This window comes from Ostrinia furnacalis, unplaced genomic scaffold (assembly GCF_004193835.3).
Source record: "Ostrinia furnacalis isolate ACB-3 unplaced genomic scaffold, ASM419383v2 OfSCF2415, whole genome shotgun sequence".
Classification (NCBI taxonomy): domain Eukaryota; kingdom Metazoa; phylum Arthropoda; class Insecta; order Lepidoptera; family Crambidae; genus Ostrinia; species Ostrinia furnacalis.
In genome coordinates, this window is record NW_021132654.1 from 102,050 (window position 1) to 246,228 (window position 144,179).

General features: G+C 37.4%; 6 protein-coding genes and 1 long non-coding RNA gene across 12 annotated transcripts; 3 read left to right on the forward strand and 4 right to left on the reverse strand.

Annotated features, from left to right (window-relative positions):
• Positions 1-1,400: 1,400 nt before the first annotated feature.
• Positions 1,401-13,133, reverse strand: LOC114355506 (GRIP and coiled-coil domain-containing protein 2). Of its 2 annotated transcripts, none has more exons than XM_028308375.1 (15): positions 12,939-13,133; positions 12,533-12,650; positions 11,808-12,251; positions 8,448-10,244; positions 8,231-8,321; positions 7,878-8,140; positions 7,613-7,803; positions 7,111-7,527; positions 6,905-7,032; positions 6,314-6,479; positions 5,661-5,906; positions 5,376-5,572; positions 4,699-4,852; positions 2,766-2,874; positions 1,401-2,577 (listed from the first exon to the last, which is right to left on the reverse strand). In XM_028308375.1, the coding sequence occupies exons 1-15, from the start codon at positions 12,960-12,962 to the stop codon at positions 2,516-2,518; spliced, it is 4,407 nt and encodes a 1,468-aa protein (XP_028164176.1). In that variant the 5' UTR covers positions 12,963-13,133; the 3' UTR covers positions 1,401-2,515. The 2 variants fall into 2 exon arrangements, with proteins under 2 accessions (XP_028164176.1, XP_028164175.1); XM_028308374.1 differs by having other exon boundaries at positions 8,448-10,247.
• Positions 13,134-13,877: 744 nt separating this feature from the next.
• Positions 13,878-27,670, forward strand: Pak (serine/threonine-protein kinase PAK 3-like protein). 4 transcript variants are annotated; one of them, XM_028308378.1, is made up of 14 exons: positions 13,878-14,033; positions 14,423-14,554; positions 14,775-14,935; positions 17,143-17,314; positions 17,847-17,962; positions 18,686-18,787; positions 19,759-19,919; positions 20,788-20,916; positions 21,272-21,449; positions 21,890-22,047; positions 23,402-23,445; positions 23,793-23,908; positions 24,597-24,815; positions 25,132-27,670. In XM_028308378.1, the coding sequence occupies exons 2-14, from the start codon at positions 14,443-14,445 to the stop codon at positions 25,213-25,215; spliced, it is 1,752 nt and encodes a 583-aa protein (XP_028164179.1). In that variant the 5' UTR covers positions 13,878-14,033; positions 14,423-14,442; the 3' UTR covers positions 25,216-27,670. The 4 variants fall into 4 exon arrangements, with proteins under 4 accessions (XP_028164179.1, XP_028164178.1, XP_028164177.1 ...); XM_028308377.1 differs by having other exon boundaries at positions 21,890-22,042; positions 23,397-23,445; XM_028308376.1 differs by lacking the exon at positions 23,402-23,445 and having other exon boundaries at positions 21,890-22,091.
• Positions 27,671-29,001: 1,331 nt separating this feature from the next.
• On the reverse strand, positions 29,002-33,172 carry SelR (methionine sulfoxide reductase SelR). Of its 2 annotated transcripts, none has more exons than XM_028308397.1 (4): positions 32,951-33,172; positions 32,691-32,795; positions 32,113-32,274; positions 29,002-29,789 (listed from the first exon to the last, which is right to left on the reverse strand). In XM_028308397.1, exons 1-4 carry the CDS (start codon positions 33,036-33,038, stop codon positions 29,608-29,610), a joined length of 537 nt encoding a protein of 178 aa, XP_028164198.1. In that variant the 5' UTR covers positions 33,039-33,172; the 3' UTR covers positions 29,002-29,607. The 2 variants fall into 2 exon arrangements, with proteins under 2 accessions (XP_028164198.1, XP_028164199.1); XM_028308398.1 differs by having other exon boundaries at positions 29,040-29,753.
• Positions 33,173-36,756: 3,584 nt separating this feature from the next.
• LOC114355504 (uncharacterized) lies at positions 36,757-88,564 on the reverse strand. Its single transcript, XM_028308372.1, has 14 exons — positions 88,545-88,564; positions 40,098-40,276; positions 39,829-39,965; positions 39,565-39,740; positions 39,378-39,482; positions 39,054-39,211; positions 38,867-38,971; positions 38,621-38,791; positions 38,344-38,536; positions 38,072-38,234; positions 37,803-37,931; positions 37,547-37,672; positions 37,019-37,135; positions 36,757-36,785 (listed from the first exon to the last, which is right to left on the reverse strand). Exons 1-13 carry the CDS (start codon positions 88,562-88,564, stop codon positions 37,037-37,039), a joined length of 1,761 nt encoding a protein of 586 aa, XP_028164173.1. The 3' UTR covers positions 36,757-36,785; positions 37,019-37,036.
• A 2,718-nt stretch (positions 88,565-91,282) lies between these two features.
• Positions 91,283-95,572, forward strand: LOC114355511 (uncharacterized). The gene is made up of 4 exons (XM_028308394.1): positions 91,283-91,372; positions 92,373-92,447; positions 93,420-93,544; positions 95,434-95,572. The coding sequence occupies exons 1-4, from the start codon at positions 91,283-91,285 to the stop codon at positions 95,570-95,572; spliced, it is 429 nt and encodes a 142-aa protein (XP_028164195.1).
• Positions 95,573-96,444: 872 nt separating this feature from the next.
• Positions 96,445-97,893, forward strand: LOC114355513 (uncharacterized). The gene is made up of 2 exons (XR_003656113.1): positions 96,445-96,813; positions 97,756-97,893. It is a non-coding gene; the product is annotated as an uncharacterized LOC114355513 (long non-coding RNA).
• Positions 97,894-99,069: 1,176 nt separating this feature from the next.
• Positions 99,070-100,543, reverse strand: LOC114355512 (uncharacterized). Its single transcript, XM_028308396.1, has 2 exons — positions 99,837-100,543; positions 99,070-99,073 (listed from the first exon to the last, which is right to left on the reverse strand). The coding sequence occupies exons 1-2, from the start codon at positions 100,541-100,543 to the stop codon at positions 99,070-99,072; spliced, it is 711 nt and encodes a 236-aa protein (XP_028164197.1).
• Positions 100,544-144,179: the final 43,636 nt, after the last annotated feature.

The window sequence follows — 144,179 nt, forward strand, 5'->3', positions numbered from 1 at the left end:
GGAACAATGTCATTTAATATAAGTTGACATCGACCTTTGCTTTTGGTAGATAAGTTAAAAAAAATAAAGGCGTCAAGCACAAAAAAATCTTTTGGCGGGAAAGACTTGGGATGTACCATGTCAATGATCGCATTTTAAAACGAAAACAAAATAAATTTTATATGTAAGTAAACTTATCCATTTGAAATGCTGTAACTGAGGTCTGTGAGGTTCTTTTTAACTTAGTTATGCCAGAGTTCAATCTACAGTTTGCGTCATTGCAGACTTGATAATACCCCAATCTTGGACCCCAATGTTAAGGTAATGCTAGCCTAACGGTAAATATTCTACAAACAGTATAGGTCACAGGACTTACAGATGGATACAACAAGGTAAGTATGTATTTAATATAGTAATTCTTGTACTAATATTTTGGCTTGACATTGGGGTCATTTGGGTAGGTTACCTACCCAAAAATGATCTACCTACCGTAGGTAGACATTAAAGTGTACATACCTACTTAGGTAGGTACTAGTGCCCGTTTTCACCATCAATCCCTAATTTTTAAGTGACCTCTATGGTAACAAATAACAGGAATTTTGCTGTCAAAGGGGTCACTTAAAAATTAGGAATTGATGGTGAAAACGGGCATAGGCCTTCTTTTGCGTAGGCAAATGCTTTGCGCATACCCACTACTAGGCCTAACTTGTAAAAAACTCTAAAACTCCATACAAATCACCGGTTATTGTTTTAGTTACGATTAAAGTTTAGTGGTGCAGCTCAGTTCGTCCGTTTCAGCCAAAAGATGTCCACCGCTGGACAAAGGCCTCCCCTAAGGAATTCCACAAAGACCGGTCCTGCGTCGCTCGCATCCAGGCACCTCCCGCTACCTTCACCAGATCGTCAGTCCACCTAGTGGGAGGCCTGCCAACGCTACGTCGCGGTCGCCACTCAAGAAATTTCCTGCCCCACCGGCCATCAGCACTACGAGCTATGTGCCCCGCCCACACTGCCATTTGATTTTAGCGATTCTGCGGGCTATATCAGTCACTTTGGTACTCCTACGGAATAATCACCTCATTTCTTATTCGATCGCGCGGACCTTGAGGCTTGCAGCTCAGTATTAAAATTAAATAAATAACGGACTAATTCTATTGGGAAAGGGTTTTTACCTGAAGCCTTTTGGGTGCGTGGGTGTAATAAAAATCCTTATTAACAATTTTAAAGAAAATTTATTTAATTCATATATTTATACATATCACCGTGTTTGTTATAATTATCTCTTAAATATTTAAATTTATTTATTTACTACATTCATCAAAATATTAGTACAAATAAATATAAGCATGTAATAATAATAATTTATGACAAGTATGCAAAGGCAATGCATTCGAAAACATTTTGTAATTTATTAAGTAAGGTAAAAATGAATGGCTCATTATAAATGTTTGTATAGAATTAAACAATTGATTCGCAAGCACTGCAGAGTGGTATTGCTTGTTCACAGTATACAAACCGCGAGGGGTTTAGATGTTTTCAGAGAACCGCTTTATATGGTTGAAGTGAAGTAAAGATCGTAGGGGAATCTATAGTAAGTTTTAATCCTCCTACATGTCGATCTTGCTTTGGGTAATATGCATATTATAAAGTGGAATGTGAACAAAATGTAGCGACGTATTTCGTAAACAAGAACAACGAATGCTATTTTAAAAATAAATTGCTTAATAAGCTCAATGCAACTCTAAAGTAAAAAACACTGCGTCAAGTGTTTGAGCATCTTAAATAATAAAAATAGATAGTTATCAAAGACTCGAAAATATTAGGTAGGTACCTGTAGTTAAGTAAAACTTAATTAGCGTTCGCGAGCGGGTGTTGCAGTAAGATTTTGGAATGTTGTTTATAATTATATTTAGTAGCAATATTTGCAAACAAGTTTATAATGAACATAATAGAAAAGAAAATATGTTTTCAATTAACTTTTATGTGACAACAATACAAGTAATTGCTTAAACCGCAGACACATTTAATATGTATAAATGTATTTTTCCAAAAACATTATGTCAAATGTACCTAACTTTTATAAAATTAACTTGATAGACGCAATTAAATCTACATAATTAAAGTGAAACTATTATTAGAATTATTAGATTGAGGTTGTTTGATTGGAAACTTTGATGTTATTAATACTTTTACGACTTTTGACAGATTCACGTAAGAACACTGATTTTTATAAAATGCACCATTATGCATGACCAAAATGTAATTTAATAAAATATTGTACAGGCTGGTTTTGAGATGATGAAAACCCTTAATCACTCGATGGGAGGGTCATTGAAACAATACAAATAGGTTTGACAATGTGAAAATACCATTACGCAGGTATTCTATTAGGGCATTATTTCTTAACGTATGGTCCGCAGCCTTATTATCAACTAGCGGCCGCCCGCGACTTCGTACGTGGGGATCCCGTTGTTCCATCTCAAAAACACGCTGTATAATTTAATCACAGTCTATCTTAAACATGTTATATCACGAATCATTTTCCACCGGGCCACGGCAGATAGCTTCCCCAGCCTTTACTTGGATTCGGATCCAATCCTGGAAACAAAGAAAAATAATACGTATGAGATTATTATTAAGGTTAGATTTTACGTACCCGATTCCGATTCATCTTTTTCATGCCGCATATTATTATATTTAAGAGGGATTTGCGAAAACGCAAATGCGTTTTTCATTTGTCGAGCATGCAATCTCAGGTAAATGTCGATGCAAAATAACAAACTTACCCTTAGCTACAGCGTGGACCTTGTTGGTCTCATCAGGCGTGAGGGTCAGGATCTTCTGCAGCACGGGAACGAGGCGGCTGCGCTCGTCTCCAGGCGGGAGCGTCAGGAACTGTCATCAGTCAATAACATTTGGCAAAATCATCGGAAAAGCAGCTGGATATTATTATTTTTAAATTACCACACCTGACTATACAGGGTGTTAGGTAAATGGGTATATGAGCCGACACTAGCCCATGTTAACATGGTCATATAAATGGTATGGTGAAGTCAGAAAATTGATATCTTCATTTTAATTATTTTATTTTTCATACAAATCAGATTTTATCAAATTAATTTTGTATGAAAATTGAAAAAAAATAAAAATGATATCAAATTTCTGACTTCACCATACCATTTATATGACCATGTTAACATGGGATAGTGTCGGCTCATATACCCATTTACCTAACACCCTGTATAAAAAAAATGGAAGTCTGTCAATCATTTTTTCTAAGAAATATGGTGTATTTAATTTATTGATTTTTCTTATCAAATGCAGTCGACAGCTCATCTGACTATATGCATAATTTTTTGCAAAATACTACTTTAAATACACTTATTACCACTACTTTTGAAGCATAGCAAGCATGCCTAAGTTTAGCTAGCCGCGATATCTGTACATATTAAAGTTTGTTATCAAGATGTTTCACTTACCTTAAATTTAAGTGAGATTTTAATGTAAAAAATGTTTGCAAATACATAAATTTTTACCAGTAATTGCATTTTACCAGTATTTTATCACTCACCAGGTTTTCGTTACCCGAATGTGTGTATTAAATGCAATAAAAATAAAATTGTTTTCAGACTGAAGCCACGTATCTCAGTTACTTCATGCAGCTCTTAGAGTCTGCAGCGCCAGGTTAAAAAATATACATATTGCTTTGTATCTTTGCAGTTTCCGTTGGCGTTACCTATCATATTAGCGGCTTAGTTCCAAGTAGATTAGAACCTAGTCTAAAAATAGACTTATTTACAGTGCAATTAGTAGATTAGTGTATCTTTATAAGTAGAATGTTTAAGTATTTTATCTTGAAAATTTTCCCAAATTCCGAATATATTACTTTCTCGTTTCATCTATTTTCACTTGAACCTGGCAAGAAGCATAGCAAAGCCACAAGAAAAAAAAATGTCGTGACATTGTGACTGTGTGATGGAGTAGATATAGGTAAGTAATGTGCCAGAAAACAAGAACAATTTTAACTCGACACTGGCAAGAGGCATAAGCGTAGCCATAAAAAAACCAGAACCATGAAGAAAAGTCAGAAATAAAAAACAGTCTTTCTCAGATCGAAATTTCCGCATATAACTCCCAAGAACATTGAAAATACGTGACTCATTCTCTATAGCTTTGCTTTTAGACTAAAAGTAAACCTAACTAAAAGTTTTAGTTCAGGTAATGTTAGTTAAAAATAAGAAAATGAAAATTACAAAAGATTTTGAAGAAGAGTTCTGTACAACCCGATCGAGTTAACTGCGCACCTGGCAGCCGTGACGTCACATCGACGCTTTGGTACGGACGGGGCGAACGCGGGGAGGGGTGCGGGTGAATGCGAGGGAGAGTCGCAATAGACAGTTTGACACCATACCCAATAATTCGAAACCACAAAACTGTTTTAAAAAGACTCTTCATTCTGGTCTTAAAAACCTAATTTATTTTAAATTACCTGTTTTCGATTGTTGTTCGAATTGTAATTGAAAAAAGTAGTTTAATTGGGTTGACAAAATAGTGACGTCACTTGCTTGTAGTGCCATACAAAATCTATGGGAGAGTTTCGTTTTGACAGTTTTAAAAAGTATGTCAGTTGACTGTGGTGTCTACATGTCTATTCGCAATCAATCGGGTTGTATGAAGAAAATCTCCAAAGTCGTAAAAGTTGTATCTAAAAAGAAGAACCTTGAGCGTGACGTTCTTCATGTACTCAGCGTTGTGCGCGCCGTGCGTGGAGCCGTGCGCGCGCCGCAGCTCGGCCTTGAGCAGCTCGCTCAGCTGCGCCATGCGCGCGCACTCGCGCTCAGACTCCGCCAGGAGGACTGTCACGTGCTTCACTCTGCACAAGACATTAATAAGTTAAAGTAAAACTCAAAAAATCCACAGTAGTCATTATAGATGACCCACGCTGAACTGTCCCACCAAACTCAATGACAGGGGGGCGCTACCATCGTTCAACTATATGGTTTCCAACATGGCAAAAATCGGAACTAGCGATCCGGTATTGACGGTGGCGCCCCACTGTCAATGTCATGCATAGGACAGTTCAGTATTTTGGAACTATATCAAATAGTGACACCCAAAATGGCCAAAAAGATGACAGCACTTAATTCTAATTGTAACAAAGACGTGTTGCGAACTTATTGGCTTTTTGGCTAGACGCTGACTGTACAATTTATCAATATCAGACAGTCATAGGCAACAGCAGGTCATAGGTCCACCGTATGGGAATCCTGCATACATTACATACCTACATGGCCCGCAAGATGCTGATATTCTTCAACGCCTCATTATCCGGAACTCTTTCTTCGAGCAACCGTTCCCGAGACATACATAACCTATTTCTGTATCACGCTACCTACCTCTGCTGTTGTGTACCCAGTCGTCTTCTCAGATCGGAGATCTCCTGCTCCGGCGTGAGAGCTAGGCTTGTAGCATCCAGCGCCTCATCATCCGGGACTCCCTCTTCAAGCAAGCGTTCCAGGGACACGGGCGATCGCCCGCTAGCTCCCGTTAAGTACGGCTTAGATGGAGGTGGCGAGGGGGCTGACTCTGAACCCTGGAAAATAAAGTCAGATGTTTAATGGTACACCTTAAATTCGAGGTCCTTAATAATGCCATTGAAACTAATGGTACAGTATCTTTACCTCTCCCTCTTCTCTAGGTATCATAGAAACATTGATGTCCATTTCACCATCGCTGCCTTCTTCTTTCGGTATAACCGGCAACATGTACTGGTTGTGGTTCGCTTCGTCCAGCCTCAGGTTGCCAGGAACCGTTTTGGCAGCCTCTTGAGCTGCCACTAGCTGCTTTTTGAGAAGCTCAGTTTCCTTCTGCAGTTTTGATTCCAAATCGCTGATTTGAGTTTTGTAACATTGTGTTAATGTTGAGACCTGAAAGTAACATTTTAAAATATAATTAGACGCATTGCTTGTTACCCAGGATCAGGTATTAATCTACAGGAGGCACTCAATGCATTGATGCTCGCGCCACGCTTCACCCGTTGTCTCCTCCGTACTGCCTTTACTCCCTTCCATTTTTTCTGTGTTGCGCGCCCTCGAAATCAAGCTGGAGCGAGAAGTGTGTGTGAGGTCAGTATGCAGGAATGCGGTGCATTGAATCTCGCACAACTGCTTTATTATTCAATCTCCGCATCATTAGCCATCTGTATCCCTGAAGATAGCACATATTTACCTGTACATTCGTGCCGGTGCAAGAGTCGTGTGCACTTTATCTGCTTCTTTCTCGCCCTTATTCCACCTCCACATTACTGGTCATGTACCTTGGAGACTCAATTTACCTGTAGATTATGCTGTGCGCGCTCTGAGTCTAGCTGATGTGACAAGCGCGTAAGGTCGGCCTGCAGACGTGCGGTGCGCTGGTGCGCGCGCGCCGCTTCGCCAGACGCCTCTGCTGCGCGTCGCCGTGCCGCCTCTACTTCGCTGGTCAATTCAGAGCACTGCTCCCTAGCAACGCGATGAGGATTGAGTATGCGAATGATAATGAGAATGCGTATTGTTATAGATCGTTTCATCTACGAAGACGCGCCCCACCATTCTTCCGCTATTGTTTGAGTGTTATCGGTACACACTAAATTATCCATGAGTTCACACGCACACTACAATAATGACGCTCGGATTGCTTGGATCAAACTTCCCACACCCCGCGCTTTCCTCGACCTAAATTGGTGGGGCGCGTCTTCGTTGATGAACCGATCTATAGAAATGCAAGCATTTATCTTTTTCTCTTTAGTAGATAAAAAAGGGTTTGGTGAAAGACCCAAACCAGCAATGGTTTTATAAAAGATTAAAAAAATAGAACAATAACGACAAATAAATGATAAATACTCTGATAAACAAGTAAGCAGAATATTCTATTGAATAAATCTTACTGTGCAGTGGTAAGTTTGGCTGTTATCGCCTCAATTTGAGCCCTAAGAGCAGCAGTTTCTTCTTTCAGTTGTTCTTCCTGACTATGGTCCACAGTTTGGTTCTGGCGAAGCACAGCTTGAGCTCTTACCTGATCACAAAATATTTAAATGGAATCAAATTGTACTATAATTTAAAATCAGAGTCTTTTAAAATAAAACAAACTCACCTTGTAACTTGTATATTCCGTCTTCAAATCTGCCAGTTCAATATTCGTAATCCTCAATGTTTCATTGAGTTCTGCACATTTGAACTCTAATCTCTTAACTTTGTTGTTCAACTCTATTTTTTCATCACCCAAGCTCATTATTACTTTTTCTTTTTCGCTCAGAACGGCGGTCATTTCCAAATCGGCCTCTTCATTCTTTCTTTTTTCGTCTTCTAAATCTTGTTCTAATTTTGAAATAACAGAATTTTTATTTTGAATCACATCGTCCTTCTCTTTCCCCTCCTCTATAGCACGTTGCAGCTCTTCTTTAGTCAGTCTTATCTGAGTTTCTTCTGCCTTGATTTGATCTTCCAGTAATTTTATTTGAGTTTTCATTGCAGTTATTGTGCCTTCTTGGGTATCAATTGTGGACTCCATCTGCAAAACATAAGAAAAACCATTCTCAAGATCAACTAAAAAGAAAATATATTTACATCCTCACTGAAAATAGCTTGTTAATTACCTGCACCATCTTCTTTTTCTTTTCTTCCATTTTTGATGTGAGTTCTTTCATAGACCTCTCATAGTCTTCCATCTCTAAACTTAAAACATTTTTCTTTTTAGCATCACGACGAGCTTTCTCTAAATTATCTTTTGTTATCTTATGAGCTTCAACTTCGGCGGTTAATTGTTGAGTCTTAGTCTCCAATTCCGCTAAAATTACAGAAAAGAAAAGTTAAATAAAATTAAAAATACATATAATAAAAAAAATACTGATAATAATTTACTTTTCAACTTCTCCAACTCAGCTGTAACGTTTTCTGAAGCCTCAACGGCTGCAGTTAAAGACACAATTTTTGCTTGAAGATCGGAAATTTCGGATCCCTTACATCCATCTACTTCATCACTACTACTTGGCAGTGATACTTTTTCGTTATCATTTAGAAGCTTTTCAAGTTTTGCTTTATCTTGTTCTGCATTTTGTAACTGGTTAACAGTTTCGTTTAGTTTCTTTTTGAGTTTTAATGCAAATAGTCTGAGTTTCGTGTATCTGGAATAAATAGTAAAATACGGAATATCTGTAACTGTGAAAACTTAATATATAATACATTTGTGTACTTAGCTTTCGGTTATAACTTACTTTTCCTCAAATGTTTCATCTAAATCTTTCATTCTAGAGTGTTCTTCTGCTTTTGAGATTGTAGACGTAGACATATCTTCGTTTGGAAGTTCTGCAACAAAATATTTATATCGCGTTTTATTTTTAAACCCTATTTCTTCTATTGAGTGGAACTATGAGTGTTTTATTTACTTGAATTTGTTTATCACAAAGTTCAAATACAGCTTCAAAAACATACCTGAAGTTGTAGACTGTTGCTGCTTCAGTCTATCTATTTCTTCTCTTAATGAAGCAATTACCGCTTCTTTCTCTTCTAGGGATTTCATTGCGTTTGCCTTTTCAATAAGATGGTTTGCAGCTTCTGACTGTGTCTTGTTTGTATTTTGTTCGGCGTTCTGTAGATCACTTTCTAAAACGGAAACTTTTTTCTGCAGGTCTTCTTTTTCTTGATTTATTATAACTCTGTCTTTTTCTAAGGTTTCAACTAGTCTCTCCATTTCTGCTATTGCTTTTTGTAATTTTGAAATGGACTCGCCTCGTTCTTTCAGCACTTGATTTATTTCTTTCATTTCATTTAATAATTCTGTATTTTCAGTTTTGTAACCTGAGAGTTTGGATTTTGCATCGTCATATTCTGCAGCGAGATTATCGAATTCTTTTACTTTGGCGCGAGATTCTTTGACTTCTGCAAGGAGAGATGCATTCTCTTGCTTGTAAGCTGACAGTTTTGTTTCCAGTTTTACTATGTCAGCTTGCAGAGAAACATTAAGGTCTGACAAATTTTCATTATCATCAGGTCTAGGTTGTTCTAATGAGAGTTTAAGTGTATCCACTTCCTCTTTTAGTAACCCATTCAAATCTTGCAAGTTATCATGTTCTTTTTTTAATAAGTCATATTGTTCTTGAAGGACCATCATGTTACACTTGAAGTTAGTAGTTTCACTCTCTTTTTCAGATTTATATTTTTTTTCTAAGACAGTTTTTTCTTGCTGTAATCTGTCATATTGTGCTTTAGTTTCTTGCAAATCTGATTTCAACTTCTCCAGTTGATCGGATAATATTTTATTACGATTTTCAAGTTCAATAACATTGTCCCTTGCATTAAGTTTTTCTTTGACCAACATTGACTTTTCACTTTCCAAAGCCTTCATTTGCAATTGCAAATTTTCCACAAATTCTGTGTTTACTGCTGTATTCATTGATTTTTTAATGTCTTGATTTTCATTTTCCAGTTTATCCACTAAACTGGATAGTTCACTGACTTTTTGGACTGATGATTCATATTTGTTTTGCATTTCATTTATCTGCGCTGTTAGTAAAATAATTTTATTTTCATCAATCTGCCTCTGTGATTCGACTTGATTTAAATCTTGATACATTGCTTTCAATTTATCAAGCTCATCACTAAGTAAAGATTTGCCCTTCAGAGTGTTATTCATTTGAGCTTGTAAATCAGATAACTCTGATTGCAATATTGAATGACTGTCCTTTAATTCTGATACCTGAGATATTTGCTTTTCTAACATTTCATCTGATAATGCTTTTGATTGTTCCATATCATTGAGCTTCTCTTTAAGAGCAGTATTTTCAGTCTGCAGTTCTGCAAACTGGGTGTCATTTTGTTCAGATTTTAATCTGTTTTCTAATTCCAGTACTTTTCTTTTTAATGCTGAGTTCTCATTATTTAATTCATTTAATTGGTCATCTAAAACCTTAGAAGCCTTAATGATATCATTTTGCCATTTTGGGATGTTTTCAGAATATTCTTTTATAGTTTTAGTAAGAATAAATCTGGAATTTTTAAGTTGATTAATACATGTAGCACATTTAAGTATTCTATCTTTATAACTGCGCAATTTGATATTAGCTCTTTCTTTCTTATTTTTTTCAGACTCATACAACTGTGTTATTTCTTTAATCTTATTTTCATAATCAGAATTAGTATTATTTTCCTTAGTATCCAAAGCAGCTTTCAAATCATCCTCCAACTCTTTGATTCGTTTGTTTAGATTTTCTATAACATTTTTAGATTCTTCTTCTGAAACATAGAATAACTTGAGTTAACTTGTTTCCTTAAAACAAGTTCAGGGTCATTCCATCGTTTCGGGTGTTACGTTCGTACACATATATTCAACAATTTCTTGTATTTTGAAATAGTATTTTAATAATGTTAGTGCCTTAATCTGTCCGTTTTTAGTTGTTTTATCTAAATAATAAAGTTTGTACAGCTTAGAATGTAGGATAACGAAAATATGAGTCGAAAAGTGTGCGTTTCGGGCGTTACGAGATTTTGCCTCTATGTTCTGACTGTTGCTGCATTTACTCGAAATTTAGCGAATTTTCTTAAGGAATCATACCTAAAACTTACAGGACTTCTAAAGTATGAAATTTACAAACCATGTAACATACAATCACTGTTACATATAACGTTTTACTATTTTTTTATAAATTTTTTCTTTGTTTCGGGTGTTACAGTGGTTCTGTTTCGGGTGTTACGAGTACGAAAATTCAACGTGCTTTATCGATAAAATCGGTGTTTTATTAGTCTCTAGGTACTACGAAATAAGGAGTACAACAAATAAACACAAATAGAGCGAATTCTGGTTTGAAATTATGTAGCAGCTTTTTTTAAAAAATATACAAAGTTCAAGTTTATTTTTTCCTCAGAATACAGCTTTTTCTATTGTTTTTGGCTTGAAATAGCATTACTTTAATTTCTAATTACGATATTTATTGGAAATGTCGAACATGGAAGCTTTTATACAATACTTTAATTTTAGTGTTAAGTCGACATTTCAAAAAAGTCATAAATAGAGAAATATGACTCCTTTTCCGATGCCAGCGCTAGTGGGAGGTCGAAGGAGCCTCACAGTAATACTTTTTGACTTCTCCAAGCAATATATACGCGTTATCGACAATAAATAAAAATGTGATACCCAAAACGTTTCGGGTGTTACAGTTTTTAATCAAGAAAAAAACATACTAAATTAGTATCAAGCTCAAATATTAGTTAGTATTTGAAATCATTACTACCATGACCTTACTTTTACCAAATATTGTTATCCTAATCCATGTGTAAGGTACAATAATAAAACAAATACCTGTTTTTTTTGTTTCGGGTGTTACATCGCCGAAGTAACAAGAAAACACACTTAAAACTTGATGATTATCAATTTTTTTGGGACTATGACGCTATCTACCAATACTATGATAAATACCCTCAAATCATATAGTGGCAAAACGGTTCACAGATTGATAGTTTTTTTTAAATCGTATTACCAATAATAAGAGAGAAAATGATCATTCAAACAGTTGACTTAAGTATAGACTTTGAAGACTAATAACTTAAAAATTACTTGTTTCTTCCAGATTTTTTTTGTTGCACATTATAATTTGGAATGTTTACTTTCAAAAATCATCAGATTTAATGCGAAAAGAACATATTTTGTTTTTCACCCTCGGTAACATTTGTCATGGAATGACCCTTCAATAAAAATAAACATTTACACTTTTCACTCCAGAATTCTTATTATGTTATCTTTAGCGGAGATATGCAAGATACAAACCAAATAAACAAGCAGAATAACTATCTTCTTACCTGAATAAACCTTATCCTCAAGCATTTGTAGTTGCTTTCTTTGCTCCAAACCAATATTGTTGAACTCAACTGTTTGAGCTTCCAGTTCAGAAAGTTGATTGATAAGTTGTTCATTTTCCTCTAAGAGCCTGTTGTTTTGTCTCTTCAAAGATATAATTTCACTGTCAAGATCGGACAACTTTTGTGCTGTATCTGCAAGATTTTTATCTCTAACAATAACATCTGTTTTGTATTTATTTATTTCCTCCTCATAGTCTTTGCATTTGATAGTTAATGTTTTAATTTTTCCCTTAGCTGAATCAACTTCTGTTATATAATTTAGTTTTTGTTCAGTCAAAGAATCAACAAGTTCCTGGAGAGTATGAAGGCTGTCCAAGTTAACTTTTTTTTCTGTTTCACACTTATCCAGTTGTAATTTGTAACTCTCAACTTCATTTTGCATTTCTGTAAAATAAAAAAGTTAACTTATGCAGTTTGATCCACTTAGTAGCTGTTGTTGTTATCTATAAATGAATTGATGTTCGTTAGCCTGATTAAAACTCAAGAACGGCTGGGCCGATTGAGCTGATTTTGGTTTTAAAATGTGTCGTAGTCCAGGGTAGGTTTAAACGGTGAGTAAATAGGCGCGCGATATTGTTTTTCTGTGACACACAAAATTCCACGCGGGCGAAGTCCGATTTATTTTTAACAGAAAGCTAGTTAAACATAAATCAGTATTAGTTTACCTGTTTTGGCTTGCTTAGCCTTTTGGGCTATAGCAAGTAAAGCCTTGCATTTCAATACCAGTTCATCCTTGCTCAGCTCTTCAAAAGGATTCCTTTTCCCTGATACATCAGCTGGGTTCTAAGAGAAGAGAATTTAGAATTAAAGTAACAATAGGATTAAAAATGTAATTATAGTAGTTATAGAAAATGACATTTTGTATTACACATAAATCATTTTAGATAAGTACATTTATTATCATTCCAAAGCTTTGAATGTGTGTTGAAATTTAGTGCCTAGCATATCAATGCAACTATTTGTCAATATCCAAAATGATGCTAAAAAGTTGTCGTACACTGATAGTAGAATGAAGAATGTAAGTATGTAATAATTAAGTAAATTAATAAGTTTGTTTATAACTATTATTACCATAGCTTCTGAATGACTTTCCATTTTGGTGATTATATTATTTCCACAATTGTACGAAGGCTTAAGCACAAAGAGCAACGTAGTATTTTGACACAGTTCTCATGGTAAATCTTATTTTCTCTAGGAAAATAGAATATATCCTGTGATCTAAAAAAATCACATCACAAGTAATTCCACAAGTACAGTCTCCCAAATTTTGACATTGACATAAATGTGACAGTAAACGTCACTGTCACATCCGAAAGGCTGATCCAATTCAATAAACATTCAATTGAATATCATATAGGTATTTCAATTAAATAAAAAATATCGATATATAGAAAAATAGCGATCCGGCCCGGGTGCCAAGCATCAGAGCCCCGATTTTACCCTAATTTTTCAATACAGCGCTTCTTCGATTTCTTCAAATCTGCGATACGGATTTGTCAAAACAGCTGATGTTCGTTCGTCGTCAACAAAATGACAACGTATCTATGTCACGATACGGGTTACGATTACGGTACGATTGCGATTAGTATTTTGGTATCATAGCCCATGACTTAGTACTAATAACATCTGACGACGTCTTCGAAAACCTTCAAAAATCATGGGGGGCACCAGACCATTCTGAGTAGCTATATGTATTAAAAATAAAAATATTTTCTTGCTACAAATAATACGTCGCGTAACATTTCCAGCAACTACTATTTTAAGTGTTTTATTGTTATAATTTTTTTTAGCTTAATTTGTAGCACCTGCACAAGGTCAGCTGGGAGAGAATGCCATATGGCATTAAGCTCGCCTTTTTGTACAAATCATTCTTATGCGTATGAACTAAGCCGGAAATATTAATATCACACTCATGATACTATTATGACCAATTGAACTATTAATATTATTCAATTGTTTTTGTTTATAGTCATGATTCTTGGAAACACTAGACCATAGTGTAATGGCGGCTCTAGTCATCGCTGCTATTCTTTCATGTGTGTGAATGATAAAATAATTTAGTTTTTGTAAAATTTGTGTATTTATCCGTGACATATTTATTGAAATGTAACAAAAATATAAACGTGCTTGTTCATTTATTATTTTGAAGACCTTATTTTCCCTTAGGTAAGTAAAATCTAGTGTTTAGTCCACAAATTTTGTCGCATTCGCAAACCTTTGCGGGGCGCGTCCATGAGTAATATTGTGGTTTACTTTTTATTCTTGTGAATGGATAGACAAGCTACACTGTGATTTGTGCCCCCTTGACCCTTTTACATGATTTTGAATAGGAGATGTATTGATAGAATGTAGTCCTTACATTGAGGACAGGTTTGAAACATTCTGGTTATATCCTAAGAATTTCTTTACTACTCAAACTGAAAGTGTTATAAATAAACAGTTAAAATTGGTATACAAGTTCAGTCTCAGTGTATCCAGAATAATATGTATCCAGATAATAACAATGAATGTCAATCATACAATCATAATTTCTAAATATGTGTTTCTATTTGCAGAAGGGCAATAAATAAGCAGGATGTCGAGTGATGAGGACAAACCTCCTGCGCCTCCTGTGCGCCTCACTAGTAATAGAGCCACTGACCGAGGGGACTCTGTGGCATCAGTGGACATGAGGCCACTGCCAAAAGGTATTGAGCATCTCAATAGTGTCTTATTCAATCATATAGCAGCACAACACTTACATACCATAAGATTTTAACAATAACTTGTTGTATATTCATATGGCACTACCAAAACTTTTGGTTTGTACCTTATTAGTATGCTACCAGTAACTCATTGTGCTCCAACTTTATTAGTGTCAACATATATTTTATCCAATTGTTAATTGAATCATAATTTCTCTTTCAGAACCTGATGATAGTGGTGATAGAAAAAAGAAAACACTAAAAGCAAAAATTAAAGGCTCTAAAAGTACCGCCCATAATGATAATAAACCCAATATTAGCTATCCAACAAATTTTGAGCATACTGTGCATGTGGGATTTGACGCAGTGACTGGAGAATTCACAGTGAGTATCTATAATTATGTTAGTTATACAACATTGATTAGAGATTAACACAGTGTCTGCATAAACCAAATGTTTACTTTGCACTTTTGGAAAAACCCATGACACATCACACTGCCTTGATGCAATCTCAAGCCACCCCTCTGAATTTTCAAATACCTATTACTAAATCAATATAGACACATGTTCCTGTAGGGCATGATGAATACTCATTCATTTATGTCATTATTATTCAATACAAATATTACAATAGTGACCAGTAAAGGAACAAATTATTCATTACTTAATCTAGACATCATTAGGTTGATATTCATTTAAATATCTATAGAAAATTAATTTTCATATTAGATGATTCATGTGCACACCCACTTTGATATTACCAAAATATCTTGATACCTGTATTGTTCCCGTGGATGTTGTCACAATTATCAAGATTTATTATTGATACTAATCTTCAAAAAGATTTCGTTAAAAAATCTCAGCTATCAAATGTGCAAAATTTGGTTATGCCTTTACACAGTGCCTTATAGCTGCTTTGCTTTCTTTTGCAAGCTACATATTGATATACCCATATTTTATTTCGTTTCTTTTTAGTATTAGGTAGGATTATAATAATATGGCAATGAAACCAAAATAGTTATTTGAAAAGAAAACATTCAATGTTTTTCTTGGATTTATGATATAGACTGCAGCTGTAACTTTATATTTAGATGACTAATGAAAGCAAGGGAAGCATGTTTATTAATAGATTGTGATAATCTAGTATAAATATTTCTATTTGAAATTGTAATATCTCATGGAATGTTTTATAAAATAGAAGCCACATCTTATATAACCCAACTTGTAAATTATGATGATGGCGTGTATCTAATTTAGTTGTATTTTAGGAATCTCTTATTTTAAATATGGCCAAGACTGAATATATTTTGATGTCACATAATTGAGTTCCATGTATTACCGCTTTTGTTTCAAGCTGCCTATGACAGTAAGTAATAGCTTGTATTACTGAATGCCTTTGTGTTTTCTGCAAATATGAAGGCATTTCTTCATAATTTTGTATATTTATTGTTTTATAAATACTTATTTTTGTACTTAACTCCTATAGATCTCTAATGCTGTATGCTTGTATGTTGTTTTGAATACTTGGAGGGTTCTTTATAATAGCATGAAAGTTTTTTTTTTGGTAAATGGAAGTGCATTCAGATAATTTAAATTCAATGATAACTCAAGGTTAATGCTGTATTCTTCAATGAAGAATCTATAGAAGTTTACCTTTATGGGATGGTCTCAACTCAAACATTGCATTTTATTGATGTTTTACTTGTATGGCCTGGGTTTATGCTTTATTAAGGTTACACTTTTTAACAATAAAAAAATGTATACACATTAGTATTTTCAAATGCTATTATTGACTTTGCACAACCATAATTTTGGGATGATTGTTTATGTTAGTATAGACTCCTGTTTTGCATCATTGCATGCTCTGATAAAGTATTTTATATCTTATTTATCTATTTTGCTCAAGTACTTTATTATTTATATTCTGTTTGATAAATGTATCAGCTCTTAAATTATTTTATGCTTATATGCTCCTTCAAATGTGATACCTATTCTTCATAGTGTGTTAGACATCTAGCTAGTTATCTTTAATGGAAATCTGTCACCTGTTTTAAACTAATCCTTATTTTATTTTAGATTTTTAAATAATGTAATTAGTTCTATCCATGTATAATATCATGTATATGAGTATATGTTAGTCAAGCATGTTCTTAAACAATATTCATATTATCCCTAACAACTTGCGACCGTAAAATCTGTATTTGTTCAGATAAAAAATCATACAAAAGTCGGCCTTTCTGCAGTTGTTTTGTAAATATACAACTTTGACAAGCACTGACTGCGTGCGTGAGCGTATTAAACTACAAATGACTATTGAGATTGTGTTAAAACAATGTTTAAATTAACACTAGATCTATCCCAGCTGGCAATGCTGCTATTATTTATTTAATAACCTGGTTGTCTTATTTTTTAGCCATAACCGGTGGCCATAGTTGAATGTTAGTGATCCCTAGATGTAAATTGGTGGTTGTCCATGGGTTATGTGTCACTGGCTCCAAAACTGATATTTTTTGTAATCTTTAATATTGATGTTTTATGTTTTTTATTAAAAAAAAAGGAATATTTTTAATTTTATGTTCGTTTTCGTAAAGGGAATGCCGGAAGCATGGGCGCGGTTACTGATGGCTTCGAACATCAGCAAGCAAGAGCAGAAGAGCAATCCGCAAGCCGTGCTAGACGTCCTCAAGTGGTACGACGCCTCTGCGACGCAGCCGCCCCCATCCAAATACATGACCTCAGCTCAGATGCACACCACTCATTCCGGTAAACACTATTAACAATAACCAGTAATTCAATATCATTCAATATACACACCATTTCTATAATGTGATGACTAAACGCCTAAGCTACGCGGCTTCTATTGAAAAATTCCTTATTGTCGTGTAACAACTGCCCCAAACTAACAGCTAGGAAGAGGGACAGATGGTGTTATCTATACCAATCTCATGTCAATGACGATATTGTATTGCAGTTGCCAAACTTATAATATGAATGCTAAAAAAGGAACCATGTAGGCAACGTAAGCAATCCCCCATTAGCGTTGCCGTTCCTGTAGTGAAAAATACTCATAAACTGAACTCGGACAAACGTTACTTCGACATTACGTTACTCCGACACTATTGGATATCGACATAACTTTATTCTAACAAAAGTAAAACGCCTTATGTTTTTTAACGTTTGTCGGAGTTCAGTTGTTAGCCAGAAAAAGTTCTGGGTGGCCTCCACAAAAAAGAATGTCATTTTTTATTACGCATTAAATAACATGACCAAAACTAATGGTTCCCAACTCCATCAGGCTCGTCCGTATCGAGGGTGTCTTCTAGCAGCCCGTCGTCGTCCACGCCCACCGACACGGAGCACCCCGAGCCGCCGCCTCCGCCGCCGTCCCGGCCCGACCGCACCAAGAGTATTGTGAGTCTAGTTGATATTCCTAGTGAACATAAAGCTTCAACCACACCAACGCGTGCTGATCGCCATCGCCGGCGTGATCACGGCGCAATCATAGGGAAATAACAGGTCGCGTTAACTGTCATGGGTCGCGCAACCTGTCGTTGGCCTTTGATCGCGCTTGCCATGGCGATCTGCTCGCGTTGGTGTGGTTGAAGCTTTAATGCTGTGTAACCAAAGTATAATAAACTGAATTACAACTTTGATATCTGGCGAGCCTACTGAGACGAGGTTATTTCGAAAAAGATTATCCGAAGTTTCGAATGTTGCCATCTCTCTCATGTAAAACGAGATGCCAATATGAGCAACCTGGCAGATAAATTAGAAAGTACGTAAACATGGTTTACGACTTTAGGAGTAGCCCTGATGTACCGCAGAATATTCATGGGTAAACATGCGGAAGATATACTAGTACTTATGAGGATTCTCCATAAATAGAGAAATCAAATAATAATCTCTGTAAATGATAATAGCGAAGACCGCTTTCATCTGTACGTACTTGGTGTGGTCCATTTATCCAAGGAATGACCGAAGCGGCGAAGACTAGTTTCTAAAACATATTTTTATTCGCCGCTGAAGTAGCTCAAGTATAAAACATACTTAAATTGTAATGCCAATGTCATCTTAATGTTATGTGGTTGATATTAACGCTTATACCCTGTTCTGAGAGTCGTAAATCGCTTGCAGTATACAAAACCAATAGAGGAGGAAGAGGCGCCGCCGCCGCGACCGGCGCCCGCGCCCGCGTCCCCGCCGCACGTGCCACACCCCGCTCTCACCACTCATTCGGTCAGTATACAACTGTTTTTTAATTTAGTTACTTAATTATGTTGTTCACTTTAATAGGTATTGAAACAAAATGAGTCACGAGATTTTTCTTTTTCATTTTGTACATTAATGAGATTAAATCTGCGACTAATCTGTAGGATTAACTAAGGTATGCAGAAAAAATAATTAAAACGAGAGGTAGGGGTTAATCCTATCGAATTGGCGAATAGATTTGAATATCTCAATTGTGTCTCCACAACCTGTCTGGCCAGCATGGAGGCTATAGAGAGTGTAGACCAAATACTTCATTTGCTTCTGGTTAATTCTGGTCGTACAATACCAAGGCTAAATAACCGGAGTCTGTGTAAAGCATTCTCGAACGATCGTCAATCTAACCGTCGATTATACTGAAATAATTATGCCCCTTGTAAACAAATAAAAAATTTACCTCGATCTTTTCGTCAATTAAGTTCTAAAATAAGTAATGTGTGCGCCAATCGTAAAACTAAGCTCTTGAACGTATATGAAAATTATCTCCAGATTTAACGTCCATTGTTAAGTTCAACATCAGAGGGCTAAGTGTGAGTTTACATCAAACGTCGTCACTAGCGAGCGCATCAAAAAAATATATGAAGATTTTAGTTCTGCTCGCTGTACAATCCGTCATACTTTTAGGCCCAGAACACACAGTGAAACGCAATTGCAACGAAACTGCAACTTCTAGTTACTTTTGAGTTGCATCTAAGTTTCTGCCATAGATTCCGTTGAGAGACCACACATGACGCGACCATTTCAAACCGGTTTCAAACTGGTCGCGTCATGTGTGGTCTCTCAACGGAATCTATTATAATATATTCTGGGCCTTAATGTCACTTTTTACACAGTCGACATCGAATGCGTTTGACGTAAACTCACACTACGCCCCCAGCTCTATCTTTTCAAACCTAATTCCCCGTATTTTAATTCATTTGTAATTCATTCCCCGTATACAGATATGCAGCAGAGCGGAGGTGGGCAGCGGGCCGGTGCCGCTGGACCGCAACAAGAACCCGGCGGGCGCCGCGCCGCACACGCCGCCGCCGCACGCGCCGCACCCCCCGCACCCCGTCCACCCGCCGCCGCCCAACGGCGCGCCTGTTACTACCGAGACTGGGTAAGAACTAAACCCTCCTTGGGTTTTGTTAAGGCGGGTTTTAGAATCGCGCTGATCGCCGGCGCTGACAGATCAATATGTATGTAATGAGGGCTATCGTTTTAGCGCTCACCAGTTGGCGCCACTGTAGAGTGAGGTCCTGTCACTTGCTAGTAGCTGGCGCTGGCTGGTGAGCGCTAAAGTGGTAGGAGGACTATCGCATTTGCACTCATCAAGATGGCGCCACTGTAGAGTAAGGTCCTGTCAATCGCCAGGGGTGCCATCTGTTAAGTATAAAAACGATAGCCCTCATTGAAGGGAACGTTCCTGAGTGACGCTGATCGCTCGGCGCAGACGTTTCATACATTTCGGCTGTCAGCGCTGACGGTCAGCGTGCGTCAGCGTGACTCTAAAACCAGCCTATGTGCCAGTGAGTCAATGAAGTTGAGCTTTTTTTAACCACAATGAGGAAGCTCTAAGCCTGCATCTCACCTGATGAATAGTCATGATCAGGCCGAAGGTGGAAGCGAGCTTCATCTGGTATCCTCAACCAGAGAAACTGTCAACTGCCGGAACACAACAATGCTGTTAACATTTTTTTTTTTTACTATTTCTTACCACAATGGTAAAGTTCTTGGCCTGCATCTCACCATCCAGCCAGATAGTCTTAACACTTGACCAGACAAGCCCGCAATCTCGTCCGTTTCGTTTACTATCCTATCCTAAATAAATACATATATTGGTCGAGTCGGTCACAATGGCTATAAACATAATAAAAGATCGTGAAATGAGCTTGTCTCAAAATCATCTTTACCCATTTATTTCAGCTCCGCCTTTAAAATATTTTCATTTTATTTTCTCGTACTTATACACTTCTTTTATTTTGCAGAAGAGCAACCGGTCAGCAGCAAAGGAAAAAGAAAATGACAGACGAAGAGATATTAGAAAAATTACGAACAATAGTCAGTGTGGGTGATCCAAATAGAAAATATACGAAAATGGAAAAGATTGGTCAAGGGTTTGTATTTGAATTCATAATAAATATCCTCTTGTAAAGATTTGGTTCTGCTGTCAACTTAGGAATATTTTGAGCGTTCTCCCTGCAAATATATTTTTGACTAGCTTTCCGCCCGCGGCTTCGCCCGCGTGGAACTTTGTCTGTCACAGAAAAACAATATCGCGCGCGTATTTGCTCACCGTTTAGACCTACCCTGGACTACGACAAACATTTTAAAACCAAAATCAACTCAATCGGCCCAGCCGTCCTCGAGTTTTAATCGGATAACAGCTGTACATAAAAGTGACGTCATAAAAAGTTACGAAGACATAAAAAAATGTAGCCTTATTTCTCAACAAGCTATATTTGTATACAGAGCGTCGGGAACGGTGTACACGGCGATCGAAACGTCAACGGGGATGGAGGTGGCCATCAAGCAGATGAACCTGAGCCAGCAGCCGAAGAAGGAGCTCATCATCAACGAGATCCTCGTCATGCGGGAGAACAAGCACAACAACGTCGTCAACTACCTCGACAGCTATCTTGTTAATGAGGTATGATGCTCTAATAAACTGGTGTACTTTTTTATGATTAGAGACGTCGCACTATGTTAGATCTGAAATCCGTCATAAGGCCCTGTTTCCGTCAAAGCTCAGAGGAGAGGCGAGGTGTATGAATAACCAGATGAGCGCTACGTGTTGTGGAAATGACGAAATCTGACTACAACCCTATCGAGTTAAGGCACTTCGCTGAAATGCGACTCTCCCCCACTTACCTGTCGATGTGACGTCACAACCGCCAGGTACGCAGTCAACTCGACCGGGTTGTAACTAAAGATCTAGTGCGTGAACTACGATACAAATTGCAAGCAGGGCTAGCAATTTTTTATAGAAGTTGTCTTGAAATTATTGACTACAATTGGTATCATTAACCATCCAACGTGGCGATGTGTATTCTCCAAATTTATATTCATTTACTTAATTCTGTCCTACAGGAGCTATGGGTAGTAATGGAGTACCTAGCGGGCGGTTCTCTAACGGACGTGGTGACGGAGACGTGCATGGACGAGGGGCAGATCGCCGCCGTGTGCCGCGAGGTGCTGCAAGCGCTGCACTTCCTGCACACCAACCACGTCATCCACCGCGACATCAAATCTGATAATATCCTGCTGGGGCTCGACGGGCAGGTCAAGCTGAGTGAGTCGCCAGTTGTAACTAGCAGGTGGTTCACTAACGGACGTGCATGGACGAGGGCAGGTCGCCGCCGTGTGCCGCGAGGTGCTGCAAGCGCTGCACTTCCTGCACACCAACCACGTCATCCACCGCGACATCAAGTCCGACAACATATTGCTGGGGCTCGACGGGCAGGTCAAGCTGAGTGAGTCGCCAGTTGTAACTAGCAGGTGGTTCACTAACGGACGTGCATGGACGAGGGCAGGTCGCCGCCGTGTGCCGCGAGGTGCTGCAAGCGCTGCACTTCCTGCACACCAACCACGTCATCCACCGCGACATCAAGTCCGACAACATATTGCTGGGGCTCGACGGGCAGGTCAAGCTGAGTGAGTCGCCAGTTGTAACTAGCAGGTGGTTCACTAACGGACGTGCATGGACGAGGGCAGGTCGCCGCCGTGTGCCGCGAGGTGCTGCAAGCGCTGCACTTCCTGCACACCAACCACGTCATCCACCGCGACATCAAGTCCGACAACATATTGCTGGGGCTCGACGGGCAGGTCAAGCTGAGTGAGTCGCCAGTTGTAACTAGCAGGTGGTTCACTAACGGACGTGCATGGACGAGGGCAGGTCGCCGCCGTGTGCCGCGAGGTGCTGCAAGCGCTGCACTTCCTGCACACCAACCACGTCATCCACCGCGACATCAAGTCCGACAACATATTGCTGGGGCTCGACGGGCAGGTCAAGCTGAGTGAGTCGCCAGTTGTAACTAGCAGGTGGTTCACTAACGGACGTGCATGGACGAGGGCAGGTCGCCGCCGTGTGCCGCGAGGTGCTGCAAGCGCTGCACTTCCTGCACACCAACCACGTCATCCACCGCGACATCAAGTCCGACAACATATTGCTGGGGCTCGACGGGCAGGTCAAGCTGAGTGAGTCAACAGTTTGATAATTTTAATTATAGCGATGAGGCAGCAAGGTACCGCCATGCGAAGCGTGGACTAATGACCTTTTGAAGGTTGTCAGAACTTACTTTATAGTTCCAAAATACTGGACTGTCCTGTCGATGACATTGACAGTGGGGCGCCACCGTCAATACCGGATCGCTGGTTCAGATTTTTGCCATGTTGGAAACCATATAGTTGAACGATGGTAGCGCCCCCCTGTCATTGAGTTTGGTGGGACAGTTCAGCGTGGGTCAACTATAGTAACATATTGCTGGAACTCGACGGACAAGTACAACGTGAGATCACCTAGCAAGGGTAGATGGCGATTGCATGATAAGGGGCATTTTTGCACTTCCTGCACACTAACCACGTCATACACCGCGACATCAAATCTGATAATATCCTGCTGGGGCTCGACGGGCAGGTCAAGCTGAGTGAGTCGCCAGTTGGATAATTATAGCGAGGGTAGATGGCGATTGCATGATTAGGAGCGGAGCTAAACCTTGTTGTGCTTTTATTTGGAAATTAAAGTACTGAGCACGAGTTTATTTCTCTTGAGGATCTTCGTTGATTGAGTCTGGATTCTCCCCACTCTGTGTTGATTAGGGTAGCTTAGCAGAATTTTTCCCTAAACAATACGTAATAATAAGCCGTTTTAAATAACTTAAATATTATTTATTATCTATTTGAAACCTATGATATTATTATTTACCTAAAGAAACCTTAAAGTTTCTAAAATGGATAGTGTTTCAAATTCCTAAAATATTCATGTTGTTTCCAGCTGACTTCGGGTTCTGTGCACAAATATCACCCGAGCAAAATAAGCGAACTACAATGGTCGGCACGCCTTACTGGATGGCGCCTGAGGTTGTTACGAGAAAGCAATATGGACCAAAGGTATGCATTTATTGACTGCCATAGCTTTATTTCGAACTTGTCTGGAATGAACTGTACTTACAAAAGCGAGTACCTGCGGGGCTTTTTCATTTATTGGAACTCTTACTTGTAATAACTTTTAACATCTTGTGTCCCTTTTATTTATTTGATACTTTATCGTTTTTGTGTACAAGAGCCTATCAAATTATTGTTGTAAAAACACTAACCCAATGAGGGTTTTCGCGATTGAAAAATCCGCCAGATGGCAATACGTAGACGCGAGGTCCAAATTGTGCGTGATTGGTGGATTTTGACATATCTGTCAATGTCATGTCAAAAATAACCAATCATGCAGCATTTGGACCTCGCGTCTACGTATTGCCATCTGGCGGATTTTTCAATCGCGAAAACCCTCATTGAGAACCTCCTCCTTTTGTAGACTTTGTAGTCGGTTAATAATAGCTCCTACTCGTTCGTAGTAACCTACTCGTAGTAAATAGTTTCTAAGATGTCATAGTATTAATTTCTGCCGTATCGTCATCAGTACAGTCAGCGTCAAATAGTTCGTGAAACCCAAAGCGCCAAAAAGTTGTCAACACAACCTTATTCCAATTGTAACAAAGACGTGTTGCGAACTTATTGGCTACTTTGGATGTCACGAATTATTTGACGCTGACTTTACTTCTACTAAATAAACATTATTTTGCAGGTGGACGTGTGGTCGCTGGGCATAATGGCGATAGAGATGATCGAGGGCGAGCCGCCGTACCTCAACGAGAACCCGCTGCGCGCGCTCTACCTCATCGCCACCAACGGCAAGCCCGACATCAAGGACAAGGACAAGCTCAGCGCCGTGTTCCAGGACTTCCTGGACCAGTGCCTCGAGGTCGACGTCGACTGCCGCGCCACCGCGCTCGACCTACTCAAGGTAAGCCCTTAGGTTTTTCTTGGGCGGCAATTTGTGTTTGGGAACATTTTTTTTTTTTTTTCTTTTTTAAAGATTATTAGTAATTTGTTATTTCACAAATTACTAATACTCCCGCTAGCCCCTCGTTATTAATACTCCCATTTGCTTCATAAATAAATTTCTTATTCATCATGATGAATTTAGTCTAACTTCAATCCCTAGATTGTAAATGAATAGTAGATGTTTAGATAACTTTTAGGACTTCAAACAACTTACGGAAACTATGTCCTGAACCTGAAAGCAACCAACCAAAATACTTACGATTATCGTCTTTCAGCACCCGTTCCTAAAGATGGCGCGGCCGCTCGCGTCGCTGACGCCGCTGATCATGGCGGCCAAGGAGGCGGCGAAGGGCCATTAGCGCCGGCTGCCGGCGCCGCGCGCGCCCCCCACGAACGATACTGACCCATTGTGATAATACCCGTGAAGTATCCCTAGCGAGACGCCTCGAGCGCGTCCCGACGCCGCGAGTGTCGGTCAGTCCCTCCCCCGAGCTATTCTAGGAAGAAAATTAGAGCATTTTTTGTGCGGGTGCCGGCCGCCTAATAGTGACCATATTTTTACAAGGGAAGCGCGGCTCGGCGCCCGAAGCGTAGTGACGCTCGGTAGCATTATTTATTCCGTATCTCTTATTGACGTGTTTCGTTCGACTGTTATTCCGTGGGATCGATTAGGATGTAGATACTAGATAGACATTAGTTACTTAGATACGAATTGAGAAACTACGAAATAATCTAGCTGCGACCGAAGACTGGCAGTTACGTTTAGGTGATCTTGTAAAGTATAAATAGTAGAATACGGTAGGTCCGTTACGTTTAGTACTGTTTCAGCTTTCACTGTGATGGTAGCTGATAAGGAAGCGGTAGGCGGAAACACTTCAATACAGAGGCGAGGGGCGGCGCCCGTTGAGCGATGGTGACCGAATGATGTTTGAGTGAATGAATGGGTTACGCATTTTCATTAGATACTTGTGTATTTTCGTAACAGAAAATTAAGTAAGATGTGAAAGTAATATTTTAACACATAAATTTTATTATGGAGTGACGAAATTACGTAATATTTATATATTAATTTTTAACGTATTAATTATATTAATGATTTGTTGGCTTCTATTTGCTTACTTGCTTATGGTAGTTAAAGATATTAAGATAGTTTAACCGGTGTATACAAATTATTTATTAAATCGTCGGATATGACTTCTTATTGAGATTATAATTGAGTCGACTTTTATTATTTTAGTCACGCATTATTTCTATGGTTGATAGGTATTTTTTAGATCAACAGGCAATTATTATTACTTTGAATTTGTTTGTTTGTAATGTTTTGCGACTGATGTTTGTTAGCCTGCCATTGCATTGTGAATGTATGCATTGTCTTAAGCCTACAGCAAATATATGATCCTATGTGTCATTTACGACGCAGATAACTGCGATATAATGTAATTTCGCTTTGTCATTTCCTAAGTATTGTCTTGAGTGTCGGAATTTGTATCCTGTTTTACCTCAACTCTAGTTTCATTCTGCTTCTAGTTAAACGATATTATGCAAATGATTCCTAGTTCTTTTCTCATATTTCTATTTTAAAAGCCAATTTAACTTCCACATGACAGGTTTGTATATTTGTTGAAGGCGGCCTATAAAATATTTTAATTGTATCATGTATTGTTAGTCATGAAGGTAAAGCATTTACGTAGTATTAAGTTTATAAAGTTTATAACATACATTGATTATGAATAGCAAATTCACCATAATGGCACAAAACTGTATTTCTAAGGTTTCATTGACGAATCCATTCAGTCATCAGAAAAACGACATTTAGATAGATCATGATAGTTGTTTTATCATCTAATTACACTTTATATTACGACAATAGTAACCTAGTTAGTACCTATTTAATAAATATTTCTAAATACAGCTACATGAAGTATTTTTGCTTTTATATTAAGACTTGCGGTCTCTCTGCTTTATTGTTTAGGTTGTGCCGACAGACGCTGTTAAATTTTATTTTGTCGTGTATTTACAGTTTTATTGGTTATAAGGTATGAGTGTTGAGCGATGTGCGTTTGATGAAGACTTGTTTTGGGTAGGATGCGCGGGACATTATCTCGTCTGCTGTAAATAGTACAGACACAGGTTAGAAACGAGTAGTTCACTCATTGACAATATAAAGTGACCAATTAACGCTATTTAGTCTGTGCAGTCGTTCTAGGTTGGTGCAGTTATTCACATCCTTTTTTATTAAGTTTTGGCACTGCATATGCTACGATTAACATTTAAACGTAATTATTTTTATTGTAATGTTATAATAAATATAATTTCAACGGAGTGACGTACCAGTTTACGCTAATTTTATTGATTTACGGCCTAAAATATTTTTAATAATTAATCATTGATCGTTTTGGCCTATCGCTAATACAATTATTGAAGAATATTAATTAAATGCACCAACCAAAACAACATAAAATACTTGTGCAATAATGTAGAAATGTAAAAAATATAGCCAAATCTTCAAGAGAGCTTGAACAAAGTTATTCAGTATCTATAACTAAAATATAAATAAGAAGTGTATTAACTATGTGATCATGAAAATGAATTTGAGTATGGATTAGAGTATGATAAGTTGAGAAAGTAACTGTAATTATGAATATAGTTTAAGTTGAAATGTATTAATACATGTAATAGGATTATTGTACAAGACATTTAATGTGATTAGAACATTTTTCATGATTTTGTCAGTTGTAAAACACCAGTGCCATGTATGAGCAACTTGTGCATATTAATTACAACCATACTATAATAAAAGACTCACCATGATCATACTTTTGTTTTATTTTTATAAATACAAAAAATATTTACTGTTTTAATTTTAAATAATGTATGCATGTCCATGAAGTCGTTTTTTATATGAAGGGTTGCATTAATGTACTTATACTAGCCAAGTATAACATTAGTTAAAAGGCGACGTTTTAGGGGTTCGGTTCACCTAGCATAGGAATAGTCTTCTTCGCTGGTGTTTAGTGAAGTCGGCCAACCGTGCAATATTTTTATGTCATTCGCTTCATCGACTCTGGATAGCTCGATTGAGGAAAACAATATTGTAGGTATACTGTAAATGTAGGTAGTATATTGGCTGGAATCCTAGTTATGAGTGATAGGAATGTTTGTCGAAGCCACTATGATGGCAAGAATTTGAATTATGAATACGAAAATGCGTATCTACTACAGACATATACAGGGTGGAAACGATAAGTGATCTCACTCGATTATTTCTAAACTATACAAGATATCGAAAAACTGATTATTGATCCTTGAAAGTGCTTCACGAGCTTTTTCAAACGGTATCAGTAAATTCAGTAATAGGTTACAGAATTAACTGGATCTATCCGAAAATTCAATGTTTTCAGGCTTCATACTAAATGTATGCAAGCCACACAATATAAGAAGTGTTAATTTTTTTTTATTCAATAATAAACACTTAAATTGAACTCCAAATTGCATTCTTATTTAAAAAACATTGGTTTTAGGCTTTACTTGCTATAATATTATCGAGACATGAGTGCCATGACTGTGGCAGTACTAAATGTATGGAAGCTGGTAACATTGAATTTTTATTTTGTATAGTAACTATAGATCAAGTTTATTTTGTAACCTATTATTATTGGTACCGTTGGATAGAGCTCGTGAAGTACTTTCAGGATCAGTAACCAGTTTTTGGATATCTTGTATAGTTTTTAATATTATATTGTGGTTTTACTAAATGTATGGAAGCCGGAAACACTGAATTTTCGAATAGATCCAGTTTATTTGGTAACCTTTTATTGGTACCGTTGGATAGAGCTCGTAAAGCATTTTCAGGATCAGTAATCAGTTTTTGGATATCTTGTATAGTTAAGAAATAATGGAGCGAGATCACTTATCGTTTCCACCCTGTATAGCGCATAACTGAGCAAGTTCCTGCGATAGTGAAATGGCGTGGGAGGTTTGACGACTGACAAGACGTAACAGAGTAGTCTAAGCATTTTTTTTAAATTTCGCTGATGTTTCATGTAACAAAAAAAAACTCCTGCACCGCTCCACTACCGCAGAAACCTACGCAGACCTGCAAATATTTGAAATATAGAGTAAACATGCCAAATAAAAACAAGAAGTGCAATCATTACAAAAATATTTATTAAAACCTTCTTCAGTTTACACTTACATTACGTAACAAAAACAACGCTGAAAATCGATTTGTACTGATGCAAGCATAAATTTTATCAAAACAAAAAACGAAACAGATTGTAAACTATGACTCGTTATGGTAACAAAGCAATTTAATAAATTATTTACTTATAATGAATATTATTCATTTATCTTCTATCTACTAATTATATTATTCACATGTATTACAAACTGAATATTAAATGCTGACACGGGTACCTACTGATAGTTACAGTTGTTAATATCATTTTAATTAATCACAAACGTAGGGTAACAGGTAGGTATCATCATTGTAATCATAATATAGATCGCCAGGTAGATTAACGGTAAATGACTATTAAAATTCAATCGGCTTACAAAAAACAAGTGATTGTTAATTAAGCTGCACATAAAGACGGAATTTCACAAAAGAATATTACATTCAAAGAAACTTTATTCTAGGCGGTACGTGTACAGGGTACGCGTCCGTGATAGTACATTTTTATAAAAGCACAAAATGTAGTAATAATGAAATTTTGTTATATTTGTAATTTCATCGTTTAATCACAATTATTTTAGTCTTTACGTTGTTCAGCCGGTATGAAGTCCAACGACGCGGAATTAATGCAAAAACGTTTCTTGGTGGGCGCCGGCCCGTCATCGAACACGTGTCCCAGGTGAGCGGAGCACTTGGAGCATCGCACCTCAGTTCGCACCAAACCTGGCCGTGTTAAAACCAGTAATATATTTGCTCCAACTTTTATTTAGGAGTGTCCATTCACCAACAAAACCAGTTATTTACACAAGTTTTATATTTATAAAAATGAATGATATGGGCGCATCCAATATGATGTTCTTAGAGTTGATGTGGTGAGGTATTGTAGTCGCCGTTGCAGAGTCCGCGCGGAGACGTCCGTGGCAGCATCCGAGGTCGGGAGGGGACAGGGCGGGTGGTTCAGGGAGAGGTGAATGCATATTAATGTCATGCACATTCCACAACAGTTAGATGATAATAGATGACATTGAATTCCATTAGCAAATGAAGACGAAACATTGTTACAAATAAAATATAATAGATAGAGTTATTATGTGTGCACATGTATTGTTTGTGACCACCCAACCAGAATAGTGAACATGATAAAATATTTCACAATGGCATGTGAATAAAAAGAGCGGTGCGTATTGTGTTGTGAACAGCGCTTAGCACAATTTTTTAAGATTTTTTGATAGTATTAATGAAGCATAAATAAAACCATACAGATACAGAATTACCAGTCGAGGCCGACTTACGTTTGTTGTGGAGAGACAGGATTGTATCGGATTGTGGTCAAAGGTTCAGGGAGAAAGACAGAAAACAGATAAAAAAACGCATTAGCACCAATATCCATTTCCCAACACCAAAAATAAATTAAGTTGGTAATTATATTGCTTTTGTTTACTAAATCTTTAAATATTGTTTTGAGCATATCTTAAAATTGTATGTTTCATATACCTACCTAATAATGTAATAAATTAAAGTGTAATTGTATATTATATTACATAAATTACATAATATCCGTATTATAATAATATAATTATGTACACAAAATAAATAAGAGTAATTAGAAATTAAGTTTAAAAATTTAATCAATCAATCATCATCACATGGATTTCTACAAAAACTAAAAAAAGGATAAATTATGTATTTCATTCTATGTGTGAATTAATTTTGAATAAACTTACCTCATATTATAGTATACAAATAATCAAGCAAAGCAAAAGCAGTATGATTTATTGATAAGTGTCAATGGATTAATGGTGGACTTGCTCCTTGTAAGGCAATGCATTTATAAAACATTACTTACATGCAAAAAAGTTTAATTAAAATAAAAATATAATGCAAAGTGAATTATGATTTTAAAAAATGTTACACTTTAGACATGACATAATATACATACATTAAATCTGTATAGTTACCTACTATTATTTTTCAAAATATCAATATTGTTTTTTTTTGGTTATGAAGAAGATATTATTATATTTATGTGTACTATAGAGTGTGTGGAAGAAAGGTTCAAAATTTAAATGGAACCACATTAACATTGTTAGCCAAAAAGATGTTCTTAGGCAGTCTTTTCTTACATCATCATATCCAATAAAATGTCTACTTTTTTATCTAATATGCATCATCATATTATAATTTTGTGAGATATCCTTAACATATTTTCCTCAAATAACAATTGACTAGTTTGTGAAACTGGTTGAACAACATCTATTTTTGGATGACATTTGATTTTGATCCTACATCTTCAGTCAGAATGTAGAATTTTATGATCAAATAATAATATTAGATTTTATACACATCATATTAGACAATGGATATAAACTGGTCTTCAGAAACTAACATATTTTTACAGCCGCACCCACTCTCATAACATTCTGTATAAAGTATTTACAGGAATTTAAAATATTATGTGCTTTTAATATTAGTTCTAGAAAAATTAAATCTTTCATATTGATAATAGTAAAATAGTGAATGCCTTGCACAGACAACATGGCATCAAACATTCCATATAAGTAGTGTGTGTGTAGTATAGTTACTTTAAATAGGTAACAGTAAGGCTATATCCTTACTTGGTAAAGGAAAAATAGTAATACATATTGTACTATCAATCAAGGTCATATAACAAGGTATTGAGAATATAAATGTCATTGGAATGATTTTTAAAATTGTGTTCTCTGTAAATATACCTACACAATGTAGAATGGTAACCACACAACTTGTTTATAAAAACCAATCAATGTCATCTATTATTCTTTGGCAATGGTATTGGCTATGCATGGTTTACTTCAGTGAAAAGGACTAAATGTAAACTGTACAGACAAGATACACAAACCTTCTGTATGATATGACTGACTTATCAACATTTATGAATAGAGGTATTAGGCAGAATTAGCTGATGAAATGATTTATTATTTTTACTGATTTCACAGTATGTACTTACATGCTTTTTAATAGAATTACACATACAGGCTATCATAACAAAATATTATTATGGATGCCATTCATAATACGCAAGATCTATTTTATAAGAACATACCTGCACTTGTGTCCTGGTGAAGAGTGACCTTCTCCTTGGCAAGCACATCATTGAAAGCCGGCCAGCCACACCCAGAGTCATATTTAGTTTTAGAAGTAAATAAATCTTGTCTGCAGACTACACACACATACATGCCATCTTCATAAAATTTGTTGTAACATCCTAAAACAAAATCAGATTATTTATCTAAAATTATGTCTGATAAAGTAATATTTATCAGATCTGAAACCTAAAAATGTTATTTATGCTCATGAATAGTTAATTATATTACTTTTAAATTTTAACATGATATTGAATTGATATTATTTTTCATTTATAATTGACTAGTATACTGTAATTATATTTTCAATTATCTCATTGTTACTAGTGCAATTATACCAAATACTAAGAGAAAGTATGTAGGTAGGTGCTAAAATAATGAAGCATCAATTAACATTTTTATTTACTAAAGGAGGTCAGCATCAATGAAATAATTAAAGCTTTCACTTCATAAAAAGCAATTAATTTGTAAAAGTAGAGTAACCTTGCACTTGATTTAAAGGAGTTAATGAATGCTAAAATGTAAAAGGCTTACAAACCTGTGTAAGGTCTTTCAGTACCCGCTTCTTGTGTGACATGATATTGTATTGGTGTCAGACGTTTCTTTAGCGACTCTTTATCTTCCATGGCTCTCCAAACAAGCGCTAAATGAACAAACCAAACGGCGTTAGACGATATGTTTGAATAAAACTCTTGGCACCGTTCCAAGATTACTACGATGGCGAGGTGTTTCCGTGTTTAAATACCGATACACACACATGCACTGCGATGCTAACAAAAATCACAAAAGCCGTCTTACCTGTTGTAAAGGGATGTCTCAACTGGATACTTCTATTTGGTTGTAGAATTTGTCTGATTACAACGATAGGTCTCAGTAATAAACGCATAACTTACATTACCTAATATGTTATCTTAAATAATTACGCAATATGAAATGTTTAACTAGAGTGATAAGATAAATAGGACAGTAAATTCCACCTTTGAAGCCCAAAAAAAGCGATTTTTTAACTGAATTTGTGTCCGATCAGTGTTGCCAGTCGGGTCTAGTCAGAAATTACCAGAAATATAAAAAAAAGTAACCTTTTTGAATAAAAAGTAACCTTCATACGGGGAGGGGGGGGGGGGTGCGGAGCGATGTTTGTGTAAGGTTGTTCATGGATGGAAAATGAATACAATTGATCATCTAAATACGAAAAGTGACCAGTCGTATAAAAACGTTTCATGGATTTGCGTTTTATTATCGAAAAACATTCGCTAAAACTCATTTTTTTCAACACATAATAAATCAAATTCAAGTTTAAATGCACTTTATGACATAATTTTTAAATTGTCACTATTAATATTTTTTATTGAATAACCTGTAAAGTTAATTCTACAATTTCTGAAAAATCACCTAAAAGTAACCTTTTCATTAGTGTAACCTAAAAGTAACCACAGCAGTTCAAAAGTAACCAAAAAGGTTACAAAAGTAACCTTCTGGCAACACTGTGTCCGATGATGACTGAATTCACAGCGACACAGATATGGATAGATGCAGCTTGTCAAAAAATTTGTATGAAGACGAGCGTGCCACTTTTTTAACGTCATTAGTGTCATTTTAGCGAATTTTAGTGATTGCCGCAACGTAAAAATAATCGTATCATCGTACTGCATTCGCAAAGTCATCGAAAGATATCGTGTAACTCGTATCGAAAAAATTAATTCCGATAAAACTGATATTTTGTTAAATTTATAGCTAGTCTGACTGTGGATTAAAATAATAAATGTAGCGTTAAACGTCATTCTATATTATTAATTTTCTTATTAATTTGCAAATAATATTTTTATTGTGCTTAATGTATATCAAAGTAATGATCGTTATTCCATTGTGTTAAATAGTACTATTAGTAATTCATACCTACCTAATTTCATACTTTTAAATATACTAGTACTTGACCTAGTTTCATAAAATAAAGACCAACTCTATGTTTTTATTTTTAATAAATGTAAAATGCGTAGTTTTGCCAATGCGTTTTGTTTCATAAAGCTAAGTCAGGTACCTAGTTTTGAAGATATTTCGATAAACGACAAAATCCAGTGCCGTTGTATACTAGACGTATACTGCGATCACTGACCTAACTTCTTGATTTGTATAATTTCGATGTTAAACAGTGCACTCTGTCATCCGCGATCACTGATCTAACTTGTTTTATAATTTTTCTACTGCTACTTTATTCTAATTAATTATTTGTTACTTGTGCTGTTATTTACAATTCTCAATCCGTAAATAATTTCTTCTTTCTACCGTGTTCGTACTACTGTCCTCGTAAAATCATCGTAACCGATTATTGCAATCGGATGACATGAACATCACTCGACCATGTATGTCCATTTGGACATATCGGAATGACACGCTTTGAGGAGCAACTTGCTGTATCTACTCTAATCCATATCTGTGCACAGCGATGATGTAATGTCACTGTCATGTTTTGACATTGACAGTTTTTTTACAATACTTTTTTCAGGCTAAGATCAAAAATCATTCTGCTATGCCAGAGTGTGCCAGAGGTCGTGGGTTTGATTCCCGCTGTTTAAACGTAATATTTTGATTGTTTGCACAAATACTTTGTTTATATTGGTCTGATGTTTTCTATCTGATACGCTGTCTAGATTAATTCCGTTGCGGGTCCAATGACGGTTTAACTTTTCCCCGGGACAAACTTGACCACAGGATATGGAACTTGACCTTCACTCGTTGGGTTTTTATTAGCGTTCAAGCTGTAGATCTTGGCAACACAGGAGTTGCAGCGGTGGGAACGAGAGGTGGGAACGAAGAGGTGGGAATAGCCCCGTGTCTGCGCTGACGACCTATGTTGCAGAACTTGCAGATTGTTGCAGATATAACAAGAGCGAGGTGCGAGGTAAGGTAACTGCCGCATTCGTTATTTTGAACTTAATGTGGTGTTGTGTTCTATTAACCCTTATTCAAATGCGAGCTGGTATGCATTTTTTTTACAAAGTTGAAGTGGATTTTGGGTAATTGTGGGTCACTTATTTCATATTTTTGATCAAAATTTATTAAAAAATAGGGGAAAGGGTAGTTTTTTGGGTGGTAAATAATTTACCATTATCCATTCATGACTACAAATTATTCAATGTTGGTGGTAAAATAGTTACCATTGTCCGTTTTGGTATATTTTTTGTTCTTGACTAGTGACTTCCTCTTGGTTCTACCTATATTTTACTAAATATTTTGGGAATGAAATAATATTGTTTTTATAAAAATAAAATTTATTAATATTGGTCAATATGCTTACAGTTATTATGCTTACCTTGAGTCTGAAACTAACAATAAATTCACTAATTACGTAATGTCAAAACGTTACGTAAACAGTTATCAAAATGACTTAAAATTTCTCCAAATATTTATTTAGTTTTATTTGTGCATACAAAAAACAACAGTTATTTTTATATAATCATCAAACTTTTGTCAAGACGGGATCGGACAGTGGTAAACTATTTACCACTTCTTTAAAATGTCTAAACCATATGAATAAATCAATTGCAGACGCTGCCTATAAGTGAGACTATACAATAAATGTTATAGTTTAGGATTTTGAATCGAAAAAACACATCAGAATTTTCGTTGAACAAAGTTTCAAAAATACCAAAAACGCGCGCTAAAAACTTGAAATTTTTCACACCAAAACCGTTTGGTTGACTTTGACATTACCTGACAGTGACAAATGACGTTGAAAAGTTGTAAAATGGCATAGATAAGTAAAAAAAATATTTAAAAATATAAATAAGTGACCACGATATCTTTAAGTATCACCATATCGAAAATTAGGATCCTTTTTTAAAAGTAAACGAAGTGGTAATATATCTACCTTTATTTGAATAAGGGTTAACAGTGGTCAGTGTAATTCCTACGTGTTCTCTCCTCAACTTTAGATGAGCGATAAGTAAATCTTTTAAACCATGGTTCAAGATATTTCAGATACCATCAACTTTCTTTCCCTGGGATTGTCTTGGAAAAACGATAGTTTCTGGCGCTACAAATAAATTCTACAGGAGTGGCTCTACGGAAACAAAACTTTAAAATTAATAAATTATGGAACTTCCCATAATCTGCTTTGTAAAAAATAATCAAAACATTATGACCTTTTCCTCATTAGGTCATCGTTCTAATCATAAAAAAATTAAATACAAAGTTTACCAAATACGTATTTAATTCAGACATTAGATTAGGTCCTACTTAAAAATAAATTAGTAGTTAAATCTTTCTGTTGTTTAAGTTTGTGTATGATGTAGTTGTTTACGCAAGCATCTCTAAAAAAATTTTGTTTCGCTAAACATCTAATAGACGGAGCTCAGAGGTCCCATCAAAGTTGAGACACCTCAACTTTCTTCTTCACCTCAGACTCCCATCACAGCGACTGCTATAAGCAAAGCCTTTATTATTAAGCCAATTCAACGTAATGAGACGAATCCTGAAGTAATGAAGTAAAAAACTCTCATAAGATAACAAATTTATTTTAAAATATTGAATACAAATAACGTAAAATCTAATAGAACATTTGTAAGTAACCACCACTAAAAATATGGGGCAACAGTTAAGCTAGCACCTAATACAAGAATGTAATGTAACCAATCCCAACTAATATTATAAATGCGAAAGTAACTCTGTCTGTCTGTCTGTCTGTTACGCTTTCCCGCTTAAACCTCGCAACCGATTTTGATGAAATTTGGCATAGAGATAGTTTGAGTCCCGGGAAAGAACATAGGATAGTTTTTATCCCGGTTTTTGAAACAGGGACGCGCGCGATAAAGTTTTTCTGTGACAGACAAAATTCCACGCGGGCGAAGCCGCGGGCGGAAAGCTAGTAGCAAATAAATATTTTATCTAATTTTGACGGATTATGGTACGCGATAACTTATTTTCAGTATTCAGCGGCTTTCGTGCGGATGACGGTCCCGATTCATTCAATTTCTTTTGGCTCCTCTGCAAATAAAATCCATTGTTGAGTCGAGCGTTAATGAAAACTTTCTTATGAGATCATAACATAGACAATATTAGGCAAGTGCCTCGAGTCCCTTCTAAGAAGTGGTAACGTTATTATTTTATTACCTACTTAAATAAGAAACAAATTTAACCAATCTGTTTCTTTTGGACCGTTAAAAAGAGAAAAAGAGAGAAATACTGACACGGTGACAAAAGTCACACGTGCGCGCGCGCCGTTACATAAAACATTGCATGATGAAAAATGACGGTACTTACTACCTTTTACCTACTACCCTGAGCCGCAACCGCGCCTGCGCGATTCCCATTCGATTGGACATTAACGTGCGCTACTCGAGTATGAATAATTCCTACCTAAGGTCCAGTATTGTATTGATAATTGACTTGACTTACTGCTAGTGACTCTTTGCTCTTCTGCATTTGCCTGAGAACGTATTCGGTGTCGTCTTGTTCCGAGTCCACGCACGAAGAGACAATTTCGCCAGTCCTATGATGTCGTTCATGTAGCAAAGGTCGCATCTGAAAATTAGTATTTTTGTAGTTTATGACCTCTCAGATTCTTCAGTTTCACATTAAATATTATTGTTTAAAATAACATTGCCTGATATTGAATTAAACGTTCAACTCTATTAGTTTATGTATTTCTTACAAATTCACATTCAACAGATTTTCGTGTAGCAAGTCCTTTGCTCCAAATGTCAGTCGAGAGGTCCTCGGCTTGCGGAGTCATCCACCGCCGCAGCCCGCCGCGCCGCCGGCGCCACCGCTGCTGCAGGCCCTACGGACAGCCAGGAATTGCACTTCCAACATGAAAGAGACAAAATACGCATCAACGAAGTCGTTAATATTCAAAATAAGTGCAATTCCTAACTGTTCGAACTATTCAAAGACCTTATGGAAGATGAATACCTAAAATACCTGCATGTCATGAGTGCTGAAGCATTTTTGGTCATCTCTCCCATCTGGAGCGGCGCCACATTGACGCGGTGAGGACCGACATAGCAACTGCGTTACGGCATCGCGCAGCATTATACACGGCACCGTGATAAAAAATATTATGTTCAATATGAACTCCACTAATCTACAAAGAAATAAGTTGGATTGGGTCTATTATACAAATGACTAAGTACGCGGTATCTACTTTTCTTCTGAATTATTTCAAATAACGGAACAAAAATAACAATAGATACTTAGGTACTAGACGAACGCTGCGTCTCTTGGTATCAGGATGTACTGGCCAACCTTCATCATCGTAGACGACGCAGCGGCCGCTCAGGCCAGGCTCATAATAATGGTCCAGTTTGCGAGGCATTTGAATTAGTTTGTCCAAGCCCCACTTAGCTACGCATCGGCAGAACAAGCCTAAACAGGCTTTTGCTAGTCCTGAAAAAAGACTATTGCATTGAAAAAGGTACATAATATTATGATTTCTGAACGTTTTCGAGATGTCCACTTTATGGCACTAACCAAGTAACAATAAGGCCATGAGCACACCCACTGCTACCACGAATAAATTCAAGGACACGACATCGGGGTAGCAGACAGACCGGGCCCGGCGGCTTCGTTCGCGGGGTGAAAGTCCAGCGGCCACTTGTCGAGCATCTGCCATTTCTCGGCATACCAACTTTGGATCTTCATCTGAGGACAGTTCGAAGGACTTACGTATACCTTCATTAAAACCGTATATCCATGAAGCAGTTTAACCATACTTACTGAGACAAACACAGTCACAATGCCAGACGCAAAAGCACCGATCCCCTTTCTTAATAGCGACATCTCTCACAGCGACTGATTCTTCATCATCATTTACTAATGCCACTGTTAAAAATATATTACGTATTTTTGCAACTGTAAAAGCTACATAAGTTAATATACTTACATAAATACTTAACTATTTTACCTGAACAATGCACTACGTCAACGGGAAGTTCTGTGGGTAATTCAAGATGAAAACGCTGCGTATGTCGAGGTGGCAACAGAGTGGGACCAGCCACAAGCTCACTCTCTTTCTGATTAAGTAAACTTGCCATTTCTGGTCCACAATCTCTAGCTTTAACCCTGAAGAATTGGTGAGAAAGTAAACAGTACAAGTGCTATAGGTACACACTTTATGGACTGGCAGACACATAACAGCTTTTCTGAAATACTTAAACCAGTGAAACTAATAGGTATAAAAATTTAAATTAAATTTTGTATACCCCATACCAAGGAGAAAGTGACTTGCCTGAATCTAGCTGCAGCTAGTCCCTTGTTAGTAGCTTGAACTGTTATCACAGAACGAGTTCGTCGCGAGTTATCAGCTACTATTGTATTGATGCTTCCAGACGATCTAAGAAAATATTCATCCAAAAGGTTACAAAGTTAACTACTAACAAATTTTCAATAATTTCCAAATCAAAATCTAAATTTACCCAACACGAATAAGTTGGTTTTCATCGGCGCGTGCTTCCAGGTCAATTTGAGCATGATGTGGATGCCGATGTGGTAACGTTAAGAAGTGCTCCGAGCCAAGAGAAGAAACTTTTAAATCTTCCTCATTCCCAGAGAGTAAGGCTCTTGAAACTCGAACTAGAACTCGACGATGACCCTTAACAAACGACAACGACGAATAATAACGACTTGCATTCCATATTTTTTTCCTAACAAAGTCTGAAAGTATTTCTCTTAACCTTTACCTGTTCATTTCGACCGTTTGATTCGGGCATACTTGTGAAATCTGAATAATTTCCATCACGTTTGCTCAACATATTTTTTTCTCCATCTACATCGATGATGTCATTCTTGTGTAGGACAATGTATTTTCCAACAGTATCTACAATGCATAGAAAATTAAGGATTTCGTTAGATAAATGGACTATTTCTTACTACCCAACTAGCCCGGGGCCCCCTATTTTTAGCCGTTATCGCGTTAGTAAATCATAAATAAATATTATTTTGTTCTTACTCAGATCAGTTATCATATTGTCATCACCAACGTCTGTAGAACCTTCATCACGCATAGGGACCAAGAGGCACAATTCAGCAGATGTTGGTAAAGTGAATTCATCCTTTGAAATCCATTCTGAGGGCTTATATTTTACATTGATATCTTGATCCATCCATTCGGGTTGTACAGAACTAACGCTGAAGTATAATGATTGTTATACACTTGAGAGCAAAAGTATGGAATCACTTACATGAAGTTGTTTCCACGCGATCTTGTGTACTAACCAATTTGTTGTTAACAAAAAAAGTAGCACCATTTTAAAAATTAAACTTCTAACTTTAAATTGATATCAAATTCATTTAAATCACACCAGTATTTAAAAAGATATCCCGGCTGATGTGAAGAAGTAAGGAAAAAGACATGTATCAACTGTTTGATACGTCGCGAGTTGCGGCCTATTTACCCCCCATAAAAGCAAGTGTTTTCGGATTTTTGCTTTCACACGTTGATCCATACACATCTCCGCTTCTTTTGACACTTTACCTGGGATTCTACACCTTCAGAAGCAGCACATATCGTTGCACTATTGCAAGAAGGGCTCAGCCAGCGGGCTGTCGCACGTCAGATCCACATAAGCCAGTCCTGGGTTTCGAAAGTTTGAAGACGCTTTCGGGATACCGGTGGCTTTATCCCGAGACCAAGTTCTGAACATTGCCGGTGCACATCGCAGAGGGAAAACCGTTTTTTCATGTCAACTTCTCTACGAAATCGTCATTTGACTGGTATCGACGTCCAGCAAGAGCTCAGAAATGTTCGTAGGATAGCTGTTAGCAAGTGGACAGTTTCGCAGTAAACTGTCTTTTTGCATAAGCCGTTTTTACATGAGCCATAGGTGCTACACTCAGGATTCTTCTTTTATTTTGAGTATTTGGGTTAAAGGGTAAGTTTCTGTGAAGTTTTAAAATAGCTTGTAAGACGTAAAGCTTTCTTACAGATAAGAGGCCGCTTTGGGAGTATAGTTCGTCTGTTGGAAACCTGTATCGTTTAAAAAAGATAACTTTTAGCAAGGATCTATGCGCCCGTTCAAGTTCTAAAAATTTGATTTTAGTGGTTCCACCCCAGACTGGAATGCAGTAGTTTAGGACCGATTGAGCCAGTGATTTATATACTTGTTTCAATAAGACTGAGTCGGCAACGTGTCTCAGAGTTTTAAACACCCATAAAAGCTTACGGGTTCTGCCTATTAATAAGTCTACATGTGCATGCCACGTAAGGCGTTGATCGACCATTACTCCAAGGTACTTAATTTTATCTACTTTATCTATGGCTTTACAAGAGCAAGTTAGGCTGGCGATGTCATTACATGAGTGAATTTTTATTTGGTACTTCAAATCAGGTTGAGTGCTATTGATCTTTGTAAAGCAGATATATTTCGTTTTAGATGCATTTAGAGTCAATAGATTATTATCCAACCAGTGAGCTACATCTGCGAGACCCTTTTTAGCAACTGTGTGTACTTCATCCCATGTTGAACCAGAGAAAACTATAGCGGTATCATCNAAAACGTTTATAGATGCAGAGTTTTTACTTCTATCTAATTTTAGAATAAAATGATCCAAACAACTTTTTACTCTAGTCGGCAACGTATGGCCAGTATATATTTGAGTTATGTATATTTAGATTTAGATAGTCACATCATTTTATTATTATTATTTTGTCTCTTCAATTGCTTCTACATCGCCGGTGCTCTCGTAGCCGATAACGACCGTCGAACTTCACCGAACAACACACAATTTGCAGCGCGACCATTTTTTAGTTTTGCTCTATTGACGTCCCTTCTAACATTCACCTCTTTGTGCCGTTTTCGTATACATTTTTAATTCCATATCGGAAATGTTTACTAAAAATGTTTTGTAACTTTTTACTAAATGGTTGTGTTGTCGGCCGTTTGGTGTTGCGTTTCATCCAAATGACGTCCACTGCTGGACAAAGGCCACCTCCAAGGTTTTCCACTATGCACGGTCCTGCGGCTGCGCTGCCCGCATCCAGGCTCTTCCCGCGACCTTTACTAGATCGTCGGTCCATCTAGTAGGAGGCCTGCCCACGCTACGTCTTCCAGCCCGTGGTCGCGTGGCTACGAGCTATGTGTCCCGCCCACTGCCACTTGATTTTCGCAATTCTGCGAGCTACTAAATGGTTATTGTGTTAAAGTATTAATACTAGCGATTGGCTTCGCATGGTATGCATAAATGAATTTAAATCTTCCTCTTGAACTGCTCTATTTGTTGATGAAAACTGTAGGTATTATAAAATCCATGACGTTAAGAAGCCATAGACAGATTAGAGAATTTATTTTAGAAATTAAGGACATCTAAAAACAAAAACCGCAGTCATGGTTTTTACTAAGGCTGAGTTGCACCACCTTATTTTGACCGTGACTGCCACCGATGTTTTTCGTACGGGGTTTGACAAACTTTTAACGTTTGTTAAAGTTAACGTAAGATGGTGCAACCCAGCCTAAGATGCGAAAAGAAAGTGCTAATAGAAATACTTTATATGTCTGCCCATAACATCTCACCCGCAAGTTTCCTCAGTTACTCCGTGACTAAGACGCTTGCAAGCAACAATGCCGAAATATCGGAAACTCAAAATTAAGGTACATGGTAGAAATCCCGTCAGTAATAATAATTATTATTATGTTAGTGATCATGAAAGTTTAAAACAATAAATATAAATCCTTTTCTAATTTAAACAGGGAATCGTATCATCGCAACACTGCGGCATGCTCCACACATTCTAATAAGCAAACGTGTGAGACTAGCGTTCTCAAACTTCAACATGGTAGCCTGAAAGTTGAAATATTGCAGTACGACGCAGTCCCGGTGGTGACCGGTTGTATTTTCTCAATTTCGCTGCAGCGTAGTTTTGAAATATAACAGAGCTCGTTTCTACTGTCGTGTTAAAGTGGGAGAGGTCGAAGTGAGTTGTGATAGAGGAGAGTTGTGAAATTGACGATTTTTGGAAACCTATCAACTATCAGCGACCTCGCAAACAGTGTGCAATTGTTAGCTCGAGATTGAAGTAAAACACGTGCATAGTTATAACTTATTAGCTTTTGCCCGCGGCTTCACCCGCGTGAAATTTAGTTTATTTTATTTTATTTATTTAATAGGACAACCAACAAGACATACACTGGAAGACAATCAATATTTACAACGTATTTAACTTAATCTAAGTGCTGCCTTAATTATAGGTTGCCACGGCATGCAATAGTGGACTTATACATAAACTGTGTCTACACTTAAAGAAAAGAGTTTCTTCAGCGAGTATTATTTAGCTGGAATAACATTTCGCCAGCGACTCGATGCGAAGCTGTTTAGGATTTTGCGCTTAAATGAAGATAGCTTGTCCCGAAAGACATCTAGATCAAGATCGAGGTTCCTTGTTAGACTGTTATACTGTCTTTGGAGTCTGTTCATGGTGGCATAGTGACCTAAATTGCTTTTGCAGCCTTTAATATAAAACGGAACATACCTAGCGCGAGGAGTTTATAGGAGTTTGTCACATATCGTCATAAGTTGTGCCTTTGTTATACTGGTTACCGGTTATAAACAATAATACTGTAAAGTTTCATCAAAATCCGTTCAGTAGTTTTTGCGTGAAAGAGTAACAAACGTCCAGACATCTAGATATTCAGACATCCAGACATCCAAACTTTCACATTTATAATATTAGTAGGATATTAGTAGGATAAGTTCCTTGGGGGAGGCCTTTGTCCAGCAGTGGACGTCTTTCGGCTGAAACGAACGAAGTCCAGAATATCGTGAATGTCACATCTCACCTTGGTTTCTCCTACAGTTGCCAGTGCATCAAAAACTACATCTATTGCAATCACATAGACGCCACAATATTGTGATATCGTGTCTGTAAGGTAAACTTCTTCATAAGGAGAGTTCGGTATATTGTACCGCCGGGTAAATTGTACCACCCTCATATTTCGTAAAGTATTTATTGAATGTCTGTAATTGCAACACTCAGCGATACACAACTAAAATAAATTAATATCGGCCATGTGGTTTTTGCTGTGACAACAAACACGTGTGTTTTATTTTGAAAAGTATTTTTTCATTGTTTTCAAGTAACTTTTGACAATACATATTTAGTTTGTAATTTTGTTAAATTTAATCACAGCGTGTTTCTTATATATTATTTAGAAGCGTAAATTAGTGTGGATTACAATTATTTGAAACATTTTTCGGTATTTATAAGCTATATTTTTTACCGATTTTTTAAAAGCACTATCACCTAGTTGGCTAAATTGTACCACATCAAGTTGTATGGAACTTTACCAAAGGATTTTGAAATTTTTTTTAGTAAATCATATTTTGAAGTTATAATAGCGTAGTTATGTTTGACTAACAATAAATGAAAGCAAAAGACTGGCAAAGTAGATTAGGTACAAGTGTGCGTTACGATAATTGGAATTACAAAACTTGTACTCAAAATCGTGATAACGTGTAAAACAATATCGATTGTCTATGTTATTAACTACTGTTCCTTTTCGTTTCCTAATTTGTTAAGAATGTATCGTATAATATTTTGCCATAGTTTTTTTATAGGCTTGAAATTTATTGAAATCCAATTTAGTAACCCTGTGGTACAAATTATCGAACCGGTTGGCTAAATTGGACCGAAGCTCTGAACTCGTACTTTGTTGATTTGTGCTAAATATACAACAATCATGTTAATTAATACTTATGAAATAGTAAGTTGAATAATGTATCTTTTATTATATACCATGGACATTAGCAAAAACAAAAGAAAACTATGTGTAAAATGGGATTACAAAAAAAATCTGGTCCAAATTAGCGGACTCTCCCTTAAATATTGACACGACGTCACACCATCGCATCTCTTACAGCTAAAATTAGTTGCCGTTTTGGGACAACAGTGTTTGTCGAATGTACTATCAACCAAGTAAAAATTGCAAAGCTGAATACTCAGTTTTGCAGCCAAAAGGTACGTTCCAGTATTTGACTTTTCACTTATTTGGAAGCGTCAGCAAATGATCACGCTCCCAAAGCGCCGTCAGTTGTAACGTCAGCGTTCGAGACACTCAGTCGGTAATGTGAAGACTAAAGACAAAGGCACAAAAACGCGTGAGTGTCGCCGGAGTCGGAATGATCTCATTTTCTATTCCATTCGGTCGCTGCGCCCGCGCGCAGGGCATAAGCGAAATGCTTTGAATTGCGTATACCTACATAATATATACAGAAACACTCAAATTTAACTTATTTTCAACCGACTTCAAAAAAAGGAGGAGGTTCTCAATTCGACCCGTATGTTTTTTTTTCTGTTTGTTACGCGATAACTCCGTCAATTATGAACCGATTTGAACAAATCTTTTTTCGGCGTATAGGTCAAGGGTGGTCCCATTTAAATATAATAATAAAAAAAACAACCCCCAAGGGTGGAAAATTGGGGATGAACTTTTTTATACGCAATATCTCCGCCGATTATAAACCAATTTGAACGATATTTTTTTTTGTTGAATAGGTATTATCAAAAGGGTGGTTTCATGCGAATTTGAAGAAAATATTTCACCCCCAAGGGTGGAAAATTGGGGATGAACTTTTTTATACGCAATATCTCGGCCGATTATAATTATGAACCAATTTGAACGATTATTTTTTTGTTGAATAGGTATTATCAATTGTTTTTAATTTTTAGTTTTTTTTGTGTTCACGCATTTGAAGTCGGTTATATTTTCTTAAAAAAGTTAATTATTATGATAAGAATTACGCTTGTGTAGGTATCGCTTTGTTATACTTTATTATTTTTCAACTAAGCAATATCTTCTTCTTAAGCTATAAGCAAGCTAAGCAATAAGTTCTTAGAAAACATGAGTCACATATATCTATTTCAATACTTTTTTCATACTTCTCTACCATCTTTATGTTTTTTTAACTGTCTTTAAGGTTCTATGTTTTTTGCAACAAAAATATAGGGTCTGATGTGCTGGTAACATAAAGTGATACCTACATAGAGAAAATGTAAATAAATAATGTTTATTTAAAGTTAAAATTCGCGACCACATAGAACATGAACCGCTAAGGCAGGCCACTGACAAATTGTTAAAAACCACTGACCGCTCATTCTGAGAGTTCGCACTTCAAACACAAATGTATATTAATCCATTCCTAAACTCAGAAAACTCAGTGATATTGAAATTGCCGGATATTTGCGTGTAGAATGTTTCACTGCTTGAAACCATTGTTTATCAATTACCGGATTCAAAAGCAATAGTTTACCTTTGTAAATAGCGGAATCTGATCAATGCAAGGATTAATTTAATTTCGAGCTCCAATTTCACCGCAGTTTCCATCACTTGTTATGGATTCAAACTGATTAAATAACTCAATCTGTTTGGTATGTTATGAATTTTAAACTAGATTTTGTCATCGATAGATAAAGAACGCAGGTAATCTACCATTTTGCAAGAAATTACAAAAGTAATGAAATGCTTCTAAAATAATTTCTCGATGAAAACATTTTTGTTTGGGTACCTAAATCAAAACAAAATTTAAACATTTAAGATTTTCGACAAAAGCTAAAGAAACTAGATGGAACGACGATATGGTGAAGGTCACGAGAAGTATCTGGATGCGGGCGGCGCAGGAACGCTCGTTCTGGAAAGCTTTGGGTGAGTCCTCTGTCCAGGTTGGACGTTATTCGGCTAAAACGAAAACCAGAGCTTGAGAAAAGTAAGGAATGTATCTGAAAAATTATACATTGGTAGCAAATGAAATGTTTATAAACACTAGAAACGCCAAAAAAACTTGGAAGGATATTAATTAATTGCGATAAAGACTGAAATAAAAAGATAATGATAGTCTAAAAATCCGCTAAAACTTGTGTCAAAGCCCAGATCCTGCCTCCATTTGCATAGCTCCCTTTACTCAATCGCGAAGGAATACAGAATCGACCTGATTTAAATAATCAGCGCCGGTAAATGTTTTACGCTGTGTGATGCCGTCTTAATTGTGAGCGTGTGGCTTTGACTTTGCTTTAGCTGGTAGGTAAATTGTATAAATTGTACTGATTACATACAAAAAAGTTATATTGATTTATTATTATGTACAGTTCGTACATACAATATCACTTATTCATAGGAAACATACTGCTGCAAATCGCTTGCAAATCTATGAACCAGTTACAATTGCACACAACTTAAATGAAGTTCGATCACGACAGTTTTAACACAGTCCTAAAAAAATAGGTTTTTTATATAATTTCTTGCGGAAAAGACACTATGACATACAGGCTACAGCCAAGCAATCATTAGTTACCGAGTCTCGCTAAGAGAACAAACTAACATGTTAATTTAAAGCAAATGTGTTACTTATTAAAATTTGATTTTTTTATATGTTTTATTAATGTATTACAAACAGCTTCAGCTTTGTACAGAGGTGTAATTTTAGAAGTTGTTTACAATTTAGCGGAGAGAGATCACAAACCGTGAAGAAATGCAAACAAACTTTTGAAGAGATGCATTTGCTTGGTTGAAAAATGAAGAAAAAGTTCTTTGTTTGGATTTATTTATAACTTGTGATATTAAAAAGTTTAAAGAAATAAATAATGTAACTAGCTGTGTGTTAAGTACCTATTGATGTAGAGAAGGTAAAAGGTTTAAGTTATTCTATTTTAGACCAATTAAAGATATTATTAACAGATCACTTACGACGTGCCGTGTTTGTAAGAGAAAGTCTCATTCACGAGAAATACCCGCCCAACTAAACTATTAAAATTACTTTAAAATCCCAAAACAGAAAATCTTTTTGATTTTTTACTGCTTGGCTTTAATGTTACAACGAAAAAAAGGTTTATTAACATAAAATAAAATAAACCAAATACAATTTAATTCACACTGTTTCCTTTTATAAAAACTCCTTTTTACTTTTACAATACTGAAGTGCTTCTGTTTCCCTGATGACTGCAATTTGAACTTTATGATCAGGATGCTAAGGACTTCGTATTCAGCACTTTTCGTTCGTTCAGCTAGGATACTGTGATGTTAGTGCATGAAAACAGTCGCTGAGCAACACTAGAGAGTTCATGGAGTAGGCTTAGGCTGAGTTGCACCACCTAACTTTGACCGTGACTATAATATAACGATAACCAGTGTTTTTTGTATGGAGTTTGACAGATTTTTGATGTTGTCAAAGCTAAATTAAGATGGTGCAACCCAGCTTTAGTACTTATGTATGATGTTGAGTGTGAAGGGAAAGGGATATCGTCGTAACTAAACATTTTTAAGAAATGAAAGACAAAAGAGAAAGATAAACATATTATTATTATCATAAGATATCTTGAGATCATAATGATTGTATAGTTAATATTAACCGTTCAACTTTTTAATAACTGTCCGTTGTTCTTCAATGTTGGCACAGAACGTATCTTGCCACGAACCTACTGCATCTACTTCGCTTGTCCAAGGGTCTGAGGCTGCACAGTTGGCAATAAAAGTGTGCTAAACACGGTATACCTTAACTTTGGTGAACAAGGTATGTTATCGTTTGAGTAAGGGCGTTTTAAGTGTTATTTGGTTAGGAAGGGCAGACTGTACTTTTCCATCATGGTTGTCTGTCACACGACCGCTAATTATACGCAGCCCTGTTTTTGAGAGTGGATACCTTGTTCAAGGTCCGGAGATTATTTTAGAGGGAAATTTATTTCCTTCATTTTAGATTACGCGTTTCCAGTAGAGCTTGTTTTTTGTGATAAGGTACTCAATTTAGTCAAAATATGTTTGGAACTTTATTAAAAATGCAGATAACGTATTGTGAGTTGTTAACTAACTTAATTTGGCCGCAGAACATTAATTTGTAGACTGTAGTCTGGTCAGTGATTAAAATAGAGTGAGTAGAGTTCGTACATACTGATAAAACTGTTAAACTATTTACAAAATGGAACGACACAAGCCAAGCGGTCTTATGGTATGACAGCGTTCTCTCCAGCCATGGAAAAGAAAAGTGAGCTAATAGTTGATTGAAAAAAAATGTAAAAACTATAAGTGTTCATTTTCAAGACAACGGAACTCTAAAAAGAGTATAAGGATAATCTGACATTAAATCCATATCAAAATATACAAACAATCCCACAACTTTATAACAATTGACATTATATTCAGGTGGTCTCTCCACCTGAATATAATACAAGGTAATAGAAATAATAGGAATGACAGTTCAAATGTCAAAACAGACCTCAAATTCAAAATTGGAAAATCGGCTTTCTGACCGCTGCGACCGCATAACATTTTTCGGCACATACGAGTAACTTCCACGACGTACCTATGGATAGGGTGGCCAATTATTTTAGCCGGACATGCCTGTCAGTATAGTCGGATAATTTGAGTTAGAACCGCGTTGGACCCATAAATAAAAATATCATTTATATAAACGGAACAATCGATTATTATAACTCGTTAGTACGACCATTTTGTAACCCAAAATTTTATTATTTTAAGCAGGTCTGTGGCTGTTTTTTGCGGTATAGTAGCAGCTAGAGGTAGCTCAGCGCTTACAAAGTAAACTAGTCAAATGAAAATAAAACCCGGACATCCAAAAATCCTTAATGTGTCAAGTTTAGCGACCATCAAGTTCAGACAGCCTGGATACCATCTACTTACGTCTAAGCATTTAAAAGACGTCATGTTTAATGTAAAATTCCTAACAATGCTGTGTGCTTTGACCGTAGACGACACGAAAATTCCTAATGGTGTCCGCCATAACCCGGACGCCTAGACACACTATTTTCGGGCAGAAAATGTTTGCTCGCTCAAAGTTGGGCGATGTTTACCGGTCCCCGGTGGTTATAATTAAAAGTTATTGAACTGTTACTGGTGTTTATTTTGACGAGCCAGAAGTTGGGTACCAGCTGTGACTAATTAATATGGGTATTGAGGGAATGTGTGTCCCGATGAATGGATAGTGGTCGAACTATTTGATAGTTAATTTGATAGATATTTGTATACCTACAGGTTAAAGATATAGATATTAAAATAATTTAATCAACATAGCTATGCGTCTCTAAGGCATTGTCTGGAGAAACAAATTAGACGTACTCGAGGCAGGACACCGACCAGATGGTCAGACGCGGTGAGGAAGACGGTGGGCGGAAGCTTGCATGGTGCGGTCCACACAGCTTATGACCGCAGTCTGTGGAAGTACACTATGTTGTCGCAATCTTCACCAGTGAGAGGCCGAGGAAGAAGAAGAATCAATATAGCTCGTAGAAACGACTGTATTCAGGTGGTGGTTGACAGAAAAGTTCTCGAATGAACGCAAGACGTAGTGTGCGCAGGTCTCCTACTATGTATACTGTCGGTCTGATGAAGGTCACAGGAAGCTTGGATGCGGGTAGCGCAGAAAAATAAACGCAGGGTCGTTATGGAAATCTTTTAGGGAGGCCAAGTTCCAGATGAAAATCATTTGGCTGAAACGAACAAACAAACGATATGATTGGATTTTTATATGAACTACAGAGAGCAACCGTAATCGCTTTTGATCAAACGTAATGCCTTGATGTTTATTCATTCTTCTCTACCTTTGATTTTATTTATGTAGAAATCAATTAAACTTTGCTCTATATTCAATAAGTAGAACCCAAAACTGAGAATCATTTCTTGAATCTTAATTATGAGTCTTAAAAGAACCTTTGCGACAACTCACTGATTAACTTTGGTTAATTATTTTCTTACAATCCAATTTCCTTTAGAATTAAATTTATTTAATTTCTGAGATTATTTTTAAATCAAAACTTTGATTTACACGGAAGAAAACTGATTGAATTGGTTTTTTTCTATAGGTACTAATATTATAAATGCGAAAGTAAGTCTGTCTGTCTGTCTCTCTTTCACGCCTAAACCACTGAACCGATTTTGATGAAATTTGGCACAGAGATAGTTTGAGTCCCGGGAAAAGACATAGAATAATTTTTATCCCGGTTTTTGAAACAGGGACGCGCGATATAAAGTTTTTCTGTGACAGATAAAATTCCACGCGGGCGAAGCCGCGGGCGGAAAGCTAGTAAATCATAAGAGAATTTATTCGTATGAACGTGGTATGTTTTGATCAACGATCCTTTTCCATTCTTATTTTGTTTCTTTGAAAAGGCTCTAACCTTAACGTTAATCTGTCCTTACAATGAAGATCAAACAAGCTCTGTCATTTTGGGTTATTGTCGACGCATCACATACTTATACAGAGTGGAATTTTGTAATGCCACCTGGAGGTAAAGTACTCTTAATACTGCAGATAGAAAATTTTACTGAAAGAAAACATTCCTTTATTTTTGAAAAGAAAGAGAACTGCATTCATAGATTTTCGAAATTTTTTCGAAAATTCACTACCATACCATACAATTTTCTGTACATAATTAAAATAATTTAAGATTTTATGGATTTCCTTTCATTTGATTTATCAAGTTTGTTAGAGAGATTTCATCCTTATACTTGACCCTAACGATCGATGCAATAAAAATACAGGGTGTAATTTTTAACATATTTTAGTTGGTTCGATTCCCGGGTGTGGCAAGCAATTTTTTGGAAATCTTTGAATGCAGTTCTATTTCTTTTCAAAAATAAAGGAAAGTTTTCTTTCAGAAAATTTTTCTATCTGCAATATTAAGAGTAGTTTCCCTTCAGGTGGCATTAGAAAATTCCACCCTGTATAGATAGATATCGTTCGTTCGTTCGTTCGTTTCAGCCAAATGACGTCCACTGCTGGACAAAGGCCTCCTCCAAGGTTTTCCACAATGCACGGTCCTGCGCTGCCCGCATCCAGGCTCTTCCCGCGACCTTTACGAGATCGTCGGTCCACCTAGTAGGAGGCCTGCCCACGCTACGTCTTCCAGCCCGTGGTCGCCACTCGAGAACTTTTCTGCCCCAACGGCCATCGTCTCTACGAGCTATGTGCCCCGCCCACTGCCACTTGGTTTTAGCAATTCTGCGAGCTATGTCGGTCACTTTGGTTCGCCTGCGGATCTCCTCATTTCTGATTCGATCACGCAGGGAAACTCCAAGCATGGCCCGCTCCATCGCCCTTTGAGTGACCTTGAGCCTTCTTATGAGGCCCATAGTAAGATAGATATAGTGATAATCAAATTCCAAAATAACTGCGTAACTTATTCATGTTTCGTTGGTTCGTTCGTTTCAGCTGAAAGACACCCACTGCTGGACAAAGTCCTCCCCCAAGGATTTCCACAAAGATCGGTCTTGCACCGCTCACATCCAGGCACTCCCGCGATCTTCACCAGATCGTCCACCTTCATGTTTATGATAAAACATTTGACTTGGTGGTAAATTGATAAATAACTCTTTCTACTCTACTATTCTCTCTATTTCATTTTACTCAAGATAAAAGTAATGAGTCACCAATTTATGTAAAAAGTGTACTTAATCTTGCTACCCCGAGTAGACATAAATCTGTCCTGCAAACTAATATAGGGGCATTTCACGCGAAGCGGACAGCGAAAATCAAGTCAGGTTTTCGACGTAATATATAATCAATGCCAACAATCATTGTCTGTTAGACGGTACAAAGTTCGCCGAGTCAAAATTATAATTGTTTAAGAGTATGCATGCAACAATATTAACGTTTCAGTTATTTTCGAACAAATATTTTTTATACAGTACCTCTAGTGCGCTCGTACTGTACAGCGTCTAAATCAAAAACCAATACAGACTCCATTCTACAACTTTACACACGTTATTAATAGACTACTAGGTATATTATAAAATAAAAATTTTAAATTTTAAAAATCCCGAAGTTTTGTAAAATTCGATTTTAAAACTTTACTTCCGGTTTTCTATGTGAACAAAAAAGAAATTTCAAATTTGTAGTAAATAGTAAGAAACACAGTTATTTATTCTCAAAAGTCCAATGGTTAGTTTATTTTTAATCAAATGTAATAATAGCAGTAATAGCTTCTGAAAAATCTGTTCCTAAAATTTTACCAATTTTTTGAACGCTCATAAAAAATAAACTAAGCTTCATAAAAAAATTATAATGATGCACATCCATTCAGGTCATATAGCAGTACATTTAATCCAAATATGAACAAAATCCAAAACCTGTCTTAATTTTCGCTGTCCGCTTCGCCTGAAATGCCCCTATATTCAATGTTTTAAGATTACCATTTTCTCGAATACGTAGATCAATCTTAATTCACAACACCGCTAAACGTCCAATTGCAACATTCCATAAAAAGCTCCAGATAAAAAGTAGGGCTTATCTTAATAACAATGTCCATCTTGGCCATAACTTTGAAATATCTCGTCTGCCAAATTAAATTCAAGTCCCATTGAAATTCGTGAAAGTCGAGCAATTACAAAAGTTTAAAGTATTTTTGTAGATAGCAGTAAACAGCCGGCCATTATTATTGTGATACAAAAGCTCGGTTTAATCTTACCCAAAATACTTTTGGGCATCGTTTTCTTAAAGGGAATATGCCTTTGGGTAAGACTTTGGTAATGATATTCAATAAAGAAGGAGAACTCAATTGTGCATAATTTTAAATGTACACACACAATCATATTTAATTTGTTCATGAAAATAACAAGCATACAATATAATGAAACACCTAATTAGAGTTCTCTAAAAATTTCGAAAACTCTTTATGAAAATGATTCTGATACGTCCGTTAATTAATTATCGTCAGGGATAGTTCAATACCGCGTGTGGTTTAAACCATTTTTGCAGGAGGGACAAAAAATGATTATTATTTCAATATTCACTGTATTAAGTTATGTTCTAACTAGCATTCTAACGTCTTTTAGATTTTCTGCTAACTATAAAGTGGTTATTTTCTTTAAAAAATAAGTTAAAAAAATTATATGAATGTGAAAAGTCCAACTGTTTTGTAAAGTAGAGTACCTCTATTACGAAAAACTTTCGAGTTCGTTTCGTTTGCGTATTCAAAGTGCCATCGAAAAAATTTGTATGAAAAATTAAACAGCGCCCCCTAGGGCGGCTATAATATAGGGGGCGCTGTTTCATACAAAATTTTTCGATGGCACTTTGAATACGCAAACGAAACGAACTCGAAAGTTTTTCGTAATAGAGGTACAGTTGACAGAACATAAAAAAATAGGTTTGTTGTAGATTCTGCAATAGATTGCATCATTTCTTAGCTTGATTACATTTCAATTCAAGTCACAAATTAAGCAAACAATTTACTAACTTTTATTGTTTTGGTTGTTGACCACGGGCTGGAAGACGTAGCGTGGGCAGGCCTCCTACTAGGTGGACCGACGATCTGGTAAAGGTTGCGGAAAGAGCCTGGATGCGGGCAGCGCAGGACCGTTCATTGTGGAAAACCTTGGTGGAGGCCTTTGCCCAGAAGTGGACGTCATTTGGCTGAAACGAACGATTGTTTTGGTAGGGAAACCTAATTGTGATTTGTGAGTGCCCAGCTCACTCTTGACACGCGTTACTTTTTTAACGTTTTAAATTTTAAAACTTTGTATTAATCTACGAAAAGGGCCACTATGTTTATACACTTACAGTCGAGTCTTGAAAAGCTGCTAAAAACGTTATTAGCGGAGTTGTAATTAATTTTGAGGAAAGTTGCAGTTTTGAGTTATGACAGTTTTTAATTTTCTCTTAAATTAATGGAAAAATAACGACAGAAATACATTGGCACTGGAGGTTTCATTAAGCAAAAAAAAATCGTACTTAATGAGAACCTACGTTCTAAAAGGAATCCCCATGCAAAATTTGAGACTCCTAGCACTTGTAGTTTCTGAGATTTCGTGGTAAGTGAGTGAGGCAGTGACCTTTCGCTTTTATATAATATAGATTTGATAAAGTTCAAGCAGTCTGTGCTTTGCAAGATAATTGAACCTATACACTCAAAGTCATGTAAATAGGACCATTATCGTCACGACATATCATCAGTGTACCTACCATGAGTTTACGTTAGGTGTGCTCGCTAGCGAGTACGTCAAAAATCTCTATGAAGATTTTGTTTCTTGAAAGTAGCCACTAGGGGCGCTGCACAATATGTCATACAATTAATGTTATTTTTTTACGCAGTCGCTAGCGAGCACACCTAACGTAAACTCATGGTAAGTGCACAGAACACAACAAAAATTAGTTCCATTCAGACAGATACAAACGAAAACATACAATATTCAAAAATAGAATAATAATCTAAACGTTTTGCTTCCAGTTCCCCCATAAAGTGAGCCCCCAATTCCCCACAATGTACGCAAACTTTGTGTTCTTCGTATTATTGCTTCACAAAGAGCGAATGGTTTTGTTTTCGGGGCTGCTCGCCGACGCGTTATGTGATCAACTTTGTAGCGAAAATAGAAACGTAAAATGCGGACGACGGCAGATTAAATATAATAAAGACCGTGTGATCTTACGTCCGTATTCACAAAAGATGCTTGCGTAAGAGAAGCAGCAAATCGAACGCACAGTGTTGAATAGAGCTCTGCGAATGGTTCCTGTGTCACTCTGTGCGTCCACGCGCACTGTGAGACCTCATAGTGATGTTTGTGAATACGGACGTTAAGATCGTATGTACGTAATCGTATGACGTGTGTGTGATGGCTACTATTTTTCAACAGAAATGTACAGTCTGATGTTTTGAATTTGTCTACGTAAATGCAGTCTGTCTGTGTTAATTTTAAATTAATTCTATCCGTCTGATATCAAGGCGTGTATTTGATGGTCCGTACTCGAATTAAATCCATCTGTTATTTAGAAATTTACTGGAAATTTTCTAGAATAACCTGATTATCAATGTTTTACAGCCTCACCCGTATTCACAAACGACGCTTGCTTAAGAGAAGCAGCAACGCTATGTGAACTCAAACGCACAGCGTTGAATAGAGCCTGTGATTGGTTCGTAGGTGTCACTCCGCCACTCATGCATTGTCTATGAATAGGTTTGTGGGAACCTGTGCGGCCTCGCGCACTGTCATAGTAATGTTTGTGAATACACACTGAAAAAAATGTTTGGTTACTGCTTACACAACAAAGTGACCACCGAACTAAGTGTTAAGTATAACCAAACTAAGTCTAGCACACTGCAGAATTATTTGTTTAATTTACACAACATTATGTTCCTCATAACCAAAGTGTTCGGTGGTCACTTTTGTTGTGTAAGCAGTACCTGTGCAACATTAGATGATGATGACAGTGATGAAAACGTGTCATTAGAAGGTTTACTCTACTGTCTTGACTATGACAGAATCTTCAACGAGTTGAGAACTTGTAATGATAGGGAATTGAGAGTTTGGAGATTGATAGCGAGTATTGAGGATTCCTTCGGTGATTTATATGTACAACAAAACGACTTCTCCTATAAACAGAAACATTAATCAAATTATTACGACACTGCTTTTGAAATCAGTTTGTTTATTAATCTTATTTATCAACAAAATCTTCTATGCAAGAACTTGACTCTCCAATATACCAGAACCAAATGGAGGTTTTAGCCTACACCAGAGTAAATACAAATTTTGTCAGTGTGTGCGTGCGCGCCGCATACGTGTTGGCGCGCTCACATACAAACCGCGCCCGTGCGTTTCTACTAGGGCACTATTTAAGTTGTGAGCCTCGACAACATAACGTGTTGTTAGACAACATCTGATACTTTTAATGAAAAGTTTGACATTTTTGACTACAACCTTATTCAAAACTTTTTATCATTTGAGCACGTTTTGTACTATTAACATTGAATTGAAAATTATCTTGACTACAAAAACATGGAATTGACTTGCGGCAATTTTCGCGCGAAGATTTATTATGACTTTCGACGTGGTTAATCAATACAAAACTGAAGCGGTCAGCTAAATTTCACTTTTGGTGATAAAGATTTGTCCGTTACCATTGTAAAACGCTAGTTAAGAGCCATTTCACAAAAATATTCCGCGCGAATTTAGGTAAAAGCTGTCAACGCAACGTCAAAAGAGTAAAAAGAACGCTGAAATGGACAAAAAAATCTTGAGCCGTGACCGTATTAAGACTTGATTTAAGTTATTAATTTTAAGGTAGAATAAGGTATTCAAAATTGATTAATTAATTTAAATTTTTAATAGAGTTTATTAAGTCTTTTATATTTCAATTCATAATGAAACACGAACAGGTATAATATGTAAAATATATATTAAGTACAAAATAAAGACAGTCACATAGTGAAAAATAAATCTGACCCCTTACAGCTCCATCATCGGACCCTGGATACGAAATATTCGTCAAGGCGAATCACACAAGCCTTAACTCCATAGGATTCTATTGTTTTGTTACGGAGGTGGCCATTGCATCTTCTCCAAATCCATTATCAGACAGAGCTAAGAAATAAATAAATAAATATTATTATAAGTAAACAAATAACTAAAATAATTCATCTTACTATCTTACTTCTTACTAGTCTTACTAATATTATAAATACGAAAGTTTGTGTGGATGTTTGTTACACTTTCACGCAAAAACTACTGAACAGATTTTGATGAAACTTTACAGTACAGTACAGCAGTACTAGGCAGTCTGTGTTCAACTATCACTCGGGTCGGACGTTCCTATCGCAAGACCTTTGGTTCACTCAGTTCCGATACGACTCTAGTGCTGTGTGTAATTATTTTCGTGAATACACTGAGTTTATTAATTTCTACGAGTGGATTTCATTTTGCCTGAGACCTACGCCATGAACCAGTAGAGAAATTTAGAATGGTTAATTCTTAATAGTAAACAGCCACTTTTTTCCAAAAGTCTTCAGTTTAATAAGGGAAACTGACCAGCATAGTCGAATCCCCATTCGTGACGAAAATGTGAGCTTTTACACGTCTCGTCAAACAACTGACTATTTAAACACTTAAAATATGAAATAAACAGGTCCAACGCTACAAATTTCTTGCTTGGAATCTAAACATTTATTTTGGTACCCATATATTAAAATTAAATGCGTGAACAGCGATTTATGTAGCCAGAAGCAACTGTCGGTGCGGTCAAAAAACATACTTTGGAGGTGCCTCAAGCTGAGTGGAAAAAATGCTATGAAAAGTGTTTCGGACACATTAAAAAGTACATAAATCATGAAAGACAATACCAATAAACGCGATCAATACCATTTTAATAATAAACTACTTTATTTTCATAGTTAGGCTCACAACTTAAATAGTGTCCCACGTATGAAGATGACCTACTCATTTGTATTTACTCTGCCTACACTCCCCACGCTGATCAGAACATTTATCAACCATCGTTTGTTCATTCGTTTTAGCTGAATGACGTCCACTGCTGGACAAAGACCTTCTCCAAGGATTTCCAACGACCGGTCCTGCGCTGCCCGCATCCAGGCACTTCCCGCGATCACCAGATCATCGGTCCACCTAGTGGGGGGCCTGCCCACACTACACTAGGAAAGAATTGTAAGTGACACCTGGTGAATATTAGAGGCAAGTTTTAAGTAAAACTAGCGGCCGCCCGCGACTTCGTACGCGAGGATCCCGTTTTACCCCCTTCATCTATTTTACGCGGTTTTGATTTTTTCATACAAATGTTTTTTCCCGCTAACTCCCGTTCCCGTGGGAATTTTGCAATATCCTGTTGTAACTAAGCTTTAAGTTAACAAAGGTACCTGCATGCCATATTTCAAGCGTCTAACTTAAGCGGTTTAGATTTTTCATACAAAAGGATTTTCCCGCTAAATCCCGTTCCCGTGGGAATTCCTAAGTATACTATAACCTGCTCAGGAGTATGAAGAATAATTGTACCAAGTTTCGTTAAAATCCGTCGAGTACTTTTTGTTTCTATAAGGAACATACAGACAGACAGACAGACAGACAGACAGACAAAAATTTTACTGATTGCATTTTTGACATCAGTATCGATCACTAATCACCCCCTGATAGTTATTTTGAAAATATATTTCATGTACAGAATTGACTTCTCTACAGATTTATTATAAGTAATAGATGGCAAGTTCTTCTGTGCGTGAGGATTCCGGGTGAAGCTCGATGCAGGCAATGCAGGCCAAGCGCTTCGTTATTGTAAATAATATTTTTTTCTTGTTTTTCAATAAATTAATTAGTAATTAATTTTATTTCGACAACAAAGTATGACTTACAGAACAATCGTATACTTGTAAAGCAAGTAGTTTTACAAAAAAAGAAACAATAAATCTAAGATGCAATTTAAGTAATCTATATAAATGTCTTTAAAAATATTACTACAGTCTTTTAAGATTGTTTTGTTTTTCAATTAAAATGTACTCACTAGTTGGCGCCACTAGCACAACCTTTGTGTCGTAGTAGATAAAAATCCACGCATGTGACATACCCAACCTTTTTTGCCCTTTTGTAGTCACGAGTTAGCGTCACTACAACAAAGCAAGCGATGACCCTTACAAGCCATGAGTGATGTCACTGTCACTTTATTGGTAAAAGCTAGGACTTATTTATTTGTGAGGAAACCTGTTCTATTAGTTGACATGTTAACATGAAACACTTCGACTCATTTGGATCGAATGAAATCGAATCTAAACGCTTAAAAAGTGTATAATTACGAGTATAATAATAACTATATGTAAGAAGAACTAAGGCACCCACTATTGTTTTAATGCCTTTACAAAGCTTTTAGTAAGAGGCTACGTGCATATCCGTTCAAGATCTTTAAATGTACCAATAAAGATATTGACTTTTAAAACACTTGATTTCATAGAAAATGACCCACAATACAATTAAACCATAAATTAAACAGTAAAACAAAAACACTAATCGTCCGTTTTTAATTTATAAAGTGTTAACATGCAATCGCAAATGAGTTTAAGTCGTGAAACGAAATTGTTTCTATTATTCTTATTCCTTTGTTCGTAGTTACGTTGTTTTGCACCGCATCAGTTTTATCGAGATTAATTCACAAAGCACGTGAAAAAGCGCTTTTTCAACCGTAAATTGTTAAACGTTTAAATGCCTTTTATAAGTTCAGTGTTCGTGCTAGGCTACTACGGTACAAAATAGTAAGTAAAAATAATGCCTGTGCCCTATTTCGTTTTGGTTGTAACGCTATGTAATTGTTGTAAATGGAGCATAGTGCATCATACTAGGTGGCTTCATCATCATCATCATCATCATCATCAAGCTATTTAGCCACTACAGGAGGACATCCCTCTCTAATTTACCAAACCAAACCCAAATTAAGGTTTTGACTTACACTCGCCAGGCTGGCCAGATGGGTTTGAGGCCTAACAACTCTATAATTTTTAAGTTAGGTTTTCCTTGAGAAAATTGGGCACATACAAAGGTGTTCCTTGTCTAAAATTTGAGTTACTAATGATTTAAGTTATGCGAAATAAAACTAGGTAGTTTAAGTCTTCCATTAAAAATGAATTCACGTATTTGATTGGTTCAACACACGCTTGAATTTAACGTTTGAATGGCATCGTTCTAGCTTAAAAACCTTTCGTTAAACAGTTTTAGCAGGAAGTAAAAACATAAAGTTACAATTTTTAGTTTTAACAGGTTTTTTTACTCGATACCCGGCCGTTTTAACTCGTTGATTGGCAGGCTTGGAGACTTCAGCTGTGAAAAATTAAAAACCTAGTTGTGGCCTTTTACAATAAAAAACAAATTGACTTCAATTATAATTTTAATATGAAAACAGCAGTGTTTAAGTAATCCCAATCCCAACTTTAATATTATAAATGCGAAAGTAACTCTGTCTGTCTGTCTGTCTGTCTGTCTGTCTGTCTGTCTGTCTGTCTGTCTGTCTGTCTGTTACGCTTTCCCGCTTAAACCTCGCAACCGATTTTGATGAAATTTGGCATAGAGATAGTTTGAGTCCCGGGAAAGAACATAGGATAGTTTTTATCCCGGTTTTTGAAACAGGGACGCGCGCGATAAAGTTTTTCTGTGACAGACAAAATTCCACGCGGGCGAAGCCGCGGGCGGAAAGCTAGTCTTTCAATAACATGACTCTATTCTATTGTGGTATGTAATGAATGAAGTTTAAAATTTCAATCCCCATTTTCCTAAACACAAAAACACTAGTCCCTTTATTTAGTTTTGACATATCAATTTTCAGCGTAAGCCATTAATCTCCAGTTAGTAAGTGAATTTTTGCGCTTTTCAACCGACTTCAAAAAAAAGGAGGAGGTTCTCAATTCGACCCGTATGTTTTTTTTTTTCTATGTTTGTTACGCGATAACTCCGCCAATTATGAATCGATTTGAACAAATCTTTTTTCGGCGTATAGGTAATACCTCAAGGGTGGTCCCATTTAAATTTAATAATAGAAAAAACAAACCCCAAGGGTGGAAAATTGGGGATGAACTTTTTTATACGCAATATCTCCGCCGATTATAAATCAATTTGAACGATTATTTTTTTGTTGAATAGGTATTATCAAAAGGGTGGTTTCATGCGAATTTGAAGAAAATATTTCACCCCCAAGGGTGGAAAATTGGGGATGAACTTTTTTATACGCAATATTTTTAATTTTTAGTTTTTTTTTGTGTTCACGCATTTGAAGTCGGTTTTATTTTTTTAAAAAGTTAATTATTGATCGAAGATAACTAAAGCATTTTAATTCCAAGTACCTACTCACAATAGAGTTTTATTTCACTTGCATATTCCAGTTTCGCCGAACAAAATACTACTCTGCCCCTCCACGAATTAAAATTTATGACACCAATTATAAATTCGCAAACAGAATAAAATGTAACGCATTCATATTGCTTCCAGTTTTATGTGAGCTTTAAAGCTCGGATATTATGAATCAAAATCGCATGCAACGAAAAGTTTTTAGTACTTGGCTTTTACGTTAAAACTAGTGGTTGTGTATCGTAAACACGACCCTCAGTTAGGGCCAACGCAGACAATGCTACTTTTAGCATCGGTGATTTGTGATTTTGCGACTGATTCGATGTAGCATCGCGATTACGCGACTTCATGCGTTCGGACACAATATCAGAATCGCGCGTTTTAGGGACTCTATCGATGCAATCATGATTTCACGACTTCATACGTTCGGATGCGGTATCAGAATCGCGCGTTTTAGGGACTCTATTGATGCAGAATCATGATTTCGCGACTTCATGCGTTCGGACGCGGTATCAGAATCGCACGTTTTAGGGACTCTATTGATGCAGAAGGATGATTTCGCGACTTCATGCGTTCGGACGCGGTATCAGAATCGCGCGTTTTAGGAACTCTATCGATGCAGAAGCATGACTTCGCTACAATCGCGCATTTTAGGGACTCTATCGATGCAGAATCATGATTTCACGACTTCATGGTATCAGAATCGCGCGTTTTAGCGACTGCTGTCGCTGCGTCGAGCTTCCGAAAAGCGATGCAATCGCCGCGTTTGGCGTTTTTAAGTGTGCGGTGTGGAATGTGTGATCGCTGCATTCAGCTTCTAAACAGCGGCTAAATCGCCAAAACTAAAATTAGCATGTGTAGGTACGTAGTTTTTTGCAACATTTCCTGAGCCACTAAAACATGCTATTTTCATAGCTAGCCCAAGTTAGGGTATGTTTAATTCGCCTCTTGCACAGTGATATTTCAATTCGTTATTATAATTAAAATTAACGTTCAATAAAATCTAATAAAATTACTTTATCTTTTAAAATAATTATCATGCCAACAATTTTCTCACAAGAGCTTTAACGGAAAGATACACGGATCAGTAATGTTAACAGTGAATTTATTGAATTTACTAAAATTCCAAACGAATACGCGAGTTCTCATTGGAATTGTTAAAGAATTTTCGATACAATTTTCAGGAACGTCATTGCAGCTCAACATTGCGAACTGACGAATAAACGGTGTACAACTGTAGGCGAGTTGTTTTCAAACTATTACAATTTCGTTAAAATGTGCTTGCATTTCTTAGGCTAGGTTGCAACATCTTACTTTAACGCCAAAAATCTGTCAAACTCCATACAAAATACACCGGTTAACGTTATAGTCACGGTTAAAGTTAGGTGCAACTCAGCCTTAGTTAACGAGTATAAAGCTGAAGAGTTTCAAAGACTGGTTTCACTTTCAAAATTTTTTAGGTGTTGGATAAATGTACAAAGTCGCTGGCACAGCTAATAACGAATTATCTCGTAAAATTTTATCTTAACACAGCTCCTAAAACTTTGATTTTTTAATGCAAGAGAACAATTAAAAATTAAAAATCCCAGCATAGAGAAAGGCACAATCGAATGATTTATTATGTAAGAGCATGCTGACTGGAGTTTTCGACTGACTTGTCACATATTTTATGCAGCGGAATGCTAAATTACTTGCCGACGAACTCGCTACCCCCATCAGGTGTGTCGACAACTTCAGTTAATTTTAATCGGGTTCTAATGCTCATTCCATTATCAGACTATAACGGCTAACTCAGGGGTTCCCAATCTTTTTCATTCCGCGGCGAACTTACTATGTTGTCAAAGCCCTACCGTTTGAAAAAGATACAGTCTAAAGACGGTCGGGTAAAGACGTAAAAGGGTAGGCTATCAATGGTTTTCAAACGCCATCGCTACGCAGGAGGCGCCCCTCTTTTCTTTCTACTGCGCACCTGGGCCCCGCGACGCACACTTTGGGAGCCCCTGCTAATTTAAATCTATACCTAATATTATACAGCTGAAGAGTTTGTTTGCTTGAACGCGCTAATCTCTGGAACTACCTATCTATCTGGTCCTAACATCACCCTACAGCCAATAGGGGCGGAGCAGTAAAGAAAATGTTTCAAAAACGGGAAATATTATTCAAACAATTCACGAGCACGAAGTCGCGGGCACAGCTAGTCTAACATACAGCTTGGAGAGATCCCTCCTCCCCATTCTCTGCCCCCATTTTCTGAGCCAGGCTTTCATATCTCTTGATCTACGTTTAGTCCTATTAATTATCGAGTCTCATACTCGTAATTATCTAGTATTCCTTGTATCTACGTCTCCGTATTTAAAACAAAGGAAAAACTATAATTGACCTTAAGTACTATTTAAGTATAGTACACGCTGTAGATTTATCTCTTAATAAAAATAAAAAATTCTGTCTGTGGATAAAAATTCTGTCTGTGGATAAAGTATAATCGATTCGGTTCAAAGTCAACAAATAGTGCATTGTTTAGAGCCATTGAGCTATCCTAAACCATTAGACGGTCGAACATGGTCTAGCCAATATTGTCAAAACGCGATTCTATGAAATGAACATGAATGTCTTTCGAGGGGCGGGTCATGAAGCTTGATACTAGGGCTAACAACAAACCATGGATGATAATCAAATCTGTTGCAACCGTCGGCGGGTCATATTGAAGATTGTGAAGTAATGGTACTTTTTGTTCAAATAACCAAGGCCATGCCATTTTCCATTCGCCAATATTTTAGGATTGTAGACCGGAATAATTTTTATTAAAAACTCCAAGATAAAGCGAAAAAAGAGCAAATAGCGGTGTCATTCCAGCGTCAGTGCCACTCCCGGTGGCCAACAAAATTTAATCTGTCCTTAGTATGCAAATATCTGTAATATCCTCCAAAAAGGTTTTAACACCAAGTAGGAAGGTTCAGCAGCCTTGTTCCTTAAAAAAGCGTAAATTTTAATATTCTCCAACCAAAACTAACAACTTTAATAGAACGACGCTTAACCCTTTAAATGTGAATCTCTCAACAAAATAACTCTAGCTAGTAAAGTATTGTTATTAACCAATAGTAACTTATAAAAACACAAACACACAAATACGGTCTCACGACTCAGTGCTCAATTTCGCCTTCGACTTACCTGAAACAAACGAAAACACACTGTTAAAACACATCAAAAAAGTAATAGAATCATCACACAAATACAGAGAAGTAACATTTTAGTGGGGGTTTCCCTATCAACGAATACAGGTTTACTAACGCCCGTATTCAGAAACGATACTTGCTTAAATGAAGCAGCAAATCAAACGCACAGCGTTGAATAAAGCTCTGTGATTGGTTTGTGTGCCCTCTGTGCGTCCACGCGCACTGTGAGAAGTCATAGTATTTTTTGTGAATACCAGCGTAAGCTTTTTAGGTCTTGCATATGTTACACGTTCCTTCATAACCTGACACCACGACCTGAGCCTTCTATGCCTTCCTTCTCAGTTTCAAGAAGGCATCAGTGCCTCCGGATAAACGACGCGATTCTGAGGTTTACAGTATTTAGGGGCACCGCCATCTTTTAATATAGTATTCGGAATTAGCGCAAACGGCGCGTACGTGATCCAGTCACGTTCTGATTAACACTTTAATATTCGTCCGTTCGTTCGTTTCAGCCGAATAAAGTCAAAGGACAAAGGGCCACCCAAGGATTTCCACAAATACCGGTCCTGCGCCGCCCGCATCCAGGCACCTCCCGCGACCTTCACCAGATCATCGGTCCACCTCTTGGGAGGCCTGCCCACACTACGTCTTCCGGCTCGTGGTCGCCACTCGATAAAATTTCTGCCCCAGCAGCCATCAGCTCTACGATCTATGTGCCCCGCCCACTGCCACGTGATTTTAGCGATTCTGCGGGCTATGTCAGTCACTTTGGTTCTCCTGTGGATCTCCTCATTTCTGATTCGATCACGCAGGGAAACTCCGAGCTTAGCACGCTCCATCGTCCTTTACTTTAATATTAATAAATAGTAAATTGATAGTAGAATTTTGTTGATTGAATTGTTAGTTAATAAGTCTCTTTCCGAAATTGAGGTGTACGACGTTGTGTTATTACGACGTATAATTAGCTAGGTATCATAATTATACGTCGTAATAACACAACGTCGTACACCTCAATTACTACTATTCATTTATACAAGAAAATTGCGGCCGCCCGCGACTTCGTTCGCGTGGATCCCGTTTTACCCCCTTAGGGGTGGAGTTGCGTAAAATCCTTTCTTAGCGGATGCATACGTCATAACATCTACCTGCATGCCAAATTTCATCCCGATCCGTCTAGTGGTTTGGGCTGTGCGTTGATAGACACTATGTCAGTCAGTCAGTCACCTCTCTCTGTTAGATTTTCACTCTAAAACCTTATAATATTTTGATCGTTTACAATATTTTCGTGACACACCAAATCCACAAGTGCAAAATAATAAACCTTTATAATAAACAGATTTTTTCAAATCAAGAGCTTTGCATTTTCCTTATATTATCCTACACAAAATTACATGAATTCGTAGCACATAACACACAAGACTCGTATATAATATTACTAGCTTTCCGCCCACGGCTTCGCCAGCGTGGAATTTTGTCTGTCACAGAAAAACGTTAACAAACGCGTTCCTGTTTCAAAAACCAGGATAAAAACTATCCTTTGTCCTTTCCCGGGACGCAAACTATCTCTATGCCAAGTTTAATTAAAATCGGTTCAGTGGTTTAGGCGTGAAAAAGAGACACAGACAGAGCTACTTTCGCATTTATAATATTAGTATAGATTATGTGTAACATTTTCACATCAATATTGTATCAATATTGTATCGTTGCCTCATTAATAAATCAACAAGCTTGACAGAGCTAGACCAATTTACCTATTATTACCAAATCTAATAATTTACTTGAATGGAGGTCTAGTGTTCATTAGTGATATAAGCTCCTATTATCTTTATTACTGAAAATCACTCCAATATTGCTGTGTTATTAATTAATTAGTATACAATTTGTTACAAATTATCATAGATATTAAATTTATTGGTGTCTTACAGGGTTCCGATTTACTTAAAAACGCTGTAGTCTGTAGAAAGAACAATGACGTTATAATTTTGATGGTGATGTATTGAGTGACTTTAAAAAGAAAAAGTATTCACAACTTTTTAAACAAAGGAGAGGGGACTTTTATATTAAATAGTTAATTAATTTTTAAACGTAGAAACCTCAGACTCATTATGACGCCTAGAACATATGATAAAATTAAACATTAGACTCTCTTTCAAGTTATTACTTAAAACCTAAGCGCTATTATATAAGTTTCCGAACAGGAATCAAACTTCGTCTTTTCATTAGTAACTAAACCACTTCCTAAGTGTATCTAGTGAGATTAATCTACCTAAAGTTATGCGCTATTTGCGCGAAGTTTCAATCCGTGTATGCAACTTCATATAGAAATCCATGGAGTAAACGAAGACCGCCGAACGATGTCCCGAGAGGTGCATAGTCCGTAACTTATGTCGTCTAACATCGGTTTGTTCGCACAGTGGGGCAGTATTCACAGGTTCAAAGCAAAATTATGTAGGTAATCAAAAGGTAGGTTACATTATTTGTTGTCTCAGTCACCCATGATACTAGTTTGGATTACTAATGTTTGGCCAAAAAACGTTTCCCAAATTATCACATCGCAAACAACGTTTCGCAAATTTTCATTTAGCAAATTATCTTTTGGCAAAACAACTTATTGCAAACTTTTAATTTGCAAATGTTGTTTTTGGCATATTATTGCTTAGCCAAATGTTTCATTTGGCAAAAATGTTTCACGATAAACTATTTACAAAATATTTTGATTGGTGCATAGAATGGAATATAAATTAGCTTGTGGTTATTATTTTGTTTAGTGGGTAGTTAATATAAAATTTGTTCTAAATTAATTTTCTTATTTCATTATTTTTATCGAAAATTCCAAAATAGAGGTGATTCTAGCGCTCGGCGGCCGCTGCCGCGGCACGCTTCGCTCGCCTTCGCGCATTAAGGGTCACTGTTCTAACCTAACCTAACCTACTATTTTCTGCAATACCTACTTTTTGCAACCATACTATTTTCTGCAATCTCTTTGTTTTACATAAAATTCTTGTGAAAACCATGATCATGTGCCTTATGCTTTGATTTGTGGGTTACGGTGGGTAAGTATGTGAAATGTCAATTTGACCAAACAAATTATTTGGGATATATTTGGCAAAATAAAACATTTGCTATATAAACATTTGCCAAGTAAAATTTGGCCAAATGATAATTTGACCAAATGAATTAGTTGCGAAAAGTACAGTTGCTAAAAGTTCATTTGGGAAATGAAACTTTGGCGATAAGTTGTTTGCGAAGTGAAATTTGGCGAAAAGTAATTTGGCCAAATGGAAGGATACCTACTAGTTTTTTTCTTATATTAAGTGATGAAATTATTTGTGTCGTCTGATACTTAGTTGTCAGTGATAGATATAATTTTTAGATTGAATAAATGAGGGTTCATGCTCTACGCAAAAAAGATGGCAACGTGTAGTTATTAATAAGTGTACGATACAACAATAAGAGTTATACAAAATTGTTTATTATATTGACCTACAAAAAATATACGTCTCTTACTACAGAAAAAGTGTTGCAAAAAAGTTTTTTGAAAGAATTAAAAGCCTATTCTGCCTATACGTTTTCAGTGAAAAATATGGACTGCATTGCTTTATTTAATTACAGCCGTTGCTCGCGGCTCCGCTCGCGACGAATTCAATTTATCTCCAAATAAAGCTATCGCGCATCCCTCCAAAAAATAAAAAATGTTTTAGTACCTAAAAAGTAAAGTATTTTTTCATAAAATTATATTATGACGCTATATGCATGGCAATTAATGCCCCGGAAAAGAATTGACAGAATAATATAATAATATTATATTATGGCGTCATTGATTCTGATTACAAGATCGTATCCATATCAGTTCCATCCATAACATTTTAGGGTTTCTATCAAATTCTAAACTTACTTGCATTTAACATGTAAATTATTTATTTTTACATAATTATCTAGAATTCTAGAGTTTTTTTTAGCTTGAATCGTGAATAACAAACGATTTCTTCTATTCCCAGTTAATTTGAAATGCAGCCCACTGTGCGTTCCATAAACGGGGACACTGCGCCTCCACTGCCGTGTTCTCTGCCATTTGTAGGGTCCGGCTCAATGCAAAGTTGGGATTAGGCTCTGCCTCCACAAACAATCCAAACTTTGCATTTTACAATGCGGGTAAATATTCCAAGATTATGCAGTAATTCCGATAACAAGGTACTTTCATGTGTTATTTAATTTTCACAGATGAAGGCCTGGCTTTCACCAAAGTGGAGAAAATGTCAATGACCACGTGTTCAATCAAATTTCCGAACCGAAGCTGAGTGGAGAGGTGATTAAAATTTGGAAATAACCAAATTAGTTATTCCAACATATCTCCTACCCTCTCTGCTGTGGTGGAAACCGGACCTTATGCAGCTTATTTATCTTAGTCAGTAAGGTCATCCTACTAATATTATAAATGCGAAAGTTTGTATGAATATCTGGATGTTTTTTACTCTTTCACGTAAAAACTGCTGAACGGATTTTGATAAAACTTTGCAGTGGTATTGTTTATAAACCAGATTAACATATAGGCTATAATTTATGCCGATCTGTAACACTAAATTTCACGCGGCTTCACGCGGGAAAAAGCTAGTTCCAACATAAATCTATCTCTCTATCTCAGAACAAAATCTAGATGAGAATCAAGGAAAGATGACTCGAGATTTTCTAAACTGAAAAATGTTGTTTTTATTTTAATTCAAACTTCAGACAATAGGGAAGTTCATAAGAAGAGGCCCGTGACGTCAATGAGTGCTTAAAAGTGCAGTAGGTATTTCAATGCAAAATAACTTTTTATAAGTATATTTGTTTGATTGACAATAAAAAATATACTTCTTCATATTAAAATTGACGGATTAAAATTTTTTTTTAGGATTTTTAGGAAAAGCTAGGCAGCTTTTGAGACGTTTCTGAAAATAACATCGCAGTCAGTGGGTTACCTTAAAAGCAAATAACTGCCGAATGGAAATGTATGGCAGCAAAGGCGGAATGAATCGCTTTTCCAAGATTGCATAGAATAATATTAGGTACTTTAGAATGCCATCCATTGTGCCAAAACGTTCATGCGAAAACTGTTTTGTAAGGGCTCGTTACCATAGCAATCCAGTTTTGGGGGATCCGGCGATACTGGACTGTCGTTTGAACACACATCATCATCATCATTTCAGCCACAGGACGTCCACTGCTGAACATCTCCTCAAATGACTTCCACATCGCACGGTTGGTAGCGGTGTTGAAAGTGTTACAAATTCGAACGGATCAATTTTTGCGGGACAAAGAAAACGGGATGTCGTGTGAACGTTAGCAGAGTAATACAAATGAGTAGGTCATCTTCATAGAAACGCACCGAGCGCGGTTTGTATGTGAGCGCGCGCCAATACGTACCTATGCGGCGCGCACGCACTCGCTGACAAAATTCGGCGCAACTCCCCGCTAATCCATGCTAAATTTTGTCAGTGTGTGTCAGGTCATCGTTGAAAATATTTACAGTGGATTAAACGAAACATTGTTGTGGGAAAATAGTACCTTTTACAAGTAAATAAGATGCTAAATAATTTACCTTGACGTGCTCTCGTCTGTACTAATTTTAACGTCGAAAATACATTGTGAAGAGATTTCCACTGAATAGCTCTTTTGCTAAGCTCCGACCTTCGTTGCTACTTAATTTTGTTATTGAAATAATTATGATATACAAAATTTATACTTAGTCTATTTAGAAGGAATTAAAGTATTATGAGTAATTTCTCTTCTTCTTCTCAGTGACTGGCCGATTCGTGGTCCGAGTAACGCGGGTTCGATCCCCGCCACTGCTCGACTATTGTGGTGAAATCCACTCGTAACAAGCATTTTCAGTCACGATGGCTTGATTTTATTTCTTTAAAAAATCTTATTGATTTTAACTATAGTAATAATAATATTCTCTAACATTTTCTTTAGTTAAACTGAAAACGAGACGAAAAGATACGAAAGTATACCATCTAGAGTTTGAAGATTACTGGTATTGCTAAATTCGTATAATTTAGCTCAATTCGTATTTCAAGACGTGCCCTAAGTACTAACAAGACATCTAAGCTTGAAACTTCCAGATTCTTTTAGTGTCTTTTCTGTTTTATTTTAGGCTGTTATTTCATACGCATAGACAACTTTGCTCAATAGAAACCTTATGCCCTACGAAAATTCTGAGGTTACTAGGACTGTTCACAGTAGCTGAATTTTATCTTTGTTACAGCCGTTGACATCAGTGTGCTTATCTACTTTAGCTGTGCTCGCTAGCGAGTGCGTAAAAAAAAATCTATGAAGGTTTTTTTTGTTCTTGAAAATGTACAATCTGTCATACATTTAATGTAATTTTTTTACATAGTCGCTAGCGAGCACACGTAACGTAAACTCATGGTAAGTACACAGATGTGCTTCAGATTTGTATCCATATCTCAGGCACTGACTGTGTTAATCGCTAGACCTAAAGTAACTTCTCGAAATAGCAGTCCAATCGTCAACGAATGTCAATCTATACTAATATTATCTATACTAATCTTTACTAGTCTATACTAATATTATAAATGCGAAAGTAACTCTGTCTGTCCGTCTGTCTGTCTGTCCGTCTGTCTGTCTGTCTGTCACGCCTGAACCACTGAAGCGATTTTGATGAAATTTGGCACAGAGATAGTTTGAGTCCCGGGAAAGGACATAGGATAGTTTTTATCCCGGTTTTTGAAACAAAGACTTGCGAAGCCGCGGGCGGAAAGCTAGTTAAACAATATAATAATGTAGAGTCTATTGCGTAAAGTTTCTCTACATTCATACGCCGTCGTAAACTTTACTAAGGCAGGTTTATTCCTTAGAAGTCCGCCATTTGTTTTGTATCCGTTTTTTATCGTTGATTAAATTCATTGTTCTTCGAATCACGTGATTGTGCGACCTGTTTACTGGCTTAATGTTTTTCTATTATTTGCGGCTTTTAATATTTATGTCAAGGTAGCTTTTTGTTCAATTATTTAGTGAGAAAGTGATTGTGGATTTAGTATAATACTTTTGAATAGGATTACATTTGAGGAATAATATTGGTTGTGAAGCAATTGATGTTCATTTTGCGATCTATTGAAGCTTGCAAATGCCTTACTGAAACTAGAACAAATACATTATAGTTGTTGCAATTCACGAAGGCGAGTGAGCTTACATGACGTGTGGTGATTCGCTATTGTTATCTATCTATCTATATAAATAAAAATGAATTGATGTTTGTTAGTCTGATTAAAACTCGAGAACGGCTGGGCCGATTGAGCTGATTTTGGTTTTAAAATGTTTGTCGTAGTTCAGGGTAGGTCTAAACGGTGAGCAAATACGCGCGCGATGATGTTTTTCTGTGACAAACAAAATTCCACGCGGGCGAAGACGCGGGCGAAGCCGCGGGCGGAAAGCTAGTTTTTCAATAGTTTTGATAGACGCTATCGTTATGTGCATGTACACGTAAACACGCAAGTAAAGCCTACCTACTTAAGACCTAGCTCCTAAGTTATTGTAGGTATCAAATCTTAGCAATTCAGCTACATTATTAAGAAATGCTTAAGAACACGGTGATGCAAAATCTGATATTCAAAATATAGTTTTCAAGATAAATACCGCACCGTGCATAATATTGCCTTAATTAAGTCAATTAATGGTACAATTTAATTTACACCACCATCGCAATAATACTGAATAGGATGCGAGAAATATTCGTTTATCGACATTTAAAAATAACTCGGTTGGGTTATTTGGACACGAACGTGACAAATGTTGATACGACAATATATTTCACATTAAACGCGTACAAGGGTTTGTTTCCAATGTATTACATCTGGTGTTCTTTAGGTTTAATATCAGACCAAATAACCGTTGCTTAAAAAACAATAATTGAGAGAGATTTTGTATCATTACAAATAGGTTTTCAAGATTTAAAGAGCCGCGTTAGACTTTATGAAGAAAGCGTCCATCAAAATTTCAGTCAGATTTTTTACGGGAGCATTTAAAATATGAGCAATAGAGATCTTATCTTTATTATTCTTCATATATTATGTACTTACTAGCGGCGGCCCGCGACTTCGTACGCGTGGATCCCGTTTCACCCCCTTTGGGGTGGAGTTTCGTAAAATCCTTTCTTAGCGGATGCCTACGTCGTAAAATCTACCAGCATGTATTGTCGACCGACAGCCTATCAGACCGTACATTTTTGTTACAAAACCGTGCCTGTTGCTTGGTACAATGGAAACGCAGCATAATGATATTTAAGTTTATGGTATGAATGAAACGCGAAAATAACATTTCACAAGTTTGGAATTTATTCTTGTTGGATTGCATGCTCTGAAATGGCAAGCACCGAAATAAATATTTTAAATCTATACGGGATTATTGGACAATCCCGGAATTGACAAAACTATGGAATAAATTATTGTAGATCCTGGATCAATTCCGTGATTTCATAAAATAATATTTTCATTTCTCAAATTGGATTTGAATTTTGCGATCTTTATGTACCTATCACTAGCGACCGCCCGCGACTTCGTACGCGTGGATCTCGTTTTACCCCTTTAGGGGAGGAGTTTAGGAAAATCCTTTCTTAGCGGATGCCTACGTCATAACATCTACCTGCATGCCAAATTTCAGCCCAATCCGTCCAGTGGTTTGGGCTGTGCGTTGATAGATCACTAAGTCAGTCAGTCAGTCAATCAATCAGTCAGTTAGTCACCTTTGAATTATATATATTTAGTTTTAGGTAAAATTTAAAAAATGACATTAATTACTATCCTGTTTCACAGGTTCGGGCAGCACAGGATCGGTCGTTATAAAAATCTTTGGGGGAGGCTTTTGTCCAGCAGTGGAAGTCACTCGGCTGAAACGAACGAACGAACTATCCATATTCACTATTTTCCAACCAAAATTGATAAAACTGAAGTTATTAATGATAATGATAGCGTACAGGATTAGTGGCAATCCACTAATAGTCTCGTGGTAGTACAAAATATACACTGTCATGCCTTTATCTCGTTTAGCATACAATTACACACATGCGATTTTAGGTTTTGAACACTAATCCCAACTAATATTATAAATGCGAAAGTAACTCTGTCTGTCTGTCTGTCTGTCTGTCTGTCTGTCTGTCTGTCTGTCTGTTACGCTTTCCCGCTTAAACCTCGCAACCGATTTTGATGAAATTTCGCATAGAGATAGTTTGAGTCCCGGGAAAGAACATAGGATAGTTTTTATCCCGGTTTTTGAAACAGGGACGCGCGCGATAATGTTTTTCTGTGACAGACAAAAATCCACGCGGGCGAAGCCGCGGGCGGAAAGCTAGTACTACATAAACTCGAAAGCTAAAGACACAATTGCTTAGGATTATCTTAAGCTGAAGAAGTCACGGGCTTAAAAGCTGGCATATAATAGTAAAATGCCGATATCGCTAGTAAGGCAGTATAGTGCAATAGGCAAAATCAGCCAACACCTGGCTCCAAAATAAAAGACTATCAAAGCTTACGAGCTCAAAGATGAAAAGTTTTTTTCACTCTTCCTTGCGCGTTTTTGACCGACTTCAAATCAAGACCGTTCTCAATTCGACTGTATGTTTTTTTTTTTTTTCAAATAATCAAATAGTATTTTTCAATCGTAAGTGTATGGCGTTTTCAGTTCTGCCGTGTACTGGCTCGCAGCCGATCAATTTAGATCGAATGATGTTTGCGCCTGCAAAAACAATTTATGGGGGCTTGTGAGTAATTTATGGCTCAACTTATGGCAGTTACTGCCTGCTCTATCGCCTAGTTTTATTGAGGCTATAAAGACCGATTGGTTTTTTGCTTGAATGTGCAATTAACATGGGTTAGATGAAATATATTTGTGCCGCGAGAAAGTACTTCGTGGTGGCATTGTATATGTTAATGCAGGCATTTTATATGATAATATTAAAACGTATATGGATAACGCCTTTTGACTGAAAACACGTATTTTATGAAGATTTATTCGTTCGTTCGTTTCAGCCAAATGACGTCCACTGCTGGACAAAGGCCTCCCCCAAGGTTTTCCACAATGAACGGTCCTGCGCTGCCCGCATCCAGGCTCTTCCCGCGACCTTTACCAGATCGTCGGTCCACCTAGTAGGAGGCCTGCCCACGCTACGTTTTCCAGCCCGTGGTCGCCACTCGAGAACTTTCCTGCCCCAACGGCCATCGTCTCTACGAGCTATGTGCCCCGCCCACTGCCACTTGATTTTAGCAATTCTGCGAGCTATGTCGGTTACTTTGGTTCTCCTACGGATCTCCTCATTTCTGATTCGATCACGCAGGGAAACTCCGAGCATAGCCCGCTCCATCGCCCTTTGGGTGACCTTGAGCCTTCTTATGAGGCCCATAGTAAGCGACCACGTTTCGGATCCATATGTCAACACTGGCAACACACACTGCTCGAAGACTTTCGTCTTGAGACACTGCGGTATTTCGGACATGAGTATATGGCGAAGCTTCCCGAACGCTGCCCATCCGAGTTGGATTCGACGATTGACCTCTTTCTCGAAGTTGGACCTACCTAACTGGACTGTTTGTCCCAGGTATACATAATTGTCGACAACTTCGAGTGTAGAGTCTCCAACCTTCAGAGGAGTGGGTGCAACACGGACATTAGACATGATTTTTGTCTTGTCCATGTTCATTCTGAGGCCCACTTGTTGAGAGGCTCTACTGAGGCCATCGAGCATTGTGCCTAGATCCTCCAAGGTCTCAGCCATGACTACGATATCGTCCGCGAATCGAAGGTGGGTGATGTACTCGCCGTTGATATTTATGCCAAATCCGTTCCAGTCCAGAAGCTTGAAGACATCTTCCAGGGCGGTGGTAAACAGTTTTGGAGATATGACGTCTCCCTGTCTTACCCCTCGCTGCAACTGGATAGGTTTCGAATCCCGATCCTGGAGGCGGACCGACATTGTGGCGTTTTTGTACAAATCCCTCAACACTTCGATATATCGATAGTCAATTTGGCACCTTTGGAGAGACTGTAGCACTGCCCAGGTCTCGACCGAATCGAAGGCTTTCTCATAATCCACAAACGCCAGGCAAAGTGGTTGATTATACTCCTCGGTCTTCTGTATAATCTGCCTTAGCGTATGTATGTGGTCTATGGTACTAAAGCCTTTTCGGAAACCGGCTTGTTCGGGAGGCTGGAAGTCGTCGAGCCTGCGAGCGAGACGATTCGTAATGACTCTTGAAAACAGCTTGTAGACATGGCTCAGAAGTGAGATGGGTCTATAATTCTTCAATAAGGTTTTGTCACCTTTTTTGAAGAAGAGTACCACCACACTTCTGTGCCATGTCGTAGGCGTTTTCCCTTCGAGGATGACGGAATTGAACAGCTTCTGAAGAGCCCTCAGTACCGGCGTTCCGCCTGCCTTCAAAAGCTCAGCCGTGATTCCATCATCACCCGGTGCCTTGTTGTTCTTCAGCTGTTTGAGAGCCATTCTAATCTCGTACAGACTGACGTCCGGGATATCTTCGGTATAGTGTCGGGTCAGTCTAGCTCTTGGGTCTTCGGCTAGATTTGTGACAGGTGCACGTACACTCGTGTATAATTGTCCGTAGAACTTCTCGACCTCTTCCAATATCTCCGGCCCCGACGAAATGGCTCTGCCATCCTCTGTCTTCAGCTTGGTCAGTTGACTTTGGCCAACAGACAGATCTCTTGCGAACACTTTAGAGCCCTTGTTTCGCTCAATCGCCTCTTTAATACGGTCTGTATTAAATTGGCGTAGGTCGCGAGTCAAAGACTTGGAGATCTGTCTGTTAAGGCGCCGATACTGAGCAGCATCTTCAGAGGACTGCAGAACCAAGTTCCGTCTCTCTTCCATGAGTTGATTGGTGAGGTCAGAGATCTTTTTGGTTCCTTTTGAACGACGGGTTTTAAAGAACTTAGACCCAGTCGTTTGGACAATTTCCACGAACCTGTCATTGTATTTGTCCACATTTTCGCAGTCTCCTAGGCATTCGAAACGATTTTGCAACTCGAGCTGAAAGATCTTATATTCAATGATGTCTCTGTGATCAATTCGGTCAAAACAGGAAGCGATCACCGAATGGTAAGAGGCACATTGAATATCAGACCCAAGCTCGAGAGATGTCGACTGATGAAGTCTACGCTCCGCCCAGCGCCCATCCAACTCCAAAACCCCGAAAGCTTTCAGCTCGAGTTGCATGAAGATTTATATCTTTAAAAAATCTAAATATTAGAAAAGTGTAGGTTTGCGTCAAAAGAATACAAAGTTTTGAGAAATGAGAACATTTCCCAAGATTTCACCTGAATAAAAATGCAAACACGACCGACGTATAACTCAACTATTTCCACTAAAATTTCTGCAAAACTCAAAGTTACGTACTCAATAAATATTCACTGGTCTCATGGAGACTGAAATTTGAAATTTCAAATAGTCTTGCGCCGATGCATTTGCTATTCCGAAACTTGCTACTTGTTTGGGAAACATCGCGGTAAGATTTCTTCCCTGAAACTTTGTCTCTGCTGTCATGGTAATTGGAAACTTTGCGTTGATTTCTGTCATAAATTTTGGAAGATAGTTTCGCGGTTTATCCCGCTGAAAGTTTATGATTTTGCGTGTTTTAAACTTAGTAGGGTGAAAGATAGAACCACAAGTCAATCATAGACAATGATAGGACAAGAGGCTAGGGACATATAATATGTTTCCAATTCAATATGATACCAGTCCTACCAACCCGCATTTTGTCCTTTAGTTGACGCGCTTCTGCCAGAGACCCACAACAATCCCTGGGGCCCAAAGCTTACGAAATGTAACACCAAGGCTAAAACCAACAAAAGAAGATGATTTCCATACAAAAATGAATAAAGTATGTCACAAAAATATACACATACTATTCATAGCACCCAATTTAGCTCAGCGAAAAATATTCAGACGACATCGTTCGCACGAAATATTAGCAGAATAAAATATATTAAATATCACTCGTATCCAAGAACTCACACCGGATATTTCGCGTCTAAAACGTACTCTACAAAGACAGGCAGCATGTTTCGTGCCATCCGAATAAAAATTACGAGTTACTTTTCTATTCGAGACGAGCGACAAATATGGAGAATTTCTCTGGGAACTTTAATAACGCCGGGAAATATAATTCTAGTGCAAAGACATCGTGGCTTGAAGCGCTGTTTTAAAGTAAACCCACGTATAAAATGGAGCTCTAAATTCGAGGTTTAACAACGTGACGCGCGCTCATCTTGCGCTGGCTCAAATCCGTTAACAATGATAAAGGTTTAGATAAAGCTATACATATAAATATGATAGTGATATAAATCAGAGTTTCTCAACTCTTTTACGACACCTTTTATAACATGGGTTTTGATTTCTGTCGTCCTTTTTCCATTAACAATAACGTTGAACAAAGTTGAAAGAAAAGACAAAGTTTCAGAGAATAAATCTGACCTCGATGTTTCCCAAATAATTGCATCTTAATTAAAGTTTTCCATTTTACTTGGAAATTGACCGTTGGGAGTAAAAATAACGTAACATGAGGATGACCGCTAAACTGGCACGTCTTGTCTGATTTATGCCGTCGACCCTCGATCCCCTCCAGCATCATACTTATTCATTTTTGTACAGAAATCTTCTTTTGATATCTGTCGCCTTGATGTCAGATTTCATAAGCTTTCAGACTGCAGCGATAGTCGTGGTTTTCTGGTAGAAGCATAGCATTGTGCGTTGCGGAACATATGAACGTAGGTGCACACTACGACGGAATTTGCAAAATTCAACCCCTAAGGGGGCAAAACGAAAGGGGGAAAGTGGGGGCAAGATCCACGCGTACGAATTCGTGGGCGGCCGCATTGTATAAATGTTAATTAAAGTTTTCCATTGGACTTGGAAATTGACCATTGGAAGTAATAATAACGTAACATGAGGATGGCCGCTAAACTGGCACGTCTTGTCTGATTTATACCGTCGACCCTCGATCCCCTCAGCCTCGGCCTGATTCCGGCGAGGCTCCGTCCGATTTGTCAAATGACGGCGCAAGGTGGGAGCGGGGGAGTTGAGTTAATTACTTGGTATCTGAGGCCAGAATTTTGTTGGTGCCAGATGACACAAAGACTGCTTTTTTAAAGAAAGGTATAAAAGCAGCTAAGACATAGGTACATACAGAGAGAGATAGACAAGAGTGGCAGATAACTGCTTGTGCCCCTCTGACAAAACCCTCTGAGCGGGTCAGCATACATCAAGACTGCCAGGGCTTGTCTCGAAACTGAGTTTCAGCGGGGGCTCTCGTTGTTGTTACGGTGCTTTCTTCGGCTGTTTCAAAATAGTTGCAAAATATTGGGACAAGTTGCTTAACTGTACATACTTGAATAATGTATTTTCATTCACTATCTAGTTTGATCTATACTGAATTTAAGGCGTAGCAATTGATGATTATAATTATCGTCATTAAAGATAACAAAAGCCCAAAGATGTTGGTGTCGGATTGGCCGACTCGAGATCCAAGGAACGCGGGTTCGAATCCCGTCGCCGTTAGGCTATTGCCGTGAAGCCTTCACGAGACTGACACTTAAAGAAAATAACAAATTTTAGGTATTTGAATAAATTTGAAACAAGTTATTTAATATTTTCTTATTTCTTTTTACTTATTTATCACCCTGCTTATTAAATTTCAGATAACATCTTTCACTTTATGTTAGGTAAGTATGTACTTATCGTGAAATGTTTAAGTGTCAATTTCTCCTTCCTTGTCCCACTACCAATATTCAGTAGGTCAGCCGCGCATGAGGTCTGGAGTTCGATCCCCGACCCTTTTTATTGTTGTTGATAGCCTGCCACTTTATGGAGCGTGTATCGAATTTACATACAATACACACAGACTGTATGGCTGCGTTTTGTATGGCTTGTGGGGGGATAAAACCTTACAGACAGCCGTCGCCATATTGTGATAAGATATTTCTATTCAATTATTACTATACAAGTCTTTAAAAGATAGCAGTATTTAACTAAAAGTTTGATTAATTTAATAGCTACTGTTAAGATATATCTGACTTAAAATACGTTAAGAAATGTTATTTACTGAATAGCCCTATAAATACCGACGATCTTCTTAATAAATTCAAATTCAAATTCAAATTCAAATTCAAATTATTTATTTCAAGAAATAAATAACAGATTTCAAGTCTTCTAACTTAAATTAGCTAGAAAATAGTACCTTTCTCAAAGTTGACAGTTAAAGAGAGAAATTCTAGCTTGAAATATCTACCTATGAAGTCTGACACAGGCTTCTGACATGGTTAGTAAAGCATTACTTAAGATGGTTTTGTAATTTTTCTTAGACGAAGTTATGGGTTAAGCTAAATATCTTTTACATTAATTTCCTGTAGCTGGGCCAGAAAAAACCTGGAGTGGAGACCCCGCAACAACACCCGCGGCAAGGGAAGACCACCTAAACGGTGGACAGACGACACCCGGCAGCAGGTTGGAGTAAACTGGATGCGTGTGGCCAGGGACAGAAGTCGGTGAAAGGTCGAGGAGGCCTATATTCGAAGGCGAATCCCCTAAAGGCTGATTAGTTTCCTTGCTTATACCTCTTTTGAGTTCAGTACCAATATCAGCGTGAACGAAGTTTTAGACTAAACCTAGAAAAGTAAGTGTACAATATCCGTAAGATCAATACTACTAAGAATAAATTGGGCTTCACTTTGGCAACAGTTCCAGAAAGTTGGGGTGTATTGTGAGTCCGATGCTCGTTCCGAACTTCGAGATTTCTGATAAATATTAAAGGACATAAATTGTTATACGATAGCAGTGTTATTATGAAATGGTTTTATCTTGAAAATTGTACTTTTTGTTATTTATTTCATTTGAACTAAAATATAAAGACACGGGTCTTAACGCGACGTTTATTAATGAGTTACATTATGTACTCACGGCTTGACGTTTTGGCTGCTATGCTGCAGCCGTGGTCACAAGCAGACTGGACGGCTGCAGCATACGAAAAGCCGTTAAGACCCGTGCCGTGTCTTTCTATTTTAGTTGAAATGGAACGCAAAAGTTTAAAAAAAAAATTCATTTGTTTTCACTTTAAACGCAGTACCTACTTGCGAATAAATAGGTACAATTTTTGTAAATTATATTTTATATTACGAAAACGTTTTGAATGTACTTGTAGGCACTGTATATACAGTCGGTATTAATTTACCGGGAAGCCTCTTCACAATCTTCCTTCAACAGTGACGTAACATAAAGCTTTTTCTCCAAACAAAATGAAGTCGTCTGTCACCTTGTGTCATCAGCGTGTATTCAAATATAATCAAATACTGTGTTGGCTCAAAGGAGGTGTGCACGCGTCGTGAAATTAAGCAATTCTCTTTCGTAACTCATTCACAAGCCTGCGTGCGACGGCGGCTGAGGACAAAGTGTAAGAGTAGGATGTGCATAATTCACCCACTTTTTATAGGATTAGATGGACGTTTAGTTTCAGTGGAGTAAAATAAGACTACACTTATCTTGCTTTTCTCATGATTAAAAGGAGAGTAAGGGACACATTATGCGCACATCAGGCTCCTCCTATCCGTTTAGTAGGGAGTGTATGCCATATTATTATCAATTTCATCAACATCATTTCAGTCATAGGACGTCCACTGCTGAACATAGGCCTCCCCCAATAATTTCCAAGTTGATCTATCGGTAGCGGCCTGCGTCCAGCGCCTTCCTGCTACCTTTATGATGTCGTCGGTCCACCTTGTTGGTGGACGTCAATCGACGACGATTATCAATTTGCTTCAGGTAAATTAAATATGGTCGAGCTTCTGTAGTGGAGAGTAAATAACCTGATTATAATTATGATAATAGGATAAAATTCATAGTTCCGACGCCTAACAAATGTCACATAAAATCAATAGTTTTAAATCACTGTAGTGTCCAAGACAATTCCGAAAAGTGTGGTCACTGTTTCCGTCAGGCGGGACTTTTTCAGGACTAATACAAATATTACCAGAGGAGTAAATATTTGTTACTTCTAGAGTAAGTAGCGCTTGTTTGGATAAGTAGGATCGTAGTGTTGTTATATTGTTAGCCTTAAAAAAACAAACATAATATGAATATCTGTACTTAGTGGCCATTTATCTATCAGCTGTGCCCGAGACTTCGTACTTATGAAAATAGTTTTAGATTCTTTTTCGTTTTCACAACATTTTTTCATTGATGCTCTGCTTCTATTGGATTTCTTCAAATCGGATCAGTAGTTTCTAAATTAGCGCTTTCAATCAACTCCTCGGCTTTATAATATTAGTACCTATCTTAGAAGTATAAATAGTAAAATATATTATTCTGTTGTTACATTATTACTTCATTAACTTATCCTTTAAACACAAATGTGTTGCCTTTCATATAAAATGCAAGAATATACTGAAACCCTACGAATTCTCGGTACAGAAACTTCATAGGCAAGCACCTAATATACATACAAAGAATCGCTTCATCTCCTTCGTAGCTACGAGCATACCTATTACTCGTCCTATAAACAAGCTAATTCCAGGAATAAAATAATGAACCCAGCAAGCCCCCTTCCATCATTGGGGAACCAGACGCAGGTTACCGTACCATCCCTAAATTGTTGACATTCCACCAGCTCGCACTAAGCGTTTCGATGACTCCTTTATAATAATTTGCTGCCTGCTGCTGTCTTTCCCGAAGACATAACCCGAGCCTTTTCAAGGTGAGAGTGAATAGGCACTTACAGGGCAGATTTGTACCATCCTAGACTGCATCCCACTTAACATCAGGTGCGATTGTGGTCAAATAACTAATTTGTTATGCATAAAAAAATGACAAAATCTATACTGCAACAATCTGAATGAAAAAACGTGAAAACGAAATAGACAGTGCAACGCCGAAATTAATAAACTTTATCGTTTTTAACCATCGTCAGATTAATTATTGTGTGTGCTTCATTGGTCCTGTTTAATGTGCGTTCCGTTATACGGAATTTATTTATTTATTTAGGTACAGCAACAGAATACAAATTAGTTTTTACAAATAATTTAGATAACAAAATGGAACATCAAATCATATTATTCTTTTCACACAAATCAAGTAAACAGAATGTTCAATTTTCCCTTCTGGAATTCAAGACCTACGATCGAGAAAATCTAATTTGTTACCTACTTGACTACCGAGGCGTTTTATCATTCTTAATATGTATTACAAAACTAGTTCAGCTTTCAACGGATAAAAAGAGTGGGTAACCTATATTTCTAACCTCAAGCAAATTGTAACACACGTGTATTTTAATTTCGCACATCATTGGTCACATTTGTATGGCAATTGTGTTTTAATAGGACTCTTTTCATCTACAAAACCTTTGAATCCTGTAACGTTTCGTCTTCTAAATTCCCATTGTGATCGCCTTCGATAGAATACCGCTGGGGGAGAACGGACAATATAACAATTACCCGTGTACCATTCATGGGGTGACATAAAAGCTGATTCTGGTAGTCTACTGTGAAAATATCTTCGATTTATCGACTCTACCTGTCTTTCTCGCACGTTCCAGAATGCTAGGCTAATGAGAGGGACGGATAGAGCTGAATATAGTGAAATGATACCGTATAGAAGGGTCTCAGATTAGGAAGGATACTCCGGAAAACCATAGCCCAAACAAATCATGATTAAAAACTTTACACTTATTCATTGATTTGATTTGTGAGTGTAGAGATATTTGTGGTTTTAACTACACCAAAATACAAACGTGTTCCAAGTAATAATCACTCCCTCCAATAATTTTGCATGGTTACCTATTTAAACTTTTCGTTGACTATAAAATAATCATATTAAAATTGTGGTAAGACCACCTGACTCAGATCCAGAGATTCCGGGTTATATTCCCAGTGGAAGTGGTAGGTCTAAGTTCTAAGTCCGCCTGGCTGCTAACCACCACCATTTTAACTGAGTCTTTTGTTTAGACACAGAACTGTTGCTAGTAATACCACAGAATAATAATAAGTACTACGTACAGAAGTTTTACTTCGCGAAGGTATTTAAAAAATGTATGCTCAATGTCATTAACAATATGGTGTAATTTAGCCTGTCTCAAGAGTCAAGCACCATTTTGTTGACAAACGTCAGTGATCGGCACTGCGCCGAAGCTATAGGGCTGACTTCGGTAAAATGATGTGACGCGAGGTGCCAAACTGCGGAAAATGGCGGAGGAAATACATGATTTTGCATGAATTATCATCAATAATATTAACTACTTATTTACCTCTCAGTGCCTTGAGGCAACTTAAAAAAGTACATTCTGTGTTTTTATTATTATTTAGGCAGTTAAATACTGCACAGTATTTAGTACACCATTTTCTTTATTTTATTCCATCATACACAAGAATACGCGTGCGTGAGTCAATGTTCGCTCGTATGTGAGGCCTTGTCGAATAGTATCCTGTAGGTGGGCCATCGTGCGTGTTTTGTTTTCGATGTAAACTCGCGGAGATGAACAGGCCCGGTAATACCTACTTATTTAAATAGCGCAGGACCGATCGTTGTGGTTATCCCCAAGGGAGCCTTTGTCCAGCAGTGCAAAGGTTCGGCCAAACCAACGCGATCAACCGGCGTGAAGCGATGGCGATCAATGCATTTAGGTCTGGTCGCCATCGCTGCACGCGGCTGATCGCGCTGTGATCGCATTGGTTTGGCTGAACCCCAAGTCATGGGGCTTTGGTTGGCATGGGGCGTTGGCTGAAACGAACGACCGGATACTTGATTACAGTAAACTGACTGATCGGTATTTTTGGCTGTGGCACCCGTTCAGGGTTGCTACGTTAATGTTCCTTGTTTTGATATATTGCGGGCATAAATAGGTGTTTTATGGCGTTTTGTTATCGCACTGTTGTTTACTCGATTTTATGACTGAAGTTGGTTTCAATGGGAATATCAGACTGGTTGTGAAAAAGTTTTGTTAAAAATTGGGTTACAAATCCGTCATCAGATTTGTCTCTCCACTGTGATCCCAGCTTTGTTTGAAGCTCTTTATAAATTAAGTTGCATGTAGAACAAAAATTAGAAACGTTACTGAGTTTCTTCCGTTTATTATTAAACACATTTTAATCTAGATTACTTTTGAATTTGATGTGTTAATGTGAACGTGATCCGAAAGGCCCTTTCCTGTAGCCTGGGGACAGGGGTGACTCAACTTAGACCACACCGATATCATTATAACTGATCTGCCCGCAAGCGGTCGGAGACAGGAGTTAAAGTAACTGGATAAGACTATTGTCTCCTGTTCTAAATTGGATAATAATCAATTTAGAACGTTATAAATGAGAGTAATAGGTTCAATTTGATTTGCATCCTAATCAGGTCAGGTTAGGACAACTCTTTCTAAATTAACAGAGCCATAAGGATGATTTAGACTGCATTCCCCACGCTGCTTGTACTTGCCCTCTATTTCAGAACCTTGCTGCCCCATCGGTCGTCAGTTCTGCGTGCTATGCAATATTCTACCCATAGCCACTTCAGCTTAAATCCGTCAGGTTATGTCAGAAATTATGTTCGTTACGGATCTCCTCATCCCTGATTCAATCTCGTAAAGAAATACCGAGCACAACCCCTTTCTATAGCAGGCTACGTAAATACTTTAAAAGGGTAGGTATATAATATTTTTTACAGTCAAACAATTTTGCAGTAGGTAATACAACTATAATTACCTATTTTTCTTACATAGTATTTAACAAAATGTGCCATCGTCTGAACTATGAACATTATTATACATACAGGGTGTTAGGTAAATGGGTATATGAGCCGATACTAGCCCATGTTAACATAAATGCATATAAATGGTATGGTGAAGTCAGAAAATTGATATCATCATTTTAATTATTTTAATTTTCATATAAATCTGATTTTATAAATTTTATTTTGTATGAACATTTAAAAAATTAAAATGATGATATCAAATTTCTGACTTCACCATACCATTTATATGCATATGTTAACATGGGCTAGTGTCGGGTCATATAACCATTTACCTAACACCCTGTATAGAGTCGCTTCCAGTTACCAAAGTCGGTGTAAGATCGAATCAGGCCTGACTCCTGTGGGTTGAGGTAACGCGATAAGAATGCTCGCTCGAACGCGGGTAGCAAGATTACTAGAATGCTACGCTTCAAACTGCTCTGCTGCTTGCTGGCAGAATTTTGTAACACAAGTCCGCAAGTATGAATATAATTAAGTCCGCTAGTATGAATTGAAGCAACAAAAAAGTTTGAAGAATGCATTTTATCCAACACAATTTTACAAACATATAATCTGCTTTAGCTAACTTTATGCATTGTTATTACAGTTCTCAACCACTTAATGGATAGATGCGCTACGTACCTATATCAATCAGTAATAGTGAATTTTAGTGATGAAATCGAGAAGCTATGAATACGTGTCTCATAACATTTAGATATTTGGTAACCCTTAACTATAATGATAGAGACGATAATCCTTTAAAGTCAGAGCTGATAGCTTAATTAAAATTGTATTATACATAATAGAAGCTCATAAAAAGCACAGTAGATATTTATCTACTGTGTAAAAAGTCTATAAAGCGACTGAAATGGAATTGTACCAATAATAAAATATGAACATTTTATGCATGTAAAGATTTATGATTATTATTTTTATTATACTAAGTTAAAGTAAGATGGTGCAATCCAGCCTATGTTATTGAAAGAAAGATTGATACAGATTTAGACCTTATTCTGTATATTATAAAACACCTGTGGCTTCAGACAATCGTTGAAGTCTAACGGATTGACCTGTGTATTGTTTGGAACCCATCGCTCGAAACAAGACGCAGATCGCCTCCAGTTACAGTACAATAGAGACCAAGTTGTGGCGTCAATCTGTTCGTATTGATTGTAGGTGAGGCTCTTGACCTGTTTTAAATCAGGCGTTAATGTGTGTTATTTATTTTTTATTTGCTTAATAGGACAACCAACATGACATACACTATAAGACAATCAATATTTACATCGTAATAATCTAAGTGCTGCCTTAATTATAGGTTACCACGGCATGCAATAGTGGACTTATAACATTTAAACAGTATATTGAATCGAAATCTATTTAAAAACGAAATACTACTCACTGATTAATCACGAAATCTCAGAAACTTTGACACCTACAAACTTGAAATTTGGCAAGTAGGTTTCTTATAGGGTGTAGATATCCACCAAGAACGGATTTTACAAAACTCCACCTCTAAGGGGGTAAAACGGGGTCCACACGTACGAAGTCGCAGGCGGCCGCTAGTAAACAGTTAAAGAATAAAACTAATGGATGTAAAGCCTTCAGAATACATAGTACATACTATTGAAGGTGGTAGTGTGGTCTAATCTATTTTGCCAAATGACCGAAGGCTTTAATTCAAAAAGCAAAACAATTTTACTATGGTAGTAGTACCTACGAGTGATATAGAGGCTCCAGTGGCGACTACGGACCGGAAGACGCGATGTGGGCAGGCCTTCCACTAGTTGGACTGACGATCTAATGAAGGTCGCGGGAAACACCTGAAAGCGGACTTCGCAGCACCGGTCGTTGTGAAAATTTGTGCGGAGGCCTTTGTCCAACTGTGTAAAACCTTTGGTTGAAACGAAAAGCTGGGTATTCAGATTAATATTATCATGTGAGCATCCAATATCGGTACATAATACTAGTAACTACGTGAATATTCCCTAACACTGCAACGACTTGCTCATAAGGCAATGATCGGAGTAATCGGATAATCGATATACACTGTGGCGAAACGCCAAGATGGGGCTTAGGAATCTCCTCATACACTTGGAGAGAAATTCCGAGAAGCTCAACGTTCTAATCCATTGATTACCAGTCCTATTCCAGTTATTATTATAAATGACAATTAGGAATTATTAATAGAAAAGAGTTATTGATGGAAATAAGATAAAAGTACTAAGTGCAATCAAATCAAAGTTCTTTGTAGTTGAAATGGGTGCTATTTTTCATCAAAATAATTGAAGCTAAAGCAAAGGTTTAAGCATATGATTCCTTTTTTTTTACTGCAATGGGGAAGCTGCTATTTAAATTTTGAGTTCGACTTGAGTTTTGTTTACTTTTGATTATCGTTTCATGATACGAGTTTCACATACTTTGTCTTCCAAAACGATGCTACCCCACGACTACCTAAAAAGAAACGCCCTCAAAAGTATCTAGCTTCTGACCCTCAACTTACAACAAAGATCTCGCGTCCGATAATGTTCTGCTTCAAATATCTAGTAAGTTTGATAATAAAGCTAGGTACAAAAGAGCGGTATACAGTCTAGGCACGTAGCGGCTAGGCTAGCACGTGCCTCGCTAGAGGTGCGTTGGAAAGTGGCTATTATTAACCACTACATTCAGAGGTGATAAACTTTAGTCACGAAGTACATATTTATTTCCAGAGATATAGAGGTGCTTTAGATTTTTTCAGGATTAAGCGGATTTGGGATTAGGATTTGCCTTGGTTTTATTTTATTTGAGATTGCAAATGTTTTTCTTCTCTGATTTTATTTTCATTTGTTAGTTATTCTATCACATGGGCTCAGTGCTACCATTTTACTGTTTAGACTCAACAAGCATTGTGTCAGATAGGGTGATATGACCTGTTCGCGTCCACCACCATTATTGTTTTCGTCCAACCGACGGGTTTAAAAAAAAATGACCGCACTTTTCACTTTTTCAAACAGAATTTGCGACATGCTAACTGATGCTTGCCGGATTTAAACCAAAGCTCAATTTTATTATAAGTGCTTTATCTGTTTTTGATATATGTTAGTTAATAAAGCAACTACCTATCTCAATCTCGAGATATCCCCTTCAACGAGGTAGGCGAGCCTTGAAGTCTTCCCGACGGAATGTATGAAATGCGGCGCCGCGACGGTATGTGGCGCGAGCCGATCGACGCCGAACGTGATACCTCGGGCTGCAGTTTAACGCTAAAGTTTTCGTGGGGCATTAATGGAAAGGATAATGTTATTATCAACAGAATAAAGTTTGAATTTCTAAAAATCATAACCGTACTGCGCTTTTTTACGAGGTAGCTGCGCAAACTGTAATTTTTTTTTAGTGTCAGTAATTTTAATATTTTTTTGTAAAGGAAAGGTAATAATCTTTTTTTTATTATTAAAAAGAAAAAAAAAGAAAAAAAAAAGAAAGAAACAAACAAACCTAAACAGATCTTGTTTTAAAGCGAAAAAATTAGCCAAGTGTGTGTCGTGCCACGCGCAGTGTAGGGTTCCGTAACTACGGAACCCTACACAGTCCGTAACGACGGACAACTGTCCGTCGTTACCACAATATACATATTTCAGAAGCAAGCAATTACTTCATCTAAAGTCACTTCATATTTTCTTCTAAGGATTTTTTACTGGTTAAGAAATGTTATAATACAGGAGTCAAATGACTATTACTCTTAAACTAACCAATGTATCTTAACCGTTATAGTTTTCCTTGAAAGTCCATGAAATGCAGTATTATTACAAATTTTTCCAGATTTTTCAAGTCAACAGTTTAGTTTTTAGAGGGGGGACGCCCTACTCGAACAAAAATATTTGCAACGGATTCCTAAATGGAAAAATAGTATGTAGGGGTAAATGATAAATGTTGCTATTTTATGGCTTTCTACTACGACATTATCTATTCCTCAATTTCATTTGCTCTTAAAATAAAAAACAAGTTGGTACTTGCATTATATAATTGAAAAACTGGATATTACTTTTAAAACATTCGTTTGAGATGCAACTCATATACTAAACATTTTAATAACTTTCTCCATATCTTTGTGTAGAGAGCAGAAAAAATATTTTAATTGTATCAGTCTTGATACTAGGTACTACTTTCAGTGGAATTTTATTATTTAAATTGCAAGATTCAACTTTCTGTATGATTAAGGTTCGTAGACATTTTTTATTTTATATATTTATTTTAAAAAGAGCTCATCAAACTCGTTTATATTCTGGGGTCGGATCAACCAAAAAAATGTCGTTAATTAAGCCGAGGGAGGGTTAGCACGCGGAGGTGATAATATTCCTCATTACAGTCTAGGAGACCACATTCAACGGGTTACGTGACGCGATGGGGCTATTTGGGGGCATTTACACCGTAGTGTAACATTTTATACGACTTTATTAGTTAATAAAGGTAGCCCTTCAAGTAGGTACCAGCGAATCGAGGCGCAATAGAAATCTGGACTTAGGGTGTGCTTAGGGTTTCACAAGGTATATGGGAAACAGGAATCGTTTTTGGTGACATAATTCCACAATAAACACTATAGGTAATGTGATCTGGGAAAAGATGGTTTAAGATTACGAAACAATGTGATTTGACTATCTTTAAACACAATATTTTGATCCACATTATATTCAGTTTTGTTTTGATTGTCCTCGTTGAAAGTCATTATAAAATCTTCACGTGAAATTTTTCGCAAGTCAATTCTATGTTTTTGACGAGGAAGCTCTTGGCCTGTATCTCACCTGATGGTAAGTGATGATCAGGCCGAAGGTGGAAGCGAGCTTCACCCGGAATCCTCAACCACGGAGGAACTGGTTATCTTACCTCAACTGACGGAACACAACAATGCTGTTAACATTGTTGTTATNTGCCCATAACATCTCACCCGCAAGTTTATTCAGTTACTCCGTGACCATGACGCTTGCAACAGTGCCGAAATATAGGAAACTCAAAATAATTAAGGTACATGGTAATAATCCCGTCAGTAATAATAAATATGAATCTGGCTTAAAATTTTGATTAATGTGTAATGTTAAAAAAATATATATATATGTAGGTAGTGATGCAACGAATACGAATATATTCGCCGAATAGTAGACATTTACCGAATATTCGTATTCGGTGAAATAATAATAACGAATACGAATACCTACTTTTTTTTAAATTTGTAACACGTGTGTGTGTCTCCGAACACTACAGCCACAACGACATGACGGGAAACCCCGGTCAATATGTAACAAAGTAGTAATGCAAGTTCTCTTCCGGAATTTGACAGTCAATAGCAGGTCGATTGTACAAGTATTATTTTGTTTTGTGATTAGTTACAAAGTAAAGTGATACAATACCAATAAAAATGCCACTTGTAACTTTTAATTACTAAAACATTAACCGTGTTAAAATGACTTAAATTTATTGCAGTACTCACACTAATCAAAGTGTAAATCAGCCTTTAGTAAAACTCAGTAAAACTCATTTATTTCTGTAAGTAGGCTTTAGAAAAGCACTTTTACACGTCCCAGTATTAACCCTTATGTAGAGACATTCGTATTCGGCGAATAGTAGATTTAATATTCGTATTCGTAAAAGTAGTATTCGTTGCATCACTAGTGTAATGTTTGTTTTCCCGTTCCAAGACTTGGAGCTGGACGAGCAGCAGGTGCTAGAAGTGATGGACTCCCGCGAGCGCCGGAACCACTGGCTGGTGGCGTATTTCCCGGCACACTGCGGCCGCGGCTGCTCGCAGCTGGCGCACGAGTGGCGCCGCGTGGCACAGAAGGTATATCATTATCACATATTATCATTTCGGTTAGAAATCCTTTTTTTTTTCGTCGGGAAATGCTTTGCGCATAACTGGTCTATGGGAACGGCCAGTGGGTTATATGGGACTCTCCCCGCCTACCCGCTAAAGGCGGGGCCTACCCACTAAAAACGGAGCCGCGAGTTATTGTCCTGGTTGGACATTCGTCCGCAGCTCCGCCTCAGGCTCGTGAGCGAGCCTCTCTGGCTTCGAGGGAACCTTTAATCCCCTCCTCCAGTTGTTTTTATTGAGGTTTTCTCCTCGCGGCTCTCGTACAACAGGACCCCCGGCCCGCCGTAGCGGGTTACGGTCTGCTCTATGCCGCTGCTCGGTCAGCTCTGCTGATCAGAGAAGTACCGTGAGCGGCCCTCCAAAGAATGGGCACGGGCAAACGCCCCGCCAGCCCCCACCTGTGGGGGTTTTTAAAGATGTCCCCTGCATCGTGGCCCGAGCAATTGCCTCGACGGCCCCCGGCCCACTCAATTGTGGGTTACGGGTTGCCCGACAGGCCCGCCGAGTTGACGAGACCTGCCGCGCAGGTGAGAAGTTAGCCGCCCGCGTGAACAGACCACGCGGACGTTGCCCATGGCGCACCACGAGAAGGTCCCTCACTATCGCACCCCTTCGGTTAGAAATCCTTGGAGCGCCTCTGTCCAGCAGTAGACAGGCCCACTAAGGATTTCCACAAGGATCAATCTTGTGCTACTCATTATACTGGTGCTTCCCGTGACCTTCACCAGATCTTCAGTCCACCGAGTGAGAGGCGTTCTGTCTTCGTCTTCAGTTGGTATTCATTACTCGAGAACTTTTTGCTGTGTCGCGTCCACTACCACTTGTTTATCAATCGATGCATTATCGTAAATATAAAGTGATGGACTCCCGCGAGCGCCGGAACCACTGGCTGGTGGCGTATTTCCCGGCACACTGCGGCCGCGGCTGCTCGCAGCTGGCGCACGAGTGGCGCCGCGTGGCACAGAAGGTATAATAATTATTAGCAATTCAGACAAAAAATGTTGACTGCTGGACAACGGCTTTAAGGATTATCACAATGGTCCTGGGCTGCTCGTATCCAGGTGCTTCCCGCGGCCTTCGTCTTGGAGAGTAAGAGGCGTTCCCTCTACGTTTTCCAATCCAGAACTTTTCTACCCCAACGGTAGTCAGTCCTAGTTTATCAATTCTGCGGGCTGTGACGGTAATTTTGATTTTATATTTTTTAACGCGCTCACTAGTGAGGGCGTTTGATGTAAACTCACACTCAGCCCATAGGACCCTCTGGCAAGAGTGTACCGAGCTAGGAAGAAAAATACTGACGTAATTTAAGAGCGTTTACGCGAAGCGCGGCGTTTCAAGGGGCATCATTGGAAATGATTCGCGCGCGGCGTTTTTTAATAGTTTTCAAATGTTTATAGCAAAACAATAACAATGAATTAAATATCGTTTCAAAGTAAATATTTTAAAGAAGATGTTGTTTTATTATATTAAGCTATTTTTATGTTGAATAAAGGAAAAATATTGGTGAAAAAACACAGATTTTTGGGTATTTCACGTTCTTTTAATTTGTGATTTCTTATTGTAAAATGCTTAAATCTAAAAATTTTCTCTGATAACTATTTGCCCAAGGATCTATGCTATAGGATATAAATGTTTTTTAAATCGTTTTCACAGTATTTTTATAAAAATTTCAGCTTGTAAACTGACGCTAAAGTGGAAATTTACAAAACCTGTGTGGACTTATCTTGATAGAATTCTTAAATACTAAACTAATCGCAATATTTTCGCAATTAACTATTTAGACGACGAAATTGCCTAACTATTTATGCCTATAACATATTTGTAGTATTACTGGTTAATGATTGTAACGAGTTGAAAAAGTACTGTTTTTGCGCCAAACGGCGTAAACGCTCTTAAACATGCAAAATGGATTGAATGTGGATTTCTGTTTGTTCCTTAGCTCCGGCCGTTAGCACAAGTGCGCGTGGGCATGCTACAGTGCTCTAACAACGCGCGCGGCTTCTGCTCCAACGTGCGCTCGCCTTCCGCGCGCCTTTATCCGCCCGCCGTCGCACACCACTACACGTAAGCACATTACGCGCACACTATACACTATTCTACGTGAATCACATCATACACTAGCCCCACAAAACACTTTAGGAATTCACGTTATACGAAACGTTGACTCACACCACTACAAGCTAGTATCACACAATACACACTATAGTCCGGTCGCCGAGCACTTAGAATTTCGTCCAATGACCCCAAGCCCCAAGCTACCCATCCTTATCGCTCGCGCGTAATTAACCTTAACCAAGCTCAAATCACNCAGTTACCATAAGAAAATGGCCCACGCAAACAATGAAACGGTGGTGAATGAATTGCGACAGAAATACTGGATATTGCACCTGAGGCCTACAGTGAAGACAGTGGCCAAAAGCTGCCGTTTCTGTCGTATAAGAAAATCTCCGACGTTAATACCACCTACGGCGGACCTACCTGCAGAGCGTCTCGCACACCATCAAAGGCCTTTCACACATGTTGGCCTTGACTACTTCGGCCCTCTCGAAGTAACTATTGGCCGACGAAGGGAAAAACGATACGTCGCCTTATATACATGTCTGACGGTGAGAGCGATCCATCTCGAAGTTGTACACAGCCTTTCTTCCGACTCGGCGATCATGAGCTTACGACGTTTTATCGCGCGGAGAGGGTCACCTTCGACGATCATCTCAGACAACGGCACAGCGTTNCAAATCACTGCAGCCGCCCGTCGCACAGTCGCGACAGCCATATAATGAGGGTTTTCGCGATTGAAAAATCCGCCAGATGGCAATACGTAGACGCGAGGTCCAAATGCTGCATGATTGGTTATTTTTGACATGACATTGACAGATATGTCAAAATCCACCAATCATGCAGCATTTGGACCTCCCGTCTACGTATTGCCATCTGGCGGATTTTTCAATCGTGAAAACCCTCATTACGCGCGAGCGATAAGGATGGACAGCTTGGAGTCATTGGACAAAATTATTCGTACTCGGCGACCGGATTATATACCTACGACTAGCCCCGCCCCCGCCACTGACTGATGCCATATTATGGGTCGCACCCACAGATCACAGAAACTAAAGGGAGATGTGAAAAGGGGGCGGGGCCGGTGTCGCAGCAATATGCCCAAAAGCAGAACACATTGCTCGTGACAGTAATGATGACAGCAGCGACGTCATAATGTAAACAGTTTAGGTACATTGCTTGCGTAGTACTTAGTAAATATTATTTGAACCTTGAGTAGGTACTGATACCGCAGTGGATAATGAGCACATATTTTGATTACTTTGTGTGTGTGAATTTCTAATGCGACACTGAGTATCGAACTCAGCGCATTAGTTGGCATCTCTCTATATCTCTATGGTCGCACCAGTTGCGTAGCGTGCCTTAGGTGGAAACGCTTTCCACCAGAGATGTGCGAGGATGAGTAGCGACAGTTATGTTTGTAAAGAACCAATATAATCGCTTCATTTACCGAGGCGAGGTAAACGCATCCTCGCACATCTCTGGAAGAAACGCAGTCTAAGACACAGGGCCCCCTGTTTAAAAATTTTTTAGAGGCCCCATCTAAAAAAAGTCATTAGGTCAAAGGGATTATTTTAATTAATAAGCGAACATTGCAAAATTACAGAACTTCCTTAGGGAGATGCATACTCTTTCTATTCTAAAAAGTCAGCCACTGGGACCCCTGTATTTCAGGGGCCCCGTATCATTGATACGGAAGATACGGAGGTATCCTGGGTCGACACTACTTGTTATTCACACTACTATAAGCGAGTCGCAGACTACATGCGCCTCGTTCGTTCGTTTCAGCCAAACGACGTCCACTGCTGGACAAAGGCCTCCCCCAATAATAAGTGATACTTAAGCTAAGAACTTTTGTATGGCCATATAGTGACACACATTTTATGTTTTTATTCCAGTGTAAACCTCCAACAGTTGTCCGAAGCCCCGTACATCTTGGAGTGGGCGTTGGAGCACATCGACGACTCCGTGGTCAAGCTCACGTGGCATAGCTTCATGAAAACCGTCGCAGTAGAAGAACTCAATCCGTCCAGGTAAATAGAAGCATGTGGTCAGTGTGTTAAGGTTTAATTTAGTGTGAACCTCAAGTAGGTCGTGCCTGAATAAGTTAAGTATTAGGCCCCTCGCCCACGGCGACTTTTTGTAGCGATGCAGTAGCGATTCTGCCGCGCGTTCGCATCGATACAGTCGCAATGCGGTCGCTAGCTGTGTGCCCTCGCGCACATAAACGCGCTTCTGTCGCAATGCAAACGCAATACTGTCGCGATGCAAACGCGATTCAGTAACCCTCCCTCCGTTCTCTCCCCGATGTCTACGACACGGTCGCGCGTTTGCATCGATACAGTCGCGCTGTTGTAGCGCGTTGGCATCGCTTCTGTAGTGGGTTGCAAATGGACTAAGTGTTTGTTCACGTTGACTCGCGGGCGCGGTGACGAAATATCAAACATATGTAGTGATTCCAAGTGTTCACGTATGAAACGCACGTGCGGTCTAACTAGCGGGCAAGCTAGCGACTGGTGCGCGCGGAGCGCTCGCGGTAATTTCAACGGGTGAAGATGTTTGTGTGTGTTCATGTCAAACTAGCGGCGGCGCGCGCGTTTCACCCGCGACGTCAGGTAAGTTCAACCAGTTTGAACTTGTCGCTAGAAACGATAGTACGTCACACTCGCGCGAACGCCTGGTGGTTAATGTGAACACGAGCTCGCAACGTTTCCCGCGCCCGCGCGTTCCTACGTGTTAATTGTGAAAAATATAAAACGTTAAAATAGCGGTATCGTTATAGCCAATGAGCTGCTGTCATAGTGACATTGACGTATTGTCAATGTCACGCGAGAATCAAACGTCAGATTAGAGGGACGCGCGGAGACGACTCCGCGCGCTTTTAGTGCTAAGTGATGAAATGTATCTAAAATAAGGCAATATAATGTGAAAGATGAGTATCCAGTGTTTTATTTATGAGAATAGATCGACCGGCCTCTAATAGTTCAGAAGTGGGATCTGAAACCTATGATAGTAACGTGATTTCAAAGTGTTCCAGGTGACCAATGTTTCGTGTTATTTGTCACGAATGTTATCACAAAACGCCCACGATTCTATGGTTATAATTGAATATGATGAAGAGAGAATGTCAAGGAAACCACGTTGACAAAGGTGTGAGATGCAGAAAAGTATTTAAGTACGAGAAATGATGGACTCGAATGATGAAGATGCTCCTTCCGTAACTTGGCTTGTGGTCACGTAAGTGGTGAACAATTTGACTAACGATGGCCCCAGAGCAGGTACGATTCATTATTATTATCGATTATTCTAACAGCAACAATAGCAACATTATTAACACATTTCCTTTTTGAGCATAATAATGCATGGAAGTGAATGATGCAACAAATGTTATAGGTATTGTCAGTCTTTACTGATAATGCCAGGAATGCGTGTGAAAGCTATGGTATGTGCTCACTTTAATTGCAATGCCTAATAAACTATTTAAGTAAATCAAATTAAATTGAACGGTGTTCATTTGTTCATGTTTACATTCTGCAAAGAATAACTTGTTGAGATTTAAAATCTGTAAAGAATAGATAGAATTTGGTCAGATAAATTAAATAAGTTTGGTGATCATGCCCGAGTAACCTTTTGGCATTATTTTGGAGAAGAATTAATAATTAGTTTATTCAAGTAAATTGAAGCTAAGGTCTGTGTTGTGTAAACCAGTTTTAGTATCATGATGTTTCTTTCTTGATGTTGAGCACTATAAGATGAGATAAAATCTATTAAATAGTTTAATTTGTAAATTGAAATTAAGTAAAGCAGCCAGTTATGCCGTTGAACATGTAGTGTATTTTTGGTACTCTTATAGTGATTGATACTTCAATTATTGTGAAACATAATTATTATTATGTAACATGATGCTATATTTTGAGTAAAGATAATGTTAATATTGAACCTTTCCAACTTATCAATTAATTTCTGCTGCCAGTAGTGATTTGGGTTGTATCACTAAAATTGAAAATTGGTGTGGGTGATTAAAATTTATCCAATTATTATAATTAAAAAAAAAAGATATAGAATGTGGTACGTTTAACTTTAAGAGTATTCTTGTGTACCAGCCATTATTGTTGGTTATTCTTCCCACATGGTGAAAATGATTTTAATCTTGAGGTTATTTATTAGCTGTTTAATAAAAAGGTTACTGGTTGTAGCATGTTGTATGTGCATATTTTTAGATTTGACTTGAGTTTTAGATATGGTGACTTATCTGTCTGCGGGTTGGCCCTGTGGTGAGCAAATCAGTCAAGCACAATACCTGAGTGAAGCTGAACACTGAACAAGGGTACTTCACATAAGTGATTTGGAGTTGGACAGAAGGTAATGCAATACAAAAGGGCATCAGCTGTGATATNATGTTGAGGACAGTGAGGGATCAGAGGTAAAGGAGTGAAAAATATAAGAAAATATCCAAGTAAAATATTCGCGTTTAATTTCGAGACGTTGCTTACAAGACAGCTATCAAAAAAACAGGTTTATTCTTAAAAAAATTAAATAAAAAAAAGTATAAAAGGCAAAGAGGTTCGGTTTGCCACAAGGGCTGTGATATTTGCACTTATCTGTTCGGCGCCATTTCCAGAGGAGACATCCAAGGTCTTGTCTGAAAATGGCGCCAAACTCAACTTCATGTAAGCTGGTTGAAACTTAAATGAAAACGAAATAAAAATGACATGTTCTTATGCATTATCACCATTAAAGAAAGAAAAAGAGCAAAATAAAAACTTTTATTTAGTACCTGTTTAAATTATAAATTAAAACAAAACTTTACCAAAATGACATCAAAATACTTGGGAGTAAGGTTCTTTCGTTCAAATGAAATGAGCATAAATACGGTAACTCTATAGAAATTTAAAGTCATTCTGTACAGCCCCTTATCATAAACCCTTCACATTAATTCCAATTACATTTAAAAATTACCACAAAGAATGGGGAATTGGAATGGAACATGGCATGATATCTTGGAATGTAATGAAACTGAACTGGCAATAAACAGTTTTGATTTAATCAGAATCTGACTTGCAAGAAAAAGTGGTATAAATATTTAACGATATGCTAATTTGTCATGGCAAATATCAATGAGTCAACGACAGTATGAAATGATGACTTTAGCTAAGTAATTATTTATTTTACACATTGACAAAAAAATAACTTTGCAACAGAAGGTAAAGTCTCAATGCAGACATGTCATATGCTGTCGCCACAGTGTCAAGATTATTTCCAGTAGCTGATTCGATGATAAAAATTAATTTGTTGACCATGTAACGTACTTTTTAAAAAATAGTTAAAAAAAAGATACCTACCAACCGAATTGAGAACCTCCCCCTTAGGTCGAAGTCGGTTAAAAACTCATAAAAATCATTTATTTATGCAAGTAGGCTTTTAAAAAGCCCCTTTACACGTCCCAATATTAACCCTACCACTGCTAAAATAATTATTAGTTACTTTACATTTATTTGATCTCATTTTAACTGATGATTTTATTTTAAAATGCGCTATCTGAAATGATCATTTTACTGCCCTAATAGATCTAACTGACTACATTCTTCTAAATAACATAAAGCTGTAAATGCATACCAACATTTATTGTCTATTGACATTATGAGGAAGTCCATCAAACTAAATAACCCCATTATGCCCAAGGACTAATATCATCAGGCAAATGGTGCGCCATGGATGTGCCAAAACCAACATCATGGATTGATTATATTTGGCCACAGCATCTGTAGCTGTGCATATTCCACGGCCATTTGGCTACGGCTAGTATGTGTTGGAGTTATTGCAAGAAGCTGCTTGTGGTTGGGGCATCTTACGAGTATTATTATAATTATTGGTTTTTGGGCCTTTATTTGCGCCAACTCGACCAGGTTTGATCTATTGTGGCAGCCCTTGTCTTTAAAGTTCACTGCTTAGTCCCGTTGAGTCTATAAATTTCCAGATTCTTTGGAGCGTGATATCTGCTATCTCATCCGGGTGCATGATGTGTCGCCCGAGATGGATACTTCTTTTGCTCATAAGCGGGAAGCATGAGCAAAGAACATGCATGGCCGTTTCTTCTTCTGTATGGCAGAATCTGCACAGAGCTTCCTCGGTCATGTTCATGTTCGATTTATGTTTGTTTAGTTTGCAGTGGCCGGTCAGTATTCTAGTCACTGCACATGCTTTGTATCTTTTGAACTTTAGCAGTTCCTTAGTTACTTTATTGCTATATCCCTGAATGAGTGCTTTTGAGTGTTTTTGTCCCGATGTAGACTTCCACCACTCAATAGCCTCTTGTTTGCAGAGGGCGGTTAGTAGCGTGGTGGCTCGTTGTTTGGTAATGCCACAGAACGGTTCTACGCCGATTTGAGGGTTATCGGCTCCATCTCTGGCGAGTTCATCTGCTACTTCGTTTCCTTCTATATTCGAATGTCCTGGTACCCATGTAAGCGTTACTTTGTTGGTATTTCCCAGTGCATTCAGTGTCTCGGTGCATGTTTGCACCAATTTTGACGTGTATTCGAAGGATGTTAAGGCCAGCAGTGCTGCTTGGCTGTCTGAGTTGATGTAGATGTGTTGATCCTGGAGCTTCCTTTCCAAGTTTATCTCTGCACATTTGTTTATGGCAAAGACCTCGGCTTGGAAGATTGAGGCTTCAGTCCCCATGTTTAGGCTAACTTTGAGCTTAGGCCTCTCTCCGTAGATCCCGCAACCTACATTATTTTCCTTTTTGGATCCGTCCGTGTACCAGACGTGACTACCTTCCTTAAATGACATTTGGCCTTCTAGCCATTTGTCTCTAGGAGGTATGTTTACGGAATATAGTTTGGTGAAGTTACATTCCGTATGCATGTCGTCACTGGGCATGCACAGAAGTTTGTTTTCAAGTACTGATTCCTTGAGTCTTATCAGATTTTGAGAAGCCCATCTGACTTTCGTGCGGGTGCAGATTCTATATGTGCTCTGCTTGGCTTCTTTTTGCACATGCATATGCAGTGGNTCTTACGAGTAGGTACAAATAGCTGTGTATTAACACTGTGGTTTGAGGGATAGGTAGGGCTATTTAGTCTCTATGAGATTGTTAGTTGGAAATCCGGGGAATGCCCTGAAAATTTCAATCATGTTTGCTAAATTCGGTTTGGTATATTTTGTTTGTTTTATACGCCCCATCATAGACAATTGAAACAAATCTGTATCCCAACTAATATTATAAATGCGAAAGTAACTCTGTCTGTCTGTCTGTCTGTTACGCTTTCCCGCTTAAACCTCGCAACCGATTTTGATGAAATTTGGCATAGAGATAGTTTGAGTCCCGGGAAAGAACATAGGATAGTTTTTATCCCGGTTTTTGAAACAGGGACGCGCGCGATAATGTTTTTCTGTGACAGACAAAATTCCACGCGAGCAAAGCCGCGGGCGGAAAGCTAGTAAAAAATAATCGTCAGATGTGTTATGAAGCGTACAATTCAGGAACACCTGGACCATTTGGTTTTCTATAAATAAGGTTGTTATGTAATTTTTTTGTATGTCATGTTGGTGGTATACTTACAAACATAAAAATACATAACACTTATTTTTCAACTTTTGCCATTCTGTGTTTTTATAAAGGGAAAAAATCCCATTTAACTGTGTAACCGAGTATCTGACAGGTCAGCTATTAACAAATTAACAGTTCACAAGTTGCAAGCAAAGTCATAAATACAGCTAATACAAACACATGCTAAGCAATAGCCTCCTCATTCATTTAACAACCATCTCCGTCTTCATTAATAGGCTGTATAAATCAACCAGTAACCACGCTTCAATGTAAATGCTAATCGGTACGCCCTGAATTTAATCGCCCCATTAGAATCACTGAACACGGCTCCTGTAGCCATCAGCCAATGGACTGGTGTTGAATCGTTAAACAATGGTTTAAACGGGCAATTAGGACACCAAGGGATGAATTACCGGTTTTGTAGACAAAAAATTTTAGGTTTCTGACTGACTTAGCCTAAGTACAGACCATCGAATTTTAGTTGGCTGATAGTTGGGTCAGGCTGTTAATCAATATGGACATGTATGAAAGTGCTCACTTTACACCGATTTGGTATCGGCCGATTCTTCATACAAAAGAGAATCGGGCCCAATCATCGGCCAACTTAAAGTCGGTGGTCTGTGCCTAGTCTTAGGCTATATTTGACGGCTAAGGGCTACTTTGTACAGTCTACAGTCTAAAGATAGGCTGTTTTGAACAGAGACATTAATCATTCAATTTTAATAGATCGTTTCATCCAAAAAGACGTGCCCCACCATTTTTGGTCGAGGGAAACGCGGAGTGCGGGGAGTTGGATCCGAGGAATCCGAGCGTCATTATTGTAGTGTGCGTGTGCACTGTGCATTCATAGATAATTTAGCGTGTACCGATAACACTTAAACATTAGCGGAAGAGTGGTGGGGCGCGTCTTCGTGGATGAAACGATCTATAGGACGTGGCGTATAATTTATGATGCCTAAGATTTCATTTCAATGTTCTAGGTATACATTAAAGTTTTATCTCCGTAAGTAGGTATTCGTATTCATAAATTCAATTTATTTCCCTCAATATATACGAGTATAGAAAAAAAAATACCGAAAAAATGTTATTTTTATTTAAGTCTGTCTTCTACTTTATTCAAAAATAACTTTCTTATTGTACGTTGTTTTTAAAACACTACGTTTCCTTTTACTAAAATATAGAGCAGAAAAGCTAAAAGATATTTTTGTTATCTGATCCGGCACCCACTGTCAGCTATACATTCTTTCTGATCCTCTGTACGGCAAAGATTAAATAGATTCGCGATTTACAGAAGGCATTTTATTGTAATCAGATAATGCCTAATCATTAATTCGAAAACTCATTTACTGAAAAATAAATGAGTGTACGTTGCGGTTAAAAACGTATTGTTAAGCACAATATTTTTGACTGTAGGCTTATTATAGGTTTATTTTATAACTAGCTTTTGCCCGCGGTTTCACCCGCGTTGAATTAAGTTTGTCACAAATCGTCATAAATTATAGCCTTTATGTTAATCTGGGTTATAAATAATAATACTGTAAAGTTTCAACAAAATCCGTTCAGTAATTTTTGCGTGAAAGAGTAACAAACATCCAGACATCCAGACATTCACACAAACTTTCGCATTTATAATATTAGTAAGATTAGTAGGATAACAAGAGCAAACCACTGCGTCCAAATGTTTCCATAGTTTTAATGATAATGTGGCTTGGTACAATAACTTATTCTGTGCTATAGTCAAAATGATCCCATAATAATAATATGCATTTCCAATTTGAAGTGATTTAAGTTAAGTGCCTATATTACTATAAGCTAGCTTGTTCTACAACTATTCAAACATAATGTACGGTAAACATTTACGGTTTACGTCCACATTGTTATCACATAGAGTACCTACTTTTCAGTACCTACGTTAAAGTGGCGATATGCCATACCTAGTGCGATTTCTGTAAAATCTTCTTCAAATAACCGCCCTCATAAACTTACCATAAATTCAAAATTAAGGCCGAAGAACTAAGCGTGATCTCTCACGTAGGCAGCTCCTGCAAGCGTGTCGCGTCTGCCCCGTTTGTCATTGACAGCACACACAGGTGTAGACTTTTATTGAGATAAATGCCTGTAGCGCGAGCCAGGTAGAGGTGTACCACCTACTTAACTCTAGTGCTGGTTGTATCAAACTTTTGGGATAAGTAGGCCGAAATGGAGTTCGGTTGTTTCACATTATGTAAAGGTACTTGAAGATGAATAAATGATTAATGTGAACGGTAGGTATGGATAGGCCATTATCCTGGGTAAAAAAAGAGGCCCGAGCAAATCAAATTACAAAATTTATTACTTATTGCAATCTAAATCATCAGTCTTACTTAATCAAGTTGCAGGAGCAAGACCTCTTTTATTTACCAGGGGCAATGGAGGAATTAACTTACACTCCCCACGCTGGCCAGACGGGTTAGAGAGGTCTATTATAGAATTTTTGTCCGTTAGTCGCCTGGCAGAAAGAGTTAAAAATGATTCTATCGTACAAATTAAAAATTTTCTAAAGGTTCGGCCAAACCAACGCGATCACACGCGATCAGCCGGCGTGCAGCGATGGCGATCAATGCATTTTAGTCTGGTCGCCATCGCTGCACGCCGGCTGATCGCGTGTGATCGCGTTGGTTTGGCCGAAACTTAACTATAAACACTAGGAGCCTGGACATGTCCCATAATGTTAGAACAATGACTGCTCTATTGACAACAACTCACAGAGAACATAATGCAACATCGCAATGACAATTGACAGTCGATAACGACAGCAGAAAAGTGACTCGCGTCCATGGAACCCTTTTATTTCAGTGTACATTGGATTGTTTTTTGTCAGCGATTTATTGTCCGGTTTATGCCCCCGCGAGTGTCCGGAATACGTAACCATTGGGCTGGCCAGTTGATAGCTTTCTGTTTATAAGTTATTGTCGGGGTCACTGATCAGGGAATCAGATGGGAAAGCGAGTGAGGCAATGGGATAGCGCGCGTGAGTCTATTATTAAATCGTGACAAAGTAACTGTTTAGATTTTTGATTTAGTGGTTTGGATTTTCATATGAATAGTGGATTTTATTTTGAATTAAGCAATAGGACTAAAGGACTATCTCACCTGGTGGTTTGCGGGTTCGAATTGCGATGGGGACAAAAGTTATTGAAATAAGTCTAGTAGAGACCTGCGGCGATACCATGTAAATGAACATGATGTTGATTTTAAGAGATTATTATTCAATGAAATAAAATTACACTCTAAATCTCAATGTGTGGCTGGCATACATTTAGTATAGAAGCTTGAAACATTGAATTTTTGGACAGATCCTATTTATTCTGTAATCTATTATTGGTACCGTTTGAAAGAGCTAGATAGCGTTTAGAAGCACTTTCAGGATCAGTATTTAGTTTTTTGATATCTTGTATACATAGTTTAGAAATAATCGAGTGAGATCACTTATCGTTTCCATCCTGTATAATGTATAAATATGACATAGCGCTAGGTGAATACGATACGAAACATTTACTGACTTTATAGTTTACTAGCTTTCCGCCCGCGGCTTCGCGCGCGTGGTCTACATTATCTACATATTTTACGGAACCCTATTTTTTTCCAAAATAAAATTTAGCCTATGTTACTCGTGGATAATGTAGCTTTCAAATGGTGAAAGAATTTTTAAAAACGGTCCAGTTGTTTTTGAGCCTATTCATTACAACCAAACAAACAAACAAAGTTTTCCTCTTTATAATATTAGTGTAGATATGAAACATTTACTGACTTTATAGTTTAAATCTATTAAAAGTCGCATTACCAATTCAAGCGGTCTTTACAAAATCACAAGGTACACTAAGGACTAACTAGAGACATCTGAGTCGGGCTAGACCAAGACAAATGTTTCGTCAACAAACATTGGCTTTGCGTGGGAACCGACCCGTGGACCGCGTAATGGCTCCGATTGAATCACAAACAGACCCTAGGACGATGACAATTGGACTAAATGGATAGATATCCATTTCTATTACATTCTAACTAAAACAACCAGTAGGAATCTATCAAATATGTTTCTATCTACAGTAGACGAGACAAATTCAAATTATTTATAGCTATTCCACACCTTAAATTATGATCTTCAGAAATAGTATAGGACAGTAAGTTATTCAGGATGAAATTCTGTCATAGCAGAGCGTGTGTCGGTTACTTAAAATTCATCATCATCATCATCATCTCAGTTATAGGACGTCTATTGCTGAACATAGGCCTCCCCCAATGCTTTCCATGTGACCTAAAGTAACTCCAAATCAAATTCTTTATTAATAGTATGTAGGCCTATTTCAGGGCACTTATACTCGTACACACTACTTCAAATCATGTAAAAATGCGTACAACATGCAACTTTTATTAAGAGGTTTTCAAATGAAATCATGCATTAAAAATGCAGTTACGCCGCTCTGACTCTCGAGGCTTCTTTTTGTATTTATTTATATCAATAATGAATTGAAACTGGAGTTGAATAAAATTGAAATATTTAACCGCCTCTGTGGTCTAGTGGTTAGACCACTTGCTTCAGACGGAGAGGTCCCGGGTTCAATTTCCAGTGGGGGGAAGAATTTTCTGTTCGGTTTGGTTGGAGGTAGGGCTTGTTCCAAGTCCATCTGGCTAGCTACCACCATCTTACCTAAGTCTGTTGCCATAACAACAGTGTTAAAAGCATTGTTGTGTTCCGGCAGTTAGAAGTAAGATAGCCAGTTCCCCTGTGGTTGAGGATTCCGGGTGAAGCTCGCTCCCACCTTCGGCCTGATCATCACTTACCATCAGGTGAGATACAGGCCAAGAGCTTCCTCGTTGTGGATAAAAAAAACGAGTAGTTTGGCAGAACGTGAAAATAGCGCGGTATGCCAAACATACTCTTGAAAAACTAGAACCGTTCAGGTTCGATTTAAAAAGTATTTTAGTGTTGGATAGTCCATTGAGGAAAGCTATAGGTTATAACCATCACGCTACTACTAGTAAGAATGGAGTATCAATGAAAAAGGTTGCGAAAACGGGAAAAAATATTTAAACAATTTTCACGCGCAATTTCAAATCACGGGCACTGCTAGTCTACAGCAACTAGTTTTATACAAATGTAGTACGCACTATAAATACTTTCTAGATTTGTAAAGCATTCATTTTGCTTTGTGAAACATTTTTATTAAGGCTGAGTTGCACCACCAAACTTTGACCGTAACTATAACGATAAACGATGATTTTTGTATGGAGTTAGACAGATTTTTGACGTTTGTTGTTACAGTCAAAGTAAGATGGTGCAACGCATCCAAAGTTTAATACTATCTTGTGGGTTTTAGCCGAAGAAGTATTAGGTACTGAATTAGGTGATAAGAATCTAGATTGTTATCTTAGTTATAAATCTTTAGAATTTAAAGTGAATAAATAGAGTACCAAACCAGACACTTAAAATGATAATGCAATTAGGTAAATCTCTGTCGTCTACAATGAAAGGAACTGAAATTAAGTTTTATTTAGCCCTATTAGTGGAGTATTAGGTATCAAAATAGGCAGAACTTCCAAAAAATCTATTGTGTGATAATGCCAATATGTGATTAGAAGTTATCTGTATATATATCTGTATACGCCTAAAGTGTTTTTATTGTTTCCACTCTTTAAAACTAAAATGACTGATCTGGCATTATAGAGCAGACTTCATGTCAACGAAAAAAATGCACGGCTCTTGACTTTATCAAATGAGTTTTCACGGCGCTCTTTTTTAACCGATGTACACACGGCCACACTGTTAACTATCCATTTCCGTTTTTGATCTCGCTCTCATCAAATGGTGATTCTTTGCGATAGAACGAGACGACATGACAGGCAATGGATAGTTAACACTGTTGCCGATGGTACGTAGGTATGTTTTAAAGAGTTCTTCTGAATCATTTTGGATAATATCAGAAGACCGTATTACCCAAAACATTGTGTACCTACATAAAAATACGATATTACTTAAACTTTTGTTAGCCATGAAAGAGGTTTGATCAAATGATTTCCATAAACAAAATTAGACCTTCATACTATACATATAGGCTTTGGAGGTAGTATACCTAGATTACGAAGTTAGAATTGGGAACACGTACGCCGGATCTTTATCTATATACTCGTTATTATTGTACGTTACTGGTATATTTTACACGGATATTCTAGTTTCAAACTAAACAAATCTTGTACCATGAGTATTAGTAATTATAAATATATTTACCCATTAAAATACTTTTTTAAGAAAACATTCAGACGAACATTCTCACTATAGGTAGGCCTTATACAGAAGCTCAAAGTTGCACAGCGTGCTATGGAGAGGGCTATGCTTGGTGTTTTTTTGCGAGATCGAATCAGAAATGAGGAGATCCATAAACGAACTGAAGTCGCTGACATAGCCCGACGGATTAGCAAGCTGGTGGCAATGGGCAGGGCACATAGTACGCAGAAATGACGGCCGATGGGGCAGCAAGGTTCTGGAATGGAGGCCGCGTACCGGAAAACGCAGCGTGAGACGTCCACCTACAAGGTGGACCGACGACATCGTAAAGGTAGCAGGGAAGCGCTGGACGCAGGCCGCTACCAATCGATCAACATAGAAAGCATTGGGGGAGGCCTAATATGTTCAGCAGTGGACGTCCTATGGCTGAAATGATGATGATTCAGACGAACACAAATATATACAGGGTGGAAACGATAAGTGATCTCACTCGATTATTTCTAAACTATACAAGATATCGAAAAACTGGTTGCTGATCCTGAAAGTGCTTCACGAGCTCTTTCAAACGGTATCAATAATATGTTACAGAATAAACTGGAACTATCCGAAAATTCAATGTTTCCAGCTTCCATACATTTGGTAAAGTTACATAATATTAAAAACTACACAAGATTTCGCAAAACTAGTTACTAATCCTAAAAGTGCTTCACGAGCTCTATCCAACGGTGTCAACAATAGCTTACAAATTAAATTGGATCTATCCAAAAATTCAATGTTTCCATCTTCCATACATTTAGTACTATCACAGTCATGGCACTCATCTCTTGATAATATAGCAAGTAAAACCTAATACCAATGTTTTCCACAAATAATTTTAAATAAGATGCAAGTTACGAGTTTATTTAACCGACTTTTCAAGTTTATTATTAAACAAAAAATAAATTACACTTCTAATATTGTGTGGCTGGCATACATTTAGTATGGAAGCTAGAAACATTGAATTTTCGAAAAGTTTTAGTTTATTCTGTAACCTATTATTGGTACCGTTTGAAAGAGCTTGTAAAGTACTTTCAGGATCAGTAATCAGTTTTTCGATATCTTGTATAGTTTAGAAATAATCGAGTGAGATCACTTAACGTTTCCACCCTGTAGAATTATGTTCTTGTACTCAAGTATTTGGGAAAGCCTTGGGAGACCTTTGTCTTGTCATTGAGCTGAAACGAACGAACGAACTCAAGTATTTGTATTCAGCACAATAGTTAAAGAGTTCAATTCGCGACCTCTGAAATAAAGCCAAGTAAATTATGTAATCTTACAAAAATGAAATCTTCATTTCACGAGAGTATTTAAAATTGGTTTCTTCATGTAAGGAGCATGTAAGCTGAGTTCACATTTGAAGTCTTAAAAAGTACAATATATGTTATATTCATTTCATAAAATACCATTTAGCATAAGCTCTTCCAAACTTATATAAACATATATAAACATAGGCGTCAAAGATCATAAGTAAGGAATCCCTCCGTTTTCAGAACTTAAATTGAATCTGTCAGACATATAACGCACATTTTAGCGTTCCCCTTTTCAAAAACTAACACAATTTGTCCAATAGTCGGGTAGAGGCACAGACAATAAAGGTTTATAGACTCCCATATTTTTAGATTTAATATTATGCCTTAAAGGCATTTGAAAAAAATCTGACAGCTAAATCAAATTTTTATGATGATTTTCAAAATCAAAAATCAACATCAAAAATATTTTATTCAATTTAGACAACAAGTGGCACGAACGTCAAAATATAGTAACTAGAAAAAAGGTACCCCTTATGGGGCACTTATATTTTGGGCCCTACCAGCGTTTCGAGACAAACATTTATGGAAAGTGCTGAGAATAAACGCCGGAACAAACTCAACTCAATTTCAATTACTTACCGTCTTTTTTCGATTTATTAAATTAAATATCAGCTCTATATTAAGTGGCAAATTACGATTAGTTTTATTAATTTGTAACTCTCTTAAAAACTTACACAACTTAGCATGAATTTGTTTTTTTGCATTCTAGATAGTTCTCGTTCTCGTTTCAACCAAATGACGTCCACTGTTGGACAAAGGCTAGGATTTCCCCAACAACCAGCACCTGCACTGTCCGCATCTAGGTATTTCCAGTGTTCTTACTGCAACTGAATTAATGATCATGAAGCATGTAAATTTTCTTTCAGAGCATCCCTTTATGATTTTTTATAAGCTTTATTTGCTTCAAAAATGGACAATTACTTAAGTCTAAGGCGATTATCACACTGCACCGCGCTCCGCCGCGGTACGCAGGACGACAGATTTAATCATTGTTTGCAAATACCTGTTTGTATAGAAAACACGCGCGGCACAACACATTGACAACGCGTCTGCGCGCGGGATTTTTTATAAATGTAATCACGCGGACCGCGGCGGAGCGCGGTGCAGTGTGATAATCGTCTAAAATATATGCTTGACTTGAATGCCATTTCTGTCATTGCTGCCTCTATACTCTTATTAGTCTACGGGCAAGGGGCAGAAAAGTTGTGTTGTTAAAACAAAACCAAGGTACACATAAGGGAAATTGATAGAAAGGGTCAACACAACTCTTATTGCCCTCTCGCCGGGCCCGTTTAGGGCGTGTGTACACTTGTGTTTGTAAACACTAGACGTTAGTGTAATAGGAATAGGCAATTGATTTATTCAACTCTAAGACTAGTGCAAATTTGTAATTAGGTCCTTTCAAAGGGAATTTATAAGCGTTTGACAAGAAATAAGGGTCATTTTTCAATATTCTTTTAATTTCTCTGAATAGAAAAGATTTTGATTTTGAAATCTACATTAGTACAAGTACTAAGAATTTGTGCTGCTTTGCCTGAACTGAAAATGAATGTATCAATAAACAAAGGATTTTAATCTAGAGAATAGAACAGCGCCTAATAATTTAGTTTCCAATGTATTTTTAAGTTTAGATTTTTAGTAGCTTTGTAATTCATAAAGGGTGGATTAAAATCGAATTGACGAATTAATCATTATTCATAGATTAATTTATCTAAATCTATCTAATCTTGTAAAATGTGCTGTAAATTTTACCTGGTCCCGTAGATGTCCCAAGTCTATCGTCCTTTGAGATTTGAGCCTAGAATCGATATCTATTTAACTTTAAAGTTTTAGGTTTTAATATTTTTCTTTTGTTTTGGTTTTTAATAATAATAAATAATNAAATAATAATAATAATAAATAATTTATTTCAGACTTTCATCCATAGTTTGTTAGTAGGGATTAGTAACAATTTTTCCTTATATTATGTTAGTTGAGTTAGTGCACATTACTTTTAGTTTTTAGTTTTGATTTTATTTGGCCTACAGATAATTGTATCCAATGTGTTTGGATAGGACAGTCAGGACGTGCAATAATTGTCCTCAGAATGCTGTTGTTGCTGACCCTTATGCGGCGTAGCAGTGACGAGGCTTTTTTACGCATAATCGCATGGAACCCGTCTGTCCGTGCGTCCGCGAACATTCCCAAGGCGCTGCAGAACCGCGGCAGCCTCAACAGCATTCTGAAGGCGTTGTTGTACTGCACGCGTAGCGCGCTGTAGGCTCGACGCGTATAACTCACCCACAGACCACTCGAGTAAAAGGACTGACAAAAAGCCTTAAAAAGGGTAATCTTGACCTCCCCCGTACATCGAGCGAACCTGCGTGCAAGCATATTGCTTCTTACCGCCAGCGCCCTACGCTCTCTCTCTATGTCCTCATCATCACTTAAATTTGCAGTGACTATATGCCCAAGATATTTAAATTTTTCAACATTTTTCAGTATCGAACCATTCAGAGTTATTGGCGGCACATAACCTGGCGCACGCTTTCCCGCTTTAAATACTAGGATTTCACTTTTTTTGGCGTTGTACACCAAGCCATGGGCCGCCGCATACGTCTCACAGACTGAAACCAACTTTCTTAACCCACCAACAGAAGGGCTCAGCAGCACCATGTCATCAGCGTAGCTTAGGTTATTTACACACTGTCCGTCTATGTAACAGCCAATATGGATGCCACTGAGCTCCTCAATCAGCTGGTCAATGTAGAGGTTAAAAAGGGTAGGCGAGCTTAACCCACCCTGCCTCACTCCGCATTGAAGGGCATACTCATCTGAGAGTGCACCAGCCCACCTCACCTGGTTTTTTTGATGTTTATACCAAAATCTAAATAATTCAGTACAGTCTGCCGGCATACCAGCTCTCCCCAATTTCTCCCATAGTAGGCCATAGTCTACCAGGTCGAAGGCTTTAGATAAGTCTAGGAAGCACGCATACACCGGCGTTTTCCTCTTTGTATAGTACTTGACAGTGTGCTTAAGGCTGAAAATGGCGCTTTCTGTGGACACACCTGGTCTAAAACCAAATTGCGCATCGTGAAGTTCCACATACTTTGCGAGACAGCCGTTAAGCAAACCGTCAAGTATCTTTGCAGCAGTGGTAGCAAGCGATATGGGCCGGTAATTGCACTTGTCAGATGCGTCCCCCGTCTTATTTTTAACTATAGGTACTACAATTGTACGCATTAATGCTTCCGGCAAATAGGCATGTCCCAGACTAAAACCAAAAATCATTGCGAGTATACGTGGTAGGTGTACCCCAGCATACTTAAAATGTTCTATACTCAGGCCATCGTGTCCAGGAGACTTCCCTTTTGTCATTTTTGCAATAATTTTGGCTATGTCTCTCGCCGAAAACTTAACCGATCTCCGAGACACGATGCCACTAGCGCCCCCACCACAGCCCCGCGCAGATTTCAACGGTGACTTCACGGTAAAATGATCTTTAAAGATGTTTGCTATAGCCTTCAGATCATGTTCACCCTCTACGCTCACCGGGACACTTGGTTTAACATTTAATTTATTTGTGTTTTTCCAAAATTTTCCGAAATGTTTTCCCGATAGGTCCGAGGCTAGAGCATCCATCCTTATCTGATCCTGTCTGTTTTGACACCACTTTAGTTTATTTTTAAAACATTTTCTACTTTCTAACATTTCTTCATAAATAGTACCTGTAAACGGTTTTCCACATTCTACCCATATTTGAAATTTAAGTCGCGCTTCCCTATGTGAGTCTGCGACATACCTATTCCACCCCGCCACATAACCATTCCTCCTAGGACATTTGTCACGATACGTCAAATAAATCACATTCAAGTACAAGTGGAAAGTGGTCTGACCAATACACATCATACTTTATATATACCTTTTTTATCGTTTTACTGGCAGATTCCGTGACTAAACAATGGTCTAACCACCTTTCACTCCCATTAGCTTCACTAACAAAAGTATATGAATTTGAGTTTAACCCCAGAACATTAACATCTGAACACAACCACTTTTGTTCAATACAAAAATTAATCATTTCATTGAAAAATAATTCATTAGGATGTGCATTAAAATCCCCCAGTATGTAAAAAGATTCGACACCCGAGTTCTCCTCCACTTCAATAACAGATCTTATCGCACTCAAACACTCCGTAAATATTGGTAAGTTTTCTTGAGAGTTAGTTGGCATGTAGACACTAAACACCACTATAGATCGAGTACTTACAGTCGTCCTAACGGCAGCAACCCGAACGTTGTCACAATCGATCACCGACACCGTATCAAACGCACTTTTTCGCCACAAGATACCTACACCGCCGTAAGGCCGCCCGCTGAGCAAACCAGCAGACGTATCCACCGCCGACGTGCCGGTACACCCGAAGCTCTCGTCCACAGTATTCAATAGCGGCAAGTCATGGGGTAACAACCATGTTTCCTGGAGGGCTATGATATCGCCAAAGGACATTGTCAGAAACCGCCTAAAAACCGCCCAAAAACATTAACCCATCATAATTATTATCTATTTTTTTTAATACATTAAGCACCCATTCATTCTAATGGACACTTAAGCATNGGCGTAGCTTAAGTTATTTACACACTGTCCGTCTATGTAACAGCCAATATGGATTTTATGCGAAGTTTTGGTCTAGACTGTTTTTGTTTTGTATAAGTTACTTTAGGTGAAGACTAGCAAACAATTTAAGATTTAAGTGCTACAACGAAAATCAGTTAGCAAATATTTTGACGTAATATAAAAAAGTTCAATAAAGTGTATAAAATATTTTTAGAAATAAATTCTAGAACTAAGTTCATTTTCAATATCGTCAATGTAAAAGTCATCTAATTTAGTTTTTATTGCAGGAGCATAACCTTGCACTCCACACGCCAGACCAGACGTGTTTGGGAGGCGTGCTATTCTCATTTTTGTTAACCTTTTATGACATCCACAGAGTACAAGTAATCATATTCTAGGCCTTGTGATTTTTTAATGCATGATAAGGCAGGTATTTGACCGCAATCGCACCTGGTGCTAAGTGACATGCAGTCTAGGATGGTATGGCTATTCACTCTCGCCTTGAAATGGCCCGAATTATAGTGTTCAGGAAAGACAGAAACAGGCAGCGGATTCCAGTCCCTAGCTGTTCGCATTATTGCGAACGAGAGTTATCAAACGTTTAGTGCGAGCTGGTGGAATGTCGACAATGTAGGGATGGTACGCTAACCTGCGTCTGGTTCCCCGGTGATGGAAAGGGGCTGTTGGAATTAGGTCGTATAATTCCTTCGCACATTCTCTTTCACGGTTCTATCAGAGTATTATAGGACCACTCCTACTTTTGTATGAAATCCAAATCTCACCGCTAATGGTAAAGCTAAAAAGTAACAACCACAACAATACACTGAAACGACAGAAAATTACCTTCCGCACCGCACTTCACATCCATCCCGGGTCTGCGACGATAGCGGCAGATGTCGTAAACTTGTCAATTATCACTCCCACCAGATAAGGGATTCGGAATCGCATCCCTGCTGCGGCCGAAACCGCCGCCGTACCGGATACACAAAGATACAGCCAAGGTAGAACAGCCAGACCGCTTTACCACTCAAAAGGGTGTCAAATGTGGAGATAGGTGCAAAGCTCAATATGTAGACCATAGCATCAACACAAGGCATCTGAATTTTTTCAGTCTCTGCTCTCCAGCATCAGTCATTATGCCCCGAATCAGTAGTAGTTTTTGCATTGGAAATGGCTTGCTTTCAGTAGTTTTTTTGCTACTTTTATAAGGTCCATCGTCGTCATAGGTCATGTGGCTCTAGCAGTATACGAGTACCTACGCTATGTGAACTGGTGGTTTTATTACAACTGTGGCGGTGTACATCGCGTGTAACAGCTATATGAATTCGATGTATCCCATTTTATGGGCGCCGCGCCGTCAAGCCTCGTCTCAGCTCGCAGGGTTGTCGCTACAGGACGCACTAAAACTAAGATGCATACGGGACATTAACCGTGGACCATCCTTCTAATTTAGTATTAAGTATTTTTCTTCTTTTAGTTATCATGAAGGTCGTAACAACTGGGGGAATGTTTCTTTCACTCTTATGTTTCCACTTATTCAAATTGCATTTGTTTGCAAAAATAAATGTTACGTTCGTTCAATTTGGCCAAGGATTTCCACAATGACCGGTCGCACTAACCGCATTCAGATCGTCAGTCACTTTCACTGAATCGTCAGTAAACCTAGTGGGAGGCTTGCCCACACTACGTTTTCACTCGAGAACCTTCTGCCTCAACGGCCATCAGTTTTACGAGCTAAGTGGCTAAGCTACGTTTGGCAATTCCGCGTGTTATTGTTTCATCATCATCATCATCATTTCAGCCACAAGACGTTCACTGCTGAATATAGGCCCATTGATTTCCACAGCGCCCGGTCGGTAGTGGCCTAAAACCAGCGCCTTTTTGCTGCTTCCATGAGGTCGTCGGTCCACGTTGTGGTTGGACAAACATATTATGATGGTGCTATGTTTAATGGTTTAATGTAGGTAAAATAAATTTTACTGAAATATTATTCAAATAAATATGTACGTATATTTTAAACTCAACACCGCCAGCCCTGCTTCACTGCATATTGGTAACACATTTCGTTAAGCAAATACCACCGCGTATCCAAAGTTTACGCGATCTCATCGCCGGAGATTTCTTTGTTCGCCGTATATTACGCGGGCGTAAACGACTCTGTGTAAAGTCAGCGTAATTTACGCTTGCATATAATTTGGGGATATATCTGCATATTATATTATATTGTATATTGGTTGCGCTGTTTCGAAGGTGATAGGTCAATAAATAAGACGTGGGTGAATGGAGTTTATATTATTGTTTGTATTAAACTGATGTAGCGGCCATAGAAATTCTTGTTCTGTGAGAATTTTAACTACTTGTTAGGTTTCATGAGATCCTACCTATTATACAGATAGACAGCGGAGGCCTACTTTTGTCAAGTGTGTGTTGCGTGTGTAATGTATGTATATGCATGCGTGTGTTAGTATCATTAATCCTACCTAGATCATTTAAAAAGAACTGGTACCCATACAAGTTTTGCTTACTTTGGGATTAGATGGCGCAGTGTAAAATATCCAAGGATATTTATTTCATCATCATCATCATCATTTCAGCCATAGGACGTCCACTGCTGAACATAGGCCTCCCCCAATGCTTTCCATGTTGATCGATTGGTAGCGGCCTGCGTCCAGCGCTTCCCTGCTACCTTTACGATGTCGTCGGTCCACCTTGTAGGTGGACGTCCCACGCTGCGTTTTCCGGTACGCGGCCTAAGGATATTTATTTATTATTATTTATCTACTGAACCCTACATACATACTGTTCAATAGACTCCATTATTTCCTTTTACACGCCAAATATAACATTAAATCCGTAACATTATAAGCTGTTCAGCTTTTTTCACACGCAAAGAGGCAGAAAGGTGTTTTTATTCGCTAGTTCTCGGAAAATAACGAAACATACTTCAATATCGTAAACTCGATGGAATTTCTCACAACGTAATCGGGTGACAATATACAATGTTCTTTTTGTTTACGGAATATTGAAATAAGGGGGAAGTCGTGTTGTCGCAAGGACAGGTGTTTATTCACTCCTTTGAATGTACCAGGTACCTACTTACTTAAATTTGGGAAATAACGCTTCAGTTTTGTAAATAAAGAAACAAGAGTTTGTCTTAGAGGTTTGTCTTATCTACAGCGATAGGACTGCAGACTGTATTTTTTAGCTGAAAAATAACATCTATCTAAACTACACATATGCCCTACTCTGTATGGCTTATAGTAGGTATTCAGTTTGCTGGGTTAGGGAGTGTTCATACCGTTTTTGGAGGACCTGTTTTTTGCAGGATCCCGTTTAGTAGTATACGTGTTTTAATAATAATACACTGAAGAAAATGTTTGGTTACTGCTTACACAAAAAAGTGACTTGTGAACTAAGTGTTAACCTATAACCAAACCAGGTTTAGCTCACTACAAAATAGTTTCTTTATTTTACACAACATTTTGTTCCTCATAACCAAAGTTAGTAGTTTATTTATTTATCTTTATTAAAGAAACATACAGCCTTGTTTGGCCTGAGTTACACATTGGCCTTTAAAGTTAATTTTAAAGTTAGTAGTAACCTCAAGTTTGCAAGTCACTTTTGTGTATGCAGTAACCAAACAATTTTTTCAGTGTATTCACATGTACACCCGGTTTGCAGAGTCCCGCAAAAACCGATTGGTTCTAATTTGTACAGTCCTGCATTACTGAATCCCGCAAAACTGGATTGTGATGGGAACGAGCCCTTATCTGTAGGAATAGCCAACTTTTCCGCAGTTCAAACGTGACTTTTCTAATAAAATGTGACTGTAGTGGCGGCTTCAATTAGCCAACCGCTCGCCAATCAGTCGCCGTAGCGAGCGTTCCGATATTTCCCCGAAAACAGCGGCTCCGAATTGAATGTTTCGGCGCTTTGACATGAAACAGCGTTTTTGCGTGGACAGTAGGTACACTGGAAATAGCGGGGTATCTGTAGGTTTTGATAGCGATCTCGATGTCAAGTAAAGTGTACTTTAATTCAGTAACTGTTTACGATCGCTTTATTTTTCACTAGTTTCCCGCCCGCGGCTTCGCCCGCGTGGAATTTTGTCTGTCACAGAAAAACTTTATCGCGCGCGTCTCTGTTTAAAAAACCGGAATAAAACCTATCCTATGTCCTTTCCTAGGACTCAAACTATCTCTATGCCAAAGGACAATGTTCGTTCTCCATACATTGTTCGCCGTTAGATCAACAGTGCCGAAATAATAATTTCTAGGTTCTAAATGACACAAATCTTTATGTAAGAACAATTATTCCTGGCGGACCAATTCTATAAACTTATTGATAGCAATATTGTTATCATAACCTCTTACTTACTAGTATTGTATTATATTATTTTATGCACATCGATTTGGGAGATGTTCTGTATTGTAGTTGTCGCAGCCAAATTGTATTATAATATTGGACGGGTTTTGGAAATAGCTCGGCGTTCCACTTTTATGATTTACTTACTTACATTTTGCACGTAAATAAATAACATGAATCCTATGTTTACTTTCCACTCTTGACATTTAACACGTGACTTACCAAACTAACTATCTCCATGGTTACCGTCTTAGTCTATGCATGACTAGGGATTGAACAACTTTTAATTGAATATTATTAACAATTCTCGATAATTATTATCGATTGAAAAATATTCGGTATTTGAATCGAAAGATATATTCAATTTTATCAATATCAAAATATTCAATTTTAATAATAAAATAAATATTATTTACTACCACCTATGAAATGTTCTAAAAATTGCCTGGAGCGCTCCCCCAATCCTGGGTTTTCCCTTTCCAAGCTGAGAGGATATCATTTTGGTTCTATCGATACATTATAAAGGTACTTAATATTTGAAATGTATTACCAATTATTGTTATAAGCATTTTGAGCGAATAAAACTTTCAATTCTATTAGAACTTTAGACATTTCTCTCACTTTAAGCGGCATTGGATTTTTCATCGAATTTTGAAACTGTAACAGATATATTAAAGATGATCCCATATTGTTGTCATTGTCTATATCAGTGTTATGATCACAATTCTTTTTATTTTATTCATGACCTTCGACCAGTTGGACACATTAGATAGCTTCTTGTAGTATCGTGCAATATATTTTTAACTTTTAATTAAAATCTAGTCATACTGTAGCAATTTGGACGATTTATTTTATTTACAAGATCGGTATCTTATTGTCTATGATGACCGCAGTCAACATCACTATTACATGGATTCCTAACAATGAAGTACGGCATTGCCTTGTGCCGATTTTACATAGATTTTATCGACACAAATTATGGAACTTCATAGGATATGGAGCAGGCCACGCCCTAAAATGTCCGGATGTCGTCATAGTATTATGGAATACATATAAAATACTTTTATTATTTCATTTTTTAATCCTCAAGTGTCCGTTACAATCTAATTAATATTTAAGTATTCAAAAAGTAAGAGATTAATTTTGATACTTTACTGCTGTGCCCAGGAATCTAAGGCGGTTTCTGACAATGCCCTTTAATCAAAATCGGTTCAGTGGTTTAGGCGTGAAAGCAAGACAGACAGACAACCAAACTGTGGAGTGGACTGTCGTCTGCGGTGTTTCCGGATAAATGCGACCTGCAAGCTTTCAAGAAGAGAGCGCATCTTCACCTTAAAGGCCGGCAACGCACCTGTAACGCCCCTGGGTCTGCGGGTGTCTATGGGCGACGGTAATCACTTACCATCAGGTGATCCGTCTGCTCGTTTGCCTCCTGTCACATAAATAAAAATAAAAAACAGAGTTACTTTCGCATTTATAATATTAGTATAGATTTTCACCACCAGCTCATATTATGTTGTCCCGAAGTGGTGATAGATAGGTAGATACGAGACTTCAAATATTTTAATTACGAAATTGTAGCTTCAGAACTGTTATGCTATGCACTGAAAGGTCTCACAAATGAACATCCTGTTACAACTATTTTCAATTTTAATTAAAATTTGTAATATGCAAAATTATCTACACGTGAGTGCTGCAACGAAAATAATAAACAACGATTTAGTTGAGAAAAAGTTGGACTCGTGCGCAAAGGAATTTTTAATAACGGAGCAAGCACATTTTAGTTTTAGTGTTTATTACTAAAGCCCGAAGTTGTGAACTATTTGTACTAATTACTTACTATGTTACTACTTTACATAATATTATTCGTGAATACTCGAACTTCAAGTAAGTAGATCGTGAAACCACTCTAGAGTGCTTAGAGTCACAATTATTTGATACTAGGCGTGAATATAGTTTGAATAATATTTCCCGTTTTTGCAACATTTTTCTATACAAATACTTATTTATTTTTTGTTCCATATTTTGTAAATTTAGACTTTATTGTAGGTACGAGTAAATCACATAAAATGATCATTTTACAAAATAAAGAACCTCAAAAAGATGATCTCTTAATAAGAAATTCGGCCCAAAGTCAATAATAAATCGGACATTCAAAAGAGGTATTGTCAAAGCGAAAACCGACAAGATCATTATTTATCTTACAAATAGGATCCGCAAAGAGCCATCGTCAATATCTGAGGATCAAGGGCTTCTGTACATAAAACTTGTATATTGTACTTGGGTAATGGGAATAAGCAATCTTGACACTTGACGCTACTGTTCTTTTGGATTTTGTAGGTCCGTATTACAAAAAAAGCTCAAAACTATTTAATCTCGGTCATAGATATTTTGTCCTGCGATTGGTCTAAATATTGTAATTTATTCAATCGAAAGTTTATATTTAATGCTTGATATTGAATCAAGTTTTGAACTTTGTTCTATAAGACGCATTAGTGTTCTTGTTTCAGAAATAATCAAAATAAGTCAAATCTTAATCAGTATCATGTTATGCTTTTATCAATTTTTAGGAAAACTTGTTAATTTTATTACCAGAACAAAGAAAACTAATTTTGAATAATTTGGGTTTGATTTCATTGTATTCTTATCAACTCTCTTTTATGTTTGTCTTAAAAAACTTTTTCAGATTTGTATTAGCAGGTTTTTATATCAGAACTAGCGGCCGCCCGCGACTTCGTACGCGTGGATCCCGTTTTACCCCCTTAGGAGTGGAGTTTCGTAAAATCCTTTCTTAGCGGATGCCTACGTCATAACATCTACCTGCATGCCAAATTTCAGCCCGATCCATTCAGTGGTTTGGGCTGTGCGTTGATAGATCACTATGTCAATCAGTCAGTCAGTCACCTTTGAGATTTATACATATAGATTTATCGTGGATTTATGTTCTATTCGTTAGCATGACAAATGCCTAACCCAATAGGTTAAGTCCGACTAAATCGCAAGTACTAAAGTATCAATCGTGCGTATCTAAACACCGGACTAATTATTGGGGCGGAAAAGAACGTCGTCGCAAACATGGCGGGGGACAGCCCAATTAGTGGCCCCACGTTCGCAATTAGCCCCGTCCCCAGCGGGGCGCCCACTTTGCCCCATCCGATAATACAGCTGAGGCCACGCGGTTTGCTATGATTTTATTGGGTACTAGCTTTCCGCCCGCGGCTTCGCCCGCGTGGAATTTTGTCTGTCACAGAAAAACTTTATCGCGCGCGTCCCTGTTTCAAAAACCGGGATAAAAACTATCCTATGTTCTTTCCCGGGACTCAAACTATCTCTATGCCAAATTTCATCAAAATCGGTTGCGAGGTTTAAGCGGGAAAGCGTAACAGACAGACAGACAGACAGACAGACAGACAGACAGACAGACAGACAGACAGACAGACAGACAGAGTTACTTTCGCATTTATAATATTAGTTGGGATTAGTTGGGATTTATTAAAGTTATGATAAATATTATAAGTAGGTAAGTCACAACGTGGTTTTAAAATAAAGTAAATACCTACCTGTACCGGAAAGCGCAGCGTAGGACGTCCACCCACAAGGTGGACCGACTACCTCATAAAGGTAACGGGAAGGCGCAAGATGCAGGCCACCAATCGGTCATTGTGGAAATCATTGGGGGAGGCCTATGTTCCGCAGTGGACGTCCTATGGCTGAAATGATGATGAAATACCTACATCAAAAGATTTTTTAATTATTTAATTCATATTATTTTTTAAACGACTCTCGTTTTCCAAGCTTTCTGGAAGAAATAGCAAATAGATTATTGTGCTTTATATTTTGTGTGGTATGCAAAAAAGTGTTCTAACAGTCTCTATCGTTGATCAGTATCGTATAGGTAACTAAAATTAGACTACAAACACGTTAATAATTTTTAGAAATTAAAAAAATATTTACAGATAAAACAACAGCTGATCTTAAAATAACTTTTATTGAGTTTTTAAGTCAAAAATTTACAATACAAATAGCAATGAACTTGTTAACGGTATCATGGGTAGGTAATATAATTTAGTTATCCAAGTTTTAATTAGAAAGCCTTAAAATTAAACTTCAACATGATTGAAAGGGTTTCAAAGTACAGGCTTACCATATTAATCTGTAAGAAAATTTTGGCGAGCACACCTATGAATATTGCTAATGGCTACCTGTCCCCAATAACTCCCAAATAGCGGATTACAAACTTATCCATCCCAGCATAATAAGATATACATGAAAATCTGACTATGGGAGTACAATACATCAGACTATATTTTTATTGCAAAATGACACTTAACACAACGAAATAAGACGCCACGGTCTTTAGGTTGACATGCCGTTGTCTGTACTTTGAGGGTACTTGCAAGTTCTAAGAACGACAATTAACGACTGGTCTTCTCGGAATCGAACCTGAAATTTAATATGCATCGTTAAAAATAGTGATGTTGATTGTTGACTGCTAAGTATATCGATAGTTTTGGGCATGAAGTGGCTGTATCCAGTCGAAGAAATCAATCAGTTTTGGATTTATTTGATAAAGTACCTACGTAGCGAATCGATCACGATCGTAAATCGAATTGAACGATACAATGTGTACAGCTGTTGAACTTGGATCTCTAAGTTTAGATCTGAATCCTTAAAGGTCCACCCAAAGCAAAACGTGCAGCCTGCGTGCGCGATGTAGGTACATGGCGATGGCGATTGATGTCGTGTATGAATTTGTAGCGATGAGTTCACATCAACGCGTCCTCTCATTGGTCGTGGCTATCTATGCATGCGCAGTGATTGCCATTGTCATCGCCATCACCGACGCGAGCTGTACGCGTTGGTTTGGCTGAAGCTTGAATGCAAAGTAAAATAAATAATAAACTTCATAGTTGTGTAATGTACAAAATACACAAAGTTATAAATTTCTACAGCGTTTTAACTTTACCACAGAAAATTTAATAGTTTACTTAAGTCGTTATATTCAAAACTACACTTCCAACTCGGTTCAAACGTTTATGTAATTGACTAGTTAAAACTACTTTAATAACCTCAGAAAACTCGGTTTCGTCGAGTTTTAGGACTGGAATTAATATTTTTGGGTCGGTTATTTTGGAATCTGGTGTTCTAGTCTAGGGGAGACCGAGGAGAGTTGTAACAGAAGAGAGTTGAGGCATTGACGATTTTTTGGAATTTATGAACTATCAGCAAGCTCGCAACAGCACGTATTTGTTAGCTCGAGACTTGTACTAAAAAGCGCGCACTGTTACGAGCTCGCTAGTAGTTATTAAGTTCCAAAAAATCGTCAATGTCTCAACTCTCCTCAGTCTCCTCTACATTTAAAATAGGGATTTTTTAGGAAACTAAGGATCAATCTAAAATAATGCTCAAAATGTAAGCTTAAAAATAAAATAGTGCCTCACTAAGCACGTCAATTGCATTTGATTGATTTTGTTAGAGAGGTCTCCAACTTTTGCAGCTGATGGATCATTTTTGATTTGAAAGTGGCACTTAATTTCACTATTGACCCATGGAGGTCACCTGTACCCACATCAGACAAGCTTGAATATATTTTTCAGCAAAGACGCATATTGAACATCAATTCAGAAGGGTCTATTACAGTATCGATACATCTTTTAGCGGAGTTTTGGGCTGACACTGTATACTTGTTGTCGACACGACAAGAAGAAGTATCGATACAGTAATATTTAATGTGTCCATCACTAATGGAAACTATCAAATTCACGAAACTTGCTAAGCATCCGGGCATAAAGGACAGTAATGGCGATGTTAACGGGAACTTTTTATAGCACTTCCAGGAACTGGGAATTTATTTACTTTTTATATAAAATCCCCGTTTGTACGGCTACTTTGTTATTAAAAGGTTGAACATTTTTAATGTCATTTAATATTTCATTTGCTGATTATAAAGATTATAAAGTTGAAGTTTTATAACTCAAAATATTAAATGAGTTTACGTCAAAGAATCTATTCTATGACCGATAGATCTTCAAAGTAACCGCTAAAAATAATAATATAAAATGTATAATAATACCACAAAACTCTTCTATTTTTAGCAAAATCTTGAATATTGAAATCTTCAAATATAATTATTTCTTTTTTTATGCTATTAGCAAACCCAAAGGGTTTATTCTGGCAATTCTTAGGGTCTGAAGTCTTTCTACATTTCCAGTAATGGCCCATAATCTCCTTGAAGTAAACAAAACACAATAATCCGTTTACCAAAGGAAAATATTTTTTAAGCGCCGATCTGACTGGTTTCTCTTTTACTTTGGTTGTTTCTTTTAATTTTTGTAATTATGTTATTTAAGTCGAAACTCGTGATTGTACAAAATCGCTAATCAGCTTTACTGAATCACTTCTGTCTGATGCTATAGATCCGTTCTATGCACGAAGACGCGCCCCACCATTCTTCCGCTAATGTATGAGTGTTATCGGTACACGCTAAATTATCCATGAGTGCACGCACACGCACGCTAAAATAATGACGCTCGGATTGCTCGGATCAAACTCCCCGCATTTCGCACTTCTCTTGACCAAAAATTGGTGGGGCGCGTCTTCGTGTATTGAACGATCTATATACGTTACGTTTACCTTGTCGATTCCGGTTAGTTCCCCTATGCACCACTCACCAGTTCTGCTATGCACCACTGATAAAATACAAAGAATGTAGCACATGGCAGCACTTTTTCGTGGGTATTTTAAGAGTGATGCATAGCGGAACTAACCGGCTGATCGGTGTCTAGACCAGGGATGTTATGGGTATCCGTAACCGTAACCGAAACATTCGGATATCCGAAATAAAAAATAGGTATCCGAAACCATGTACAATGTACATAACATCCCTAGTCTATAGACGAGATTTATTTTTAGAGATAATACCAAAATTATGTCATAATAACTTTTAATCTTTAACTAAGTATTCTTACAGTCTTGTTCTATTATATTCTTAAAGCGGGATACAATGGGTAGTTATCTTATTTTAAAACATATTGGTGAACCCTCCAAAATGGCAATTAACATTATGATGCTGTGGAACCCTAAACCGAACCGACCACGACACATGTCGGATACTGAATCAGGGATTTGCGGACAAATCCCAATCTGTACACGGGAACCCTGCGGTAATCCCGGGAATTTAACCTTTGATCTACCTACGGTGTAGAAGGAATGCTTAATGATAAAAATAATGCACGTGAAACAAATAAAATGATGATATAACAAACATTGTAGTTCTGATTCAAATGCTATTTATGTACGCGTATATTAATCTATGAAGTGAACATGACCAGATTAAAATATTTAGGTCCCATTCTAGACAAAGTTACATCCCACCAAAAACATTTTGTAAAAAACTAGCCAAGTCTCGATGGAGCTGCTTGTTTATCTCTAAAAAGTAATGAAATCTAGACAAAGTCGTGCCAAGTCTATGGTTCCTTACTGCGATTTCTTTATTATTATAGTTAACGTTTTGTGTCTTGGCCGTTGAAGGGTACAAAACCAAGTGCTCCATGACACCATTGCACCAATCTGTCGCTAGAACCGCTACCCATTGACGATGGAAAATTGCCACTTGGAAAACGTAACAGAAAACCTTAACATACAAGTTTCAAGAAAAAACAAAAACTATCTTTATTGGCTCACCAAGCTAAGTGCGTTTTTCTTTATACCTAGTATTTGAATAACTTTAAAAAAAAAAACCGACTTCAAATGCGTGAACACAAAAAAAAATAAAAATTGCGTATAAAAAAGTTCATCCCCAATTTTCCACCCTTGGGGGTGAAATATTTTCTTCAAATTCGCATGAAACCACCCTTTTGATAATACCTATTCAACAAAAAAATAATCGTTCGAATTGATTTATAATCAGCGGAGATATTGCGTATAAAAAAGTTCATCCCCAATTTTCCACCCTTGGGGGTTGTTTTTTCTATTATTAAATTTAAATGAGACCACCCTTGAGGTATTACCTATACGCCGAAAAAAGATTTGTTCAAATCGGTTCATAATTGGCGGAGTTATCGCGTAACAAACATAGAAAAAAAAAAACATACGGGTCGAATTGAGAACCTCCTCCTTTTTTTTGAAGTCGGTTGAAAAGACCGCTCATTCAACTTTATATTTGCTCCAACATGAAATCGTCATTAGCCGTTATTGACCTTTATTTTTTTACACGACTATTGCACAGACGACGGCACGTCAACGTAACCACTGTGGGTACTTATGCAGTTGTAATAGGGGCGAGTTTGCAACAAACAACACAACTACAAGGTGGACTGATGACATCGTAAAGGTAGCAGGGAATCGCTGGATGCAGGCCGCTACCAATCGATCAACGTGGAAAGCATTAGGGGTGGCCTATGTTCAGCAGTGGACGTCCTATGGCTGAAATGATGATGATGATGATGATGATGATGATGATTGCAACAAAAATGGGTAGTCTGATGTGCTGTCGTGTGTACGTCTTTTATATGACTTCTGTATCGCACCCTTAATAATGAATGGGCACAACTCCAAAATTCAGTTTTTTGGGAAAAGCCAAAAAACCAATCGGCGGATCGCGGTTTTTTACATAATTGGCTCTAAATTCTTTATTTTATCAGCTACAACTTTCAAATTAAGCATACTTCATCACTGGTATCTGTTATATAATTTGACATGAGACATTTTTGAAAATATTGATTATGAGTATGTAAAAAAATTGTTTAAAAATATATTTCAAAGTTAGGCCTTTATTTTACTATTTCTGTTGTTGTGATTTTGGGTATTACTTGTACTTGTGCCCATCTAATCCTTAGGCTGAAATGTTTTATATGGCATATTCCCTAATATTGCTCTCTAATATTTAAAAATAAGTGTATTATTCGATTTTTATATTGATTTACGCCCAATAACATTGGGGACAGTTATTGTGCGGTATAAGTAGCTTATAGCCAATTCAGTATAAGAGTAGGGTGCTGAATACTAGAAAATTATTAGATATGTCGAATTAGATTAAAATAAAGACTATTAGCTATTTCTCTGAGAAAACCGACATGAAAATACTAATTTTATGCATTCAAAATATTTTTACTTAGATAGATAGGGACTCTTACCCTATAAAAAATATGCTTTTTATCAAATAAAGAAAAAACCTACGAAAAATTTTTCTGTAAGGTTTTCTGTTATGGATTTGTTCAGGATAATCACTTATTAAAGTCCAACAGCCAGTACCTTGGTATCTTTTTTCCACTATCCTGCTGTCCTGGTGGAAGGAACCGTTCTCCTTGTCCCTTACTATAATCACCCACATTATGTGGGAATCAGTTCAAATGGCTATTGTAAAAAATACAATTNTTAGTAGCATGTCAGAAGAAGGATATAGTGATAATAAAATTATAGGTCATTATGAAGACCCAATAACCAATATTCGGTCGATAATGAGGATATTGATTCTGATTTTCAAGTTTTTTCTTCAGAGAGTGAAAATGAAGATGTTGTAGGACCTAGTCAATCCAGCTACTATGAAAAAATAAATACAAGTGGTCTGAAAATCCACCAGCACCTGCTAATGTTTGTCAACATAATATTTATGTTTTTATTTTTATAAAATGCTTATTATTTTTATTAAACATTACATTAAAACTTTATTTAATATTAAGTTCACATTATTATGGATTAATTAAAATAATAATATTTTTGATTATAACTTTCTAAACGTAGGTTTCATAGATATTTGTAACGTTAAAAAAATATTACGTAAAAAGTTGTTACTATTATGTAATGTCTTGAAGTATATAAGTAAGAAGATTAATTACAATAAAAACTAAATGATTACATAAAAAAAGCCTGATATATATCATTTCTGAGCATTTATTCAAGTATTATAGGTAAAACATGCTTGCCAGAAGCAAACATAGTATGGGGGCCGCGCGGCCCCCACGTTACCAGTTACGTTTGTCCAATTTACGATACCAGTTAAGGGTTAATACTCAAATTGGCGTGTGTAATTTTTGATGGATTTTAGCAACCAATTTTGAACACAAGAATATCTATTCTGGTGTTCTAACATTCCCCAAAAAATATTTTACTACTAAAGCACCTTAGCCATGCTTCAGATTCAATTTGTGTTATATGGTTTACAAATACAGTCTTTTATAAGAGCACGGATTTGCAGTACATCGAAGATAGCTGCTTTTAATTTTTCCATACTCATCATCATTTTGCTTTTGATCATTTTAGTGATTAGAAAGCTCAACACATATCTTTGGCCCTCCAAATAGAAACCCTTTACGTCCTGCTTGACTTCAGTATTGCAAAGAGTCTAGGTACACAAGGTTTACGACGATATTGGACACCCACTATTTATTATTTTGTACAATTTTTATCCCAGAGTATGCTTGGTTTGTTATCACAAATTCCGTGATCTTTTTTCTTTGCTTTTGTGTACAATATTTGCCACATATTAATAAAAACTGGTGTTAACACAAGATTACATTACGAACTCACATTTTTAAGACAAAAAGCACTTTAGAACTTAAATTTAGACAAACTGAAAATTTCAAGGTCTAATAGCTGATCAGTAAAATTGTAGTAACTTAATACGTGAAAAGATAATTTTAAAATAAATTTGATGTATNCACACAAAAGCACAACTCCAAATTGAACCACAGTCGCGGGGGCCGGATTCGACAAATATCGGCATGTCTCTGATACAGCCCTTCTAGCGGGAAGATAGATGAAAGTATGGAAGGGGCACAAAATGTAGAACTCTTTAATCTGATCATTGTTTTCGATTTCTGTGAAAGCCATCTTGTAGAACTGACGAAAATATGCCTCTCTAGTACAAAAAGTAAAAAACCAAAAATTTTGAGTTGTGCCCCTATATTATTAAGGGTGCGGTATGTTCATGACTCTAGGTAGAGTAAACACCCGCTTGATCAAACCTACCACCAAAATAATGTTCTAGCGAAGTACTAACACTTATTCTGTAGTTCTAGTCAAGTATGCGAACAACCAGACCAATATGATCTTTAAAGCTCATACAGCACCTTTATAGCACTCTAATAGAACTCCCCCATAAATCTTCTGGAGCCAATCGGCGTTTTCAAGGTCCCGTAAATGAAGTTTCAATCTACACCGCTACATCGTCCCGTTTTTGTTTCCTGGAGAGGCCATTCGACCCTGGACCCTTTGTATCGGCGCTATCAATCAACGTGGATTGGATGCGACGCTACACACAGCTGCGGGAGAACAGTTAGTAAACAGTGAAATAGAATGATCAAAGAAATAGGTAGAACTAATAATATGTATCGAAATGTAACGCTTATTTTGTTCATTTGTTTGTGGGATTTTTCTTATTGTGCCTGTTACTGAAAAAATAGAGTGCATATCGTTATCGATTTCGATTAATTTATTTTTATAAAATTAATTATGTCAAAAATATTACAGTGTCTGATCAGATCTGAGGATCCCCAGATAGTACAATTTAATAGGTAAGCTGTGAGGTGCAACATTATCTTTGATCTTACTAATATTATAAATGCGAAAGTTTGTATGAATGTCTGGATGTCTGGATGTCAAGATGTTTGTAACTCTTTTACGCAAAAACTAACTTTCACGAATAATATATAGGCTATAATTTATGACGATCTGTGACAAAATAAATTCACGCGGGTGAAGCCGCGGGCAAAAGCTATTAAAGAATAAAGATGAAGATTTGGGCTAAATTCAAAAAGATAAATAGCACTTTTATCTCAAAAATGGCCATTTGTTGAAGTGAAGCTCTTGCTTCGCCAACTTTTACCAGAAATGAGTTTGCTGACCTATTTTATCATTGAAGTTCTAATTCAGTATCACAAAAGCCAATGGCACTAAAGAAAAGTGTTAAATCGGCCAAAATTTTCGTCTAAGACCCTAAAAGACCTTACTAGGAGTTTCTACGTAAGAATAGAGTAATAAAACGGGGTGGTTTGATCAGTACCGCCTTCTGGCTATTGATCTGAGAGTTGTACTCCCAGAAGGGTTTTAGTTCCTAGTAGGTTTTATCCTAGATAGGCTGTAACAGGCTCTTAATACATAGGGTTGTGTAGCCTGTTCGTTTCGACCTATTCATGTCCAAATGATGAAAAACAGTGGAAAATACCTAGGAGTGTCACCGATCATGACATGCTGTCTTTTACAGATTTTTTTTAATTTTACTTAGGTAGTGTGGTTGTATGGCATATTTTTATTGTTTGGGAGATTACGGGTGACATGATCCTATCTTCGTTCATTTCAGTCGAATCGTCCACTGTTGGACAAAGGCCTTTCCCCAAGGATATCCACAAAGACCGGTCCTGCGCCACTCCTGCATCCAGGCACCTCCCGCGACCTTCACCAGATCGTCGGTCCACCTAGTGGGAGGCCTGCCCACACTACATCTTCTGACTCGTAGTCGCCACTCCGGAGCTATGTGCCCCGCCCACTGCCACTTGATTTAAGCAATTTTGCGGGCTATGTCAGTCACTTTGGTTCTCCTGCGGATCTCCTCATTTCTGATTCGGTCACACAGTGAAACTCCGAGCATAGCATGCTCCATCGCTCTTTGGGTGACCTGATCTATCTACTGGTAGGATTTTGATGTCCCATCCCAACACAAGGGAAGACCTAGATTCACGGAGAATCTCCCCATGGCTTAACAGACCTCTTTCTGCCCTATAGCAAATTTTTAGGATAATGAATTGAAACAATAGGCACTAACATCCTACTGAAGGTTATGTTTGTCAAATTCCTTACGAAGTTACCATAATAAATTAACATTTTATTATTTTATGCTTCTTTAACCACGTTTATCTTTTAATTAAGCTTCGACCTTAAACTGCCGCTATATTTCTTCCAAACCGTTATCCCGTCGCGGTCGTGCAAGCCGTTTCCCGGGCGTCGAACCTGGACCCTCGTATCGGTGTCGATCAAGTTATCGGGTACAGTTCTAGTTCAATGGGACGTAGAGCGAAGTTTATGGCTTTACTGGTTTTGTATTGAAGATTCAAGAGATTTTTTTGCAGTTTATTTCGTCAAAATTTTACATTGAATCTAGGAGCTAGATTGCCAGGTTTGTGACAGTTTTTTCGATGGTAGTGTGCGATTTTCAGTGTAATATGAATTGGGTATGAGTTAGACATCTGTAGCAATAACACCAAAGTTTACTAACAGAACATAATAGGTAATTGATCTACAAAAAAGTCATAAGTCAATTAGGTAATAAATTGTTACTTGAATCATCAAAATCAAAATCAAAATCAAAATTATCTTTATTTGTTTAGACTAATTAAAGGATGATGGGCATATTGGGCGTTAAACCAACAGAAACAAAAAGTATACTAAATTAAAGCTTAATACTAGTACTTCATTTCATAGTATGACAACAATCCTGAAATACGCGGGGATACGGAGATAGAGGTCGATGAATATGCAAAGTTTCCTTAGTATTTCACATCACATTAAAGTAATAAAAATAGTATTAGGTCAATTAGATTGCTTTTATCGATCATATTGAGAGTATTGTATCATATCTTACTATCGATTCTATGGATTTAGTAAGTATGTATACCGAATAAATCATAATCGATTATTCGATTGCAATAATCGATTATATTGCTGAAAATAAGGAATTGAATTAACAATCAAATGATAGTAATAATGGTAATCAATAAAATCGATTAATCGAATTGTTAATCGATAAATCGTTATTTGCCAATATCGATTAATAATCGATCTGCGATCGATTATGCCACAACACTACAACTTAACTGGTAGAAATCCCATTGAAACATGACTGTGTTCATGTCATTTCTCTAAATGGTACCTGGGTATGGTCCTACGCTTATAATGTAGAACATGGTTTAAATATACCATTTGTTGGCCCCACTCCTGAACTGTTGGACATAATAATGGATAAATAACTTGATGTATTTAAAATGTAAGTAGATAAGTATATTAATTAATCATATTTTTTGATTGCGCAATAAAGCACCTATTACTATTACACATTATGTCAATTTCCAAGCAAACCCGGGAGTTTTTGGTAGTTATTTATATGAAAATATATTTCTGACATTAAGTCCTAACAAATAATAGTAGTTACATTTCTGTTGGTTTTACGCCCAGATTCCATAGAAAAGTGCCCATCATCCTTAGTTCTTGCAAATCGTCAAATGCTCTTAAGGATCATCATCAGCATCAGCTTGTATTATCATGCAAAATCTACAAGAGAATCGCGTTTCAGTTATAGGTAGATATTCCTAACATCTAAAAACATCGACATATTTTCTAATCGTATTTCTCCTACAAAATGGCTTACCTACTTTAAAATCATCTTAATAATTGACAATCGCATTCAAAAGAGGATCTACGGGACAAATAATGTCTAATTCAATTATTCATTCGTCTTTTGTTATTTTTTTAAAAGGATTTTTAAGAAGCTTTTTGAAGTAAAAAGGGTTCAATATTTCATGAGACATAAAAATATTATGAATATATCTTACACCCTAAGGTTAAATATATGCAAATGGCGGCGCTCTCTGGGCAAGTCAAGATTTTACCTAGACCATCAACGTCAGGCAATAAGTTTTTGGGGTTCATTTGGAAAGGTTCTGACGTTTTTGAGTGATTTAAAATTAAAAAAAAACTATAGAAATTAATATTCTTGTTGTTCATCATCGTCATCATTTCAGCCATAGGCAGTCCACTGATGAACATAGGCCTCCCCAAATGATTTCCACAATGGCCGGTTGGTAGCGGCCTGTATCCAGCGCCTTCCCGCTACCTTTATGAGGTCGTCAGTCTACCTTGTGGGTGTCATTCATGTTGTTGCCTGGGATAAATTACAGAGGGTCGTGTTTCTGCTGTGTTTTGACGATAATTTAATAGTGATTGTTTTTAGAGTGTTCGAAATTGTTTAGACGCATTAGTATGTTTATCATTACTTTTTTATTACACTTGGAGTCAACTGCATCAACGCTTCAGTTTTAGCCTAAGCGCAGACCACCAACTTTTAGTTGGCCGTTAGTGGATCGGGTTGTTAATCAGTATGGAGATGTATGAAAGTACGCACAATAATTCACCGATTTGGTATCGGCCGATTCTTCATACAAATTAAAATCGGGCCCCACTATCAGCCAAGTATAAGTCGGTGGTCTGCCCTAGGCTTAAGATGCAGCTTAGCACCTTTTCCGAGAGTTAGGATCTAGAACTTGGTGACTCGGCTTTAACCTAGGTGACCAATTTGACATTGTATAAGATATACGCCCTAAGATTAACGGCATAGTGTCGAGCTGATTGAGGCATGTTAGACATTCAAACCAATTAATCAAGTTTGACAACAGAGTTCCGAAGATTTTAATCACAGAAACTAAAGGGGGCGGGGCCGGTGTCGCAGCAATATGCCCAAAAAAGAACCCATTGCTCGTGACAGCAATGGTGACAGCAGTCACGTCATAATATAAACAATTTACATTGCTTGCGTAGTACTGAAGATTCGAACGTTGAGTATTGATACCGCAGTGAATAATGAGCACATATTTTGATTACTTTGTGTGTGTGAATTTCTAATGCGACACTGAGTTTTGAATTCAGCGCATTAGTTGGCATCTCTCTATATGTCTATGATTGTAATCGATCTCAGCTATTATAACCCCACACGATAGCTATCATAACCCACACGATAGAAGCAAATAACTGAATAAAGCAGGCGTTAATGTGTTAGTGCGTTTGATTGATACATTAGCCTTCCTTATGGAAATCAATTCGGTCGTGATCGGTATATTTGTAGCCGCGTCATCAATCAAGTAAGATTGAGACCTTTTTCGCGTACTTCCTCGAATGAAACGGGACGAGGAAAATGTACCCAGTCTTAAGGGAAAACAAAAAGTTCGGATTACGGAGAAATTTTGGTAGCGATAGATTATGTTGGTTCTGGGATTCTTGGATGGCTCAAACTTGGAGTGCGGTTTTGTTCCCCAGTTGACGAAGCACATGATGTCGTGCCCTGCGTATCCAAACAACTGCACGTAGGAAGATTTAATGAAGGCTACTGACAACGCCATTCTTGTGGCGGAGTTTTGAGCTGATGCTGTGTAGGTTTGTTGTCGACACGACAAGAAGAATATTGGTGAAATAGAGGTATAAATGATTTTGAACACGTCCGCATAAAGTTAGTCGTATTGTGGCATGCACGGTGCGTGATATCACACTAATATCATAAACGCGAAAATTTGAGTGTTTATGTTTGTTAAATTGCTCCAGCCGTTTAGACGTGAAGGACACGTCTAACCGGCTGGAGCGATTCAATAAAATTTGGTATGCAGTTAGCCAACACCCTGGATTAACACATAGGCTATGTGTTACCGCGGGTAACACCGCAGGGCACAGCTAGTTTTAAATACTCTCTAAAGCCAGTAAAAAGAACCCCATGTCACGTAGCGCTATGAACATACCTCTAGTTTATGACAGCTTACAATGAACGTCTACAGACATCCTATGTCAAAAGAAAAAACAGTAGTAATATTTATTATCTACGTAGTTTCTAAAGATCAGCACAGCACGATGCAATCATTAATGTGCATTAACGTATCTCTGATTCTATTGGTCTGGCTGTTTCCTATGTTACTTATAAGTGACATATTATAATAGTTTCTGTAATATTTAAGCCTGTGGCCGGTACCCATTACACCCCATGCTTAGTTCGGGACAAGATGGTAAAATTCCAAGAACACTTACTTATGTGGGTCTCAGTATCATGGCCAACGTATAAGCCGTTTGTGGTAGAGACGCTCGGTCCGTGGTGGGTAGTATTCACCTGCAAAGGGAATAATATATTATGTGGTCTAATGGGTATTAAGGTACCATAAAGACTTTTTTATGGTGCCTTGGTTAACAAAATGCGTAAAATATCATAACATATCTAATTAAATTAATTAATTTTCTAAAACAAACATCGATAGGAGATTGACTGTGACTGTTAGAGACAACTTTTTTTAGTTTCATGATCACTTTAGGTTAAAATTCTAAAAAAAAATATTAGTACTGTATAATATTATTGGCTAGTAATTTATTAACTAGCATTACATAATTAATGGTCCCAAAGTAAATGCTTTACTGTCCTTGTTGTTTATATTGTACCTTGTTACCACTATAAATATCTGACACTTTGCACTAAAGGGACCCCGATCCTTAACTTCTAACTCCTATTTTCTTCTGATTGATATCTTTGCGAGTCCAATGACAGTTTAACTTTATCCCAGGTGAAACTTGGCCTTCACTTTTGAATTTTATACTGAGGGCAATGGACAAAAATTCAAAAAATGTCGGTCGGAACTCCAACTTACACACTACAGTATGAAAGGCTGAATCTTTTTTCGTTCACATTATTGAGCATTGACTTTCTGAAACAAAACCAAGATCCCATTGTCTTAAAATATTTCAATGCCAGCGGTTTTTTATCTATTTCGCGAAAAAATATCACGTACCACTCCCCCAAAGGAAAATACCGTTTTATCTGTTAAAGATAAAAATTCCCGTCATAATGTGGTATATCATTTGTCATTTCTTTCCCTTTCAGTACGTGAGTGAGGGACGGAATGATATTTTGCAAGTTATTGCAGGTTTTTGTTTCGTGCACGGAATTTCTTAGGAGTTTTTTTCATTGAGTTGCGAAAACATTATGGATTCGTATTATATTTTTAGGATTTTATTGACTTCGGAATGAGTTTTTAAGATCCTCAGGCTCATATTTGCTCAAGTAACCGAAGTGTTTTCATATAATATTGTATTATTTTTGTAGGTTAAAGTTAACAGGAAAATTATCTTTCGATCGTATGACATGCATAACAAGTACTTTGAGGGGCCAACATCATATTTTCGTAATCAATTTTACCAAAACTCGAGTCAAACTGAAGAATTGATGCCAATTTATTCAATTAATAGTTATCCTTGAATCTTTAATAAATAAGTAGGTAGAGACTAGAGGTGCATTTTTGAGCAATGTTTCAGAATCCAAAGTCCTGAACTAAAGGCCTTTACTACTCTACTTGTCCAAATCTAGACACTGTCAAGGGTTATTTCCTAAGATATAAAAAGATTTTTTAGTAATCCTAAGTTGTAAAAAGAAATTATATTTTATGTTGTTATAAATTTCAGGACTGACCATTGAACTTGGCACCCATTTGGATCTCACTTCTTTTGTCGTTGAAGTCAACTACCAAGGCACTTTGAACTTGGCTCTCATTTCACATTTATGTTTTTGATGTGATCTATATTCATTATTCACGTCACATACTTTTCGTGAATACCCCAACGGTCATTATCCGAGTTGTTCGGCCTTTATAAATAAATGCCTCGCTGTCATTTATGTGCACAGTTATCGGAAGATTAAGGGCTTTTAAACAATTTGTTTATTGACTGCATATTCGGTGTATTAGAGTGAATGGTTGGTATTTTTCGTAGTAACAATACCGTACTACAAACGTTGTTTATTAACTTAATTTAAATAACACTTAAATTAATTATTAGAAAACTCTTACCGTAAAATCTATACTTATAATAAATCTGTAGAGAGGTCAATTCTGTACATGAAATATATTTTCAAAATAACTATCAGGGGGTGATTAGTGATCGATACTGATGCCAAAAATGCAATCAGTAAAATTTTTGTCTGTCTGTCTGTCTGTCTGTCTGTCTGTCTGTCTGTCTGTATGTTCCTTATAGAAACAAAAACCACTTGACGGATTTTAACGAAACTTGGTACAATTATTCTTCATACTCCTGGGCAGGTTATAGGATACTTAGGAATTCCCACGGGAACGGGAATTAGCGGGAAAATCCTTTTGTACGAAAAATCTAAACCGCTTAAGTTAGACGCTTGAAATTTGGCATGCAGGTACCTTAGTAAACTTAAAGCTTAGTTACAACAGGATATTGCAAATTTCAAAAAATGGCTACTGGTTAACATCGCGCGTTAACTTGGAGCTAAAAATGGGTCAAAGTTACGCGTCGTGTCACAACGCTTATAATAAAAATGTACGAGCACTTGCACAAAATAGTTGTTACAACCAACCTTGTGTTGGGTCTAATTCTCGTCACTACACTGCACAACTTAAAATAATTACGTTTTTTGTCGGTAAAAACGTCCTGGTGACGTCACTTAAGCATTTTTCTTATACTGCGTGCGGTCGTTGCGCGTGCGCACAAAGGAATGAGACCGCTCGGACACCGAGCCCACAGCGTGGTAGGGGTGGGGTTGCCCGCTCTTTTGTTTTTACTACTACTGCGCTGAATATTGTGTGCGGATTGGCTTGTCGTACAGGGGTACTACCGTTTATTTAACATGGACATTGATCCATGCTCTAAACATCTACATGGTAAAATAAATCTCGGAGGCGAAAGCAGGATAAATGTAATAACTAATAACTAACATTTACCTACTTATTCAAATGAAATTATTCAAACCTATAGATATTTTATTTGTCATCCAAGCATTGTAAAATATTTTTTAACGTAGTTTATTGAACTTATTGTTTTGACTTTTGATCTACTTACAAGATCTACGTTTCTGCATTATTTTGAGTTTAATTCATAATAACAAAGTACCATTTACTAAGTTGGAGTGTTTAGAACAATACAACACAAACGTCAATCATACTCAGTCTTAGTAGTATTGAATCTGAAGGCATTTGAAATTATTGTGAAAATAACAATAGTGATTTCGTAGATGTTACGGAAAGTTTACAAAATCAGTACTTTACATTTCAATCTGCTATGTTTTTTTGTAAGAAAAAGTATTATTGACCAAAACCAAAAACGCACCCCTACGTAATTTATGCGTAGGGTTTGTAAACTCTTCATAGCCTTGTTCTATTTGTCTTTACATAGTAAGGTAGTAATTTCAAAATGTCAACAGTCTCTCGGACAACCAAAATTGCAAGAAATAAAAACAATCTCAAAAAACATGAACAAGGGATTTTTTATAAGACAAAGTACAGACAGACATGGTAGATAATTAAAAGACTTTCATCAGTATTGTGACACGATTACTTTTGCTTCCAATTTTCTTACAATAAATTATTAATGGTCTCCTGCCACTAATGTCTTCAACCAAACGACCGATGTATTTTTTGAATTTTTACACCACTAGGTACGTAACCGTGTTGAAAATTACTAGAGCGGCTGAATTTGACTGACCGTCATTTACGGTCTTACGGTCAAATTGGTCAAAAACAAATCATAAACTGTCAAAAACGGTCAATTTGATTTCAGTAATAGTTTAGAACTTTTTTAGTTTTTTCTTAGATTTTGTGATTGATAAAAGTCTACAACATTTTAATTTAAATAAAAAAGTGGTTTGTAGTTGTCTACGCCATAATGTATTAAATTATTATTAAATTATTCAGTGGTAGTACAGTAATAGTGAGTCAAATTGACTGAATTTGACTGGTTATTTATGGTATTTGACCATCGTGACCGGTCAGATTCAGTCAATTTACATCTCTCTCATCATCATCATCATCATCATCATTTCAGCCATAGGACGTCCACTGCTGAACATAGGCCTCCCCCAATGCTTTCCTAGTCTGATGTGCTGTCGTGTGTACACAGTTGTTTTATTTTGAACTAAATTTGTAACTAGAATCTGTTCCCATTTTCTATGAATATTCAGTCAATTTACTAAAAGTTACCAAATATAGTAGACAAAGAGCGTTTTGCGTTAGAGAATAAATTGAATTGCATTTTGACGTTTCAGAGCCATTTGGAAATGCGCTAACAGTAAACTTAAATCTGCCTTATTTAAATAAAATAACATGTCAGCTGGATGCAGCGATAAATTTGGTTAATGGTTGCAGTTTATTTCGGTTTTATTTGCAGATATTTATTTTACTGGCTACTTGATAAACATGAAGCATGAAGATTTTTTATTAACTTTGAATCTGAAAATACTTGAATTAATCTGTAAAAGCCAAAGGTCACTGATTGACTCACTCATCACGAAATCTCAGAAACTACAAGTGCAAGGAGTCTTAAATTTTGCATGGGGGTTCCTTTTATAACGTAGGTCCTCACTGAGATGGGATTTTGCAAAATTAAACTCCTAAGGGGGTAAAACTAGTACACACGTTCGAAGTCGTGGGCGGCTGCTAGTATTAGAATAAACGTTTAATTTGACAATCGACCGAAAAGGGATTAAATTTGGCATTGAAGTACCATATTGAATCATAAAAAACACTTCCCAGCCCACTGTATCATCTGATTAAGTCAAAATATCGTAAAAAATCTCACTAGTTTTATAGAGCTTTTCTGATCTAACTCTGACTCTGCGAGCTAACTTTAAATTATAGTGATCATTCATTTAATTATTCTGCAAGAAATGCAAATTGTATTATAAAAAGTAATCCATCCCAAGAGTGTCCCAAAATTAGCATGCAACAGTTAAAAAGGTATAAAACTATGAATAATGCAGTGTTATGCATGCTCCTGAAGCATGGTAGCATGCTTCAGTGCATTCGTGCATGTATTAGCATGAAATCGTATTTTATTTACCTGAAATAATCGGGTATTGTGTCTAGCCCTCTTATTTTCGCTTTTAACGGAAGGAATAATATTAAAGGTTTATTGTTTTATGTAATATACATGGTTATGGAGTATTTGTATCTTCCACATACTTAGTATAGTATAATTTTCAGTCCTTCGTATAATAAAAGGGATTATTTTATTGAGGGAGACTTACCAGTATTTTCGCGGTTTTGATTAAAATTATATTAAAGTTTTTCTTCATTCGAATCGTATAAACAGGAAATATCCCTTAAAGTTAAATCCACCAGAGTACAGAGTTTGATCTACCTCACTTCCACCACCATGAACCACATGATTTAGATACTTTATTATGGATTTTCTCTAAGCCTTCGAGCAGTTTTATCTAAATATATAAAACTCAAAGGTGACTGACTGACTGACTGACTGACATAGTGATCTATCAACGCACAGCCTAAACCACTGGACAGATCGGGCTGAAATTTGGCATGCAGGTAGATGTTATGACGTAAGCATCCGCTAAGAAAGGATTTTATGAAACTACCTACGGGGTACGAAACCTAAGAGATAAAACGGGATCCACGCGTACGAAGTCGCGGGCGGCCGCTAGTAAATAAATAAATATTTAGTAATTACTCGGATACTTATGGGCTTGTTCCCACAGAGATATCCCGTTTTGCAGGATCCTGTTCAGTAGAATTTCAAAAGGAAAACAGTTTTTTGTAGTGCCCCACAAAAAACTGTTCGTTTGAACTTGTAATTCGAATTGCCGTGGGAACGAGCACTCAAACCTAAACTTAGGTACCAGGTTTCTAGCAAAACCACTATGACAATATTGAAATCTAAATCTTAAAACAATGACTATCTAATATTACAAGAATATAACCAAAATTGAACCTTTTCTTCAACACCTCGGAGATTAATATACAAAGAGGTAGAATCTGCCTGTCTGTCAAACGGTGTGAAGTGCCTTCAGAATATCTAGATATTTTCAAACGTCTTTGATCAACTGGAGTGTGATAAAATCTACTTAGTTCTGTATTGAAGATCACAAATTAACAAAGGTGAATTGTTTGTATTTCTACAAATAATAATGAAAACCTAGTGTGAGCAGGCCTTCCTAGACGATAGGAACAGGAAAGTTCTTGAATAGCAACTAGGGACTGGAAGAAGTAATATAGAGTGTAGACCACCAGGTGGACAGATGATTTGTAAAAGATGGGATGCACCTGGGTGCGAGCAGCGCATGACCGGCTGTTGTGAAAATCCGTGGGGTAGACCTGTCCAGCAGTGGACAGCATTATTGGCCGAAAAGTGGCACTGTAACACGTAAATACTATTAGTTTTGTTCGTATTTAATATTCGTGGTTTGAAGTCATTTGCTTTGGCAAAAAAATATTTAATAGGAGTTTTATTATGTACTAGTTTTCCGCCCACGGCTTTGGGGGGTTTTCCCGGGGTTTTCCAGGAAATGCTTCGAATTTTTCTCGCCGTAAAAACTATCCTTGGACTTCAGCGAACAATTAAAAAAAAAGAATTGGTAAAATGGGTCCAAGGTGTTGTAGAGTTATGCGCTTACCAACACATTTTGCGATTCATTTTTATATTATAGACTAGCGGCCGCCCACGACTTCGTACGCGTCGATCCCGTTATACCCCCTTAGGGGTGGAGTTTCGTCACATCTACCTGCATACCAAATTTCAGCCCGATCCGTCCAGCGGTTTCGGCTGATCACTATGTCAGTCAGTCAGTCAGTCTGTCACCTTTGAGTTATATATATATTTAAATTTACAAGGCCATACGAGTATTGTCTACTACGAGTACATAGTCTAGACTTTATCTTCATGTATCGAGCATAATTTTCGTTCCCCATTTATCCTATTTCAGTTCAATTCAAAATTCATAGCCGCACTTCGAGCAAACAAGAGCAAAATCCTGAAAATATCACATGACTGCTCCTCGTACTCGCGCTATACAGGGTGATTTTGAAATCAGTATCCAAATTTTTAGGAGTGACTCAGAATCAGTAACTTTATCGATTTACGTAAAGAAAACAACAATCGTAAAGGTAGTAGGGAAGCGCTGGACGCAGGCCACTAGGTACCAATCGATCAACATGGAAAGCATTGGGGGAGGCCTATGTTCAGCAGTGGACGTCCTATGGCTGAAATGATGATGATGATGATGAAACAAAACTATACATTTCTTTTTTCATATTTAATTATTTTATCCGCTGCGCGCTGTTTAAAAATTGGCGCATGGTATAATTTACTTCGTTCATAGAAAAATTAGTACACATAGTATAAACTGCAAAGCATAATAGACATAAAAGAATGCGAAAATAAGTCTTAACCTTTAAAAATTAAGATATGGACACCCGTGAATTAGATTTTCAATTTTTTTTTGCGAAAACGATTAAAATTAATTAAGATAATGTTGTATTGTTAAATTATTCTATAGAGTTTATTTAAAAAAAATTAATACTGATTAAAAAATCACCCTGTACAATTTAGGAACGGCGTATTTATCTGCGCTATTTACCCAGTCACAGGTGTTCCAGTCACGTGATATATGGCCGCGATTGGATCGGAATGTTGTTTATACATGTGATATCTTCCAGGTTATGTTATTTTATCATCTGTCTCTATTATTATGTTTCTACTTATTTTGTGAAGTGATTTTGCGGCGTTATATTTTTTCAAAAGGAAAACACTTTTTTTGTTAGTTATTTTTGACATCCACTTAAAGTTTTTTTTCAGATGAGTTTAAATTTCATTATATACAGGGTGTTTGGCGAAAGATTAGACATACTTTGTGGATGTATAGGTAAGGTCATTTTAAGAATACAAGTTCGCCCATTTGACCCTACTACTACTACTACATTTGAAGCTACTTTTTTTTAATTGATTATGGTCTAATGGGAAAACTTGTATTCTTAAAATGACCTTACCTATACACCCACGAAGTTTGTCTAACATCCTGTATTTACCTACTATTCATTTATTTTTCAACTAATAACTATCATCCTTTTACATAAAATATAACAAACGTACGTTGTGATAGATCTGTTCTAAATCCACCCAAGCCAGACTAAGGACCCCTTAGTCAAAAGGCTAGCCGATCATAATAACGTATTAATGTCAGGACGCAGTTATCTGCCAGTACTTTAATTCGCCCTTTAGTAGACCTTTCCTTCTTTGATATCCCTTTCTTGTGGAATATTTCTTTACTAACCCACAGATACCTGAATCCTTAAAAAGTGCTCCTATTCCGAGAAATATTTTTTAAAGAACTGAAATTTTCTGTCTCGTTCTCTCGTGATATATGTGATAGAGACAGAGAGAGTCGATGTGTGGAGATGGGTTTTCGAAGTAGACACCCAGCTTAAGCAAATATCGAAGAGGTTGAACACATAGCACAGAATACAAACGAGACCGAAGTATTGTATTTACATTTCTCATCATTTGAGGCGCAAATCATTATTCGCAACGTTTCGTTATTTGAATTTTCACGCACATTCTGACGAATAAGGTACAGGCACCAGTGTACCTACCATGAGTTAACGTTAGGTGTGCTCGCTAGCGAGTACGTCAAAAATCTCTATGAAGATTTTGTTTCTTGAAAGTAGCCGCTAGGGGCGCTGCACAATATGTCATACAATTAATGTCATTTTTTTACGCAGTCGCTAGCGAGCACATCTAACGTAAACTAATGGTAAGCACACAGTTTTGTAACAAGTTTATAAAATGTTTCTTACAATAAATATCAAATAGGCCTAAATAACAAAACTAAATCTAAAACATCGCGACATTACACTTTGGAATTATTAGGATGACACAAACGATGACATACGTTAATATGGAGAAATGAAAAAACTGATTTTCAGTGAACACAATAAAGAAAAAAAAACATAAATACTGCAACATAGAACCTCCTTCTTTTGTGAAATCTTTTTTGAAAGGTTAAACATTTTGGAAAAAAATACAATTTAACCGGAAATATATCTCACTGTTTCAATCACTCCTTTATTAAGATATTTGAATGTTACCTATTCCTCAACTATAAATTCTATTTCTCACCAGCACTGGTGCGCTCACGTCAACATATTGTGTCCGTACGAGCGTAAATGATAAATGGAAATGTAATTGGCTGCGATACATTTGTTTGCCAGGTTCGATCGCTGTTTGTTTGAGGCTTGAGAAATAAATAAGGCAGCCATTATTACGCTCGTTTACTTATCATTTCATTGTCTTTTACACATAGGTAGGGGCTTTATTTAGTTGACAAGATAACAACAATTTAAAATTACTTACAATTTAGAAAGAAAATATATTATTGGTACTACAATAAATTACCTTATTGTACAGTCAGCGTCAAATAGATAGCCAAAATGACTGATATTCAATATTTCATATGAATGTAACCAGTCAAAGTAAGCATATTGTTTGAAGCACCCAAAGTAGTCAATATTATGATAGCAACACTGTTCTCAATTTTATTTATGAGCTGCCAGGATGTTCAAAAATACGTATGCAGATATGACATAGAAACTGTCATGATTGTTGACTGTCACCTGAAGGGTACTCTTAATACTCTAGATAGATTTCGCTCAAAGAAAACATCCCTTTATTTTTGAAAAGAAAGGATACTGCATTCACTGAATATTTGTATGGCACACCCGGGAATCGAACTGACTAACATCTGTTAAAATTACGTACTTTTATTGCACCGATCATTAGGGTCAATTATAAGGATGAAATCTCTCTCAGTTTAAGAGTACTTTCCCTTCAGGTGGCATTACAAAATTCCACCCTGTATAGTCTGATATGTTGTTATAAGTAAAAACAAATTACTTACTTTACTCCGTTCGCGGTTTGTAAGTGGTTCAAATTTACTTTAGCATAATTCTCTATGATATATCTTACGGTACATC

Coding starts and splice junctions, on each gene's coding strand:
- Pak (XM_028308376.1), top strand. CDS start 14,443: ATGTCGAGTGATGAGGACAAACCTCCTGCGCCTCCTGTGCGCCTCACT. Junction 17,315..17,846: donor GATGCACACCACTCATTCCG/GTAAACACTATT, acceptor CAACTCCATCAG/GCTCGTCCGTATCGAGGGTG. Junction 20,917..21,271: donor ATGGAAAAGATTGGTCAAGG/GTTTGTATTTGA, acceptor ATTTGTATACAG/AGCGTCGGGAACGGTGTACA.
- LOC114355511 (XM_028308394.1), top strand. CDS start 91,283: ATGTTTGTTTTCCCGTTCCAAGACTTGGAGCTGGACGAGCAGCAGGTG. Junction 91,373..92,372: donor AGCGCCGGAACCACTGGCTG/GTGGCGTATTTC, acceptor AACCACTGGCTG/GTGGCGTATTTCCCGGCACA. Junction 93,545..95,433: donor GCCGTCGCACACCACTACAC/GTAAGCACATTA, acceptor TTTTTATTCCAG/TGTAAACCTCCAACAGTTGT.
- LOC114355506 (XM_028308374.1), bottom strand. CDS start 12,962: ATGGAAAGTCATTCAGAAGCTATG. Junction 7,804..7,877: donor TGAGTTGGAGAAGTTGAAAA/GTAAATTATTAT, acceptor CTGTAATTTTAG/CGGAATTGGAGACTAAGACT. Junction 2,578..2,765: donor GGTCCACGCTGTAGCTAAGG/GTAAGTTTGTTA, acceptor CTTTGTTTCCAG/GATTGGATCCGAATCCAAGT.
- LOC114355504 (XM_028308372.1), bottom strand. CDS start 88,564: ATGGTGGTGGACGCGAACAG. Junction 39,741..39,828: donor CAAACGGTCGAAATGAACAG/GTAAAGGTTAAG, acceptor TCGTTTGTTAAG/GGTCATCGTCGAGTTCTAGT. Junction 38,972..39,053: donor TGACGTAGTGCATTGTTCAG/GTAAAATAGTTA, acceptor TATTTTTAACAG/TGGCATTAGTAAATGATGAT.
- SelR (XM_028308397.1), bottom strand. CDS start 33,038: ATGCGTTTATTACTGAGACCTATCGTTGTAATCAGACAAATTCTACAA. Junction 32,796..32,950: donor GAGACATCCCTTTACAACAG/GTAAGACGGCTT, acceptor TTGTTCATTTAG/CGCTTGTTTGGAGAGCCATG. Junction 32,275..32,690: donor TACTGAAAGACCTTACACAG/GTTTGTAAGCCT, acceptor ATTTTGTTTTAG/GATGTTACAACAAATTTTAT.
- LOC114355512 (XM_028308396.1), bottom strand. CDS start 100,543: ATGCATGTGCAAAAAGAAGCCAAGCAGAGCACATATAGAATCTGCACC.